Source organism: Lithobates pipiens, unplaced genomic scaffold (genome assembly GCF_037356315.1).
Source record: "Lithobates pipiens isolate NorthernLeopardFrog02 unplaced genomic scaffold, aLitPip1_a1.2 Scaffold_22, whole genome shotgun sequence".
Lineage (NCBI taxonomy): Eukaryota > Metazoa > Chordata > Amphibia > Anura > Ranidae > Lithobates > Lithobates pipiens.
The window spans coordinates 301,529,189-301,673,367 of NW_027507784.1; the positions used below are offsets into that span (position 1 = coordinate 301,529,189).

A 144,179-nucleotide genomic window follows, 5' to 3' on the forward strand; every position below is an offset into this window, starting at 1 on the left:
GAGCAGGGGTGCAAATGTCTTATAATATAGACCGGTAAAGCCGTCCGGACCCGGAGCCTTGGAAGGCTTAAGGGACTTTAGGGCTTGGGCGACCTCCATTTCAGTTATAGGAGCATTCAACTTATCTCGTACCGCCGGAGACAATATAGGAAGGTCAATCGATTGGAAGAATCTCTCAGCCTTGTCTCGGTCGAAGGCTGCCGGTCTATTATATAGGGATGAGAGGAAGGAGGCAAAGCCTGCCACTACTTTAGATGGATTTGACGTAAATCCCCCTCCTGTCACCTGTAGTCGAACCGGCCTGCCCGGACGTCCCACCGAATTAAGCTTCCTAGCCAACATAGGACCAGGTTTGTTCGAGCAACTATAACATTTATACTTGGACCAGCGCAGGGCCTTCTCCGCCTGAGCAGAGGCGAGCAAGTCCAACTCAGTGGCCAATTTATCACGTGTCCGCCTATGGGTTACCATAGGATGCGCCTTCCATGTCGCATCCGCCGCCTCTAACAAGGAGGTCAATTCCCGTATCCGCTGCTCCCTGGCCCGCTTTGTACGGGAAGCGATCTGGATCAAATGTCCCCTGACCGTCGCCTTGTGGGCTTCCCACAAGGCAACTGGAGAATCGACTGAGTCTACATTTTCCGCAAAATAAGTTTGGATATGAGTTTCTATCTGGGAGGATGTAGCTTTCGTACTCAGGAGAGATTTGTTAATCCGCCAGAGGTAGGCCAGGCGGGAGAATCCCGCTAAGGTCATTCCGAAGATCAGGGGATCATGATCTGACCATGGAGAGGTGGCAATAGCGATCTTATGTACCAATGGCAGGGAGCTAAGTTGCAGAAACACGTGGTCTATCCTACAAAAACTCTGGTGGGGGTTAGAAAAAAAGGTAAATTCCTGAGACAATGTATGCTGCTCGCGCCACACGTCCACCATGCCATATGATTGGAAAAGATCATGCAATACTTGTTCCTGAGAGGCATCACGGGACAGAGGCACTTCCCTGAGACTACGCCTGTCCAAAGAGGAGTTAAAAACAGAGTTTGAGTCTCCCATCATAATCAGAAGGCCTTTTTGGTGCCTGGTGATCACTTGGAATAGGTGGGAGAAAAACTTCTGCTGAAATGAATTAGGAGTGTAGTATCCAACCAAAGTGACCTCCTGGTCCCACAGGGTGCCCTGTAAGATCAAATATCTACCCGTAGGGTCTGCTATTTCTTTAGAACAGATAAATTGGAGGTTACGCCGAAAGGCCATCAGCACCCCTCTTTGCTTCTCAGAGGCGGAGGGCGTAAAAAATACTGGATAATGGGGGGACAAATATTTGGGGGATGAGGATTGGGAGAACCTGGTGTCCTGCAAACACACCACATCAATAGATTGGGATTTTAAATGGCGGAAGACCTTCGACCTCTTATTGGGGGAATTGAACCCCATGGAGGTTTTTCAATCCCAGATAAGAGGATTACACCTACAGGTTCGAACAGACAATGCATCAGCCATCGCATATGTGAACAAGCAGGGGGGCACAAGGAGTCCTGCCCTGCAGACTATAGCCAATAAGATACTGTGCTGGGCAGAGATGAATCTGGCCTCATTGTCAGCCATTCACTTGAAAGGCTCTCAAAATTCTCTGGCGGACTTCCTCAGCCGTCAGCGGGTGTGTCAGGACGAGTGGTCCCTCAACATAGAAGTGTTCAGGCAGATCGTAGGGCATTGGGGACAACCAGAGGTGGATCTTTTTGCCTCGGAGGCCAACAAGAAGGTGGCACAATTCTTTTCTGTCCACCCACAGGATCAGGCCAGGGGAATAGACGCCTTTGCCAACCCTTGGCAGTTCAACCTGTGTTATGCCTTTCCTCCAGTTCGGCTGATGGCTGCGGTCCTCCAGAAAATTCTAGCCGAATCGACGGATCTCATCCTAGTGACGCCATTCTGGCCAAAGAGACCCTGGTTTGCCATCCTAAAAAGACTGGCTGTCTGCCCTCCTCTTCCCCTTCCGGTCAGAGAAGATCTGATCTCCCAGGGGCCGATTCTACACCCTCGGATAGAGAACCTCAGGCTATCAGCTTGGTATCTGAGGAACAGCTGTTGAGAGCTCAGGGATTTTCGGATAGAGTGATAAAAACTCTTCTGGATTGTCGTAAGCCGGTAACCAGGGCAATCTATGCCAAGGTATGGAAGAGATTTAATTCCTGGTTGGTAGAGCAAGCTCTGAATCATCCTGGGATCCTGGCGGTCCTGGATTTTCTTCAGGCAGGCGTGGAACTGGGTCTTTCTGTTAGTACCCTAAAGGTGCAGACTGCGGCTTTGAGTATTATCTTGCAGACCTCTCTTCAGCAGAATCAGTTCATTAGGAATTTTTTCAAGGCCCTGGCAAGACCAGTGAAAGTTATTTCCTGCCCCACTTGGGACCTCTCTGTGATTCTCAAAGCGCTTACCAGTAGTCCTTTTGAGCCTCTGGAGGGAGCCACTTTAAAGTGGGTGGTACTCAAGACTGTGTTTTTTATAGCAATCACTTCAGCCAGAAGGGTGAGTGATTTGCAGGCTCTCTATTAGGGAGCCATTTTTGTTAATAGGGAGGATAGGATCCTCCTTAAGACAGATCCTAGCTTTCTCCCCAAGGTAGTTTCTACGTTTCATAGGACTCAAGATATTGTCCTACCAAATTTCCGATCCACCTTGGGTGTAGGTGGGGAGGAATCTTTAAGTTTATTGGATGTTAGGAGGAGCATTTTAGTTTATTTAGAGATTACTAAAGGATTTAGGATCTCGGACTCTCTTTTCGTTAATTTTGTCAGGGGTCCGCAAAGGCTGCAGTGCCTCAAAATCTTCTATCGCTAGATGGATAAGAATGGCAATTATAGAAGCTTATAAGTGGGAAGGGAAGCAAGCCCTGTTAGCTAAGGCACATTCCACTAGGGCAGTCTCGGTTTCATGGGCAGAGAAGGCCGGAGCCTCTACAGAGGTTATCTGTAAGGCTCCAAACATGGTCCAGCTACTCGACATTTGCCCAGCATTACCATCTGGATTTATTGTCTGAAAGTGAGCAGACATTTGGACGTAAGGTCCTACAGGCAGTGGCCCCGCCCTAACAAAGTAAGTTTCTTGCTTATTATCTCAGAGGCTGTCCTGGAAGACGAGAGGAGAAAACCAGAGTTAGACTTACCGGTAGCACTTTTTCTAGGAGTCTTCCAGGACAGCCTGGTTTCCCACCCGGTGGATTGAATTGACTGGTGTTGGATGTATTTAATAACGTTGCGTTATGCTGCGTACACACGATCAGACTATCCGGCGGACTTAGTCTGGCGGACAAACCGCCGGAAAGTCCGCCAGACTTTCCAAACGAGCGGACCTGCACACACACGACCGGACTTTTCCGGCGGAAATGAATGGACGTGCCCACACACGGAGGAAAGTCGTGGCTCCAGGTAGCCGGGACTAGCGAAGGAAGTTAATGTCGCCACCTTCGGCGGCGAGATTGACACGTCGCTGGCCCCGTCACCTGGTATGGACTTAAAGGGGATGCCCTACGGCGAAAAAACAGCGTGGGGATCCCGCCCCAAGGTCCATATAAGAACCTTATCCGAGCACGCAGCCCGGCCGGTCAGGAAAGGGGGTGGGGACAAGCGAGCGCCCCCTCCTGAGCCATACCAGGCCGCGTGCCCTCAACATGGGGGGTGCTTTGGGCAAAGGGGGGCCGTTCGACCCCCCACCTCAAAGCACCTTGCCCCTATGTTGATGAGGACAAGGGCCTCTTCCCAACAACCCTGGCCGTTGGTTGTCGGGGTCTGCGGGCGGGGGCTTATCGGAATCCGGGAGCCCCCTTTAATAAGGGGGCCCCCAGATACCGACCCCCCCCACCCTATGTGAATGATTATGGGATACAATGTACCCCTACCCATTCACCTGGTGAAAAAAATTTAAAAAAAAAAACACAACACAAGGGTTTAAATAATTTATTGCACAGCTCTGGTGGTGGTCTTCCATCTTGGGGGGTCTTCTCGTCTGACTCCTCCACTATCTTCTGCTCTTTTGCTAGCTCTTTCACTAGCGGAGGAGCCCGGCTTTCTTCTTCGTCGCCATCGTCCGGGGTCTTCTTCCGACTTCGGGGGTCTTGTCCCTCTCTTCGGTTCTTCTTGCTGGGCCTCCGCTCCTTCTTCCAGCTCTTTTACTGGTGGTGGCCCGGTCTTCTGTCGCTGCTGTCTTCGCCGCCTCTTCTTCTCTTCTTCTCTTCTTCTCTTCTTCTCTTCTTCTGTTCTTCTGTTCTTCTCTTCTGTTCTTCTCTTCTTCTGTTCTTCTCTTCTTCCTCCTTGAGATGTTGACTCGACGCTGTCTCTGGCCGTAATGACAGGGGCGTCTTGCGTGGCGACTTATATAGGGACAATGGGCGGGGTCACCGGGTAATGCCCAGTATGATGTCACAGTCCCAGAGGATGCTGGACTCGCAGTCCGGCGGACAATTTTTGAGTCAAAACTAATTTCTAAGTCCGCCAGACTTTTGGGGAAAAAAAGTCCACCGGTGCCCTCACACGGGCAGATTGTCCGGCAAACACTGGTCTGCCGGACAGTTTGATCCTGTGTACGCGGCATTAGTGTGTTATATCTTTTAGAGCGTTCCGGTAGTTCTTGGTTAAACTGAAGAGGGAGGCCTGGAGGACCACCTTTTAAGACATGGTGTATGCGTGTTTCCTGTCCCGGAGGGAGGAGCACTATGTCTGTCTCAGAGGCTGTCCTGAAGGACTCCTAGAAAAAGAGTTACCGGTAAGTCCAATTCTGTTTTTTTTTTATTAGATGTGATGGAATTGGGGCACGCAGATAATGACAGTACAACACTGACTCAAAATATAAAGGACGAATATGCCTAGTCTGATGCTTGCTAAAGATTTCTATTTTGTAGGCAAAATTTTAAAATAAAAAATGGACAGTGGGAGGTACAGCCCTGACCACACTGCTTAATAAAAACAACCATTGCCATTCACATGGAATACATAATGGCTACATATCAGGAATGTTGCTAAACGTGGGTGTGCTTTTTCACGTCAGGCATATGAAATTCGGTAATCAATCATATGTAAGATCATTTATACACAAACAGTGATCATTTTTTACATCGAGTTATATACATGGCTAACATCTCTGGATAGGACTCCAATAGATATTTCCAAAAAGTATCTCCATTTTCCACCAACCACTGGCATATACAGACACTTAGTGGTCCATGCTCACTTGGTTACCCATTTTCCTTCACTGTATGTCAGCCTTTTACAACCTTTTTACCCCAGAGGGAACCTTTGGTATATTTTTAGGTTTTGGGGACCAATTTATTGGGGTCAGTATGAAAAATTCCCCTTGCAGTGGTGGCCAGTACAAAGAATGCCCACTTTACTTGGTGATCAATGGAAAGCAGGTCCGTTGCAGTGGTGGTCAGAATGCCTAAAAAGATCCTTAGTATCATACAGATGGCTTTGCCAAGTGGCGGTGGCCCTAGAGCTATGTAGGCACCATCAGATGGGAGGTCAGTTAGCCACAGCTCAAGGAACCCACAACAACCTCCTGTAGGTAGCCTTTTTGAGAATGGCTTCTGTATATAAACTGCATGTAAAATGCATAGAGAGATCTGGATCCTGATTAAATGTTACAGTGAACATAGGTTTATCTCTCTTTAAATACAGGGAAGGGTTAGACCTCCTTTCAAACTTTGTATTGCTGTCTGTTTCCACCTTGGGTAGATGCACCCATATATTACACTGGTGACCACTGTCAGTGAGAAAGAAAATGAGAAACACAAAGTTTTAGTCTCCAGAACAGGCGATGAGAAAAAAATCATCTAATGAGGACACCTGTTCTAGGGACAATTGTCTATAAGTGGAAATTTCTCCCACATTAGGAAATTTCTTCAAACTTCCTATTGTGTCTGTGGGGCAGAAAGTGAAGGAAAATGTCCCCAATGGTACACAGACCACACAAAAATAACTAGGCAGGGATTTGACCCCTCCCTACACGATTATTAAAGCGCAACTTTAGTCATAGAAGTCTTGCTAGTTCACTTCAGGCTGGCCCCCTGTGCACATACAGCTATATCAATTATTTTTTTTTTAAATAAGTGCCTATACTGTTTAAAATACAGTATTACACTGTCAAAAAGAGTGGTATAAAATTAGATGGTCGGCTAGTTCTAGGATGCTGTCATATGACGACATCCCGTGATCGTGCCCAGCTACAAATACTGCAGCTGCTGACTTTTAATAATCGGACCCTTACCTGTCCCAGGGTCCAGCGATGCGGGGGAACAAAGCCCCCCCTCCTTCCCCGATCCGCTGGACCCTGGAACAGGTAAGGGTCCGATTCTTACTGTGGGCACCCGGCTGTGGCTTCACGGCCGGGCACCCACTTGCGCATGCGCGAGCCGCGCCGTGATACGCCGCAGTCATCTGAGACATGTGACAGGTCCCAGATGACTGTGCGGCGCCGATGGGAAGTGATGTCACCAGCCCGGGCACTGAAGGAGGCAGACTACGAGGGACCCCCTAGCAACAGGCATTTAGAGGTGAGTGAAAAAAAATGTTTTTTCCAATATTTTTTTTTTTTTATGAAATTTAAGCAATTTTTTTTTTTTTGGTGGCAACACCACTTTAAGCCAAAACGTGAGCCTGTTTTGCAAAGGTAAGCAAATTGGAGGTGGAACATTTTTTTCAAAATAACACGGTGCCACAGCACCCTGAATTTTGGTGCATGTGAATACGCACATCTTAACAGATGCATGAGGGTGTCATTAACAATTATTGGCACTGCTGTGTGTCTACTAAAGGGCAGTATGTTTTTGTCAGGAAAGCAATTTTGCATGCGTTTTTGACATACGCAAATGTGAACGCAGGCTCAATGTCTCAGTTACATTGGTGGTCAGTGTAAATATTCTCATTACATTGGGGCTTGGTGTACAATCCTTTCATTCACACTAGTGGCCAGTGTGACGGTCCTGTTTACATTGGTGTTCAGTGTAAATCCCTTTTTACATTGGTGGTTACTGTGAATGCTCCTTTTACATTAGTGGTCAGTGTAAATCCCCATTACATTAGTAGTCAGTGTAGAAACTCCTCTTTATATTGATAATCAGTAAAAAACATTCAAACTTGCATTTGTGGTCAGTTTCAAATCCTCTCTTACATTGGTGGTCCATGTGGAAGCCCCCTTTGGTTGTTCATGTGAAATCCCCCTTAACAATGGTTGTCAACATTGGTGGTAAGTGCGGAATTGCTCTTACACTGGTGGTCAGTGTAAATCCCCCCCTAACATTGGAGGTCATGGAGGTCATTGTATATTCACCTTTACACTGATGGTTGGTGTAAATTCTCCTATTACATTAGTGTCCGTGTAGAAATCACTCTTTATATTGGTGGGTGGCGTAAAATTTGCCACAGTGTACTGCCTACTAACTAATCCCACCACACCCCCCCCCCCCACTACTGCCACTGATCCCATCAACCCCCCAGCGTTGCCACTAATCCCAGGAGTCCTAGGATCCCTAGGAGTTTTCTGTCTATTGATGGTTCCCCTCACCTCTCCAGTCCATGGTGTGCAGGCAGTGAGCTGATAATGCGCTATAACCTTTGGCAACCAATCAGTGAGCAGTAATGATCGGCACTAACCTCATGCAACCAGTGCTTGAGTGGTAAAGATATGCAGTAACCTCTAGCAACCAATCAGTGACCGGTAATAATATGCAGTAACCTCTAGCAACCAATCAGTGACCGGTAATAATATGCAGTAACCTCTAGCAACCAATTGGTGAGTGGTAAGGATGTCCAGTAACCTCTAGCAACCAATCAGTAAGCAGTATTAATTTACAGTAATCTCTAGCATCCAATCAACACGCAGAAGTGCTGTAACCTCTAACAAATAATCAGTGAGCCATAATGTGTGCTGTAACCTGTAACAGACAGTCAATGAAAGGTAATGGTACACTATAACCTTTGGCAACCAATCACAATCGCTGCCTGATCTGATTCGGTAAACTAATTTTGAGTCTAGCTGCTATTTATTGTATGTCTCAGAGCAGGTGGAGAGTGAAATTGCATGGGGGGGGAATGTTTGCCCGGGGTCCGATCAATATTAAAGACGGCCCTGGTAATGCCCAGTGACCGGCTCAACAGCACTGCACTTTATTCCACCACATTGCACCACGCACCAGCCACAGTGTTGTAATGCAGCAGCTGGTCTGAGGGGCCCTTACGGTGTTTTAATAAAGTAAGAAGGAGAAGGAAGAAGAAGGCACAAGGGGACACATCCCCATTGAAGGGACCTGTGTGACTAGGAAGCTCCCTTTAGGGCTGACATGAGGGGCCCTGGCTCTAATAGTATTCATGGTCTCCTAGCCTTTATTTAGTGTGTGTGTGTGTACACCTCTGGCCTGCTCCTAGCCAACCCAGCCCTACTATTTTTCACATTGCTGCTCTCCACACATCACTGAACTCCTTCATCTATATAGTACACCATTTACATTTCAATAAGACTGCTTCTATTCTGCCAGTACTCTTGCCCACTTTAAAAATGGCGCGGACCGTATATACGCACGTCGTCACTTGTCCCGGAGTCACGTGGCCTGATGCAATCAAAGTATTAAAGCCTGCCCAGGAACCGGCCTTGCATGTAGCTGCGGTAACCTTGACAGTTCGTGAGACATGGTAAGGTTCACGTGTAGGGAATGGGGTACGTACCGGGGCTAGAAGTGAGGCATGAGGTCACGTATGTACCGAAAGGTGACATGTAGCGCCTGAGCTGTCATTAGAGCAGCTTGTGTAACTGGGGCGCGCTACAAAGCCCAGCATGTCCTACAGACCATATACTGGAATACAGAGGCTTACAGGGCCTGCTGGGACTTGTGGTTCCCTGGGGCACACATTGTGTACAGGCTGGTGACAGCATAGCTCCAAATCAGGGACAGTTGGGAGCAATGTCCCCCTGTCCCTCATTCCTCCTCATTTTGGGCTGATCCATATACTTTTATCTTTTAAAAAAATGTTTCCCAGTGATAAACCTTTCATCCAAATTCTAAATTGCTGCATTTGTACATTTTAAAAGCCAATATAAAGGAATAGTAGTGGTTAAAAAAAAAAAAAGCTATTGTAGATTTAATTAACCCCCCTTTTTTCCACTTTTGGGGGGGGGGGGTGTCCTATTCCTACATACATTTGCTAGTAGGTGTCCCTCATTCCCATCTCATAATGGGAGGTACGTGACTGCCCTATGATCCCTGTGTAGACAGTTGCGCCACCTGTGTAGATGGTGGCGGGGGGGTGGCACCCTGTGTAGATGGTGGTGCGGGGGGGGGGGGCCTACAGGAGCCAGGGTTACAGGAGCCTGGGTGGTTCTCTGGAGGTGTTGAAGGACTTTGTGGACAATGATGGGAGGTTAGAGGTACTGGTGGAGGCTGACGGCTCTGCATCTGGAGGGAGCTTTGCAGCGGCTCTGTGTTGACTGGAGAGCACTGTGAGACACAGTTGGGGGCACTACAGGGAAACTATTTAGCCTGTCATTACTATGGAGGCTTTTAGGGGTCTCGGGCACTGTGGGGGGGTTGAGGGGTACTGCAGGCAGTTATGAAAGCTTGAGGGGTACTGTGGGGGGTTGAGGGGTACTGCAGGCAGTTATGAAAGCTTGAGGGGTACTGTGGGGGGAGGGTGTACTGGAGACTGCGGCAATCTTGGTGGCACTGTGAGATATTGGAAGGAGGTGATAATGGGGGGGCTGAGGGCCACCATCTTCCCCTTGAGGTCACAGGAGCAGCGAGGGATTGCTGGAAATGTGAGTCCAGCTTCTGTCACTGACCTGTATTATGAAAGTTATACAGATGCCAATGTATGCTGGGACTGATGATGGTTTGAATGTCTACTGTAATATTTCCTGTTCTGTGCCTTTTATATACAGCTATAATGGAGATCTGAGGAACAACGGGCAAATATCAGATGTTATAGCCCATGTATGGCTACTATAGTTCTTTTCCCTGTGGCCTTAGTGCCATATGTGTCCCTTTTGGTGTTTGAAGTGTGGCCCACAGGCCCCAGCTGTCCAAAGTGGGATCATTGACTTGTAGAGGGGCCTTGCAATGTACAGGTTTAAAAAATGTATTGAAAATTTCCTCTTCTGGAGATCCCTGCCAACACTCTAGGTTCCTTTTCTTTGTGCACCATGATGGCAAACTGCTTGATATAGGAGTGCATGCACAGTCTTGCTCCTGGGCTGTGTGCTTCCATTGACATGCATAGCTAAACTTGGTCCTACACCCTCCTCACAGGCTTTGATTGCAGCAGGAGCCAAAGGCTCCCACTGCCTCAGCAAAGTCTGTGAAGGCAGGGAGAGTAGACAGGAACCACTATGGATGGGTACATTGCTGGCTCAAGCAAAGACTAAGGTAAGTACTTAGGGGGGCACTACCAATACTGGAACACTTACATTTGTACTTGAGTGAAGTGTGTTTACCCCCCCAAGTGAGGATTCTGCATCAGTCCCCACCAGCTCCAGAACCGAGTGATCTCTCGCAGTCACCGCTGTCTGCTCTAGTTTTTGTCTACATCCGTTTCATGTAAAGTGTTCCCAGTTTGACTCTTGCCGTACATCTCCACACCAATGTAGAACAATCTGACTGTTTCCTCTAGTAAATCTCCATCCTGACAGTCTTCTGGAGTGTTGCATCTAATTAGTATTCTATGTGGCCCTTTGGAGGTATCGGGGGGGGGGGGGGGGGGGCCCTTTTTGAGGTCCTCTATACCTTAATAAACAATGCTTTATGGTATTCTGCTGCCAAATGTCCCAAGTTTTCAAGGTCAGGTCTGGGTGTTTCTGGAAATGTGACCCTGGAATTGTCTCCGGGCTTCAATCATAACAAACCACAATGTAACCCCTCAGTTACTGAATGTGTTTTGGTTTCTGGGATCTTCAAATTTTAATGAGAAGTACAATATAACCATTTGTGTAAAAGTTGAGTAAATATCCTACAATAGGGAACGTTGGTTTTTGCCTATCACCATAGGGTGATGGGATTGGATGCACCGGATTTTATGGTCAAAGCTGAGCAGTAAAAACATGCCTATGGGCCCTTTCTCACTGCTCTCTAGCAAAATCGTGGTCCTGTTGGCACAGGAAGGGGCCATCCCCAAACTGTTCCCACAAAGTCGGGAGCATGATATTGTCCAAAGTAAGAGATATGGACTCCAGAGAGAGGGATAATTTTGCCTCTGTACAAATCATCATTAGTAAGACCTCATCTGGAATATGCAGTTCAGTTTTGGGCACCAGTTCTCAAAAAAGGATATTGGGGAACTGGAGAAAGTACAGAGAAGGGCAACCAAACTGATGAGAGGCATGGAGGAGATCAGCTATGAGGAAAGATTAGAGGAACTGAATTTATTCTCTTGAGAAGAGGAGATTAAGGGGGGTGATATGATCAACATGTACACAATATGGACCCCTTATATATTTGAACTTGGTGTTGTTCACTTTACGGTCAACACAGGTGAAGGGGGCACTCTACACCTAGAGGAAGAGATTTTATCTCCAAATACTGAAAGGTTTTTTCACAGTAAGAGCTCTGAAAAAGTGTATTAGACTCCCTTCCAGAGGTGGTTTGGGTCAGCTCAGTAGATTACGTTGGGCTCGGTTCACACTGCACACCGATGTGTCTCACATCAGGGGTACTGTGCGTCCTGGTTCACCGTTTTAGGTCTCATTTCAGCCCGAATTTTGGGCTGAATTTGGACCTGAAACGGCCCAAAAGATGCACAGGGCTCCTGTGCAAATTCGCACTGGAGCTGCATTGGAAATATGTGAACCGGCTCCATAGAGAGCCAGTCACAATCTCCTGCTATTCCGAAATAGAATGCGGAGATTCCGCATTTAATTCGCAATAGTGTGAACCCAGCCTTGAAGGCCTGGATTCTTTCCTAAGTGTACAGAATATAACTGGGTACTAACCTTTATAATTAAAGCTGATCCAGGGAAAATCCGATTGCCTCTAGGTGGATCAGGAAGGAATTTTTTTTTTTTTTTCCCTTTGCTGTAGCAAATTGGAGGATGGTTTGCTGGGGTTTTTTGCCATCAACTGGGTATAGGATTGTATGAGTTTTTAATTTTATTTTTTATGGTTGAACTGGATGGACTTGTCCTGGTATGCTGATGCCTTAAGAGTTCCCTTCACTGTAACTAAGGGGCCAAGCCCAACCCCTGAAAAACAACCCACACCATAATCCCCCCCCCCCCCCCCCCCCCAAATGATTTGGACCAGTGCACAAAGCCAGGACCATAAAGACATGGATTAACGAGTTTGGGGTGGAGGAACTTTACTGGCCTGAGCAGAGTTCTGACCTCAACCTGCTAGAACACCTTTAGGATGAATTGGAGTGGAGACTGCGAGCCAGGCCTTCTCATCCAACATCAGTGCCTGACCTCACAAATTGCTCTTCTGGAAGAATGGTCAAACATTTCCAGACACACTCCTAAACCTCGAGGACAGCCTTCACAGAAGAGTCAACTGATTATCGGAGCGGCCGATTATTAGGGGGTCCGATATTTCACATTTAAAAAAACAAAAATAATCTGTCTCGGCCAAACTTGCTGATATTGGTCAGACCTCCTCCCCCTGTCCACGCACGGCACTTGCTGCAGTCAGTCAGCGGTGCAGCGAGCCGCAGAGATGAGATCTGTCACTGCCCACCTTGCATCACCGCCATTCCGCCCCTACAGCAGGGTTGCGAAAGGCTGCATTTGACAGAGCTGCGGGTGAGCAGAGGGATGGTTACATCATCTCTTACCACCTGCCCGCATGTGGAAGTTTACCCGCATGCCGCTGGGCTGGGGAGAGGCTGCCAGAAGTGGTGACATGTTGCAGCTGGTAGCAGTGATGTACAGAATATCAGCACCCGATGTCAGCTATCGGCCTGAAAGACGGCCACAAAATCTGGTTGACCCCCTAAAATATTCTTTAGATGGGTAGACCTTGTTGCAGAAAAATTTTACATGGTTTGGTTCTTGTATGAACCGCAACCCTTGCCTTTTTATTTAGGATACCTTAATTTTACATGAATGACATTGCATTCGTTTATGTAGATTATATTCCAGTTGTATTTGTCATGTATGTGGATGGTTGGTTTCTTGCTGCTGAAACTACATCATCAAAGGATCAAATCCCTCACATGCGCTTCCTGGACCTGAACTAGTAGGGTTCCAGTCATCTACCATTGAAGGAATTAAAACCACTTTTTTTTTTTTTTTTTTTTTACTAAATTGGGAGTTTTCCTCTTGTTTTTATGATTTTTCTTACTACAGTGTAACCTCTGCATGTGTACAATACATGTAGCAATGTCCATGTCAATGATATTTTTGAGTCTGGGTTGTATTTGCATAATATGTACGTTGTTTTCCCCCTACAGGCAAAGTACTTGGCACAGATCCTGGTGATGGGAGCACAGGTTGTAGGGCGGGCATTCACAAAGGCTCTACGCGCGGAGTTTGTAGGTAAATAATCGTATAGTATGGAAGATCTGATATTTTGTTTAGTTATGAGAAGGTAATGCCATATCAACTGCCCTTCTGTTGAGGCCCTTTAACACTTGTGCCCTGGGGCCACATGCGTTGCACTTTACTGCAATGCACCTACTCTGTTTATTGTGTGCGGTTCAGTGTAAATTGGCCCTGCGATTACACTGTAGGATCACAGCTTATAATAACATGTGTTGTGCTACATGGCTAAAAGGTCTGTGCATTGGCAGCCCATATAGCATAGGCTTCATGTACATGGGACATTTTAAAACCTCTCCTGAACAATTAAACTTGACACATAGTAACCACCGTTTAAAAACATTTGTCAAAAATGGTACAGTATCTCGTGTGAGTACACCCTCATATTTTTGTAAATATTTTATGTTCTCTTTTCATGTGACAACACTGAAGAAATGACACTTTGCTACAATGTAAAGTAGTGAGTGTACAGCTTGTATAACAGTGTAAATTTGCTGTCCCCTCAAAATAACTCAACACACAGCCAATAATGTCTAAACCGTGAATATAGTAAATAAGTGACTTTGGGCCCAAAGGGTCCATATTTTGTGCGGTCAACGTTGTTTTCCAGCACTTTCTTAACCCTCTTGGGTATGGATTTCACCAGAGCTTCACAGGTCACCACTGAAGTGCTCTTCCACTCCTCCATGATGACATTACGGAGCTGGTGGATGTTAGAGACCTTGCGCTCCTCCACCTTCCATTTGAGGATGCCTCACAGATGCTCAATAGGGTTTAGGTCTGGAGACATGCTTGGTCAGTCCAGCACCTTTACCCTCAGCTTCTTTAGCAAGGCAGTGGTCGTCTTGGCGGTGGGTTTGGGGTCGTTATCATGTTGGAATACTGCCCTGCGGCCCAGTCTCCGAAGGGAGGGGATCATGCTCTGCTTCAGTATGTCACAGTACATGTTGGCATTCATGGTTCCCACAATGATCTAGTTCCCCAGTGCCGGCAGCACTCGTGCAGCTCCAGATCATGATGCTCCCACCACCATGCTGGACTGTAGGCAAGACACACTTGTCTTTGTACTCCTCACCTGGTTGCCGCCGCACACTTGACACGATCTGAACCAAATAAGTTTATCTTGGTCTCATCAGACCACAGGACATGGTTCCAGTAATCCATGTCCATAGTCTGCTTGTCTTCAGCAAACTGTTTGTGGGATTTCTTGTGCATCACCTTTAGAAGAGGCTTCCTTCTGGGACAACGGCCATGCAGACCAATTTGATGCAGTGTGCGGCGTATGGTCTGAGCACTGACAGGCTGACACCCACCCCTTCAACCTCTGCAGCAATGCTGGCAGCACTCATACGTCTATTTCCCAAAGACAACCTCTGGATATGACGCTGAGCACCTGCACTCTACTTCTTTGGTTGACCATGGCAAGGCCTGGTCTGAGTGGAACCTGTCTTGTTAAACAGCCGTATGGTCTTGGCCATCGTGCTGCAGCTCAGTTTCAGGGTCTTGGCAATCTTCTTATAGCCTAGGCCAGTGATGGCAAACCTTGGCACCCCTGATGTTTTGGAACTACATTTCCCATGATGCTCATGCACTTTGCAATGTAGTTGAGCATCATGGGAAATGTAGTTCCAAAACATCTGGGGTGCCAAGGTTCACCATCACTGGCCTAGACCATCTTTATGTAGAGCAATAATTATTTTTTCCAGATCCTCAAAGTTCTTTGCCATGAGGTGCTATGTTGACCTTCCAGTGACCAGTATTAGAGAGTGAGAGCGATAACACCAAATTTAACACACCTGCTCCCCATTCACACCTGAGACCATGTAACACTAACGAGTCACATGAAACCGGGGAAGTAAAATGGCTAATTGGGCCCAATTTGGACATTTTCACTTAGGGGTGTACTCACTTTTGTTGCCAGCGGTTTAGACATTAATGGCTGTGTGTTGCCTTATTTTGAGGGGACATAAAATGTACACTGTTATACAAGCTGTACACACATTACTTTACATTGTAGCAAATTGTCATTTGTTCAGAGTTGTCACGTGAAAAGATATAAAAAAAAAAAAATGCTGTATCTCCATTAAAACCGCCTGTAAACGCAAGTTACCTTTTTTTTTTTTTTTTTTTTTTTTTTAACAAGCTTCACTGTGCCCTCTTACATCAGGTTTTTCAATCAGAGTTCCACTTAAATCAGGTGTCGTCCATCCACTCATTCCGTCAAATGTGTCCCCTCATCAGTCGGCAGTCCCAGCAACTGACTGCTGAGCAGTGGGAATGGGGTGCTGCAGACTGGTGGGCTGATGGCCTGGACATGAGCATTACTCCATGTGTATCCAGACCAGTCTGCCATTCAATGAAGGCTGTGTTACAGCACTTTCAGGTGTTTGCTCAACATTGTTTAACTACTTGAAGCCCAACTCCTGTGTCCCATCGATCTTTTATTATTTGAGAAGGGTTTAGATCCTCTCTCAGATTTGTGTCCCTGTTGAGAATGTCATTATACTAACTGTTCTGATTGCAATCTTTTGAACAGAAGTGAAATCTATCTAAGCCCTGGTTCACATTGCCACTGATCTGACATGTCAAATCGTAGCAATTGCCTGCAATGGCACTGTCCTAATTGGTGCGACGCTGCATTTGTGGCACAGATTTCCAAAAGTAATTTTCTGTACTACTTTTTTTTTTGCTGCGATTTACGTTGACATCTGTGCAGAAACCTGCACAGGTGTCTCTCTGAAATCGCAGCCCAAGGAGACACCCCAACAAAGATGAAATGTTGATGGATTTGTAACCCTTCCCCACAGTTTGTCTTTAAAGTGGTTGTAAACCCTTACAGACCACTTTATGCTACAGGTAAGCCTATAATAAGGCTTGCCTGTAGCTACCCTGGATATCTCATAAACCTGCAAGGTCTAGGAGATATCCCCTGTATTTGCATGCGCACTGCAACAAACTGAAGCAATGGCACTTATGTGCCGTTACCTCGCGCATATATGGGAGTGATGACGTTCCGGCGCGCAGTGGGGACTTTGATCTCAGGTGAGTATGGTATTGGGGTGTGTGTGTGTGTGTGTGTGTGTGTGTGTGTGTGTGTGTGTGTTTTGAGTTTATATTTATTTATTTTTTTCACTCACTTTGAGGCCTTTGATTTCTTTAGACATGTACATTTTAAGCTGACTAGATTATCCTGTCATTTGTTTGCACCTGATAAACCACTCTATATGCAGTTCCTGGTGTTTTGTGCAGTTTTAGAACGATTTTTTTTTTTTCTATTCTGCATATGTAAAATATTAACCATTGATGCTGCACACTATACTTTTCCTACTTTTCTCACTCTTGCCATAATCTTTGATCAGCCAGCAGAGCAGCAGCAGAGGCAAGAGGAGGGCGGGCAGGAAAGGAATCCGCTGCAGCCAGCAGCCTATCGGGAATAAGTTTGCAAGAAGCCCAGCAAATTCTAAATCTCTCTAAACTGGAGCCTGAGGAGATTCAGAAGGTAACACAGAACTTGGTCTATCCTGTGCTTGCTTCATACTAACATGCCTGTTTAGAATGTGATGTGCTGTTACAGCACTGCTTCATGCAAGCCTGCATTTTTGTGAGTCGTCACAAGATGGAGCTGTAACAAATGAGTTATTTGCAGAAGTGTTACAAATTACTACATTTGCCTTCCACTTTTTCCAACACAGGTTGTCAAACTGCACTGAGACTGTTATAAAAAGGATAACCTCATGATTTTATATTCCTATATAGAGAAATGGAATGGTGATCAAAGTATAGACTTTCCTACCAGAGCTACGGATAAGCTATTGGGGGGGGGGGGGGGGGGGGGGTTGGCTCTGATGTGTGAAATCTAAAGCAAAAATGGACCTGCTGCCCATACCAGCCAGACCCCATATTTCATTTTCCAAGATGCTGAAAGGTGAAGTCTGATGCTTATCCCCCCCCCCCCCCCCCCGACTTCCATGCCTAGCCTTTTTTGGTTCATTTATCAGTAACAAATCCAAGGGTTAGGCTGAGACTCTTCCAGCTTTGCCTTTTCAATTGGTGCAGAGGGAATGTTTGGTGTTATAGGCGTGAGCTTTTACCCCTTGCTTCTGCCCCAGTCAAGTGCCATCTGTAGTCTGGCTTTTGTGGGCAAGTTTTTATAAACTGCTCCAATGTACCTTTTCCAACCAATGTTTTGGGGTTATGAAGTGTATAGTGTAAGGCATGCAACCAGATTGGTGTTAACCTGCTAGCCATACAGAAGAGTGAAACGTATTTTTCTCCCCTCAGCTTCCAGGACGGCAACACATGATATGAGAGGCTCCTCCCTACAGGAAACGCCATCAGTTCACAGCTGATAAAGGGGCCCCAGCTTTCCCCTTGTCCCTCAGTATTGATTGTGTTTGTTTCTACCACAGTAAAACTTGTGTGTGGGGTTTTCTTCTTTTTTTTTTTTTTTTTTTTTTTGTTTTTTCTCTGACCAGAAGTCAGATGGTACCCCATGTGAGCCAGGTTTAGGAAAGCCTGTGAGGGCTGCACTAACCTGTCCGCCTGTAGAGCTTCTCACGGGTCACCAATGGTGTTGTGCAGGCAGTCCGGGTGTAGCCAAGATCCCATGCCGTTGCATGCTGCTCAGCTCTCCTTCTGTCTTCTCCTGTGTGCAGCAGTTGCCATTTTGCTGGAGTCCAGAGGATGTAAGACACCAAGGGGAGGACCTAGCATGCTCTGGTTTCAGATCGAGGTTTGGAATTTCCAGTCAGGGCAGGAAAGGGGTGGAGCGTGGCCTACGTGACACAGGAAGTGGATAAAGCGTGGAGGAGACGCCGGACCTGTGTGGTTGTGGCAGCACAGGCCACTGTGGGCAAGAGCATGAAGGGCCAGGTAAGTGCCTTTTTAGGTGAGCGCAGAAAAAGGCAGAATGCCCTAAGAGGGACAGTGGAGAAGGGCTGTCTGCTAGTCACCCTATGGCTTTAACGACCCTGGCCTCCCCACCCTGCTTGTTGATCACATGACTGTACACTATTGCTAATCAGAAATGAACAGCATTGAAATGTGCTAGTGACATTTCTGTTGGCTATATAAATGCATGCAGTGGGTAATCAAAACTGCACAGCATTTCATGTTGGCGACATTGCCGTTGATCATATTGTCTGTCCACTGTCTCTAATCCGAAACACCCAGCATTGAAGTCTGCGAGTGTCTCTTTTATGACCGTACCTTGTTGCTAATCAGAAATGCTTAATCTTGATGTTTTGTACTTCTTTTTCCTTCTGTGTTGATCAAGCTAGCTGCACTTCAGAAATATGCAGCATTGTAGTCTATGCTTATGTCCTTCCCTTTTTTTTTTTTTTTATTTCTATATCTAATTTCTGGTGCTGTTTTTTGATGCACAATCTATGATCTTTTTATATTTGTGATATTATACGTGTATCACTTTAATTTTAGCCCTTAATTTCCCATGTACATGAAGGGGCCAGGAGTTCTGACTGCAGAAACTCAAATGTCAAAGTTCAGTCCTTAAATTCCGGTATGCGAGATGCATTTCCTGTGCTTGTAACCCAGTAGGGTTGTATGACATGGCATGATGTTGCCATCCCCATGCTTCATAGTAGGTTTGGAGTTCTTTGGTTGCAACTCGGCATTCTCTCTCCTCCAAACACGAGAAACACAGTTGTGTTTCTACCAAAGAGTTCTACTTTGGTTTCATATGACATTCTCCCAATCCCCTTCTGGATCATCCAAATGCTCTCTATCAAACCTCAGACGGGCCCGGACATGTACTGGCTTAAGCAGGGGGACACGTCTGGCACTGCAGGATCTGTGTCCCTGGCGGCGTATTGTGTTACTGATGGTAGCCTTTGTTACGTTGGTCCCAGCTCTCTGCAGGTCATTCACTAGGTTCCCCCTGTGTGGTTCTGGGATTTTTGCTCACTATTCTTGTGATCATTTTGACCCCACGGGGTGAGATCTTGTGTGGAGCCTCAGATTGAGGGAGATTATCAGTGATCTTGTATGTCTTCCATTTTCTAATTATTGCTCCCATAGTTGATTTCTTCACACCAAGCTGCTTGCCTATTGCAGATTCAGTCTTCCCAGCCTGGTGAAGGTCTACAATTTTTTTGTTTCTGGTGTCCTTCGATAGCTCTTTGGTCTTCACCATAGTGGAGTTTGGAGTGTGACTGTTTGAGGTTGTGGACAGGTGTCTTTTATACTGATAACAAGTTCAAACAGGTGCCATTAATACAGGTAATGAGTGGAGGACAGAGGAGCCTCTGTAAGGCTGGGTTCACACTGCAGCGGTGACGAGAATTTGATGTGATTCGCACTGCAGTGCAAATCACATCCGATCTCTGTGCGATGCGAGTTCAGACATACAGATAGTATGGCTGAATTCGCATCGCACTCGCACAAGACCCTTTTTTTTGGTCCGCAGCAGAATCGGATCGCATGGGTGTTCACACCATGCGATCCGATTCCTGTCCGAGTTTGCAGATCGCACTGCGATATGCCAACTGATCTGGGGGTGTCATTAACATTTCACTGACACTCCCAGCAGTTCGCATAGGGCAGTGTGAACTGCCGCCGGAAGGTATGCGATGCGGGAACCTGCAGCGGATTCGCGGCGTTCCCGCATCGCTGCAATGGGAACCCAGCCTAAAGAAGATACAGGTCTGTGAGAGCCAGAAATCTTGCTTGTTTGTAGGTGACCAAATGCTTTTTTCTTTTTTTTTTTTTTTTTTTTTAATTTTCCACCATAATTTGCAAATTATTTCCAAAATGGACAATGTGATTGTCTGGATTTGTTTCCACATTTTGTCTCTCATAGTTGAGGTCTACCTATGATGACAATTACAGGCCTCATCTTTTTAAGTGTGAGAACTTGCCCAATTGGTGGCTGACTAAATACTTTTTTTGTACCTCCAATACCAAAAGGCACCCAATGGTGTTGGAGTGAATTATGGTTTCAGACATCAGGTAGGACACCTTTATGGAATAGGTACAATCTGGTGTCTACCAAGCTCCTTTCTGTTTAATTTTAATGCATTTGCGTGCAGGTATATAGGGAGTCTGGGTATATAGAGCACTGTCACAGCTGACATACCAGCATTCAGATGTGAGGGACGTCATAAGGTTGGTGTGCTTGGGCACATACCTTTCCATCCTCCTGAGCCCAGGGATTTACTTTTTTTTTACTTATTTTTTTTTTTTTTTTTTTTTTTTTTGTGTGGGTTTTCCTTTACCCGTCACAATTTAAAAGAATAAATTGAGGGGACCTGCAAGGGTCTGTCAAGGAGTCCCATTTTAAATCATTCTCCTGAACAGAGTAATATTAAGACAGATCCTCTTTGGTGTTCAAAGTAGTAGCCTTGTTTCACAGAGCAAGGCTGTGGTCCTAAGAAGTGTTACAGGCATGTTAGGCCACACTTGCTAGATGATTGAGACAGTCAAACTGTGCTAATCTACTAATTTCAGAGGTTTTATGATTCATCTTTAAAGCAGCGTTCCACTGGTTTTTGAGTTTAAGTCATCGGCTACAAAAAAGTATAGCTGACTTTTAATAAACATACTTGCCTGTCCCACGGTCCAGTGATGCGGCCGCCCGAAGCCTCCGTTCTCTTCCCCCCTCTTCGTGGCACCGACATTGTGAGTGTTATACTGCAGGGAAATTAGAAGTATAAACAGGTTCTTATTTAAGACTGCACACAACATTACATTGCAACCAAGCAGAAAAGATCTTACAGTGGAATAAATTCTGATTGGTTTTCGTGGGTGGCTGTATTTAAGAGTTAGCGATAGTGAAACTAAACCTTTAAGAAATTGCTTGTGATAGAAATGTTTCCCCTTCTAGTAAGGATGCACCGATACCAAGTATGGCTGCACATGCATGAGCTGTGCTCCGTCGATGGCCCAGGCAATTTTCCCTGGACCTGTCGTGTGTTCCAGAACATTGCTGAGAGGGAGGGGCCGTGTAGGCGGTCGGAAGGAGAAATTTGTACAGGAAGTCCCACTCCAAACCAGGTACCCAGCCGCACCCCCCCCCCCCACCCCAAAATGACGACATGACAATTTTGGCATGTCATGGGGCGAGGAGTACTTAATGCGCAAGTTCCACCTCTTGGGTGGAACTCTGCTTTAAAGAGCACTCCACATAGATGCTGCATCCGAAGCAGAGAAGGCAGGGACATTGGGGCAAACCATCTGATAGGCCTCTTGATCCAGCTAAGATACCTTCATCAGTCATAATGAAGTGGAGGTAAAATGTGCTGCAGGAAGATCTTGCAACCAGTGGTCCCACCCTAAGTTAGGCCTGCGAATTGCTTGATTATCCTCATGTGTTGCTGTCCTGGAAGGTGAGAAGAGAAAACCGGCGGTTAGACTTGCCAGTAACGGTGTTTCTACGAACCTTCCAGGACAGCAGGCCTACTTCCTGCCCAGTAAGGGTGGAGGAAAGGGTGTATACAATAGGTGGTTAGTACCGAAGTGATTGAACACCCCTTGTGAATTGGTTGGGAGAATTACTTTACAGCAACTGAGGGAGGAGGGGAAAGGTGGGGCCTTTTAACTGATGTGAACTGATTTGTTTCCTGTAGGGAGGAGCCTCTCATCTCTCATGTGATGCTGTCCTGAAAGGTTTGTAGAAACAATTACCATTAAGTCTAACTGTCGGTTTTTACTCTGCAGAACTACGACCACCTATTTAAAGTCAATGACAGAGCTGTAGGAGGATCCTTCTACCTGCAGTCCAAGGTAAAGTAGTAATCAAGTAGTTTGTACCTCCATGTTACTCTCTTGTTTGCTGTCAGACCTTCTCCCATTCATCTGACTTATCCTCGTCTGTGACCCTTCACCTTCTCATCCTCTCCCTCCATCCAACAATGACTTGCCCTGCTTGTCCTTTCAATTTTCTTAGTCTCTTATCCTTGTCTTCTCCCATCTTATCCCTGAGAGACTCCCCCTGACCATCGCTGCTTCCCCCCTCCCTTCCCATGCATGCAGATATTTGTAGCACCTGGACTGATCAAAACTTAATTTGCAATCCGTTTCAGAAGATGGGTACACTGTAGTCCTAAAGGGATGGACATGGTCAGCAACAATACTCAGGTTGTGGCGTTTAACCACTTGCCATCCACCCTATTGTGGCTTGATGTCAGCAATGTGGCTCCATTATCCTGCCTGGGCATCGGCTGCTTGTGCGCACCCCCTAGGGGGAATAAAGGACGGCAATCGGTGGTGCTGTGTGTTCATTCAAGGTAAAGAGCATATGACGTAGGCTCTTAACCACGCCATCGCGGCTGTGACCAATCGTAGCTGTAACCAGGAAGTGCTGGTAAATGGATTTCCTCAGTTCTTGCTGACAGGGAGAGCCAATCTGCAGATATCCCGGGGGGGGGGGGGGGACAGAATCTGCACTGATAATCTAATCATTGATTATCAGCACAGCCCCCATCAGAGGTGCCCATCAGTAATGACAGTGCCTATTAGTGCAGCCACATCGATGCCTGTCGGTGAAGGACAAAAAAAAAAAATTGTTTAACCACTTGCTTACTGGGCACTTAAACCCCCCTCCTGTCCAGACCAATTTTCAGCTTTCAGCGCTGATGCACTTTGAATGACAATTGCCCGGCCATACAACACTGTACCCAAATGAAATTTTTATCATTTTTTTTTTTTTTTTCCACAAATAGAGCTTTCTTTTGGTGGTATTTAATTACAGCTGGGAGTTTTATTTTTTGCTAAACAAACAAAAAAAAGGCAAAATAAAAAATCATGTTTAATAGTTTGTTCTAAAATTTTGCAAACAGGTCACTTTTCTCCTTCATTGAAGTTTGCGGATGAGGCGCACTGGTGGGCACAGATAAGGTGGCACTAAGGGGCACTGATGGGAGGCACTGATGGTCACTGGTAGATGACACTGGGGTGCAGCACCGTTGTTGAAGCAGATTGTGGGTGGCACTTACGGGGGGCACTTATTTATTCCTGAGGGGGGGGCAGGTGGGCACTGGTAAGCTGGCCGTGATCGGGACTGATGTCCCGATCACGGCCGCCGGTGATCGGCTCTTTTTTTTTATTTATTTTTTTCTCTCCTCGCTCTGTCAGTGCGAGGAGGAATAATAGCCGATTACCGCCTCCGTTGTATCACATGATCAGCTGTCATTGGCTGACAGCTGATCATGTGGTAAGGGGTCGGGATCGAATCCTTGCTCGGATCGGTGATCAGGCGAGTCTCATGGACTCGCCGATCAGAGCAGGGCGCGCAGGCCGCTCGTGCACGGGACGACGTCAATAGACTTAGTCCCGGCAAAGGAGGTCAGCGCTGTAGCCATCATTCGGCTATAGCGCGGGTCTCAAGTGGATAACCGAAACTAAAAAACTTTGGGGGGGGGATAAAAATTCAGTTTTTATATTGGGGGGGGGGGGGGGGGGTTGGTGCCCTGTATTGAAGTGGTTAAACAATGTTCAATTGGTACCAAGGGGCCCAAAGTGTGCCAAGAAAATATTCCCCACACAATTAAACCACCACCAGCCTGAACCATTGATGCAAGGCAGGATGGAGCCATGTTTATGCCAAATTCTGACCCTACCGTCTTTACAACTGAATGTCGTAGCTGAAATCAAGACTCATCAGACCAGGCAACAGTTTTCCAATCTTCTAGTGTCCAATTTTGGTGAGCATGTGCAGATTGTAGCCTCAATTTCCTGTTGGCTGACAGGAGTGGCACCTGGGTGTGGTCTTTTGCTGCTGTAGCCCATCTGGTTCAATGTGTTGTGCATTCAGAGAGGGTATTCTTCATGCTTTGGTTGTAATGAGTGGTTATTTGAATTACTGTTGCCTTTCTGTCATATTGAACCTGCTCATTCTCCTCTGACATCCGATAATTTCTTTTTTTTTTTTTTTTTGCTCATTGTATGTGTATGTGTGTCTATATTATTTTGAACCATTCTCTATAGACCCTAGAGATGGGTTTTGTAAAAATCACAGTAGATAAGCAGTTTTTGAACATGGCATGGCTGGACTGCGCATTTCAAAGTCATTCTTCATTGTTCTGATGCTCAGTTTGAACTTCAAGTCATGTTCACCACGTCTAGATGCATTGAGTTGCTACCATGTGATTGGGTGCTTAGAAATTTGTGTTGCCAAGCAATTGAACAGGTGTACCTAATAAAGTGGCCTGTGAGTATTTGTATATTCTGTTTTGAATATGTGGCGCTGGCCTTGATGCGCACAGCTTGATGTGGGTCTGTTCTCCGTCCCCACCCTTATAACTCAATGTTAAATGCAAAACATGGTTTTCCTTTTCCCTTGGGGGGGGGGGCCCTGGGAGCATTTGAAGTGGACAGTTCCTGCCATGAATGGTACATTCTCAAGGCTGAGTCATGCAGCATCCAGCTGAGCTGCTTCCTGCTTAATAACAGGTGGAGATCACATCACATTGCAGTAGCTACAGTAATAGACAAATGGATATTAAATTCAATTTAAAGATATGCTGTTACGATGCCAGTGTGGGCTACATGGCATTTTCTGCAGATAGCCCACTGCCTCAGGCATGTAACCTGCCAGCCTTGTTGCAGCACACCTGCCTGGCTAAGCTGTTTTTCTAACAGACTTTTATTTACTACATACTTGTGTGTAAAGCGCTGTGTAAATTGATGGCACTATACATTCACATCAGTCCCTTGCCTAGGAGCGTAGTCTATACATTGTGGCACCTGCTCAATGTTGAGTCTTTGGTCCTGGTGGATGGTCAATCAAGCCCAAGCACTGTCAGGTCACTTTCTCCCACATGCTCAAAACCTCCATTCTGTGAGGGCTCCACCAGAGCTGGGCAAGAATGCATGCCGGGGGAGAAACTGTCGCCTTGCCCTGAATGTGACTGGATCGCGGGACGGTGTCACTCTAAATCATGGGTGTGGGGCCTTTGGCCCCCCTGCTGTTGTGGACCTACAGATCCCACAAGGCTTTGCACGGCTGACTGTAATAAGCATGACTCCCAAAGGCAGAGGCATGATGACACTTGTAGTTCTGCAACAGCTGGAGGGCCACAAGTTGAGCACCCATGCTCTAAGGCAGTGATGGTGAACGTTGGCACCCCAGATGTTTTGGAACTACATTTCCCATGATGCTCAACTATACTGCAGAGTGCATGAGCATCATGGGAAATGTAGTTCATTTTTAGTGCTTTTTGCAGAATTTCAGTACAAGCCATTTAACATGGTCCACTATGGAACATGTTCTGTAGTGCAAATCTGCCAAATGCACAAAAAATGCATAGGTGTTAATTGGGCCTAAAGGATAAATTCAAACAAAATGTTTTGGATAGAGAAGAGTTTTTTTGTTCGTTTATTGCTGCCTGTGTGCACACTTGGCAGATTTCACTGAGACAAAGTGGAGTAAGTTCCCCCCTCCCCCTCCTGTGACAAAGTCTAATAAAGGCCTGATTTGGCCAGGATTACACAATTTTAAATACGGGTGGAACATGTTCCAAAGGAACTTTAGAGTTGAACATGTAACCTGTTGCAGCCCCTGCCCCTCTTCCTCCAATTGGGGGTTCTGCTGTCGCTTTTAAAAGCAGCGTGGCTCTGCCCATACAGCTGTATCTTTTTTATTAATGGTTTCTTGCAAATGCATGACTACAAGTCTGCCACGGTGGCAGACGGTACTTTTAGTTTCAGTGAGTTGTCAGAGTGCTGAGTGGTCTCATAGTCCTCGGACATGTCTGGCTTACAGAGGGCCCATACAGAGTACATGTCGGCATTGTACCTGTGATGTACTGATCGCAGGTGCAATGCTTTCCAGGCTCCTGCTGTTAAAGTGACTTTATTAATCCTTTTATATCAATAAGGCCAGATTAAGCTGCCACCTGGTGGCAATTTATGAATTGGTTTTCTATTAAGAAATGTTTCACATTGGTGCAGCAGTGGCAACATACAGATGTTAAAATGACTGGCATGTTGTGTGAATAAAAATAAAAAAAAAACCCAAAATTTATTTTCAGACTGCTTGAGTTGGGAGTTGTTGTGGTGAAGCTGAAAATCCAAACAAGGCCATATTTTTGCCTTCTGATTTTATTTATTTATTTATTTTTCCCCAGGTTGTGCGAGCCAAGGAGCGACTAGACCAGGAGTTAAAGATCCAAAATAAAACTAATAAACATGAAGAGGAGGCCAAGACCACGTGAGGCCCAGTCCATGCCCCAGCCTTCACTTTACATGGCTTATGGGAGTCTGTACTCTTGTTGTGAGAACTGTATCTGTATAGAGACTTGGAGGCCTCAGAACAGTCTGCTATCCTTGGCGTGGAAGTGCTCTCCTTGTATTTAAAGCTACATAATTTAACTGCCAAATAAACATGAGTAGCTCCCCTGATATACAATGTAAATGGTGCACGAGATGTGCTAAATATCACCAGTACTCCTTTTCCACAATAAATGCCTAATGTGCATACAAAAATATCCTCCATATATTAAGGAAAAGTGCATCTGACTAGTGAATCTCATAGGACCAATAAAAAGCTTTTATATTCTATGGTGTGTATTCATATGTAATGCATTAATTAGCAAATTGTGCATCCATAAATACTCCCCAAACCTGCAGTCACTATATATGGTTGTACACAGGACAAGGAAATGCAATTTGTTTTTTGTACATATAAACTGCTAAATACCTTTTTCCCCTTTTAGCAGTCTTGTGACTTCTATCCGGGTCTGGCTGAGCACTGGTTAAAGCTTGTAGGAGGCATTTTCATTCTCCTCATTTTGTCCTATAAGGCTGCATGATCCCTGACCTTCTGTCTGGACAGTGCTCATTGGCCCTGTGCTGATAAGCGACTGTTTGTGCCTAACCAATGTGTGTGTTTAAAAAAATAAATAAAAATAAACTGCTTTTTTTTTTTTTTTTTTTTTTTTTTTTTTGCTAAGGGAAGTAATGGATTTTTTATTGGGGACACAAGCGATCGCTTTTCCCAGTCAGAATGGAGCTCTGCCTTGTTTACCTTTTCAGTCTTCGTCCTGTGTCTGCCTGACAATTGGCAGGTGCCAGTGGATAGCCATTACCTGGCACCCTGCAGCTTGGCTTCTGCTGTAGGTAATCACAGCAGAGGCAGTGTGTGCCACCTACCCCGGAAATGCAGAATCGTGTGTATTTGTTTATTTACATGACTCTTCACAGGGTGGCTGCCCTGTAGCAGTATATCTGCTATGGGGCAGTCAGGAAGTGGTTAATGCCTCAATTGCTGAATGAAGTCAATAAATGAAATCGTCCATGTACATTGAAAACTATTCTTAAATACTCATAGAAAGTGCTTATCTGTGTAGGAAGTTCCATTCCAAGTCATTGAATTTGAACATGTGTGATCTCAGGATGTTTTCTACATGTTCATCCTATTCCCAAAATCCACCGAGATCTGCACACTGTTTACTTTACTCCATGCTAAAATTCCTAATAATCCACCAGACCTTCGAGCTGCCTAAACTGTTCAGTTATGGTTAGCTGGGTTTGACCAACTGTTCTGAGGATGTCACCAGTTGAAACGCTTAGGACCGAGCCAGTCATAGTAACGTCATCACACATTTTATAATGCATGACGAGAATTTTGTATAGAGATAAGTGTTTATTTCTATGATTATGGGAGTGTGTTAAATATTTAGTGCTTTACTGGAGTTACACCATTGGAAGTCTTTACCAAAACTGAACCTGACTTAAGAGAAGCACAAAAGTAGTGCTTGCAGGCCACATATTGCTGTTCTGGGTTATGCCCACTCACAGGATCATGACACCCTGGTAAATGTCTATCATTAGGTGGTATGGCTGTGCCTCCCATTAGTAATCCCATGTTGAACACTTATCCTCGCATGCAAGTCTGGATCACACTGCTCCAAACTTGCACAGGACCCTTTTTGTAATCGCTCAAAATGAAATGGGTATGGATTGCATCTGTGTGAACAACCTCAATGGGAACACGATATTTAGCCTGTTGTGCAAATCTGTGCATTTGAAAACTCATCCAGAATTGCATGTGTGTGAAACCAGGGCTTAGACTCCCATTCACACCTGGGCAGATTGCTGCGATTCTGCAAAACACGGGTGTCATTATTTTCTATGGCTACTAAAAAGTGCTGTTTTGGCTTTTGGTGTTTTTTTTTTTTTTGTTTTTTTTTGGGTAACAAGCTTCACACAATACGAATTGGCGCAATTTTTAGGCCCCGGTTTGTGGGGGGGGGGGGAATTCCACACCCATTGCGATTTGTAATATTTATGCAAATCCAACCTAATTTTATTTTACGAATGTTTCACGGTTGTATCCTTTATGTAGTTGTGTGGATGCACGATCCAATAAGTTTACTTATTGTAACTAGTGCACTATAAAGTACACACCATTGAATATGGAGGCTTTTTTTATTGGTCCATTCTGAGATTCACTATAGTCAGGTGTACCTTTTTAAACAAAAAAAAAAACTTAATATTGGGCATTTATTGTGGGAATGGAATATTGGTGAGACTAGCACCACACTTGCACCATTTACATTATTTTAATGTATGACTGATGATGAAGCTTTATATTTTTGTAGTTCTTTCAGGAAGTCTTTAGCGCACAAAGTGCCCCTGTCCTTGTCCCCCCCTACCTTTTGGAGGTCACCATTTTATGATATAAAATGAAACCTCAGTGCAGTCATATTAAGAATTGTTCATTGTCTGGTATGACACAAACTGAATGTGCTCTTTGACTGGCTGCTGTTAGTTTGGGGACAGTGATGTGTTGCCAAGATTGGCCTTTGTAAGGCCTAGGCTACACATGCTGCTGTAGCTCAGTTGTGCTGTTAAATGTGCCTGTGAGTTAAAGGAAGCCAGCCCTGCGACGTGCAGTTTGCCAACACTGACATCTCATTCTGTAAGTGCTAGTTGCCTGGCTGTTGTGCAGACATTCAATACCTTGAACGGCTATCCCAGAACAACTGTGCAGATGGGAACGGTGTTTTCTGTCCTTTGTTTTTTTTTTTTTTTTTTTTTTTTTTTTTTTTTTTTTTCCCATTTGTTCCAGGCCCGTAACCTGAGATTCTAGTGTGGGGATCAGCATAACCAGGCAACTGGCATTTCTAAAAGGTCAGAAGTGGCAGCTTCCATGTTTCTTGGGAAAGATTCACTTTAAATTGCTAGTAGCATTCTCACGAGCGGATGGGACATAATCCCTGTGTAAGAAATTAAAGGAGGGCACCAGATCAGTATATATTAAACATAAACCACAATTTATTTTGAAAATGCATCTAAAAACATTATCCTGATGAAGGTACGGGGCCTGAGAAACATGTTGCGGCCCCCCACCTGTTTTACCAGCCTCTAGCGTGTTAGAGCTCTAAATAGCGTGTGCTATTGAGGCTACTCTCCACCAGTCAATCGAGACCATGTCTCCATTCTACCAGCCCTGTATGCAGTACACAGTGTTTTTATATGTGTTTTCAGAATAAATTGCAGTTTTTGTTTTACATATACTGATCTGGCGCTCTCCTTTATGTCTGTCTCCTATCAAGCCTACCACCCTCCTGCATATGTCTTCTATGGATTTTAAATGACTATTTTTGCCAGTGGAGCACTGACTCACCTACTGATTTAGTGAGTGATTTGTGTTGTCATAATCCCTGTGTAAGCTACACCCATTGCATGTAGTAGTGATATTTATGCATTATCCCACTATTCTGTGTTGCCGGTGTAACTTGGGACCTCCTGGCCGAGTGCTGTTCAGCAGGCTGGAATCAGTCTGTCTCACAACTGAAGTGACTTTTTGCTGCAGGTACTTTAACCCCCCCCCCTTCTGAATAAACATTGTTTTAAGAATTTATTTCTGTGTGTAAATGTATTTCCTACTTAATAACCTGCTGCGTTGGCCTATTATTACAGGCTGTAGTTTTTAAGGACCAATCACTGTTGTGCTATGGTAGCATGTTTTCATTGCGTGTTACGACAACACATATACCATGGTGCTTTGCAGTGTCATTCATATTTGAATGCCTCTCCAGCCCACTTTACATTGCACCACTAAAGCCCTACCACTGTGTAGAAAGAAATGGCACCAATTTTTAATTGCATTGGCAGCTCTCAGGCTGCCCTACATGTCTAGTTCACCTTTTGCATGAATTTAATAAAAATGTTTTGTTTTTATTACAATTTTTCACTGATGCCTGCAGAGCGCTGCAATCATGTAAATTGCATGTTCACTGTACAGGCTCCGCCGTTTTCATCCCAGCCCCAGGGCTTTCTGTTATGGGAATGGAGGAAGTAAACCATGTGTATAAAGTGTAGTGACATTGCTGCATTTGTGCTGAAGTGATTGGGGCGGCTGAATGGGGTGACATGGCTGTGTGAGCAGCTACAGAACAGGAGAGGCACCCCACAATTTTAGACAAGTTGCTTTAGGGCCTATTTGAGGGTGGAGAGGTGCCTATAACAAGGTTTTGTTTTACCCATATTTGGGGTTTAACATGAAACAGGGTTGCAAGGGTAGACTAAGCCTTTATGCATGTTTAAGGTGTGACATTACCTTTTCGTTATGTATGGTCGTGCATGTACAAGACCGTTTCACTGGATGAGTGGCTTTGAAAAGTTCTATAAACCACTTAAGTTCCCCTTGACCAGAAAGTGAGAAAAATTGTCATTTTACAAAGATGACTTACAGGTAAGTAGTATTTTTATACATCGTTGGTTTGGGTCAATGTAAGCCAGTGGAAGCTGGAATCGCCAGATAGTCAACGCTTCTCCAGTGATCTCCCCTAACTTCTAAGTCCTGTACTGAGGGGTTGCCCTGCAGCATTGTGAACACGCACCATTCCGAATGCTTTGCATTTTCTAAATGAACTCTTCTCTGGGTGAGGTGGTGATGTCATACAAAGCATTCTCTGAATGGCGCCTGTGCCAAGCAAGTCGTCTCCTATGTTCACAATACATTGGGCATCTGCTCAGTAGGAGACTGGGAAGTAAGTGGGGAAAATGTTGGAGTAGCAGTTACTTTAGTCATTTCCAGCTTCTGGGGGCTGGGTATGGAACATACATGGTCACAAGCTGGATTAACAGAATTGTATATAAAATTGCCATACCTGGAATTCATATTTAAAATAACCATTTTACTTTCTTGCCAGGGCGATCTTTAATTGCGTAGCAATTTTGATTATCTTGATGTTACCGGCTAGTAAAACAAGACCATTACAGGAACCAGACACATGACGACTTTGCTGTAGGTTTTTATTTTTTTTTTATTAAGTTTTAATAGTTGAATAAATGCCCCCATTTTGGGGAGGCATCTCGTTTGGCAGCTTGCCCCCTTAAGGAGCTTACTGGACAATCTCCGCACTCGAGGGGGCGGTCTCGTCATGTTGCAGTCACGCAGCACATCTCATACACCGATGCAAGAGCGGTCTTCACTTGGTCATGGAGGAGGTACAGACATAAAGAGGGGTGGGAGGTTGGTTATGATACAGAAGGCACTTCATCCTGGCTGCCTGTAGATCATTACTCCAGTAGATGGGGCCACTCGGAGCATCACTCCCTTAAAGCCATGCTTATGCTCTCTAATGGGCCAGTATTCTGGGCTCATCTGCACTATTCCAATACAGTAAAAGACAAAATGCTCCAATGTTCAGGGGGGGGTGGGGGTCTGCTACTGTAACAAATATTACTTTGCTAGTATATGTAAAGGGCAGTGTCCGCAAAAAAACCCTGTTTTGTAAAGCATATCATTTTTATTTTTTAATTCTAAGTACCTACCCTCCTCCTCATAAGCACTCCCAATTCAAGTCTAATTTTAACTTTCATCTGGGGCTGTGGGAATTTTATATTTAAAGCAGCCCCATAGATAATGGGGTTGATTTACAAAATCTGGTACAGCTCTTCATGGTAGCCAATCCACTTGTATCTTCAGCTTGTTCAAGTAAGCTTTGATAATAAAACCTGGAAGCTGATTGATTTCTATGTACCAGACTCTGCACTCTCCAGTTTTAGTAAATCATCCCCTCTGATTTCCACCAGTGGTGGGAGGAAAGCGAATAGCAGGATTCTCCCATTAACGCTGTCCATGGAGGTGGGGGGGATAACTCCCGCACCGCTTTTATGTACTGTTTGCAGGATGCCTTCTTGGGTGGCAGAGTAATTACTGCAAGCGGCAATAGCAGCCAGCAGTAATCGCATGCAAAAAAATAACAATAATAATCGGAGTGGCTGGATCAACTTGTATACAACCACATTGTCCATAGATGGATCGAATCTCAGCTGGTCCCCGCTGAACTGGCAAAGATTCTATCCCACTATGGCCATCTTTAAGCCCCCTCTATCCCTTTCCACACAAAACTATGCCACTGTCTTGACTGTTAAGAGCCTACCCACACCCTGTGTAAGAAAAAGGCTTTCTGCCCCCTGGGTATAAAGACCCACTGGATGCCTGGACTAGGCCGACTATACATGTAGGCAGGCTGAATGTACCAAGTTGATCAATTTGAGTACAACCAAACAACCATTGCTTGCTTATTGCTAGCGATAATCAGTCTTCACCCAGTGGGGATGGCTTCCCCCACTGGGAGAAGACAATGGCCCGGCAGGGGTGATTCCTGCATCAACACGGACTGCGTTGATGGGGGAATCTAGCAAATTTCTTTAAAAGTATGGGATTGCTGTCTGATACTGTAGCCCAATACAGTTATTGATCAAACTGAGTGTAAAACCAGCCATACACTGATTGAAGTTCAGCAGGGACCGGACAAATTTTGTTTCATGTATGGGGAATCAATCGGCTTGGGTACAACCACCCTGTCGGGCTTTTCTTCATGCGATAGCTGCTAGCAGTAATCATTGTATTCTGCCAGCTGGGAAAGCTCACCACGCCCCCACCAGCAGAATACAATAGAGCTGCAGGACCCATTTTCCCCATTAACACTGACTGTATTGAAGGTAGAATTGGGGGATGATTTTTCTTTTCTTCCACCTTTGGTAAAAGGAATGGAAATTAAGTAATCTGTGGGCTGCTTAAGAAAGTTATCACAATAACCATGAGATTCCATCTGTCATACTGCAGGTTCTATAGCAGCCATTCTCAACCAGGGATCCATGGACCCCTAGAGTTCCTTCAGAGGCTGCTACGGGTTCTTTGAGCTGTAGCTGCTGGGCCTGCCATTTGATGGTGCCTGCATAGTTCCAGAACCAACACCACTTGGCAGAACTCCATTGATCTTTTTAGTTGTATATGGATGGGGAGGGGCATTCTCTCCGCCGGTGACCAATGTAAGGGGCATTTTATCCCACTGCCCCCCCCCCCCCCCCCCCCGAATTGTTTTTTTTAATTTATTTTTTTAACAGGGGTTCCCTGAGACATGCAAGTTATTTCACATGTTGCTCAGGGGATAAAACATTTGACCTATTTTTTTTGCCATAAACCAAATACTTTCTCCGTCGAGCTCTTCCCAATCCACCCCAATGTCCCTTATTATGTAATGGCTGCTGAACAAGAGCAAAGGCTTTAAAAGGAAAACTCTGGTCACTGCTGAATCTTTAAGCATTTCCAGTTTAAGCAAATTTCCATTTGTATCAGAAAATGCATTTAGCTCTAGTAAAGTGCCATAACCCCTACCAACCAATCAGAAGTCACCATTTTACCTTTCTTCTGATAGGCTGCTATTGAATACTGCATATGACACAGCTTCTGCCCTGTTGCTGTATTCCTTCCTTTTTTTATTTTATTTTTTTTATTATATATATTCTCCTTCTCAATTGTGTACCAGATGAGAGAGCCAAATCTAAGACCGGGAAAAAAATACTGTCAATGGTGAAACTGTCACCGTTGCACGAGGCAGCTTATCACTAAACATATCATTTTACTGCCACAGTTTTTCCTTTAAACCCCCCAAAAATTGCAATGCCATGAACCTCTTTTTAAGGTTAGCGTAGTATACGCTCCCTCCAAAAACCCCAAATATTGAGCAGGAGACGTCTTTTTATAGTTTGTCAGTCTGGGGTCATAACCACAGGCACTCACTCACACACGGCATTCTCACAGTCTATAAGATAGCTTGGATAGCTCTGTCACTAGAGCTTGCAGAGATCCTCCTCCCCACACATTCTTAAATGAGGGTTATATAGGGATTTTGATTCTGGTTTTCAAAGCGAAATTTCTGTGCGCTCTTCAGAAAAGCGTTGAGAAGCAGCATTCACTGCGCCTGAATGCGTTGTCATGGGAAATCCAGAGAACGGGAGGGAGGGGAGCCAGGTCTGTTAAAAGTGGGAGGTAGCTGCAAAAAAAAAAAAAAATGGCTAGCAGAGAGGATTATGGGAAAGTGCGGAGAGAAGTTTAGTGCAAAGGTAAATCTGAGCAAGAAACATGTGTTAGCGGAATGTAGGAACACTGGCCTTACACTGTCCCATTGTCAGCCAATATGTGATGGATTACTATCGATATTCAGAGCACGTAGGGCACACAGAGCAAATTACATGGATGTTGAAGCTGGTCTCAAACAGCTTTGGGACCGATCATTAAATTGGTAGCAGGAAGAGGGAACAATCCTTTCACTGCACACACGTCAAGTACAGCACCAAGTGAAAAGGACAATTTTATCCGACACTTGGCTATCATTGCAAAGACAAGGCAGATCTCACAGTCACAAACCCACAAGCAGTAAGTGTAGGGGTAAAATAAGCATGTTATGGTAATAAAACTGTCATTGCTGACCTCCTTCTGGAAATGATAGATGCTTGGCTGTCAGCTGACCTCATTTCAGTACTTTTTGAGCTACTGACCTGGATTAAGTATGTAGATCAGGAATATGAGGGGGGGGGGGGAGGGAGTCAGAATTCTTTATCTGCAGACCAGGAACATTGAAACAAGGATATCAGAATGAAGGCCAGGCATGTAGGATCTCCAGATAGTGGTGAGAATTGGGAAAGGCAAAAGCTTCTTCTGACAGTCTCATCTTATTAATTTCAATAGAAGAGCCAGATGAGGGTTGTGTGATGTCTAAGCTCTTATCCGGAAAAAACTTGTGTGATGGGTTGCTATGGGATAAGGTGCCAGACACACATCTATGGTAGCGCCGCTCCTGACCCAGGCTGTCTTAAAGGAACTTATCTTAAATTATAGCCCAGGAATGAAATGTAATTTTCTTAAGCCAGCCATAAACGGTTCCAACCCCTGCTAATTGAGCAGGAACCTGACAAGATTCGTACCATGCATGGGCAGGCTGAATGTACCCAAGTTGATTGATCAGCTTGGGTTCAATCTGCCGGCTGGATTTTACATGCGATTATTGCTAGTGGCTGTTCTAGCCGCTAGCAATAATCACTGTGTTCTCCCAGCGGGGAGGGCTTTTCCCCCAACTGGGAGAACATGATGGCTCCATGGGAGGGAATCCCCCATCAACAATGACTGTGTTGATGGGGGAATCAAGGTTACAGTAAAATAAATTTGCTCTGCCTATGGCTGGCCTTAGGGCTGTAAATCACAAAAGCACACCTTCCTCCTTGTCATGGTAATTTAGAAAATCTCATTGGAGGACAGCAAAACCCTAATCAAACTCTGCTTCAGGGCAAAGTGAGAGGTTATCTTGATAGTGCACACTGCACCCACCTCGATACTTATCTGCTCTCCCGCAGGCAAGGGTGATTAAACCCTGTGTGTAAGCTCCATGTTTATCAGTGACGGAGCTTGCACAGGGGAAATACGTCCCCCCACCTTGGCCTTCCTAATGGTTGGCCACTGAGTTCTAAGCACTGTATCCTGGAAGGAAAGGGAGAAGGTCATATGCGCCACCCAAGCAGGTATTTCTCAACGTTTCTTCTGGTGAACAGAGCGCGGGGGGGGGGGGGGAGGTGCAGAAAAAGTGGCGAGGCTAACAAGAGAACCTTTCACTTTGGCCAAAAAATCACATCTTCAATATGAGATCACAGTAGGGAACACAAGTCTATACTCATCAATTAAGCCATCTGTCTGTCTGGAGTACATGTTTGGACCCTACACCCCACATATGAGCTCAGGTGCCTGTGAGTTCTGGTTAAAACAGCCATATGTACATCGCTAAGAGATGGCCCACACAGCTGACCTGAAACACGATAGCATGGGACAATAAAGACCTGGGAAAAGCACAGTTCTGGAATGGCCTACATGAATTCTATACTGTTACAAGATAAACAGGTTGCTCTATGTCAGTTGAATTGAGCGCGGCAGAGAATTGGAGAGTGGATAAGAGATCGTGAGTCCCCCAGACCATCCACGCTCCGCTCCCTCTTGTCATTTCAGAGTCAGCTCGTTTGGAGCGTCTCCCAAATTATTGCTTTTCTCGGAAGGCGTAGCACCTTCTTTCGTAATTTCTGAGAAACATAAGTCTGCAGATGACAGGGTAACTTCACCTGGCCTCAGAGACCCCCTGAACCTCACAAAGTGCTTCTTTCTCCTCCTCAGTCCTCTCCTTCATCACATTCCTTTACAGAAGAGTCCTTGGAAAGTGTCTTTACGGTATAATCACATTTGCATTTGGCATTCCACCCGCCAGTTTTGGTCCCACTTATAAAAGGGAAAAGCGATTCTGCAGGTAACGCAAAATATAAATCCAGTCACATCCTCAGCACAGAGCCACCTTCTGTTCACAAGGCTGAAGGAGCACATTCTGTGAAGTGTTACTTGTGCAAGAGGTCTGCGGGAATCACATGGCTGGGAATGTAACCAGGTCAGAACCCAGGGCAAGTCATGTGACCAGGCTGAGCGGGCACAGGTGTCAAGTTACAGCAGCCTTAGTTGACCACTGCCGGTTTGAGTAACACAGAACCGGGAGGGATGACCACCCATCCTGGCAGTAGAGAATCTGAGCCCACACCAGGAGAAAGATCTAAAACTCCACCAGGCAGGAGGGAGAGGCCATCAGCTGAATTAAGCCTCAATTTTGACCCTTCAGTCCTCTCAACACTCTCTGAATTTTGGGCTTTAGACCTCTTCTCACTTTCAGATTTCCCCGATGTTATCAATGAGACCAAAGGTAGGCCGAGACCAGCAGCTGAGTAAGCTTGAGACAGCAGTGAGCCTTTAGCCAGGTTCAGAGGGGCCCCTGCCAGTGTCAACATGGGATTTGGTAACCCTGCCAGTGCTGAGGCGACCCCGCTACAAGCCAGGGAGCTGAGGTCTATAGGTCCTGGCGTCAGTGGGATTGGCAGTGTCTGGCCTCCAAAGATAGCCGCTGGGTTGGGAATGATGAGTTGGGTACCACTTGCATAGCTGCTGTCCCCCACAGTTGGCATTTTGGGTGGCTGATGGATTTTCAGTAACTGGCGTTGTTGGTGTGAGATGAAGTGACCGTGAGCCTTGATGTGCTTCCGCAGGGAGCTTGGGTCTGTGTAGCGTTTCTGACATCCAGGCATCTTGCAGTAGTAGGGCTTATCCACGTAGTGTGTGCGTGTATGCTTGAAGCGGTCACTGGAGTTGGAGTAGCGTTTGTTGCAGCCCTCATAGGGACACATGTAGGGTTTTTCTCCTGCAGATGAGAATAAATTTGGATCCATATATGAATATTGAAATGTAAGAAATTACTTTTCCAACCTGCTTTAAAAGCATCATTGCTTTATTAATTAAAGCTACCTTATCAGCTTCATGCAATAAAATAAATATTATACTCACCTCTTTGGCAGCCTATGTTTTTTTACCTTTTCTCTATTACAATGTTACAGCTGCTGTCAGTCTCCTGCAGGAGTGTCAAATGCCCGTGTCCCCCGCTATGCACTGTGGTTCCATTTTCAGACCTCTAATTCACTACAAGATTCAGATCTTTGCTGAAAACTTTAGCCAAACAGTACAATATTGATCCAGAAGATGTGCAAAAAAAGAACTGTAATACACATCTGATCCACCAACCCCTGTATGACTACACTGCAAATTGAGAGCAACAACACTTGTGTTACTATGTGTTACTGCCCTGCCTACTTTCTGCTAACTGAAGTACTTACTAGTGATCATCACATATTCTGAGCATGTTCTCCTCACTCTTGCAACCCCAACTATAGTATTTATTTGGCTGGTGTTCCTGTTTACAGGAGTTGTGGTTGCAAAGTAGAAAAACTCTTTCAGGAGATTGCAAAGAATAACAATTATAGCCAGAGATGTGTGTTTCTCTCATCAGTGCCCCCATGTGCCAAGGGTAACTTGTTAGGGCTGGAAACTGTGCTGGACGGACTCGATTAGTCACTGGCCATGGGTGGGTGATAGCGTTGCCGAGCAGGAAGAAGTCCCTTCCAGTGTTTTGTGCCCAGTTTGTGGATGGTGACGGTGAGCCTTATTGGAGCTTGGGCTGCTGCCTTTTTTGCATGTAGACTTAGAAATGTACAATAGGGAAGGAGTGTCCGGTGTCCAATAATATGCAAGTTGGAAGATGAGGAGTTTATTGAAAAATAGAAACAAGTACATCAATCCAACGCGGTTTGGGGGAACAAGGACTCCCCCTTCTTCAGGGCTGTTGCTGCATACTAAAAGATGGGGAATGTTCCCAAAACGGGTGTGTTAAAAGCAAAGAATCCGAAATGATCACTGTCAGAGTGGCTTTGGCTGCAGAGGCAGCAGTCCGAGCCCCAAGAGGTCTCACCGCCACATCCACAAACTGGGCACAAACCACTGGAAGGGACTTCTTCCTTCTCGCCCAGGCATGACCACTGACTGATCGAGTCAGTCCAGCGCAGTCTCCAGCCCTAAGTATTACCTCCCAACCCTTGGTTATGGGAACGCAGACCCACAGCAGGACAGGTCCTTGGAGTCCAAATATGGACTATCATGAAAATAGAGAAATCTAGAAGGTGAGGCTCTACCAATCTACTGAATCACCTACACATTCAGAGGAGTCTCAAAACAGTAGGAAAGCACGGAAATGTTTAATCAAGTCAAAAGACTCTCCAGTACCGAGATGAAAAACAATGCTGCCTCTGCACCCAATCCACTCTGACAGTGGTCATCTGGATTCTTTGCTATTAACATACCTGATTAAGAATATTCCCCATCTTTTAGCATGCAGCAACAGCCCTGAAGAAAAGGGAGGTCTTGTTCCCCCAAAACGTGTTGGCTAAATGTACTTGTTTCTATTGTCAATAAACGCCTTCTAACTCACTCACTATTATTGGACACTGGGTGCTCCTTTTCTTCACCTACCCATGTGACAAAGATCAGGCCTGACACCAATGCACTACAGAACTACATTGGGAAAGGTGGGAAGAGGCATCCCCACTTTTTCCATATCCAGGGGCACAGGTTTTCCAGGAAACTTCAGTGATGTTAGCCAAGGCAAGAGATGGCAACCATAAAAGACAGACACTTGACCAATTGTCTGTGCAGTGGTAGTGTGGCCACCATAGTGTATTAGTTAGGTTCATTTTTATACATTCACCAAAACTGTAGCAAGCATAAACCCCACTCATTGGTGTAGGACAGCCATTCTCAACCAGGGTTCCTCCAGAGGTTTCCTGAGCTGTAGCTCACTGACCTTGCATTTGATGGTGATGCATAGTTCCTGAGCCAATGCCACATGACAGAACCAGTTGCATGAACTCTAAATTTAATCTAGTTTTAGTCCAGGGCATATGGAGCGGACTGACTCTGCAGACCACTTTTAGTTTATTCAATTCACTACTGTAGGGGACATTCTTCCCACTGACCACCAATGTAGGGGCATTTGTCCCACTGACCACCAATGACTTGGTTTTAGCAAGGGTTCCCCAAGACCTGAATGTTATTTAAAGGGTTCCTCTGGGGTAAAAAGGTTGAGAAGGGCTGGTGTAGGTACCATCATGGGTAAAGAGAAGGAAGTAGCCATTCCACAGACAGTATGGAATGCCAATACATGCAAGTAACCTGACACAGCTGTCAGCATAGCATATATACAAAATAATAACCAATAAACAATTTCTTGTTTTAAAATGATTGTTTAACACAACATAGAAAGTTGATTCATGTGGCTAAATTTGCCTGACTTTGTCCTTCGGGTCTGATAATTTCAGTTCAATGAAAATGATCATTTACTAACCACCCCCATTTAGTTTAGTGAAACTGATGGAAGATGAGATTCTTTTATCAGAATGATCATTACATTCATTGTGTAAGGCCAGTATAAGACACAGAAATGATAGTAGGATTCATACCTGTGTGTGAGCGGTTGTGTATCTTCAGGTTCTCCAGCCGAGAGAAGCTCTTATGGCAGGTGGGGCAGCAGTGGGGCCTCTCGTTCGTGTGTGTTCTAATATGAATCAGCATCTTGTACCTGTAAATCCATCATAGGGATATATCATTTCATATGCTTCACATAATAAGATCCACATAAATCATAGATCTTCTATAGGTCTGAACCAGTTGTGTCACCATTTATGTCGTGTGCCAGTCTCCAGGTTCTACCATTGGGTAAGTTCACCACCTTGCCTAGTTGAATGTACTGATATTAATTACATGTCCAGCATCTAAAGATACCATGTGGGAGAGACACACAAGGGTCCGATCCTTTGTTCCTGGTAAAATGACTGAAGACTAGCATATCTTTCAAAGAGCATATCTTTCATTGTGTGTAATGTGCAGTGTATCATCAATATGGAGTAGATGATTAGGATTGTCTACAAATAGGTGCCAGTGTGTATTTAGGATTCATTTAATTAAAGCATTCTGATTGTTGAATTTGGTAATGGGCCTAATTTTCTGCAAGATGGAAAACCTATCACCCTGAAAGAGCAGAAGATCACGTGGATTGTTTTTGTTCGATCTATAGGCTGCCTTTAGTGAATGTGCACTATAATCCCTCTCTAAGAAATGCCCACATAGTGATTCGGCCTGTCTTTCCAAGTCAACATCATTTGAACCCTCAAGAAAGTCATGTGTCTGTGACGCAATGCGTCGGGAGGAGCAGAGTGACGTCACTTCCTGTCGCAAACTGAGAAGTTCGGATCTCCTAGTATCCTTTCCTTGTGTGACCCCGCGGTCCTATATATTTGATGTAATTTTAACTGTAAGTCTATACTTTTTTTTTTTAAATAAACCTGTTAAGTACTACTATACCATGTGGATTTACATATCCCTTCCATGTGCTGGCCAATTGAGCGTAACTATCATTTAATCGCTGTGAGCTACATTGCTAATGGAGATTACTAATTCAATAGACGAGAGTTACGTTGAATCTGAAGGTGAGCGGCCATTGCTCATAGTGGTGGAGCACATGGATGAAAGATTGGATTGCACAAAATAAAAATGACACTTTATTTGGAGAATTAACACAGCACTTCACCCTATATTTAAAAGAACTATTGCTTTCACTTTTGTGTGATTTGCACTGCACCAGATTTTAGATGCACCTCCCAATAGGGCTGATATGAACTGTTTTATCACATTTATATTAATTTGTTATTGTTTTATATATTTTTTACATATTTTATGGTCATATATATTCACTATTTTTAGCAACTTATAATATGCTATTAGCTGGTAGTTTATATAGCTGTTGATGCACATTTGTTGTTTTATGCTATCACAGAGTCATAATACACATTGGTTGGATTTAGCGCTACACCATTTATGATTTAAAATGTTACTGTGTATGTGGTGACGCTACAGGTGTTGGTAACATTATCCTTCATTAGATAGTCCACTACCTTGATGTTTTCATTTTTTTCTTGGCACAAACTGTATTTATCAGACACAGTGTAGCACACAGCGTTACATAGATACATAGAAATAAGGTTGAATAAAGACACCAGTCCATCCAGTTTTACCTGAGTGAGTGTCTACAATTGTACCTATCCCTGTACATTGTGTCTTATTAAGATGCTCATCTATTATATTATTTTATTTAGGCTACCCATATAGCGCCGTCAATTTACACAGCGCTCCACATCATACATCGCACACTCACATCGGTCCCTACCCTCAAGAAGCCCACAATCCAAGGTCCCCAGCTCACATTCATATACTAGAGCCATTTTTTTTGGACAGAAGCCAATTAACCTACCAGCATGTCTTTGGAGTGTGGGAGGAAACCGGAGTACCTGGAGGAAACCCACGCAGGCACAGGGAGAACATGCAAACTCCAGGAAGGTAGTGTCGGGGTTGGGATTTTGAACCAGTGACCTTTTTTTACTGCTAGGTGAGAGTGCTACCCACTACACCACTGTGCTACCCGAAGTTATTTACACATTATATCATTTGAGCAGTTTCGTCTTATTTTGTCCTTTAGGAATTAATCAAATTAAATGTGGGGGGTGTGCACTGTTATCACATGTGGACACGATAGAGGTCCTGAAGAAGTGGGGTTCCCATGAAACGCGTTGACCCTTTTTTGCCACTCATATCAGCATTCCAATCAGGGATGCTTCTGAGATAGGTTGATGCTATAATCTGTTGACCTCTTGCACACTAAATGTAATGTTTTCATAATATGTATGTAAGAACCATGTGCTTAACCTTTGTATACAATTAAGAATTAGGCTGTTTTTATCAATGTATATTTACTATTGGAGGTATATATAAAGTCCCACAATTTTGGCTTGTGTTTTGGTTTATACTTTCTGGGATGATACCTCCTCTGGTCAGAAAGGTCACCATTTATGTGTCTACTCTCTTCTATAGATCTGAATATGTGTCATGGATCAATGGGCCATGGTCCACACACATTTACAGGCACTATGGTCAATAATAAAAATACCCCAGTCCGTGATATGGTCTTCTACACACATGCTATGTGACTTTGGGGGCTACAAAGCTAAGCATGCATGGCACTCGGTCACCCCCAACGTTCTTTTGCTGCCACCACATGCTCCTAACACTTCGTAGTCAGTTATCTCGCTCTTTAGTGTTTAACCAACCAGGGTTTCTCCCATCAGCAATAAAGATTCTGTACAACTGTATGTAGCAAACACATCCTTCAGACTTGTTAGAACCTTAAAGCTAGACTGCAGTTCCAGAAATGCAGCTCAGCACAGTAATTAAAAAAGAAAACATTTTTTGCAGAAATATCACAAATTATCACAAATATTTATTGAGAAATGGTGGCCAGTGTCATCCAACCCACTTCCTCTGAGCCCAGGCTGTCATAGGTCCATCCCTTGGTCTGGGCTCTGTGTACTCCTGCCCTTAACATATGAGCACTATTCATTGCAGGAATAAAGGCTGCTCACTGACACCATTTATTGAGAAGAGGAAGGACCCATAATATCACTGGAGCAGCCAGAAGAATCTTGGAATTTTGGAAAAAAAAAAAAGGTAAGTATACTTGCACTTTCTTGTGCATGGGGGTTTGTAGACTAAAGCTAGGTTTCAGCTTTAAAGTGTTGACCTTTTTATATTTTATTAGACTAAAATGGTGGAAGAGTGAAATACACACAAAAATACAAAGCTGTTACACACGACATATACTAATAACGATTTTACAAACATTTCTGAAGATACAAGTGGAGGAAAATACAGAAACACTTCATCCATAGAATGATTGGTGCAGAGTTCTTGCCCAGGGGTATGAAGAAACAAGAATACATCCCCCACCTGTGGTCCTATCGCAGATATATATCAACCTATGACAGGGCCAATGAAAAATGATATACAAGATGGAAAGCACTCAAGTAGCACGCCCCGACTTCCTCCAATCAGAAATGGTTATGTGATTTAAAACAGCCAATTCAAATATTCAAACATTACTGCCTATGTGTGAATCATGCAAAAAATCTCAGTTAATTTAAATTCTCTATGCATAGAAATCACACTTCCATGAATTAAATTACATTATTTAGGATTAACACCAACACTATCGGTTTTCCTTTCCTCGTATAGTGACAGCACTGAGGAAAGGAAATGCATATAACCAGCATTTGTTTACATATGATGAGCTGTGATTGGACACAGCTGATCACATGGTAAAGGGCCGCTGTGATTGGCTTTTTACATCGATCTGTGATCAGCTGTTTCCAAAGGACACAATGATCACAGAATATGCCCCCAGGGTGTGCAGGGTTCTGAGGATGTCACTAGACACCCTTCCAGAGCTGGGCGACCAGACTGTAGCCATCTTTCAGCTATAGTGTGGTCGGCAAGTGGTTAAATGGACTTCAATAAGCAGATAACAGACAAATCTTCTGAAACTTTCCCAAGCAGAAAACAGAGGTATTTGGTATCTGCTCTGTATCTTATCGGAGTCCATTTGTAGTTTGGGATAGAGTGGAGATGGATTAGGACACCTATTATATTTGTATTGCTGTCTGTGCTCCCATTAGGGAGATTCACCCTCTCTATTTGTCCTGTTTACCATTATCATTGAAAGTAAAAGAAAACCCTAATTTTGGTTGCCCCCAGAAAAGTAACAGGGAAATCTTACAATGGGGACACTAGTTCTGCCGACCTGGGGGGGTCCTGATTCCCTTAACCCTTTCCCTGGGGGGGTCCGTACATTGTACAGACCTGACAGTGGGGGGGGTATTACACACAATCCTGCAGCCACATTGATTGCGATTTACTTGTTACATATCGCCGCGCACGTCAGAGTGAGAGCATTCATTCTAGCACAAGAGCTCCTCTGTAACACTGAACTGATACCTATAGGGGGCTTTTGAAGCATTGCTTATAGAAAAAATAGGGTACTGAAGTTTGATGCCGATATTTGTGGGTTTTGTGTAATCTTCAGGCGTAAAATGATTTTTTTAAACATGTGTGCAAAAAACAGCTCTGGCAGCGAAAGGGTTCATTTGCAGGTATTTCCTCTCACTTCCTGTTTTGGCTATGGGACAGGAAGTGATGGGAAATCTCTATAATGGGACAACGCTGACAACAACAACAACAAAAAAAAATCTGACATGGATTATAACCCTCTCTTACTTTATCCAAAATTAGAAAAAAAAGTTTTGCCTATAGCTCTATTTTAAGCACAGTCAAAATTCCTGAGCCCTGATGACGTGGGAGTCTATTTGGCCCCAATACGCGAATCCCACTCCCCATCCTCACTTGCATAAATATGTACATAATGTTTGCCCTACCACATTTATCCATGTGTTTAGCTGACATCGTTTATTATGAATTTCTTCAAGGTTAGGGACCCTTACGGTCCCATTTCTCTTCTAGATATCTGTTAATAGTAAGTACCCAATGTACTTCACCCCATCGTCAAACTGGTCACCTTCTATCCCTTTCCTCATTTCTCTAGTGACCCTCCACCCCCTTCCCTTCTCCCCCCCCCCACACCCATCCCTTCTCCCCTCCCCCCATATTTCCATTCTCATCTTTATTTCTTATTTTCATTATGTTTAGTTTTATTTTTAATTTATTTTTTACTTTTATTTATATTTCTTTATTTTTATTCTTTCTATTTTTAATGTATTATTTCCTACTATAATTATTATTTATTTTTAATTGTTATATTTGTTTTTACTTTTATTTATATTAATTTCTTTATTTTTATTATTTTTATTTTTAATGTATTATTTCCTACTATCATTATTATTTATTATTTTTCATAAAAGAAAATTTACTTTTATATTCATTTCTTTATTTTTATTATTTATATTTTTAATTTATTATTTCCTACTATCATTATTATTTATTATTTTTAATTAAAATTTTTGTTTTTACTTTTATTTATATTCATTTCTTTATTTTTATTATTTATATTTTTAATGTATTATTTCCCACTATCATTATTATTTTTAATTTTAGTTTTTACTTTTATTTATATTAATTTCTTTATTTTTATTATTTCTATTGTTTATGTATTATTTCCTACTATCATTATTATTTATTATATATTATTATTTTTTATTTTTTTATCTAACTTAATTTAAAATTTATTTTTGAAACAAAAAAAATTTATTTCATTTTTCAATTTCAAGTTCATGGTCATCTTCACCCATATATATATATATATATATATATATATATATATATATATATATATATATATATATATATATATATATATATATATACCACATCTATCCCCCATAATTGCTCACCTGATACCCATTGATTGTTCAACACGAATCTTTTAATATTTTTTTTAATTAAAGTGATGTTTGTTAAAACCGTCTTTCATTTGCAATCACCCAATGTATAATTGTTTTTACCAGATGTTCTTATAAGACTATTTTAATGTTATTTTAGCAAGTCATTCCGACTCTTTAGTGCCTATGCTAATAATCTGCTGGGAATGGTTGCTAAGGTTACGTCAGATATGTCCTGGCCACAACAGACTATTTAAACCTCTTCCAATATGGCCACGATCCAGGGGTGGGCTGGGCCGGGGGGCAGAGATGCAATTGCCCCCTGGGCTGCTCTCATATGCTCTACAAAGGCCGCTCTGTCGCCAGCTCAGAACCGCACATGCACAGTTTTTGAGCTGGCCGAGTGCGGAATCTCCATCCAGTACTGTGAGTCAGGGATGTCTCGGGGCCGACAGTCTGTGTTACAGAGCACAGCCCCGCCCAGCCCCTCCCTCCTCCACACAAGAGGCTGGACCTGCTCTCTCTTTCCCCGCCCACACTCCGGGCAGCCTGTGTGCTGTCTGTGAAGAGGATGTGTGGGCGGGAAAGTTAAATCTGAGCAGTCGGCCTGAATACAGCGAGGCTCCTGGGAGGCCGGGAAAGACCAAGTAAGTGAACTTCTTCTCCCTCCCCCCTCTACAGCTAAAGAGTTTTTTTTTCCTAGCAGCCTGTGACACTACCTTGCTTGCCCTCCTAGGTGGTATGATGTTGGCTCACGCTGGTATGCTGTGGTTTGGCTGCAGTGCTGGTGCCCTGGCAGTCTTCCTGCATGTTACCCCTGCTCCCATAGAGGTTGCACATTTTGCTGCATGTTCTGAGAGTGCACAAAACGTCCTGCATGCTGCATGTTTGGTGCACTTCAAGAAAATGCAGCAAAAATGTGCAACCTAAAAGAAGTGTGAGAGACTGGGCTATGGAACACTGCCAGTACACCCGTGTGAGCCCAAAGGCTGGTATTCACCTGCAGCAGGCACTGCCACCCCACTGAAAAGTGACAGAGGAGGTGATATTACATTTCCTCCCTGCCTGTTTTAACCCCCTAAATGCCAGTGTGAAGCGGTCTCTCTCTCTCTCTCTCTCTCTCTCTCTCTCTCTCTGTACAGGCAGTGTGAAGTGGTCTCTCTCTCTCTCTCTCTCTCTGTGCAGGCAGTGTCAATCGGTCTCTTTTTCTCTGCAGGCAGTGCCAAGTGGCTTCTCTTTCTCTGCCGGCAGTGCCAATTGGCCTCTCTCTCTCTCTCTCTCTCTCTCTCTCTCTCTCTGTGTGCAGGCAGTGTCAAGTGTTCTCTCTCTGGGGCAATATGGAGCAGTCTCTCTCTCTCTCTCTGCGGGGAATGTGGTGTAGATGGATGGTGAGCTGATTCAGTGGTTCAATGGGCCACTTGCCCCCCAGGCCTAAGGCTGCCAGCCCTCCCCCCGTCATATCCTAACGAAGGAGCACGCACGCTCCTCCTGCTCACTTTGCACCCAGAAGTGACTTACACTGCCATCCGTGAGCCATCCTGAATGGCTGGAAGTGCTGGGAGCCACCAGCGTACCCGGATCCATCAGCTGCCTCCTAACCAGCGAGCAGATCGTCTTCACCACAAGCGGATGAACTACTTCTGAATAACTGAGTGATGAGAAATCAGTCATACAAAAATGTGAGTGGGGAAAGTCCAATAAGTGAAAGGGTCCTGGAAAGGACCGGTATAAGTCCACCACCAAATGGTGGCTAATCAGAGATGGAATACACTGGCGCTGTCTGGCATGTAGAACATCAAGGATGGTACATCTTCAACCAAAGGAGAAGTATTTCTACTCTTACCGAAAAAGATGGACTCGAATGTCAGCGACACAGAGTCAGTAAGGCAGGGGTGCCAAGATCGGCAAATCGAACAAATCTCCAAGGAACCCAAGACCTCCAAACACTCTGATTTGCAGAGGGGTTCTGACTGGCGGGCGCCGATCATGTGGCTAGTGTTCCTCTTGATGCTCTACATGCCGGACATTGCCAGTGTATTCCATCTCTGATTAGCCACCATTTGGTGGTAGACTTACTCCGGTCCTTTCCAGGACCCTTTCACGTATTGGACTTTGCTCACATTTTTATCCCATTTTTGTATGATTGATTTCTCATCAATCAGTTATTATGTGTATATTGTCATACATGTTTACTATTTAGCGCTGCATTTTCCATTATTCACCATTCAGTATCTTTGTCACATATTATGTAGCAGCTTTTCACTTCTTTCTTTTTGAGTTGGCGCAGTAATATTTTCCATTTAAGCTGTGCATTGCTAACCTCTCATCAGCCATTTTGACATTAAGTTTTGCTTCTAGGGTATTCCAATATATTCGTCGGCCCTTACCTGGCATTGAATCCTCTCCCACGACGGGCACAGCCCTCCCAGTGGCAGCAGTATCCGGCATCCTTTTCTGGCTTCACGTGGAAATCATTAACATGATCCACTAATTCTTGCAGAAGCTCAAACAGGCGGTTGCACTGCAAGGTCAGAGGTTAAAGGTGAGCCAAGCCAAGGAATGTAGGAAGAAGACAAGAGGAGGAGTGTGTAGACAATTAGATAAAACAGAAGCAGAGAAAGGAATGTGAGACAGAGAACAGACAGGTGGACATCTAAGGATGAGGCCTGCAGGGGGTGACCCTTACCTTTGCCCACTGGCACACCAGTTGTTTCTGTTCCGTGAATTCAAGGGACAGCCTCTTCTCCTTGGGGGGAGTAAGGAACACCGATGGGGGTAGCTGGAGTCCGGAGCTAAGGGGCAGAAAGAACTGGAAGGGACTGGGAGTTGTGTCTCCCCTGCAGCGCAATGATGGCAAGTCCTGAGGGATAGGAGAAAGGGCGGGATGAGAAGGTTAGGGTCATATGTCATTTGAAGCAGAAATGAAGCACACAATGTAGAACATAATTTCCACATTTTCCCAATTCTTTAGAAATACATAGAGGCAAAGACATTTTGTTTATTGTTTGTAACATATGCAGCAATTTGAGAATCAGCTGTACCTGTGGACCTAAGGGACTGTGAGAGCCATGTGATGTAATGAGGCACAGCACCAGATCCTTATCTCCTTCAAGCAGAACCGTCAGTCTATATGATTGAACAATATCTACACTATTTCCTTTAGCATTACATACTAGCATCCAATTAAGAAGGCACATACCTCTTTGCAAATGTAAAGTAAATTGTACAGATTGTTACATGTGTGAGTGTATGTACAACTCCTTTCACACGGGGCGGATCAGTTCTGATCCGCCCCGTGGATATCCGTTTGCTCAGCGGGGATCACTCCGCCGATCCCCGCTGAGCAGGGAGATGACAGCTCCGTCTCTGCACACTGCGCAGGGACGGACCTGTCACAGCGCCGCTCTCCCCTATGGGAGATCGGATGACGACGGACCGCAGTGCCCGTCGTCATCCGATCCGATCCGCAGACGGATGGAAAAATAGCTTTTTCCTCCGTTACACTTTTTCGGATCGGAGCGGGTCGGATGTCAGCGGACATGTCACCGCTGACATCCGACGCTCCATAGAGCTCTATGGAGCACCCGTTCAGTTCCGCCTGAAAAACTGACAGTCGGGCCTGAACGGGACGTCAGTGTGAAAGAGGCCTAAAACTTTTTTTCTTTTTTAAATGTCAATAAAGTGGATAGAATTAGAACCATTGAGAGGCTTCTTAGAGATTTCATCTGGCTGGCCATGTTACATACTTGCAAAGTTAGGATTTAAGACACCAGTCCATCTAGTTCTTCGTGTGTAGGTGTGTCAATATAATTTCCCCTATCACTGTATATTGGGTTCACTTAAGCCCCTCACACACAATCAGAAATTCTGCCAGCAAAAGTCGGATGTGAGCTTTTGGTCAGAAATTTCTGACCATGTGTATGCTCCATTGGAGTTTTGCTGGCAGAATTCCAGCCAGCAAAAGATTGAGAACAGGTTCTCTATTTTTTGGCCGGAAAAAGTTCCGATCGGACATTCCGATCGTCTGTACAAATTCTAACGCTCAAAATTCCTACGCATGCTCAGAAATAATTCAACGCATGCTCGGAAGCATTGAACTCCATTTTCTCGGCTCGTCGTAGTGTTGTACGTCACTGCGTTCTTTATGCAAGCCAAGCTTGAGCGGAATTCCATCGGAAAAACCATACAAGTTTTTTCCGATGTAAAATCCGTTCGTGTATGGGGCATAAGATGCCCATCTTTTTTTCTTTTTTTTAAACCACTGACCCCACTGATTGTGGAGGGGAATTCCACTTCCTTACCGCTCTAACAGTAAAAAAAAAAAAAAAAAACCCTACACAGTTTAAGGTTGAACTGCTTCTCGTCCCAAATTCCATGAGTGATGTCTTCTGAGGCTCCCTGAAACCGAATAGTTTCCTACCTATGCTGGAATCACCACTGAGGCATTTGCACTTTTTTTTTTTTTTTTTACTCTATTAAATATTTTATAAAAGCTGCGGAAACTTTTTGAAGAACCCTCGTAGTTTGGTAAATTATTGTTGCACTTTTTCTCAATGAGGAACATATTTTATGGCCTACATGCCAGAAATGGAAATCATCTGAGGGGAGAGAGAAAGTCACTAGGATGGTGTGTTTTTTAGCAAGGACAAGCAGATTTATCACCACTCATCAGTAAGATATCTGTTCATCTATGACCACTTTAAAATACATCTGCCAAGAGAGAAGTTCGTAGGCTGCTATTGGTGGTATCCAGGGCTGGACTGGGACAGAAATTTGGCCCTGGACTTCATCCAGACCGGCCCACTTACATTTTGAGTGTCCCATCAGCACCCCCTTACATCAGAGTGTCCCATCAGCACCCCCTACATCAGAGTGTCCCATCAGCACCCCCTACATCAGAGTGTCCCATCAGCACTCCCTTACATCAGAGTGTCCCATCAGCACTCCCTTACATCAGAGTGTCCCATCAGCACCCCTTACATCAGAGTGTCCCATGAGCAGCCCCCTTACATCAGAGTGTCCATCAGCACCCCCTTACATCAGAGTGTCCATCAGCACCCCCTTACATCAGAGTGTCCATCAGCACCCCCTACATCAGAGTGTCCCATCAGCAACCCCTACATCAGAGTGTCCCATCAGCACCCCCTACATCAGAGTGTCCCATCAGCACCCCCTACATCAGAGTGTCCCATCAGCACCCCCTTACGTCAGAGTGTCCCATGAGCAGCCCCCTTACATCAGAGTGTCCATCAGCACCCCCTATATCAGAGTGTCCCATCAGCACCCCTTACATCAGAGTGTCCCATGAGCAGCCCCCTTCCATCAGAGTGTCCCATCAGCACCCCCTTACATCAGAGTGTCCCATCAGCACCCCCTTACATCAGAGTGTCCCATCAGCAGCCCCCTTACATCAGAGTGGCCCACTGAGCCATCGGCCCACCGGGAAACTCCCGGCAGTCCCGATGGCCAGTACATGCCTGGTGGTATCCTGAAAATGTGCCTGGTTTTATACTTCTAATGCCAGCCTTACACCTGAAGAATTTCTTTCCTTTTTGGAATGTAAAAACCACCCCTCTTGACTATTTGACGGCACCTTCATGGATGGTTCAACTCATTTCAAACTGGGCTTTTCGTTAGTTTCACGTCACTGTGTATATTTCCATAGAAATGAACACTCTACTTCTAGATTCGGCTGGGAGATAATTCAACGATAAGAAACTCATTCATTTACATTAGATTCACCAAAAACTTTCCATCCTATTCTTTCAATTTCTTTTGCTTATTCCGGTTGAAGATAATTAAACAAACTTTCTAAAAATGATAGTTTCCTAACATTTCCTACAGGTCAAGTCAAAGGTTCAGTACAAGCATGCAGCAAATAAAAATGATGCAAAAGTTGGAATTCCTTTTCTTACAGCAGGGGTGAAAAACTAAATTTCATCATGGCCTTTAGGATCTGGGGTGCGCTACATACAGAGTGCGGGGTTCAGGAGCGTGTTATGTGCAGAGAGCAGAGTTCAGGATTATGCTACAGAGTTCAGTAGTGCATTATGCAGATCCATAGGTGAGATCCAGCAAGGGGCATGCTGAACTTTAAAAAGCAGCCACAGCCTAAGTAGAAAACCCCATGTCCTGTCAACATGATGCAGAGTGGAATCCTTGCCCACTCTGCGGAAGCAGTGTCCTATCTGCAGAGGTCAGACATGTCCCCTGCAGACTAATCATCACAGAGCCTGCACTTTGCTGATTAGAAAGTAGCTGCAGCCTAAGCAAAAAAGCCTGTGTCCTAATATAGACATTTGCCAGTACACCATGGATCAACAAGGTAGCGTCCAAACTGATTTTTATTGCATGATCATAACACAAAGCAGAGCAAAGTTTCGGAGCCTCGCAGGGCCCACTTCATCAGGCATATGAACAAGCCAGTGTCCTGCCACCATTGGTCAGCGATCTCTCTGGAGAGGTTTGACATGCCGCCATTGGTGTGCGCAGCCTATTGCATTAGGGTGTGCACCCCAGAGCACAAACACACATGCGTGTATATCAGTGGAGCAGTGGATGGTGTAAGAAGAGCAGAGATTGTTGTCAGTAAGGCAGTAGATGGTGTCAGTAGTTTTTATTTTATTTTTAAAGATTTTTTTTTACAATTTTATTTTTTTAATTATGGTTTACAATATTTTTTTTTTCTTTTTTTTTTTTTACAATTTCTTTAGGAGCCTTGTAGAGGGGCTTTGGTGAAAAAAAAGGGTCTAAACAGAGAGAAAGGGACTGAGAACAGAGCTTTCTCATTACCTTTCTCTGCAGCCGCAGCTGCACTGGACAGTGAACAAGTGGGAAGTGCTCTTTGCTGAGGGGCTTCCTGTTCATTCACAAACCGAAGCATAGTAAACTTAGTTTACTATGCTTCAGTTAAGAATGAACACAGGCGTGAAACATCTCCCACAGCAGTCAGTGGCAGAGGAGGGAAGCTGGCAGCACTGCAGGGAGGGGAGTGTGGGATGCCAGGAAGCAGAGGGAATTGGCACTGCATAGGGTGTGTGCCCAGGCACACCCAGCACACCCTGTACGCATGCCTATGCATGCTGCTTATTGAGTCAAAGCCAGAGCTCTGCAATCACAGAGCATAAGCTTTAGATTTGACTCAGTAGGTGGCATGTTAGACCTCTGTAAAGAGTCCACTACTTCTTCACAGAAAGCATTGGTTCTTGTCTGTGGCATCCTGGCAGGGGACAGGCTTTTCAACCACCTGTAGCTGCTTTAGAAAGTAAAAAAAATATAGGGCATTAAACAACACTTGTTTTAATGCTCTTGGAATGTATTGAGCTTATGAATGACGGCTACAGGGCGGCTGCTTAACTCTGGGAGGCCGTCATATGACGTCCTCCCAGAATTCCCCTCTTGTACGCCCCCTGGGGCGCGCACTCGAGAGCATCCGTGACCGTCGGGTCCACAGGACCCGGCGGATTACGGTAAACAGCCGCTCATAGCGGCCATTTACCACGTGATCGTTCCGTCAAATGACGGATCGATCACTTGTAAACAAACTGGCCTCATCTTATGACGCTGGTTCCTCCCTCCCCTCTCTGTACCGATTGGTACAGCGGAGGGAGAAATATCGGTGTCAGCAGTGCTGTGGGCTGGATCTGCAGTGCCCACAGTGCTGCTCACCGACAATTAACCCCTCAATTCCCTGCCAATACTCTGCAATACCCAGCAATACCCTGCCATAAATTGCCATACCCAGCCATACTCGGAGATACCCTGCAATACCCAGCCATACTCGGTGATACTCTGCAATACCCAGCCATACCCGGTGACAGGGGCGGACAGACCATTCGGCCACTCAGGCACTGCCCGAGGGCCCCGGGCCACTAGGGGGCCCCATCAGGATTGCCAGCCTCAGTAAATCCAGGGACAGTATGTAAAAGTCTGTGTTTTTTGTTACATCTTTCTCTGAAATGTCCCTTACCGACATCCTTTTGGTCTAAAAATCCTGAGATTATAGCTGCCGCACCTCTCCGGTACCTTCTCAGCCAATATAAACATGTCTTTGTATACTATGTGTACATGTATGTGTATACTATGTGATTGTATACTGCGTGTGTGTGTATACTGTGTGGCCCCATAATCTCTGATTGCCCGAGGGCCCCATAATCTCCTATTGCCCAGGGGCCCCATGAGTTGTCAGTCCGCCCCTGCCCGGTGATAATCTGCAATACCCAGCCATACTCGCCATGCTCAGTCATACTCTGTGATACCCTGCAATACTCGGTGATAACCGGCCATGCTCAGCCATGCTAGGCTGTACTCAGCCTCTGTATGCGGCCAGGCTGTGGAAGTCTCACACATGTGGTATCGCTGTACTCAGGAGGAGTAGGAGAATCTATCATGGGGTGTCATTTTTGGTATGTACATGCTATGTGTTAGAAATATTGTATAAATGGACAACTTTGTGTTAAAAAAAAATGCATTTTAACCACTTCCCGCCCGCCAGCCGTCTTATGATGTCCTTGACTTTGTGCGGGGATATCTGAATGATGGGTGTAGCTTCAGGCATCATTCAGATATCAGCTTTTTCAGCCGGTGATTCCCTACACCATAAGAACAATCATAGTGGCTGTTCTGCTGCTTGATTGTTCTTCCAGGAGGCGAGAGGGGACGTCCCCCCCTCCCGCCGCCCTCCGGTGCTTCTACCGACTCGCCAATATGATCAAAGCCAGAATCGTTTTTTTTTTTTATTTCAGGCTTCCCAGCCTAGAGGTGAGATGTGGGGTTTTATTGACCTCCAGATTTCACTGTAAAGAGGACCTGTCATGCCATATTCCTATTACAAGGGATGTTTACATTCCTTGTAATAGGAATAAAAGTGATAAAAAAAAACGCATGCGAAAAATTGCTGCGCAAACACCGTTCAAGATAAAAAGTTGCAAGCAACGACCACCATTGTATTCTTTAGGGTCTTTGCTAAAAAAACATAGATAATGTTTTGGGATTCTATGTAATTTTCTAGCAAATAAATGATGATTTTTACATGTAGGAGAGAAATGTCAGAATTTTCCTTGGTGCTCCAGAACACCTGATGGCGCTCCCTGCATGTTAGGCCTCTGTATGTGGCCACACTGTGTAAAAGTCTCACACATGTGGTATCGCCGTACTCGGGAGTAATAGCAGAATGTGTTTTGGGGTGTAATTTGTGGTATGCATATGCTGTGTGTGAGAAATAACCTGATAATATGACAATTTTGTGAAAAAAAAAAAGGAAAAACTTGATTTTGCAAAGAATTGTGGGAAAGAATGACAACTTCAAAAAACTCATCATGCCTCTTATTAAATACCTTGGAATGTCTTCTTTCCAAAAAGGGGTCATTTGGGGGGTATTTGTATTTTATGGCATGTTAGAGTCTCAAGAAATGAGATAGGCTGTCAGTCCTTCAGGCGTGATCAATTTTCAGATATTGGCACCATAGCTTGTGGACTCTATAACTTTCACAAAGACCAAATAATATCCACCAATTTGTACTTATTTTTACCAAAGATATGTAGTGGTATAAATTTTGGCCAAAATGTATGAAGAAAAGTTACTAATCTGCTAAATTTTATAACAGAAACGAAGAAAAATTCATTTTTTTTTTTTTTTTTTTTTTTTTACAGAATTTTCGGTATTTTTTCTTTTATAGCACAAAAAAAACAAAACCCAGCGGTGATTAAATACCACCAAAAGAAAGCTCCATTTGTTTGAAAAAAAAGGACAAAAATTTCATATGGGTACAGTGTTGCATGACTGAGTAATTGTCATTCAAAATGTAAGCGCACCGAAAGCTGAAAATTGGTCTGGTTATTAAGGGTATTTAAGTGCCCAGTGGTCAAGTGGTTAAACAAAGAGTTCAATTGAGCTTTAACATAAATATATACAGTGCCTTGAAAAAGTATTCATACCCCTTGACATTTTCCACATTACAAACAAAAACGTAAATATATTTTGTGGGGATTTTATGTGATGGACCAACACAAATTGGCACATAATTGTGAAGTGAAAGGAAAAGGATAAATGGCTTTCAATTTTTTTTACAAATAAATATCTGAAAAGTGTGGTGTGCATTTACATTCAGCCCTGTTTACTTTGATACCTCTAACGAAAATCTATTGGAACCAATTGCCTTCAGAAGTCACCTAATTAGTTAATAGAGTACACCTGTGTGTAACTTAACAGGTAAGCTGGTCAGAGTTGATGGTAAGATGGATGGAACCAAATACAGTGCAATCTTATGCCGCGTACACACGAGCGGAATGTCCGACAGAAAAAGTCAGACGGGAGCTTTTCATCGTATATTCCGATCGTGTGTATGCCTCATCGGACTTTTGTTTTTCAAAAATTCTGACGGACCTAGAAATAGAACATGTTCCAAACATTTCCGACGGAACCAATTCCTTTTGGGAAAACTGCTTGTCTGTATGCTGTTCCGATGTACCAAAAACGACGCATGCGCTGAAGCAAGTACGAGACAGAAGCCATTGGATACTGGCTATTGAACTTCCTTTTTTTTTTTTTTTAGCCCCGTTGTACGTCACCGCGTTCTTGACAATCGGACTTTGGTGTGATCGTGTGTATGCAAGACTGTTTCAGCAGAATTCCGTCGGAAAAAGTCTGCAAAAGACACGCATGTACTCTCAAACATATACATGTGCGGGGGGGACATGCTTACCTGCACATAGATGCACAAGTGATCCATGCATCCCAGTGCAGGCAGTCCCATTCATGTCATTTAAGACACAGCAGCTGCACAGACACAGCCACTGCTCCCAATCTGACATCCGTCACACATAAAATGCACACTATCTGCGTTCAGGGACCGACACCCACACAGCTGTGTAATGGGAAGCACTGGCTGTGTCTATGCAACCACTGCATCCTAAACGACATGAATGAGTATGTCTACATGGGGATGCACAGAACACCTGTGCATTCCCTTGCAGGCATACACGACCCTCGCAGGGGCGTACACTTAAGTATGCCTGTGTGAGCGAGGCTATACACCTTGACTTTGTAATGACCTTAACCACTTGCTTACTGGGCAATTAAACCCCCCCCCCCCCCCTCCTGCCCAGACCAATTTTCAGCTTTCGGTGCTGACGCACTTTGAATGACAATTGCGCAGTCATACAACAATGTACCCAAATTACATTTTTATAATTTTTTTTCCCACAAACAGAGCTTTCTTTTGGTGGTATTTAATCACAGCTGGGGCTTTTATTTTTTGCTAAACAAACAAAAAAAGATGGAAAATTTTGAAAAAAATAAAAATAAATCATGTTTAATAGTTTGTTCTAAAAATTTGCAAACAGGTAATTTTTCTGCTTTATTGATATGAGCTGATTAGGTGGCACTGGTGGGCACTAATAGGCACAGATAAGGTGGCACTGATGGGGACAGATAAGGCGGCACTGATGGCCACTGATAAGATGGCACGGATCGGCTCTGATAGGTACCACTGATAGATGGCACTGGTAGGTGACACTGATGTGCAGCACTGTCCAGGCACTGATTGTGGGCACTAATAGGAGGCACTGTGGGAACTGACAGGTGGTGCTGGTGCGCACTGGTAGGCGGCACTTGTAGAGGGCACAGGTGGGCACTGAGGATCTGGCGGCACATCGCAGTGAGCGTGACTGATGTCCCGCTCACTGCCGCCGGTGATCTGCCTTTTTAGCAGATTACCAGCTGTGTTGACATCACGTGATCAGCTGTCATTGGCTAACAGCTGATCACCTGGTAAGGGGTCGGGATCAACTGCTTACTCCGATCTGTGATCCAGCAAGTCTCATAGACTCACTGATCACAGAGCATGTGCCTTTCAGAGGGCGCGCAGGCCGCTCGTGCACAGGACGACGTCAATAGACGTCGTCCCGGCAATGCAGGTCCACACTGTAGCCGTCATTCAGCTATAGCGCGGATCCCTAGTGGTTAAGCCCCATACACACTATTTGATTTACCAAAACCATATAATATGAGGTCAAACCTTAAGAGTTTCAATTTGTATGCAGTCAGGCAGGCCCTTGCACTATATGGTTTTGGTAAATCTGAAGACAAAAATCTGCAGAAAATCTAATAGTCTAGCTCCCTTGTTACCTCCTCCCATGCTCGCCTTCAGGACTTCTCCAGAGCCTCTCCCATCCTCTGGAACTCACTGCCCTGGTATATCCGATCAGCCCCTACCCTGTCCACCTTTTTAGGAGATCCCTGAAAACTCATTTATTCAGGGAAGCCTATCCCACACCCACCTAACAACTGTCCCCGGGCCACACCCATCAAATCATTCCCCCCATCTCTTACCTTTAGTACCACCACCCCCTCCCTTTAGAATGTAAGTTCTAGGAGCAGGGTCCTCCTGTCCCTTGTGTATTGAACTGTACTGTACTTGTGCTGTCCCCCCTCTACATGTAAAGCGTTGCGTAAACTGTTGGCGCTATATAAATCATGTATAATAATACTAATAGTATGTATGGGGTCCTAAGAACTATATAGATTGTAATCACTGTAGCCAGATTAAACACTGAACACAAATCTTTAAATCTTATCTTTCAACAATTATGATTAGCAATATACTATATTATATACCAGTGTTTCTCAAACTTTTTTTAGTCAAGGCACCCTTTAACCACTTCAGTCAGGGAAGATTTGGCTGGTCAATGACCAGGCCATTTTTTGCGATTCTGCATTGCGTCGTTTTAACTGACAATTGCGCGGTCATATGACGCTGCACCCAAACAAAATTTACGTCCTTTTTTTTCCCCACAAATGGAGCTTTCTTTTGATGGTATTTGATCATCTCTGCGTTATTTTTTTTATTTTTTTGCGCTATCAATAAAAAAAAGCGTAAATTTTGAAAAAAAAACACAATATTTTGTACGTTTTGCTATATCCCCATTTTTTTTTTTTTTTAAAAAGGTAATTTTTTCTCTCAGTTTAGGTCAATATGTATTCTCTTACATATTTTTGGTAATAAAAATCGCAATAGGCGTATATTGATTGGTTTGCACAAACGTTATAGCTTCTACAAAATAGGGGATAGATTTAAGGCATTTTTATTATTATAATTTTTTATTTACTAGTAATGGTGGCGATCTGCGATTTTGTATGGCGGACACATCGAACACTTTTGACACATTTTTGAAGCTATTGACAATTATACAGCGATCAGTGCTATAAAAATGTACTGATTACTGTGTAAATGCCACTGCGGGGAAGGGGTTAACACTAGGGGGCGATCAAGGGGATAACTGTGTTCCTTGTCTGTGTGTTCTAACTGTGGGGGGAGGAGACTGACTATAGGAGATGACAGATTGTGGTTCCTAGCTATTAGGAACTCATTATCTGCCTCTCCTCAGCTTACAGAACAGAAATGTGTGTGTTTACACACACATGTCCCTGTTGTGCCTCTCGTGCCTGCAATTGCGACAGCCGGCCACGAGCACCGGCACACCTGCAATGCACACACGCCTGCTATCCTGCTTAAAGGAGCCAACATACAGCTACAATGGTTTGCGGGATCGTGCCCAGCAGTGATGCCAAACAGTGCCTGCTCATCAGTGCTGGCTATCCATGCCCATAAGTTCCACTTATCAGTGCCCATCAATGCTGCATTTTAGTGCCACCTCATTAGTGCCCTTCAGTGCCATCTAATCAGTGCAGCCTCATCAGCGCACATCAGTGAAGGAGAAAACTACTTATTTACAAAATTTTCTCCGCACAGCTCACAGGAACAGAGCTGAGGCTGTCAATCACCTCGAGATTCCTCCCCTGTCACCATTTTTCTATTGGTGTCAGGAAAACTTGTCAGAAGTGATTCATGCTGATAGCAGAACAACGAAGCAGCAGACAGAAATACAACTTAGTGCTCTTAATTGAGACAAGTGCACACTATAGAGCAGTCTCAAACTGGTGGCCTTCCAGCTGTTGCCAAACTACAAGTCCCATCATGCCTCTACCTGAGGGAGTCATGCTTGTAACTGTCATCCTTGCAATGCCTAATGGGACTTGCAGTTCCGTAATAGCTGCAAGGCCTTCAGTTTGAGACCCCTGCTATAGAGAGATATGGTTTGATAATATTTCATGTCTGAGGTTTACAACCACTTTAACTAAAAGGCAGGCTTGATCCAGCCGGTGGCTGGTATAAAGTTTGTTGGGAAAGTCTTAGGAATTTTGCTAAGGCACACCTGAAGGCACCCCAGGGTGCCTGGGGAACCTGGTTGAAAAAGGCTGTAATATACTATATTAACCACTTAACGACCAGCGCACGCTGATGTACGTCCTATTTTTGAAGAGGGATATCTCGGTAACAGCAGCAGCTGCTGCCACAACCGAGATATCCATCTCTTCAGGCGCCGGTCGTCTGTACAATAACGGTGGTCTCCACGGCGGGTTCGCCACGAGATCACTGCTATCGGCAGCGGGAGAGGTGCCACCCCCCCTCCCGCCGCCCTCCGCCGCTTACCGGAGCCGTCGGTAGCGGCGGAGGCGATTGGGTCCTCTTAAGAGGAATATTAAAAATGAACATTTTACTTATGATTATATTAATTTGTCCAATTTATCCTGTGTATAAAAATGGTTGCAGTTCCCGAAAATGTTTTACTTAATATTTATGTTCAACCCCTTGAATTTAATCTGAAAGTCTGCTCTTCATATTCAATTGGATTGTTTCATTTTAATTTTATTCTGGTGGCATACAGAGCCAAAGGTATGAAAATTGTGACTGTGGCCAAAAATACATGGACCTAACTTTATATTGCAACAGCAGTTCTGGATGTGCATCTGGCTGATCGGGGAACAAAGTAATGATTTGCATAGCTCTGCCCATTGTCTTGAAAGGAAGTATAATCCTCTTATATCTGGGATATGTGATGGAACAAGACATGTAAATAGCTTCTGTTATAAGAAATCTTTACTGTGCTACTCACAAATTCAGTTGCAAGGCCTTTTGATTCCTTTAGTCCCTTCTCACCCTAACTTGTATGGTGTTACTATCTAATCAGTTATGATTGTATGATATTTTTATCACAAGTCATGACTGATACCATGGTAAAGAAATTCATTATATTGAAAGCCAAGCAATTTCTTTTGGAATACACCACAGATATGAGACTGAGTCTTACCAGTATGTTATCCCCTCCCATCATCCTCTCTGGGGACAAGGATGCACGGCTGGGGGAATCCATCTCAGAAGGTGGGGAGAGGCTAAGGTCCACCACTGGAGGAGAAGAAAAAGGGGAGCTATCCCCATCCCGAAAACGAGGCAGGTACCCTGAGGAAATCAAAGCAGAGAGGTGTTAGTGGTGTGTTGCAACAGGGTTCATGAGAACAAAAGTGGGCCTGCAGGTGATATAGATTGCTCTAGGATCAAAAAAGGTCAACGGACTCAAGTATAACATCCTGTGTGAGCCAGAAATGCTGTCAAAGTTGCACTGAAATCCCAAGCGGCATTGTCAGCCCTACCTTTGTTCTCTCCTCTTTGACTACAGAACACCTCCTCTTCTCCACATCTGTTCTGTAGTGCAGTAGAGGAGACTGGGGCATGGCTGGCAACACTGCTTGGGATCTCAGAGTAGAAGATGCACGGTGTTGTCATCTCCCTAGAGGAAGCTAGACACACACTGGATTTCTGGTAGGATGAGCAGGTACTTTCCTATACTTGCACTGTTTTAGAAAAGACAAAACTCAAGTGAATGTGCTTGTATGAGAGAGGCAGAGAGGCTTGCTTAGTGTGCTGCAGCAAATCAAAGGGTTTATTATTCCGGTCCTTTCTTCTTCAAGTTCGCCCTATGATCACACCCTGCTCTTTTCATACAGTTGCTGCTATGTGACAGGAGTAGTGATGTCACTGCTCCAATCTGATAATCACCAGCTGAAGTGGAGGGAACTCTCTACAGCCTGAAAAACTGGTAAGCAAAATGATTAGCCTTTAATGAGTCTGCAGAGGAAAGCTGGAGAGTTCCTATCTATGCCAATCCACAACCCTGCCTTGAGCTACATTGCCAACCTAGTCTCACAGTTTAAGCCCAACTGTCCTCTTCACTTGATTTTCTTATCATCGCCACCTTATCACCTCCTCCAATACTTGCCCGCAGGACTTTTCCAGGACCTCTCCCATACTCTGGAACTCCGTACCCCAATCTGTCTGGCTAACTCCTACTCCATCTGCCATTAGCCGATACATAAAAACCTCATCTCCAAACATAAACATAGTACAAACACATTTTGGGGCCATACATGGCACCAGGGCTTGTGAAGACATGGGATCAAAAGGTGAAGATTCATAAGATAAAAACACATTTGGGGAATAGTGTATTAGCACAGCCACATTCAGCAGTTGGTGTAATTGGCCTTTTTGCTGTGTTGCTCTTCAAAAACCCTGATGAAGGGGGGTGTCTGGCCCCTGACACGTGTTAGAGTTTGTACTAATTTTATGTTTGGAAAAATTTCAATTTCAGACATTTTGGTATGTGGAAGCTATTATCTGGTTGCCCCACAGGGGTACCATCATCATACCATTGTCATTATTATAAACTCAACCTGTCATCCATCTTCACCTTAAGGCTTCAGCGCCATCTATCCATCCCCTAATTAATTTCTTTATTAACCAATATTATTTATTTGTTTCATTTATTGATCATTATTGCAAACTATTTTGTCATATAGAGGAAGGGGGTGATATAGGGGTCGTTTGGATATAAAAAAAATATTTCAAGTGTTATTTTATAGTAAAACAGTTGAGAGACTGATTTAGACAGATCACTTGGTAGGGACTGAGAATATAAAGTGATCACCTGGTTAAGGCGAGGTTATAGAAGAATCCCTGATAGGGCTGAGAGTATAGGGGATCATGTGGTACAAGTGAGGACAAAAAAAGGTGGGGGTGAGGCTATAGTAGGAGGTAAAAATATAGTGGGATAAACTGGTAAGGATAAGGCCGTAGTGGGACCATTTAGTACAGGTGAGGATATAGTAGGATCATCTGGTAGGGGTAAGGATATGATTGGGCTTGCCTGGTAGGGGCATGGATATAGTGGGGTCACCTGGTAGGGGTAAGGGTATAGTAGGCTCACCTGGTAGGGGTAAGGATATAGTGGGATCACCTGGTAGGGTTGAGGGGTATAATGGGCACACCTAGTAGAAGTAAGGATAGAGTGGGCACACCTGGTAGGGGTGAGGGCATAATAAGCTCACCTGGTAGGGGTAAGGATACATTGGGAACACCTAGTAGAGGTGAGGGTATAGTGGAATCACCTGGTAGTGCTGAAAGTATAGTGGGATCACCTGGTAGAGGTAAGGATATAGTGGGCACACCTGGTAGGGGTGAGGGCATAGTAGGCTCACCTGGTAGGGTTAAGGATATGGTGGGATCATCTGGTGGAGGTGAGTGTATAGTGAGATCATCAGTTAGGAGTAAGGATATAGTGGGATCATCTTTTAGGGGTAAGGATATAGTGGGCTCACCTGGTGGAGGTGAGGGTATAGTGAGATCACTATGAGGTTTAGGATAAAGGTGAAGCATTTGTGGGGGTGAGGGTATGGATAAAAGGGAATCACCTGGTGGCGGTGAGGAGCAGATGGGAGTAATAACAGTTGTTCCATCATCACGTATCATCAGCTCATGGTGCACAGTGCGTTTCCTGGGGCTCCCTCCACTCCGATCTCGTTTCTCTCGTGCTGCCCGCAGCTTAGATATACTGAGCTTCAGATCCAGGGGCTCATCCAGTGAGTGCATGGTCACCAGCTACACCCAGAGCACCCCCAGCTGTCCTTGGAGAGAAGAAGAGAATTATAAACAGCCTAGACAGCTTTACTCACATCAAACATATGCAGAACATTGCATTATTAACCTTTTCCTTTCCACAGATATACAAAGCATCTCCCTGCAGTATCAAGTGCAGTCAGTCCAACAGTAAGCAAGGGTTAAAGATCCTTGTGTGGATCTGTCAGGGAAAGGGTGCTACCAAATGCCACGTGTGGTTTCCTGATGGATAAGGGATGGGGGGGGGTCTAGGATCCCCCCTCTTTTATTTTAAATGTTAGATGCCCCCCCCTCTCCTAAGGGAATCTGGAAAAGGGAGGGTCACCCAGTTAGTGCCATGTGGGGATAAAGGCGTGCCCCCCCCCCCCAGTGCGCCACCCCCATCCTGGGCATAGAGCCAGCCACAGCCAGACACTGAGGAATGTTAGAAGGCCTGGGAGCAGTGTGGAGTGGAGAAAGAAAAACGGGAGGGTGGAGAGACATGCTGGAGGGGAGGGTGAGAGAGGACACAGAACGGAATGGGGGAAGGACACTGAACTGGAGGGGGAGACATACGAAGACGACGGAGAGAAATAGTGGAAGGAGAGGAAAGGAGGGAAGAGAAAGGAGAGAAAGAGATGGCAATCCATGCAGAAGCTAATTAGGTGGCAGGTTGCCGGAGGCTGGGGTAAGCACATGAAAGTGCATAGGAAGTGCTTAGAGTAGAAAATAACAAAATACCATCTGTATCAGGAATAGCATTGCCTTTTTGAAACAAAAGGTAATCACATATCAGCACTTGAGAAGAGAGATATTAATTTAATGGCAGAAATCCAGGACACAATTGTAAAATTAGTAGCTGTTGAAATCACCAAACATAACCAGTTTTCACCTCTTTTCCAGACAGATGCACAATAATACAGGCCAGAATCTGGCCCCCTCCAATACATCATGGCACACCTTACATACAGCAGAATAGAGGACGATCTTACTGCACCCTGGGATCAGATTGTCCTAACCTGGTTGTGACCTGATCAGCAATACTGTGATTATGGAGGAAGAGTGGTCACACAACAAATTCTGATCCCTGCATCTATTTGTATGGGGTTGTGGGGGGTAGGGTGGGGGTTGTTTGTCACGTCCTCCATGTCTCTCTCCTCGTTGGACAACAAGCAGAGGTCATATGAGAGGCCTACTTGTTGTGGGTTCTTCTGGCTACACTAGACACCTTGTACAGGCACAAGGTTGAGGCTGCTGTTGAGTGATACTCAACCTTAAGGCAGGCCTCTACTCTCAGAGATGAACATACATTGTGTACACTTGCATGGTAACTGTTCTCCAGTCAACTCTCGGGTCCCTGTGCCATTGTACATCTTGCATTTAGGAGAGATACGCTGAGCCTTGTCCCTATCCACCTGTCCAGTGTTTTCCACTACCATTCCCTGGTAGTGGAGTGGGCCCCCGCTGCGCACCCTGTGTGGGCTTCACACATGCACTTTATTTAACTCTTGAACTTCTGTATAAGATGGAGACCACTGCAGTGTAAATATGCTCCCGCTGAGACAGATCACTGGCAGAAGGAGTGCCGACAACATCTCCCTCGCTGCTCCACCTATAACAGGTACACACTATCAACAGGCTGCTGTAAAACGTTTGTTACCTTAGGTAACAACTTGTGTCTTTACACTGCTCCACTCCACACTGATGTCTTCATACCCCAATGTCTTTAAGACCCACTCAGTAAACTGTTGTGCCGCCGGTCATTTGCATTACACCCCTTTCAGTAACATAAGACCAGGCAAGAACAACATTTCAAATGCTTTATTTAGGCATTCCTCCAGGGCCCCAGATGATGTCCTATGGGCATTGGGTGGAACCTATGCATGCAACACTGCCACGCTTCTTTGGAGTTGGAACCTTTGCTGTACAGCTTGAAAGTGTTAATTTTTTTGCACTTAACATTTATCAGGCGAGTAGAATGTTTATCATGTATTTACATTAAAGATTTTAGCTGTGTAGCGCTGGCTCCTGACAAGCAGGCACTATGTTTTTTTTCAAAGTTAATTTTCCTGAAGCCACAGTTTGGTTTTGGGGCTAATTTACAAAATGTACAGTTTCAGTACCAGTCCAGCTGGGTTGCACTGGGTCCTCCTTGGCCGCAGATGTCACTGTCACCGCCGGCAACGCAGTCTAGCTGGGTGTATTGAATGCCACGTTTCTTTCGGAAACCAGCCCAGTGGGAGTGTTCTCCTGCTGTGCATTCTGGGAGGTGGTATTTAAGGTAGCAACATCACATGCTTTGGGATCCGGAGAATATTTTCTGTCTGTTTGGTTCTGGTCCTCCTGACCAGCCCCATGGCCTTCCTGGCCTGGGGTGCAGAACCATGCATTTCCAAGTCTCGGGGCTGGCTAGCCCGAGGCAACGCAACTGCAGGGACAAGCCTGAATGGATCTCGGGGCCTATTGATTCAAAGGTGGCCCAGTTCCATCTCATCTAAGGGAGAGGCCCAGCAAATGGAGAAACCCCAGGGAAGGACTCTTCAGGAGAAGGCCGTGCGCAAGGCTGGCTTCTCTGAAGGAGCCTGGAGACTCAGTTGAAGGACACTACATGGATCTACACTCCTACGGTATCGCCAGATCGGCTGAGAGATACTGGTACCGTATGATAGCTCTTTAAATTTGTCCCTCGGTTACTCAAGTCTGTGGCAGAGAGTTTTACTCAAGTATTCTACGCTCAAATCTGTGGCAGAGACTTTCCTTAGCACCCTGCCGGCTGCTAGGCCTAGTGAGAGGAGGTCTATCCGGGGGTTGTAAAATCCAGCTGTGAAACGGTTTGCTATTCTCTGGATTTTTTTTCTATAAGAGACTGTCTATATTTTTGTTGCAGTCCAAAGTACCTGAACTTATTCCTAGCCCTCTACCTTAACCTGTGGGACTCTGTTTCTGCTTCAAATAAATAACCCAAAAGAAGGTTCAGTGTCAGTTTCCACAGCTCTTTGGGCCATCTACCACGGGAAACCCTAGACTGAGAAGCACTCAAGAAGGTAACGGTAAGCCCAATAAAACCAGCAGCTCCTTCGGGGGTCAGTGATACAGCTGATTTACACTATGTGGCTTTTCTAGATTTAATTTCATGTGGATATTTGATTATACATATGGTCACCATTGTCCTTACTAATCTTGGAGAGAAAGCCAGCCTGACTTATTGGAACCAATGGGTGTGAACTGAATGCTCCCAGTGGAAAGATTTATAACAGGCTAATCAGACTCTATAGTGGGGTCATTTCAGTCTGGTAAAGCCTCGTACACACGATCGGATCGTTGGCCAACAAACCGCGGAATTTTGTCTGAAGGGCGTTGGCCCAAACTTGTCTTGCATACACATGGCCACACAATTGTTGGGCAACAATCACAAATGTAGTGTCATACTACGTGGTTTTTCAGCTCTTTAGCACCACCCTTTGGGCTCCTTCTGCTAATTTCATGTTAGTAGAAGTTTGGTGAGTGTTGATTCGCGCTTTTCATTTCGTGCTTATCAGTTCGTTTTCTGAGCAGCCGTTTGTCAATCAGACATGTTGCGGATTTGGAGGAGATAAACATGCTATTTTTTTATTGGCCTTGGAGTTATTGCTTTGACATTTTTTTTTGGTTGAATAATGATTTGATTTGTTACATTTTCTATATATTTGGATGCATAGAATGACCTTTTTGGTTAGGTTCTATTGGCAGATAGCATGTCTAATTTTATTTATTTTCTTTTTTTAATGCACAATAATAAAATTGTGTAGAATAATACTTGGCTCTGTATTTTACTTCAAATGACAGTTTGGGAGTAGGCAGTTACATTACAATGTAAAATTGACAAAGGATACCAACATAGTTGTATCTTTGATCTTAAAAACTATGGGATAAAGGTGTTGTGGTAACTTGCCCAAATAATAAAAAAAAAAGCATAATAATATTATTCTTGATATCACTAGAAAAAAAAAGCCTTTGAAAATTTATTTGCAATAACTCCATCAGTATCACCAGCAAAGCAGCTTCATTATTATCCCATTAAAGAAAAAGAGAATATGCGCTGAATTTGGAGATTTCATAATTTGCCACGTCACAAACGTTAATTCGCCATTACGAATGCTAGTTTACAAGATCGACTGCTTCTGGCTCGTCCTTGCTTCCGAGCATGCGTATCTGTACTTTGGACTTTTGTCCGACGGACTTGTGTGCACATGCTCAGAAAATGCGACAACAGACATTTGTCCGTGGAAAATTTATAAAACCTGCCATCCAACATTTGTTCACGGAAAGTTGGCCAACAATTGTCTGATAGAGCATACACAGGGTCGGATTTTCCGCCAACAGCCTGTAATCACACATTTCCCCTCGGAAAATCCAATTGTGTGTACAAGGCTTAAGAGTGTATTTGGTGATGGCTCACGTGGTGACTACATTAATGGAGTAGCACGATCTCTACACAAGATCAGTGAGGTTTTCTTTAAGACATACCTTGGATTTGGACTATTTCTTCAACTCTATTTACTTTTGCCAGATTCCATTTTGATATGGACTTTTGTTTTTAGCAACTTATTTTCACTATGTTAGCGTGGCAACATATATGATACATATTTTTATTTTGTTTATCCTACTATTGGTTGCCAGCAGCTGTGGTTATCATCACTCGTAACACCAGCGCAATTTTTTTTGTTTGTTGTATTCCTCCAGGGCTGGTGTCTCCGAGCCAAACCCCAGGTTCCTTCTGCTCCTCGTGGGTGTCATCGCCGTCTCTCTCCCTTACAGGCATCGGTCTTACCTCTCAACTAGGCCTTTGTCGGGAACATGCTTTTGGAGGAAACTCAAACCCATCCTAGCTGGCTTTCTCAGGGGATCCCTGTACCAGACCACTGTCTCATATTTATGTCACAAGATTACTGGGCCAGACCCAGAGAAGAACCTGTCAAAAAGACCAAAGAACTGGGAAAGACATTAACGCCTACTGTCCCACACCTAATGGGCTATTTCAACCTGATTACATATTGATGGCTTTCAAAAGCATGAACACACCTATCTGTAATATAACTATAGGATAAGAAACCATTTAATATTCAAAAGAGCCAAGTGGTGTTATTCTCTTAAAGTGTAACTAAACCTTAAGATAAAAACAGTATGATTACTGTATGTAACTCTTTCTAGCGGTGTCATTCTTTCAGTCTTCTTTGCGGCAGATTTAATTTTTTTTTATCTGTTGACAAGTCCGTTGGACAAAAGTCCATGCATACTCGGAATCAAGTACGAGCCAGAAGCGCTCGGTCTTGTAAAACTAGTGTTCGTAATGAAGGTATCACGTACGTCTTGTACGTCACTACTTTCGTAATTGTTGGCCAACATTTGTGTGACCGTGTGTATGCAAGACAAGTTGGAGCCAACATCCTCCGAACAAAAATCCACGGTTTTGTTGTCGGAAAAATGGCCTTGTCATGAAGGAGGGTAAACCTTCCGGGGCTGAGTGGTTAATAAACCTGGAGTACCCTGAAGACAACAGGCAATCGGATGTGAGGGAAAGGAGATGATGCCTTATGCTCTACAGAATGTAGAGCAGTAATTTAGGGAGAGGGGCATTCATACTTCTGCACCCTGACCACATGGGCCTAAGAGAAGATACTCTGCTTTAGTTACCCCTCAGATTCTGATTGCCACTGCACAGTCATTGCATTATACTTTTCCCTTCAAACTTTATTTTATTGCCAGAATGATGCGGTTACATGCACTTACGAGCGTTTAGGCAAACTGTGGGTTATTTACGAAAAGGCAAATCCACTTTGCACTACAAGTGCAGTCGCTGTAGATCTGAGGGGAAGATCTGAAATGAGGGGAAGCTCTGCTGATTTTATCATCTAATCATGTTCATGCTAAAATGCTGTTTTTTTATTTTATTTTTTTTCTCCTGCATGTACCCCTCAGATCTACACAACTGCATTTCCAAGTGCACTATTCAGATTTCTATTTTTTGTAAATGCAATTAAACTAAAAGCTGACAGTCGCTGGTTCTCTGCTCATTGAAGACCGAGAACTGGGTGATCAGTGGCATCTCGGCTGGGGACTGCTGCAGCTGGGATAGGTGCTGCAGCCATCTAGGTATGTATGTTTGTTTTTTTGAATCCCAAACCTCTCTTTTAAATACATTCCTCTATAGCTACAAAGGATATAGATCCATATTATATGCACTAAATACCTTTGCAAACCCACACATTACTTTGTGAGTGTCCTGAGCCCCTACAGTGCTGCTGGAACTCCCACAGTGCTTCCCAAACCTGCAACATTGTCCCCCAGTGCACCCATTGCCCCCCGCAGTTCCTTCCAGTCCTCCCACAGAGCCCCTACAAAGTCCCAGGCATCCTAAACATACCCCCCAGTCCCCTCCAGGAAAACATTCCACACAGTTGCCCCCATTCCCTCTAGAACCCTCATCCTTTACAGGGCCAGTAAGTCTGCTGCGGAGTCTCCTTATCTCATGTACAATCCTCACCCCCAGCAATAATACCCAACCCTATCCAAAGCCTTCCAGAATTTCAACACATATTTTGTATTCTCATACTTTTATTGTGTATACATTTTTTTTTTTTTTGCGTGTTTCTGTTGGGGCATGGAATTTGCCGGGCCCTGGCCTCAATAGGGTTGAAAACCCCTGATTTTGACAATATTGGCTTACCCTGCAATTCATCTTTAATTATTAATCTAAATGAATTGATTATTCCTTTTATTATCAGTATAAACATCTGAATGTAGAGGGTTGCTGTATAAAGTATAAAGAAGCACCTGCTAAGATTTAGCAGTAGCACCCTTTGTTTTTTTTTTTTTTAACTCTGCTAGTCAGAATAGGATTGTATATAAAGGATTGTAAAAAGAAAATATCGTCTTTTATTGGTTGAACTGGACGTCTTTTTTTCAACCAGACTAACTATATAACTATGGACGATTACATTGTAGCTCACCAAAGACGGCATAAACAGTGTCAGTTGGCTCAGAACAATGTACACATATAGATGCCGTAATGCACCCTGGGGCCACTTGGAGACAAAGAGTGACAGTGTGTATCCAGCTGTGACACAGGAGGAGCAGCAATATTTGGTGCCAGAAATGACAAGGTAGAACTGGCATGGGAGCAGGGAGCACGGGGACAGAGCGGCCAGGTGCAGTGCACCGATGTTCGTAGTTAGCGAACATGCACACCAAATGTGGTCAATAGGTGTTTATTTTGAACTCCAGTTATCCTGGACAAATGCATCCAAAAATATGGGTCAAGAACAGAGCACTCAAGGTGAAAGGATAGAGATTGCTGGCTGCCCATCTTAATGCTTCTCACATCCTGATATGAACACATAAAGGTTTTTATACCTTCCATTATACCTAGCCTAAATCTGGTCTGTGAAATGCACTACTGCCAGAATCCACATAGCCCCCCATATGTGGGGTGGTTGGCTATGCTTTCCAAAACCTTCGCTATGAAAATAACCCTCTTTCTGCCTGTCTCCAATCAGATCTCAATTCATTCAATCCAATTTCCAATCAGAATCCAGCATCAACATTAGGTTTGTGATGAACATCTAAAGCTGGCCATAGATGGATCGAAATTTGGATGGTTAAGCAGGGACCGACCTAATTTTGATCCATGTGTGGTTAACCCTGCTTAGCAGAAGTCATTCTAATGGGGTTGTTGGAAAAAAATGTTCTTGACCAGTGGCTACAGCCAATGATCAGTGTATTCCGACAGTGGAGAGTCCCTGCTGCAGACTACAATGTCTAAGCGAGGAGGATTCCTCTATTCTCGTTGATTTTGTGGATGAGGAATCCGTTCGTTTTTTCAGCTGAATTAAAAAATATATCTATGGAAAGCCCCAGTAAGCCTGTCTGAGACTTTATAACATGGAGGAACCCTTGAAATAACATTCTAGTCTGAGAGAACTCTTGCTGATAATTGCAAGGGTAATTTTTTTAATTTTATTTAAATAACAAACATATCACACTTACCTCCACTGTGCAGCTCGTTTTACACAGAGTGGCCCCGAACCTGCTCTTCTGGGGTCCCCTGGTGGCTCTCGCGGGGGATTAGCTTGCAGGCTCGCTCCCGAGTCCAGCATTCGGGGTCCATAGAGGGCAAATACAGGACTCAACCCCGCCCCCAATGTCCGCGTCATTGGATTTGATTGACAGCAGTGGGAGCCAGTGGCTATGCTGCTGCCAATCTATCCAATCAAGCGTCGGGAGCCCGTGAAGAGAGACAGCGTGTCCCCGCCGACTGAATGAAGGGGTTCAGGTAAGTAAAACGGGGGGGGGGGGGGCTAGGGAGCCGGTGACTACCAGGTGTTTTTTCACCTAAATGCATAGGGTGCATTAAGGTAAAAAACGCGAACCTTTACAACCCCTTTAAAGTGGAAGTAAACTCCCCTATCGTTTTCAGCCAAGGAAGCTGCCATCTTTGCTCTGTTTAATCTTCAACTGCTATGGTGCTGCACATCTGATTCATTATGACACCAGCCATTGGATGGTTTGATAGTTTGGCTGAGAGCATAGCCAATGTGCAGTTAGCATTCCTGGCATGCCTTTTTTTTTTAACTGTTTAAATCTATGGGTTTACTTCCACTTTAAGTTATTGTGAAGGCAAGTGGTAAGGATACTTCTTACATATGTGGTCCTTGGAAAAAATCAACCCATTCCCTTACAGATAGCTAAAAAGATAATTTTTGTCAGTGGTTGCTCATTGATTACAGAACCCCTAACAACCTCTGAAGGAACCCTAGGGCTCCAGAGAACCCTAGTTGAGAAAGGCTGATCTAAGTACTGATTCTTTGTGTATGTGAGGGACTGGAAGGGTTGTAGAGTGGATGTGTTCAAGAACACTTCTCCAGCATTGCAAGCAGGAGTAATGTGGACTGAGGCTTTACAGCAATGTAAAAACTAAAGACTGAATCACAGAGCATAGGATTTCCCTGTAGGCATTTCAATGCCTAACTTCTAATATTGACTGGAGTGTACCTTTAACAGCTCTGTGTTAAATTCTAATTCTAACATACAATTTATCTGTACTCCCAGGGCAGACACTTGGATCACCCCCACCATTACAGAGGTGGAGTACAGATTGTAAGGACCATTACAGCAATGAGCATACCACAAAGAGTGGCCATTTTTTTCCGAACTCATACAATGGTCATGTTATATTGTGTTTATGGGTGAAAAGTGTGTTTATCCTAGGTTTTCTTTTAAGTTACCTGTATCAGGTAATCAGATCCAAATTGACTCTGCAAAGAGGCTGCTACAATCATGACCAGCCATTTTGAGAATTCCACAGCTCCAGTGTGACCAATAACCAAAAGAATGCATTAGCCAAGTATATAAACATTGGCTTTGGGTAATATGCACAACAAGGTACTGCCTAATTCAGCAGTGTCAACCAAATAACAGAAGCAGTATTACCAAAATAAATTTTTAATCTCTTGCCACCTACTGTGTTACACATATGTATGGTAATGAGGGTTGCCAGCTCATCCCTTAAAACCCAAACCCATGTGAATTACACGGGTTCTGTAGCTGATTAAGGTGGTAATTAAACTCATGCCTTATCTGCATTAAAATTAGATGTAGAACCTGTGTAATTCATATGTGTTCGGGTTAAAGGGATGAGATGGCAACCAAGAGGGCGGGCTTTAATGCCAAAAAGCCACAGATTTTGCTAGCTGTGTGCTCCCAGCATAGTGACCACAAACTATCAAAGACAGCTCCTAGTAATGATTGGAAGCCAGTGGGACAGGTTCCTGCTAAAGATCTGCTATAGATCACTGCCGTTACAGCCCCTTTACAAATTAAAGTGGAGTTCCGAGATTTATTTTTTTAGTCCTTCTCTCCTGTATTGAATAAAAATGCACTAATGTTGTAGTTACCCTCCACACTCCAGCTCTAGCCCCAGCTTCCTTCTCTGTCTAGCGCTACTGATCTTCTTCGAACAGAACCACAATCACATGAATCTGCCCATTTCCCATGAGTTACACACTCCCATTGAGTGCATCATCACACAGGCTGGGCTCACAGTACTCTAATGCCCTGTACACATGATAGGATTTTCCGACAACAAAACCATGGCTTTTTTCTGAAGCATGTTGGCTCAAACTTGTGTTGCATACACACGGTCACACAAATGTTGTCCGAAATTCCGAATGTCCAGAATGCAGTGACAACACGTACAATGAACCAAGAAAAATGAAGTTTAATAGCCAGGGCGGCTCTTCTGCTTGATTCCGAGCATGTGTGGACTTTTGTGCGTTGGACTTATGTACACACGCTCTGAATTGTCGGAATATTGGAGAACCTGCTTTCAAACATTTGTTTGCAGAAATTCCAACAACAAATGTTCTATGGAGCATACACACGGTTGGACTTTCCGACAACAGGCTCACATCCAACATTTGTTGTGAGAAAATCCTATTGTGTGTACAGGGCATAAGATTGAGAGACACTCACATGTCATAATGTGGGAATGGCTGTAAGAATGCCAACCACCACCAAGAATGAAGAGGAAGTTCCTGCACATCACCAGACAACTACCCTGTTTCCCCTAAAATAAGACCTAGCGTGATTGTCGGTGTTGGCTGCAATATAAGCCCTACTCTGTTTCCTCAAAAATAAGCCCTACCCTGAAAAGAAGACCTACAAGGACTTTAACTAGGGCTTATTTGGGGGGTAGGGCTTTTATTGCAGCCATCACCGACAATCACACTAGGTCTTATTTTAGGGGAAACAGGATAGAAGACTACAGTAAAAAGGTTATCTTTTTTAAATTAAATAAAACATATTCAGGGCAAGTGGTGGGGTATTAAAAATAGCCGGGGTTCTGCTGTATTGCTCCTATGCCCACTACTTACTGCTGGTTTCTAAGGTTAGCAGTTTGGGCCACCTTGTTATGTTTGTCCAAACTTTCCTCTAGGTGCCTGTTGGCCTGAGGCATTTGCCAGTGAGTTTTTTATTTTTTTTGTATTGACCACGTCTCATTTGGTCCTGTGTGACTCGATACCTTCAAGTCACACAGGACAGTGACTCAGAATAGGTGCATATGACCTCTAGTATTTCAGTTGTCACCACTGCCCATATAACTAAGTTTTAGCCAAAACATTTTCTAAGTTTTGAATATACTGGGGAAAGTTTTTAGACCCTTTGGGGGATCCAAAGGGTCTAAACTTTTCTGGTGAAATTACCCACCTAATTCAGAAAAGCCTTGTGACAGTTTTGGTAGAAGATCTGACATGTGCCCCATATTCAGGTAGTTCCTATGTCTGCCACTCTACGAATCTGTTGCTATGCTTGTGATAGATTCAAAAAGCATTGAGCCCAGTTTGCATATATGCAAATTGGTGGTAAATAGGAACAAGGTATGAGTTGGCATACAGAGAGATGTCAGTGCTCAAAGTGGGGCATTTTGTGATGGGAGGTTTTCATGAATGTGACAGCTTTCCACACAGGACTAGTGGTTTCTAAGATGTCAGCAGCCTCTGGCTTCCTAGCGACCATTTATTCATACCTGATCCTATTCAGTCACGGATGCTTGCTCATGTAATTACTCAAATATGGCAATGGCTCTATTTGGGTAATAAAAGGAATCTCCTAGCTGGCACCTGAATGGTGCCGCAGGTGCATCATTGTTTGCCATGACTTCTCAGCAACCAATGATGCTGTACTACTGGGGATGAACATGCACTGAGAACATAATGACCTCAGTGCCGGCCCTCACCATGCCTCCAATAAATTCATGTATCTGTCTCTGACAGGTACATGAATTTGTTGCAGGCACCAACATTTATCATTTAGAGGCACAACAGAATTCTAAAGCTTGTTGTAGACACTATTTAATGTTGAGGAGACTTTTCCTCACTTTCTGTCCTGGCGACCCGTGTCCTAACTGACACACATGGGGGAGGTTATTAAATCTGGAGCATGCAAAATCTGGTGCAGCTCTACACAGAAGCCAATCAGCTTTCAGGTTTTATTGTCAAAGCCTAATTGAACAAGTTGAAGTTAGAAGCTGATTGGCTACCATACACAGCTGCTTAAGATTCTGAGTGCTCCAGATTTAGGTAATCTCCCCCCATGGTGTCATCAGAACAGGAAGTGGGAAGAGATCTCCATAGTTGGGACACAGACAGCAATACCTCAGAAATATTCTAACCCTTCTCCACTCAATCCAAAAAAAGTTTTGGCTTTAATGCTGAACAGAATAAAGAAGCTTCTTATGACATACAACATAATGTTTCAAAGACAATCATTGATGATCTTTTTTTAAATATAGCACAGCTCTATATTTACATGACAAAAAAATAGCTTGGTCCTATGTACACAGGGGAGCTCAGAGTCTATTCTGGCAGCTACTGAGAAGTGCCTGATGCCAAAGTCTGGTAAAGCCAAATCATAGCTCAGTATAGTCAGTTGGTCAGCACATGTCCACACTTGCTGTACAATGCACCGTCTCAGAGATTACTGCGTCTCACAAAGCTGGAGTTAATTTGGATCATCCCGCCAAAATTTCAGAGGAATGCAGGCCCGATGTCAGCAGGGCTCATATGTCTACATACAGACATTGTGTGTACACACCCAAACATTGCCCACATAAGCATCAATTTTACAACATTTTTAAAGGATGCAAAAAGGATGTCTCTGGAAGCATTTTCCTTCTACGGTGCCACACATACCTAATATTGTCTTTTTTTTTTTTTTTTTGTACTACCAAAATTATGATTACAGCTAAATTCCTTAGATTCATTATGTTCTAAATAGACAAAAAAGATTTAAAATTTTTTTACTTAACACAATATACACGCCCATCATAAACAGTCAAAAAAGACCCAAGCTGTAGAATTATTTATAATTGCACATAAAAAAATCATTGGAAGTTCTTATTGTTATATAATTGGGGACCGAAACTTGGGCCTCGCCCCTTAAGAAGGGCAACCTCGATAGACCGCATCTCCCACCATCCTCTTCTTCCTCCATCCCCCCTTCCTTCCCCGGTTTTCACAATGCTCTTTTTCCTGTTCTGTTCCCTCCTTTTTTTTCTTTTCCCTGTCCTTTCTTAATTCTTCTTTCTTTACCCTCAGCTTATCACTCTTTATGGCTGACCACTGGTCGTCCAGTTTCTAAATCACCTGTTGTTCCTCACTCTGCAGCCGTCATAGTGGAATCTGAATTTGTGTTATCCTCCAACCATTTTGCAAAACCCTTCAAAGTTTGGTGCACCATGTGCCATGAACAGATATGTCACGCTGTAAACTCAGTTACTGTATTCTGCTGATGTTTCCCATATCTATAACCCATTGATGCTCCTGCTTCAGATATACAGTACCTTGCAGATGTCTGAATCTCTCTTATACGTTTATTTTTTCTATATTACAAAAAATAAAAAAACTATTTAGTGCACAAAACTGAATTTTTTGATCTGGTTGGAAACAACTGAATTTGCATGGCAAGAAAGACGAGTGGGTATTATTATTGGGATGAAAATCAAGCAAGAAAAAAAAGCATACTTTGGCTGTGAAGAAGTTAAATGTTCTCCCACAAAAAAGAAAGAACACATTTTCTACTGGTTACAGACCAAATCCTAGCGAGTTTGAACATGTCTGCTACATCCATTCAAGAATGTCCCCCCTCCTTTTCCCAGATGCAGTGCAACCACGGCAGACCTGGACCAGCTATGCAGAGACCTGTAGACAAATTTCTGGTGATACCTGTGTGCGCCTATCCATGTCGCCCCTTGTATACACATCTGAGGATCCCTCACGTTTTCCCCTGAAATTTCACTACAAAGCAGCTGAGTTTTTTTTTTATACAGTAACACATGGCCCTAAATCGACTCCTGACTACCATAATATTATCCATAGGCTATAGCATTTACAACCATTTGTATCCAACTGGACCACACAGCATAATCTATGTTAATAAAGAAAATCACGTGGGGGCATGGCCGCGGCATTCGTGCGAGTGGACGTGCTTGAGCTGACTTCTGTCTAACCCGCTCTTAATTATCGCACCAGCAGCAGCTCACAGCCCGCCAGAAGGGATGCCGTTGAAGCGGAGACAGTCCCTGCAGCCCTGGCGGACTTCTCAGCTCCACTCCAGCTCCCTGGAAGCATATTTCACCGGCGGCGGCTGGCCACGTGAGTCCCGATCCAAGATGGCGCCGCTTAAGTGCTCTTCAGCTGCACGTTCGGCATCTCCGATCCCCTCACCGCGGCTGCCTTCCACTTCACCTCCTCCCCCACTTCACCGGGCTCCCCTGGCAGCTTCATCAGCAGTCTGGATCCAGGCGAGACCCGGGAAGGCATCGGTTCAGCTGCACGTGGGACCCCTATACACGTTTTAGCAGGACCAACCTCGCCACATTCATCCCCCCCACCTCTACTGGGAGCATGGACATAGGAGAGGCCCTCTGGGACAGTGACTTGTGGTCCCATATTCTTGCAATCCCTGATTTGGAGTGCTTTGTGGCCCGGATGGAAAAGGCTCTCAGACAGGACATTGAGGCCCTGCAAGCAGATGCAGCCAATACTGGGGGTAGAGTGGAGGCTCTGGAGGAATCCGTGGAAGACATCACCCCTACCCTGCAAGCTCTGCAGACACACTGCAAAGTACAAGACCAAAGAATTGACTCTTTGCTTGATCAACTGGATGATGTGGAAAATCAGGGGCCTGCTGGAGGCTACAGCACCTAGTGACATAGTCCCTACTTTCCAGGGTGTGATCAAACAGATCTCGGGCAGGGAGGCACCCAATCACATTGAAATCAATCGTTGCCCATAGGGCCCTCAGACCCCCCTCAGATGACCAGGACAAACCCAGAGACATCATTTGTAAGCTGCACAAATATTCCCTGAAGGAACGTATCGTGTACCATGTTAGGGGGTCCGCCACGTGGATTTTGATGGAGCTAAGTTGTCCCTATTTCTGGATCTTTACAGACGCACACTAATGCAGCGCAGAGCCCTTAAACCCTTGCTGGAAGTCCTGCAGGAGGCCCATCTGATTTATCATTGGGGATTTCCATTCAGCCTCTCTGTCACTAAAGATGGTCATCAGGTTACTTTACGGAACAAATCAAAGCCCATTTTACCGTTGGTGATTCACTCAGACCAAACGGGTCATAGTGGTGAGGGAGGCTAGGGACAACTCCATCTGAGCTATACAGCTAATCCATTGGGCAAATTTACAACAGACCGGTTCACCCTGCCTTCTACTGTCCACTGATGCTGAGAAGGCTTTTGACAGGGTGGATTGGACATATCTTCAGGCAGTGCTGTCTAGATCGGGCCTTAGCCAAAACATAGGCAATGGAACATAAGCAGTCAGCGTATGCTGATGATGTACTATTTTATTTAGCTGACCCGCTAATCTCCCTTCCCAATATCATGGCTGAGCTACGGAGATTCCATTCTCTTTCCAACTTTAAAATCAACTATAGCAGGTCAGAGATTCTCCCTTTTGCTATTCCCCGGATATGCGCTCCCAACTGCAAGCCTCCTTTTCTTTAACATGGTGTAGTTCCTCTGTGAAATATTTGGGTATTTTTCTCCCAGCCATATTTACACAGTTATACACCTGCAACTATGCCCCTTTGCTTTCCACAATTAAAGCTGACCTACTACGACGGAATCGTACCACTTTTTCATGAATGGGCCGAGTCAGTATCCTGAAGATGAATGTACTGCCAAGAGTTCTCTTTTATCTTCAGATGGTGCCTATATCACTACCCAGATCTTTTCTTCTCTGCCCTCAACAGTCTGGTCTTGAACTTTATCTGGCACGGCCAGAGACCCCGTCTAGCCCTACGCACTCTGCAGCATCCTAAGGGGGTTCCTTCCATGCAGAGTATTACGAGGCGATTGCTTTACAATGGATACTAGAAATAGACATCACACAACTACCAAATCCTGGGTCTTTTTAACTGGACATAACCTGTCTCATGCTCCCTGGCTCCCCTGGTATTGCCGAGGCCTTTCAGACTTCATGTCTCCTGTTTCTGTCCATGTGCTGTGGGTGTGGGGCGCCTTAAATGCTCAGGGGCTTCTGTCGCCACCTATGTCCCCATTTGCAACCCTGGTTCATTCTAGGGGAACACCTTTCCTTCTTCTGCACGTGGGCAAGAGGTGGAGAGGCACAGTGTGTAAGGATCATACATGAGCAGGACCTAGTCTCATTGGACTGGCTCTGTTCCCAGTTTGGCTGATTTCCAATGGAGTGGCGCTACAGACAGTTGCATAATTTTTTTCATTGTTTACGTCATACTATTAGGCCCCCATTTTCCCTGACTCCGCTTGAGAAGCTGTGCATGTCTGCAGACCCAGTCGCCCACTCTATCTCGCAGGCAGTGCTCGCAGTGCAGTGCACAAAAACAAAACACCAAAGTGTACCAAAAATGTGCATGTGAATACACACACAAAAAAAGTGCAATAAGATATGTCATATGGTCCCCTCCCGAAGCGATAGGACCCTTTCCTGACCCCCTGGGGTGCAAGATACTTAAGACCACCTAGCAAAAAGGCCAGGCAGACCCTGGTCCTCTTGATAAGCTGAAGCTTGCCAAAGAGTATTAGATGGGGGGTTTGGCTCTGCTGAAGACAGATCACATCAAGGCATGGCAGGAAGGAACCTAATGGCCCGCATCCTCCCTCTAGACTTCAGGGAAGGCCTGAAGACCCATACCTTTTAATCTTGAGTAAAAGATGACACAAAAAAGCGCAGAGACATACAAAGTAAGAAAAAATAAAATAAACGTTCCAATGTGCAAGCAAGAGTTTAAGCCATGCAGCTTGGTACCAAAAATTGTCCCAGTCGTGGGCTTAAAGACCTTGTTCAGAAAAAAAGCACTTAGTGTCATGGCCAAGTGTAGTTTCACAGAGTGGGGCCCCATAGTGCTACTGGGAGTGACACCCCAGGGGGCGCTTGACACCGAGGGCCCTCTGCCTTCCCAGGCCTCAGCCAGCACAGTTCAAATCAGGAGGCATTGGGTCCCTCAGAATACTCCACATTAGGGAAGTATTGCCGACCCCAACCTCACCCAGTGGGCACCTTATTTGCATTCTTTCCCACAAGGAATATCCCTCAGGTCCCCATCATACCAGCAGTGATACTACAGAGCAGGGTTTTTTTAAACTAGGGTTGCTAGGGGTTCCTTAAGCAATGAGCAATTTCTGCCTCTCAGATAAGTTCCCACTGACACCATTGATCTTTTTAGCTATCTGTAATGGGGTAATTCTTCCCAATGACCACAAGTGTAAGGAGCATTCTTCCCACTGACCATCACAATAATGTATCATGAGTTGTAGTAATTTTTAGCAGGAATTCCCAGAAAGTTATTTCAAGGGTTTTTCTGTGTTGAAAAGGTTGATAAAAGCTGCTATAGAGCCAGCCAGAAGGCCAGAATGACAGCGGAGCACAACTATTGGACACTGAGAAGAAAGGATACTAAACTTGATCTTAGCCAAGAGGCCGACACCAATACTGTACATAAAGTCCAACATTTTGGATAGAACGGAGAAGGGCTAAATCTCACCAAATTTTTGTTGTCTGTGTCCTGTTTGGGAGATTTTTATTTCTATGTCCTGGAGATACAACAGGAAGTAAAGGGAAATCTCCCCAAAGTAAGGGGAATTCCCTTCTTAGGGAGTTGTAACCAGAACAGGTGTCCCCATTCCCTAACCTTTTGTTCTATGACAACTGTAAGCATCTAAGCAATATTTTATTGATGTAATTATTATATATATTAATCCTTTGTCTACCAATGAATGTTATAAATATCCTGGTATTCAAGGGGTTAAAGAAAGGTCTGCTGTTAGAAATCATGTGGCCTTGTACAGCCTACCTGACAGCGCCCCCCCCCCCTCCCTTTTTTTTTTTTTTTTTACACTCTTCAAACAGCCTTGTTGGGGGGGCCTTTGGTGAAATATTAAGGGTCTAAGCAGACCCCCTGATGGCTCACATTTGAGACAGAGAAAGGGACTGAGGACAGAGGAGAGGAGAGAAGCTGACAATGCTACAGGGGAGGAGGCCACACAGAAGGGGACCCAGACAGTAGGCGTTTGGGGATGCAGATACCAAACTCCCTGCTCTGCAGCCGAAGGATGGAAAATAAGGAACCGGTAGAGCTGCAGGGGGATCCACAAGAGTTGGCAAAAAGGCAGTACATCAGTGGCTCCTGCCTGGGTCCCCCATTTTGAACTGATGGGGAACAGGCCTGGTACAGGAGGGCTGGCTGTACTGCCTTATCAGCAGCCTTGCTCACAGCATTAGCTGAGCAGATCAAGGCCACGTGTGGACAGTTCTTCAATAATTAGAGGTGGTACCACCCAGAAAGTGGGTGTGATCTGGACTGACCTGCCCAGAAAGTGGGCATATCAAGCATGGATCATGGACACGGGTGAAATTTTTCTGGGAACTGGGACACAGATGTTGGTAAGTATGAAAGCATACATATATATGCATACTAGCACCAATTTTACACAGGAGCAATAACAGCCTGTGTTTTTGAGTGAGAAAAGCCACACAAGCACGGAGAGAACTTGCAAACTCCAAGCAGCCATTGTCTTGGCCAGGATTCAAACCGAAGGAACCCAATGATGCATAGCTCACTGAACTGCATATAGAGAGGGTGAATCTTTTCAAGGGACACATACAACAGTAAGAGTATTGCTCTGACACAATCTATAGCAAGCAAGCTTTGATTGATTGCCTTGTAATACTGAATTCTATACATGCTGAATACTGTGTGTGTGTGTGTGTGTGTATATAATATATATTAATATATCAAAACATTTCAAACATACAGCAACATTTCTTTACTTCCAAATCAATATGCCATCACAATGTAGCTTAATATCAACATCAGCAACTGAACAGTTTCGAGCGACCACGCTCTTTCTCAGGCCAAACTATAGCTTGAGAAAGAGTGTGGTCTCTCAAAACTGTTGTCATTTTGAATTGAAAGTAATGACATTTTGCAGTATTTCCTTCCTGCCAAGCTAACTCAGGAGAAATATCCCCAGTGGGCAGCCAACCACAAATAAAAACCAGACAGAGGTAACCTTTCCCCACCCCATAGAAACTTGGAAAAAAAAGTTCTGGCTGAAGTTCCATTTAGTTATGATCAATAATTCATGATCCAGAGCCAGAAGGTCATACACCACCAAGAATCAGCACATAGCCGAGGCAGGGTTCTCAGGTGTTTGCACTCAGCTGTGGCCAGGAAGCTTGTAAAAATCTATGACAGGCTGACAGGCGATGTGGCTGTTCACATGTAAAAAGGCATCTGACTGATCCCTGCCATGGACATCTGACCTGTGATCCCTGTCATAGACATCTGACCTGTGATCCCTGCCATGGACATCTGACCTGTGATCTCTGCCACGGCTAAACGCTGATTCATGGTGGTGTATGGCCTTGATTGACTGTTTGAATTGTCAATAGGCCCCTGTGCTTCTCTTTACAATGTAGGCAGATCATGGCTGGTTAGAGGGGCCCACAGGATGCTGTACATAGCTTCCTGAAAACCAAAAGGTGTGATAATGCCCACATGTGATGCTGAGCCTTCATGATCGAAAGAACTGAGGGCAGTTCTGGGACAGTCAGTCTTGGGAGGAAAGAGCTAGATGATGCTGGACATCCTCCAGCCAAGAAATGAGATGAGCTCTGACTTGCTGCACCTTCTACTACACCAGTGTTTCTCAACCTGGGGGTCGGGACCCCCTCAGAGGTCGAATGATGATTTGACAGGGGTCACCAAATCCTGGGCTGTTCCTAAAGCCCGTACCGCTCTCTGCCTTTTTGCATCTGCCCAGCAGGGCTATCCCTGGAGCCCATGGCCGCCCAGCTGGGCTGTTCCTGGAGCCCGTGGCCGCCCACTCAACCTCTTCGCAGCCTCCCATTCAGTTCACAGCATGGGTGGGGAGCAGAGACTAGAGGTCAGCTGACTGGTGAGGAATCTGAAGTGGGAGGGGCTGGAGGAGACCCTATCTCCTGATTTCGGCATAGGTGTCACTGCTACGAGACACCACAAAGTCAGAGACGCAGTGAAGCCAGAGACACAGTGAGTAACACTACCTGTGATTATAGTGTCCATTAAAAGTCCCCACTACAATTCTCAGATCAGCAGATGACCCTGATCAAGAGCACCTAAGTTGGCTGATCAGAACTGCCCCCCCCCCCCCCCAGCACTGCCACTGATCCCACACCCCAACCCACTAAGGAGTAAGAGAAGGAATAAAAATAGAGAATACATGGAAGGGAGGGGAAAAGAGGAGGAGAGAAAGAATAAGAGAAAGAACAAGAAAGACAGCTAGAGTAGGGGATGGGGGAAACCCAAGAAATTAGGATAGAGAGGGATAAAAGGGAAAGAAAGGAGAACAAAGAGAAAGAGTGGTACATCCTAAAATGTACCATAAGGTGTTTTAATACTGTACGAGTGGAAGGGACTCAGGGAGAACTAAATGTCTGTGGGTTACGGGTGCAAATTACTTGTCTTGCCATGGGTGCTGAAAACCCACGCTACAAAAAAATAATAATTTTACTGTCAGGGGTCCCCACAACTTGGGGAATTTTCTCAAGGGGTCACGGCACTGTACTACACATTGTAAGAAGCTCACAGGTGTGCATTGAAATCATAGTAAGCAATTTCAGTAGAGGAGAGGAGCTTATACAACTGTGCAAGAATTACAACTAAAGGCTAAACCTTTTTTTTTTAGTTTTGGATAAAGTGGAGATGGATTAGAATGCTTGTCCGTGTCCCTGTTAGGGAAATTCACCCTCTCTATTTGTCCTGTTTACCATCATCATTCAAAGCGAAAGTAACGAAAATCCCAAATTTTGCGTCGTCCCCAGAAAAGTAATAGAGGGGAAATATTCCAATGGGCACACTACTTCAGGTGACCTGGGGGTCCCGAAGGAATTCCCTTACTTTGCAGGGATTTACCCACACTTCCTGTTTGGCTATGGGGCAGGAAGTGATGGGAAATCTCTGAAATGGGACACAGATGGCAAAAAATTGTGACAGGGGTTAGGCTTCATGTACACTAGGCCATAATGCAAAACGCAGCAAAATCTTGCTGCAAAAAAATGCTAAAAGCGCCTAAAATCAAGTTTAGGAGCAGCTAGTGTACATAAAGCCTTATAACTATCCCTTACTCTATCCAAAATGAAAAAAAAATGTTTTGTCTATAGTTCTACTTGAAGGAAAGGCTGGAGGTCAGCTTTAGAATGTATAGTTAGCTGCTGGCCTAGAGTTTTTCAAACGTGGGTAATTCGGACTAAGCAAATGAAGTCAGCTGCTTAAGCAGAGGTCACCTTCGGTAAAAACCACACTGCAAATCTTAAATGCAAAGATATAAAATATACAGTGCCTTGAAAAAGTATTCACATCCCTTTTAAATTTTCTACATTTTGTCATTTTACAACCAAAAACATAAATGTATTTTATTGGGATTTTATGTGACAGACCAACACAAAGTGGCACATAATTGTGAAGTGGAAGGAAAATGATAAATGGTTTTCCAAACTGTTTACAAATAAATATCTGAAAAGTGTGACGTGCATTTTTATTCAGCCCCCTTTACTCTGAGACCACCAACTAAGATCTAGTGGAACCAATTGCCTTCAGAAGTCACAGAATTAGTAAATAGAGTCCACCTGTGTGTATTGAATCTCAGTATAAATACAGCTGTTCTGTGGAGCCCTCATAGGTTTGTTAGAGAACCTTAGTGAACACGCAGCATCAAAAAGGCCAAGGAACACATTAGACAGATCAGGGATAAAGTTGTGGAAATGTTTAAAGCAGGGTTCGGTAATAAAAAAAATATCCCAAGCTTTGAACATCTCACGGAACACTGTTCAATCCATCATCCGAAAATGGAAAGAGTATGGCACAACTGTAAACCTACCAAGACATGGCCGTCCACCTAAACTGAGAGCCTGGGAAAGGAGAGCATTAATCAGAGAAGCAGCCAAGAGGCCCATGGTAACTCTGGAGGAGCTGCAGAGATCCACAGCTCAGGGGGGAGAATATGTCCACAGGACAACTGTTAGCCCTTGTACACACGATCGGAGATTCCGACGGAATGTGTCCGATTGGAGCGTTTTGTCGGATATTCCGACTGTGTGTGGTATGCATCGGACTGTTTCCGTCGGAATATCCATCGGACCAAATTTTCCAATTTGCCGGAAATATTTTCCGACAAAATGCTCCGATCGGACATACTCCGATCACGTGTAGAGAATTCCGATCGGACAAAGTGCCACGCATGCTCAGATCAAATTCCTACATCAAAGCTATTGGCTACTAGCCTTAACGTAGTCCCGTCGTAACGAAATAACGTCATCACGTTCTGAACGATCGGATTTTCCAACAACTTCGTCCGACCGCGTGTATACAACAGTTTCGGACAAAATCCGACGGATTTGGTTATCGGAATCTCCGATCGTGTGTACAAGGGCTAAGTCGTGCATTCCACAAATCTGGCCTTTATGGAAGAGTGGCAAGAAGGAAGCTATTGTTGAAGGGAAGCCATAAGAAGTTCCATTTGCAGTTTGGCTGCTTTCACACTGGGGCGGGAGCGGCGTCGGCGGTAAAGCGCCGCTATTTTTAGCGGCGCTTTACCGTCGTTTTAGCGGCGGTCTGCGGGCGCTAGCGGGGTGGTTTTAACCCCCGCTAGTGGCCGAAAAAGGGTTAAACCCGCCCGCAAAGCGCCGCTGCAGCGGCGCTTTTCCGGCGGTATTGCCGCGGTGTCCCATTAATTTCAATGGGTAGGAGCGGTGAATACACCGCTCCTTCACCGCTCCAAAGATGCGGCTAGCAGGACTTTTTTCACCGTCCTGCCAGCGCATCGCTCCAGTGTGAAAGCCCTCCGGCTTTCACACTGGAGTTAAAGGGGCCGGTTTTTTTCAGGCGCTACACAAGTGCTATTTTTAGCGCTGTAACGCCTGAATACTGCCCCAGTGTGAAAGGGGCCTTAGTGAGAAGCCATGTGGGGGATACGGCAAACATTTGAAAGAGTGTGCTCTGGTAAGACAAAATGTGGAAAATTTCAAGGGGCATGGATACTTTTTCAAGGCACTGTAAACTACGAGCCACCCGTCCCTCTCTTCAGCAGTGCTGGTACTCTTCCACTGGTCCCTCAGACCATCTTACCCAGTTCTCCTGGCTCTCAGGGCTCTCCTGGTTCACGCAGCCTTGTAGTTACCCATTTCAAGACCGCAATACTACGGCTTTGAATCAGTTTATTTGGGTTTTGGCTGTTTGAGCGACTAATTCACCACTTTATCACCTTTTGAAGCAGCAGGAGGGGTCATCCTCCCACTCTCCTGCCACTTGCTGGTGTTTCTCGGGCTTACCGTTCTTATCGGTGAGCCCAGGAAACGATCCAACGGTTTGCACAGCTGGCCATAGAGGTAAACAGAGGAAGGGAGGAAGTAAACCGTTTTTATTTTATTTTTAAAGCAAAAGACAAACATTTTTTTTTGATCTTTTGCTTTCAAAGGTAGAGGAGAGATTTGGGGTCTCCATAAAGAGGACTTGTCATTCCTTATTTAAATTACAAGGCATGTTTACTTTCCTTGTAATAGGAATAAAAGTGATTAAAAAAAAACAAATTCCGGCCCCTTTCACACGGGCTGTCCAAACAGGCCGCCTGTCAGTTTTTCTGGCGGACCTGATCGGACCCCCCAGTCTCTTCTTTGGAGCGGTGGATGTCAGCAGACACATGTCCGCTCACATCCACCGCCATCTGATCCGATCCTGTCCGCCAAAAACAGACAGATGGTGGTCCTATTCCCCATCCATCCTTCGGATATGATAGAAACTCACAGGAGCGGAACTGTGTCCATGTCCACTTTGCTACACAGAGTGGACAAGGACCTGTCGGAGAGATCACCCACTGAGCAAGTGGTTTTAGCTCAGGCAGCCATGTAAAAGGGGCCTAAAGGGAAAGTGTAAAAAGAGAAAAAATTTTTTTTTATAGCGCCCTCATTCCTCCATGCTTGGGCGCAGAAGCAAACACATACGCAAGTCGTGAGGTATCACCGTAAATGTTAGAGCGAGAGCAATAATTCTAGTGCAGGACCTCCTCTGTAACTCTAAACAGGTAACCTATAAAAATGTTTAAAGTGTCGCCTATGGAGATTTTTAAGTATCATAGTTTGTCGGCATTCCACGAGCATGCACAATTTTAAAGCATGGCATGTTAGGTATCCATTTACTCAGCATAACATATTGTACCAAAAAATGTGGTTATATATTGTGTTTTTTGCATTAAAATTCATCAAAGAGTATTTTTTGCAAAACAAACTGCATTTGAAAAAACGATGCGCAAGTATCATGTGATATAAAAAAATGGCAACGATCGCCATTTTACTCTCTAGGGTCTCTACTAAATATATATAATGTTTGGGGTCGAAGTAATTTTGTAGCAAAAAATACAGATTTTTACTTGTAAACAAAAAGTGCCAGAAAAGGCCTGGCCTTCAAATGGTAATGGCACCCAGCTGCATAGTCCCACTCCTAGCCTTTCAATAGGGGATCACCTGGAACCGCAAGCTCTCTCCTATTGAGATTTACAGATTTCTTCAGTCCTCTGGACTGGCCTTCTCTCCTCAGCTCTCCCAGTCATCCAGATTCACTTAACTGTCCAGACTCTCTCAGTCCTGTGGGTAAGGCCCCATACACACAATCAGATTTTCTGCAGAAAATCTGATAGTGTGTATGGGGCTTTAGGAATCTCTCCTCCAACATTGAGTGCTGTCTCCTGAGTAGCGCACCTCTCGTAATGGGAGTATGCCTGTCTACTCTATGGAGCACACACCTGTTTCCTCAAGGCAGCCCTGAGCTATGGCCAGCCAGCACTTATAACAAGTGGGCACACATGCACACCCCCACAGCCTGCAAGTCTCCAGTAAGACCTGGACACAGGATTGGAGGCTTCATCCCACCCAAGACTCTTTGAAGTCTCTGGACCCTGATCTGGTATTAGAAAACGGAAAACATAGTCTTCTCTGCTCAGACACAAAACCCTGGAGCCCCACACTCTGCATTAGTGAAACCCTGAGTCAGTTTTCCTTATACTTACACAGTGGCAGGGCCTAACACTGTCACAATGTATAGAGTTGCACCTGTTATTGCCAGCCCAGAATATATGGCAATATTTTACATGATAGGCCCATTTGGAGCTGTGTGCATGGAACCTAAAGATTATATAGTGATATAGTTGGATCTGGATAAACGCCAAGGACCAAATAATGCAATATGAGTTTCTGTTGTTTTGAGGAGGTAGGGAATTCTGTAGAAAATTGATGACATTGATAAAATGTCTTGGTGAAGGAAAACCATGAAAGCTGCAGGATATTACTAGGACGTTGAGGTCATGGGGAAACCTAACAAGGTTCCCTCCAAAACAACTGTTTAATCAGTAAAATGAGACCTCCCAAAAAATAATCATTTACAGTTGGGTGGAGGGTGATGGAGACAGGGTAAAAAAAATGGCTATTCCATTGTGAAATTCAGGAGATGTGCAGCTTTGCCAGCATTTCGTTTGGTCAAGGCTGTTTTAGATGTCTAGTCTTAGTCTGTGTCCCTCTAGGAAGACTCACTTTCCCAAACCTGCAGATCAATGTCACTGTGAATGAAAGTGAAGAAAAATCCTACTTTTTGTAATTGCCACCAGAACAGGAATAGCGGGAAAATCTTCCAATGGGGACATTTGTTCCTTCTCTTTTCCTGCTATAGCAACAAGGCAGGAAGTGGATAGAGATATCTTCCATGGTTTACAGATTTAAAAAAATCCAGACAGCTTCTAGTCATTTGCTACATTTTTGAAAAAAAAGTTTTGTCCTGAAACAGAAAGCAATCTATCACATATAGAAGACATTACATTGTGTTAAACCATTGTTTCTCAAATGGGTTGCTGCGACACCCTGGGGTGCATTTGGGTTACTCTGGGGTGCTACAAATATGGTACGCCGTTTGCCATGCTTAAGCCTCATACGCCATCAGCATCATAACAACAAATGAATTCCTAGGGCTAGGATGCACAGCATGTACCGTGGCAATAAATAACGCTGATCAATGCTGGCTGCCCCCCAACACTCAGGAGAGGACAAGGTGCATCTCTGTCCAGACCTGCTCTGCTTCCAACCCTCTGCCATGATGCTGGAGAAAAGTAGGTGGGAAGAGAGGTCTCTGTGATGGGGGACACAGAATAACAGTATAGGGGGACTTTGATGTATAGGGTAGACTCAGATGTAAAATAGTACCCTGATATATAGGGGGCTCTGATGTATGGGTGGGAATCTGATGCATGGGGATGATCTGATGTACAGGGGGGGCTCTGATGTATAGAGGGGACTCTGAAATATAGGGGAGACTCTGATGTATAAAAGTACCCTGATGTATAGGGGGCTCTGATGCAGGAGGGGAGGAATCAGGTGTATGTGGGTACTGTTTGTATGGGGGTACTCTGACGTATAGGGGAGGGGGGGCTCTGATGGTAATGATGCAGGTTCTGATGTGATGAGAGGATTTTATGATGGGGGTGGATGCTGCTGATGTGATGGGGGGCTCTGACATGATAGGTATAAAAACATCTAGAGGTACCAGGCATTTGCTGCCAATTATAAAAATTACACAAATAAAAAGAATTTGTATGAAAGTTAGCAGCGACAGTGGGATCCATTAACAGATTTTCACTATTAAAGGTTACATACACTTTAAAGTCTTTGTAAATGCAGTGATATGACTACTCTGGGCATCATGTGCTGTAACGCTCGCAGGCTGAATAAGAGAAATCACTTAATTCCCCCCATCCACAGTAAACAGTGTGGATGGACAAGTCTGCAGAGCCAGCTATTGCATTCTGACAGCCAGTGTTCTGTCAAAAACTATCCGGCCATCGGATAGTGTCCGCCCAGTACTGCGCAGGCGCAGAGCTTGCGCAGTACGGAGGAGAAGGAGACTCCGAAAGTCTCTGAGGAAGAACGGCGCCTGCGCACTGAGTCCAGGTGCAAGCCCCACCGTCCAAGTGAACATACGGTAAAGGGCCCCTCACGGGCGAGCGAACACGGCCTCGCTTTGCTTGGCTATTTTTTATTCTAACTCTATGTCCACTTGGATGGTGGGGCTTGAACCTGGACTCACGGCGCAGGTTCCGTTCATTTTCGGAGACCTTCAGCGTCTCCTTGTCCTCCGTACTGAGCAAGCGCAGTACAGGGCGGACACTATCCGATAGGGGACAGTATTTGACACATCACTGGCACCCACAGCTGTCTGAATACCCGAATAGTGCCTGTAGCTAATTGGATGCAAACGACAATGTTCTGCCCAGCTCATTTCACTAAATTTGATAGAAAAATCTAATTTTGCCAAGCCGAAATTGGGCAAAATTTGATCAGTGTACGGCCAGCTTAAGGGTTAAAAACAGACAGATAACAAGCACTTCCAAGCGGCAGATTTTCCAAGCCGCTGGGATTTTCAATGTGATGGAAATCTTTGGTAAAGAATGCTAATTATTGCCTTCTGCAATTCCTCTTCTGTAAATACACAGTATCTGGGCATGGGTCAAGTCGGAGTGGAAGACCACTTTAAAGCCCAGAGGCTTACAGTTCAAGTGAGGACGAGCAGAGACCTTGCTCCTGTATGGGCTCCCTAAGTAAAGTAACCCCAGTGCTCTCCTGGAATGAGGAATAATCCTCTTATTTTTGGGATATGTGACAAGTAAATACCTTCTGTTTTATGGAGGCTTTACTGTTCTACGCACTAATTAGATTTGAGGGCTTTTTGATTCCTTTAGCCCATTCTCACTATAACCTGTATGGTTATACTGTCTCGATGGGTCTGAAAGGGGAAGTATAGCCAACGCTATTTTGGCTGTACTTCTTCTTTGGCTCTCAGGAGTGCAGTTTGTTCTGCACTCCTGCAATCCGGTTTTAAGCAGGGGGCTGAGGCCGGTCAAGGCTCTGAAAAGATCCTGACCATATGGTTGGGATCCACTCAGAAGCCTAGACCGACAGCTGGTTCAGCCTCTCAGCAATCCACGGAGAACCGGAGCCAGCTCCTTCCACCCCCTCCACAGCCCAGCACTCCAGTGAGCGCTGGAGGGTAGAGCAGAGAGCTGGAGACTGACAGTCACAGCTCTCTGCTCAGAGTGGAGGGGAGAACTGAGCAATCAATGGTCTTTTATCGCTCAGTTCTTAGTGCAGAGTCGTTTGGGGGATGGATTCCACCTACATGAGTAAAAAAAAAAATTCCAAATCCCATACTTCTCTTTGAAGCTTCAGTTCTAATGCACAGAAGCCATGATTTCCATACACTACACTGATGATGACCAAATAGCTGTATGCAGTTTCTTCTTAGTCTTTCGGCTAAGATCAAGTGTAGTTTCTGTTCTTATCAGATTGAGCCCTGGTTCGCACTGGTGCGATTTGAAAGTTCCAAATCGCATGACAAGTCACACGCCATTTTTGGCAATGGAACTGTTCAAATCGCCATGACTAATGTAGCAGCGACTTTCTGATTTGATTGCAAATTCTGTTAAATGAAGCCGCAATAAAATTGGAGGTGCAAATCACACTTATCTGCAGCTTTGAAATTGCTCTGAAGTAGCATGATTTCAAAGCCACAGTGGTGTAAATCAGGGCTAAGCTAAAGTGCCATTATTCCTGCGGTAACTGAGGCAGATCCTGAGGGCAGGGCCGTCTTTAAGGCAGGGCAAAAGGGGCAGCTGCCCTGGGTCCTATCATTGTTGTGGGGCCCAAAGCAGCTGCCCCATACTTGCCAACTATCCCAGTTTAAATTCCCTTGTCCCTTGAAGTTTTTGTCCTTTGCTGTGTCCCAATATCTCAGTGTGATGTGCTGGTACTAATGCTGCCCTGCCCTGCCCTATTGTTGTGTACAGAAGTCTCATCTGCAGACCATGTGTTTACATGTAAATAACAGGCATTCATATGTAAATAATGGGAGCATTCATATGTAAATAGCGGCAGCATTCATAAGTAAACAGCTACAGCCGGTGGCATTGATATGTAAATAAAGGTGGCATTCATATGTATATCATGCCCCCCTGCAGTGAGGAGATGATGTGCTATAACCTCTAGCAACCAATCAGTGAGCAGTATTACTGTACAGTAATCTCCATCAATTAACAAGCAGAAATCATTTGCTGTAACCTCTAGCAACTAATCAGCGAGCCGTAATGTGTGCTGTAACCTCTAGCAACCAGTCAGTAAGCAGTAATGATATGCTGTAACAGCTGGAAACCAATCGCAATTGCTGCCTGATCTGATACAGTAAACTGATTTTAAGTCTAGCTGCTATTTATTGTATGTCTCAGAGCAGGTGGAGGGTGGAACTGGATGGGGGTGGGCAAGAAAATGGGCCAAGACATTTTTTGCCCAGGGTCAAATCAATATTAAAGGCCCTGCCTGAGGGATTCTGTTTTTGGGACAAGGAAACTATACTCCCTTAAGAGGGCTGGAAGTGCCTCCCTAATGTAGGGTATTGAGGGACTTAGTGCCTCCTAATTTGAGGTCCAGTCAGTAAGACAGTGTTTGCCCCAATGCATGTGCCTCCAGTGGGGTGCCGGAGGTATCACCATATGGCAGTGGTGACCCCAGTGTGGCACAAGGTAATGGCACCTAAAACTTCCTACTGCACAATGCGTCCTTGAGCTGACCTTTTGCCTAGCCTGATCTCAGCACTTGGCACCGCAGTACTTAGTGGACCGGCTGGACCCTAAGAGGTGAGGTCTGCTGGGGTTTTGGCCTAGGTGGAACAAAGCCCCCTGCCATTTTCAGAAACCTTGGCCACAGGAGGTTCGAACATCGTGAGACCCTCTTTCCTCAGAGGAAGGCCAGAGAGCCCTTTTGCATTTTTTCAGTCTTTACTTTACCTTTTTTTACGCATAACTACCTTGCTAAAGTTACACTGCTCAGGAAAAATAAAAAAAGTAGCAGTTTGGAATAAATGTCTCTATAATATTATGGTTACAGTGCCTTGAAAAAGTATTCATACCCCTTGAAATTTTCCACATTTTGCGATGTCACCCCCATCAAATCATTCCCCGCATCTATTACCTTTTGTACCACCGCCCCCTCCCTTTAGAATGTAAGGTCTATGAGTCTGTCCCTCCTGTCCCTTCTGTGTTGAACTGTACTGTAATTGTGCTGTCCCCCCTCTACATTGTAAAGAGCTGAGTAAACTGTTGGTGCTTTATAAATCGTGTATTATAATAATAATAACATTACAACCAAAAATGTAAAAGTATTTTATTGGGATTTTATGTGATAGACCAACACAAAGTGGCACATAATTGTGAAGTGGAAGGAAAATGATAAATGGTTTTTAAAATGTCTTACAAATAAACATGTGAAAAGTGTGGCGTGCATTTGTATGGCGCCCCCCTGAGTCAATACTTTGTAAAACCACCTTTCACTGCAATTACAGCTGCAAGTCTTTTTGGGGATGTCTCCACCAGCTTTACACATCTAGATAGTGAAATGTTTGCCCATTCTTCTTTGCAAAATAGCTCAAGCTCTGTCAGATTGTCTGGAGAGCGTCTGTGAACAGCAATTTTCAAGTCTTACCACTGATCCTCAATTGGTTTTAGGTCTGGACTTTGACTGGTTCATTCTAACACATGGATATGCTTTTATCTAAACCATTCCATTGTAGCTCTGGCTGTAGAGTCATTGTCCTGAGGTGAACCTCTGCCCCCGTCTCAAGTCTTTTGCAGACTCTAACAGGTTTTCTTCTGAGATTGCCCTGTATTCGGCTCCATCCATCTTCCCATCAACTTTGACCAGCTTCCCTGTCCCTGCTGAAGAAAACATCCCCACAACATGATGCTTCCACCACCATGTTTCATGGTGGGGATGGTGTGTTCAGGGTGATGTGCAGTGTTATGCCGTGTACACACGATCAGAATTATGGTCGGAAAAAGGTCTAATGGATTTCCTGACGGAATTCCGCTCAAGCTGTTTCGCCTACACATGGTCACACCAAATTCCGACCGCCAAGAACACGGTGACGTACAACATGTACGACGGGACTAGAAAAAGGAAGTTCAATAGCCAGTAGCTTCTGTCTCGTAGTTGAATCTGAGCATGCGTGATTTTTTGCGTGTCGGAATTGCATACACACGATCAGAATTTCCAATAGAAAGTTCTTCCGTGGGGAAAATTGAGAACATGCTCTCAAATTTTTGCTCCCGGGAATTCTGCCAGCTAAATTCGGATGGAGCATACATAAGGTCGCATTTTCCGATGAAAAGCTCTCATCGGTCTTTTGCTGGCTGAAATTCCGATCGTGTGTACGCGGCATTCGTTTTCCATCACACATAGGGGCTGATTTACAAAGTATTTGCGTCATGAGTTGCGGCGCACGCAAACGCACAACAGCTGTGTTTGTATTCACAAAGCATTTGCGCCTGTAACACAGCGCAATTCCCCATTTACTATGAGCATACTGGCGCACGGGCGGCCGCGATCTGTGCGCCACTATAGACCTGTCGCATGGCATCTTCAACTCAGAATTAAAATAAGCTGAAAGTGCCAATATTATGGGGGTGATGTGGGGTGATGTGAGGAAGTATAGATATGACAAGTAACAACTATGCCCAAAATAGAACGGAAAATTAACTTTCTCTAAACAAGCTTGCTGCGACTGCAAATACACTCGGAACTGCGCTAGGTCAATTTATGCACTGCGCATGCACAAGCGGCATTTGCGCCCATTCAAGTGCTCTGGTTCACTGCGCCGGCAAAATCTTAGTAAATGTCAAGCCACGTAGGTTCATTTGCATAAGTTGAACAGGCGCACCTCTCAACTTGACTGTTTTTTTTTTTTTTGCGCTGGTTCACTTCTATGGGTTTTTTTTAAAGCTATTTGCACACAGGTCATGTTTGCATTAAGAACAAAAAAAAATTAAGAAAAAAAAAAATGTGTGGAGGGTCCCCCGAAATTCCATACCAGGCCCTACAGGTCTGGTATGGATATTAACCACCTCAATACCAGGCACTTAAACACCTTCCTGCCCAGACCAATTTTGATCTTTCAGCGCTGCCGCAATTTGAATGACAATTGCGCGGTCATGCTACACTGTACCCAAATTAAATTTTTATAATTTTTTTCCCACAAATAGAGCTTTCTTTTGGTGGTATTTGATCACCTCCTTGGTTTTTATTTTTTTCTAAACAAATAAAAAAAGACCGAAATTTTGAAAAAAAATGTTTTTTTTGTTTCAGTTTCAAAACTTTGTAAATAAGTAAGTTTTCTCCTGCACTGATGGGCACTGATGGGGCTGCACTGACGGGCACTGATAAGGCGGCACTGATGAGGTGGCACCAATGAAGTGGCATTGACGAGGTGGCATTGATGGGCACTGAGATTTGGTACTGATGGGCACTGATAGGTGCCACTGATGGGCGACACGGATGGACACTGATAGGTGGCACAAATTGGCACTGATAGCTGGCACGGATTGGCATGGATAGGCGGCACAGATGGGCATGGATGGGCACTGATAGGTGGCACGGATGGGCACTGATAGGCGGCATTGTATTGTTTTGTACTGATGGATGCCAATCAGTGCCAAACAATAATGCATGCCAATCAGTGATGCCCATTGTGGGCACTGATTGGAATTAATTGTGGGCACTGACTGGCATCCCTGGTGGTCTAGGGTGGCATACCTGGTGCTGGGCATCCCTGGTGGTCTGGTGGTGTCCCTGGTGGTCCAGAGTGGGTATCCTCGGGGGGGGGGGGGTGCACTGATAATCAATCAGCACAGACCCCCCTGTCAGAGGAGCAGCCGATCGGCTCTCCTCTACTCGTGTTTGACAGACGCGTGTAAAGACGGCTCTTCCTATTTACACTGTGATCAGCTGTGATTGGACATGGCTGATCACGTGGCAAAGAGTCTCCATCGCCTATAGGGCGGGCGGCAAGTGGTTAAGAGGAATCCCACACCAAAAAAATAAATGCAGTGGGGGTCCCCCTCAAAATTCATTCCAGACCCTTATCCGAGCACGCAATCTGGCAGGCCGCAGGAAAAGAGGGGGGGGATGGGAGAGTGCCCTCCCCCCTCCTGAACCGTACCAGGCCACATGCCCTCAACACCTTGTCCCCATGTTGATGAGGACAAGGGCCTCATCCCCACAACCTTGGCCGGTGGTTGTGGGGGTCTGCGGGCGGGGGCTTATCGGAATCTGGAAGCCCCCTTTAACAAGGGGCCCCCCATATCCCGGCCTTCCCCCCTGTGTGAAATGGACCTACCATTTCACAAAAAAGTGACAAAAGTGTTAAAAATGACAAGAGTCCTTTATTAAAGTCTTCTTTCATCTTCTTTCTTATGGTCTTCTTCCTTTCTTCATCCTTCAGTTTCTTCCTCCATCTTCTTCTTCCTCCGATCCACTTCTTCTTGCTCCGGTGTTCTCGTCCGGCATCTTCCTCCACGGCGTCTCTACTGGGTGGCCCCGCCCTCCGTTATATAAGACCTGTCAGAAGAAGAGAAGCGTCACACAGCGGGAGCCTCCCATTGCGCGGAGCGTCCCGAGAACGAAGAAGAGACACCGTGGAGGAAGATGCTGGACGAGAACACCGGAGCAAGAAGAAGTGGATCGGAGGAAGAAGATGATGGAGGAAGAAGAAGATGGAGGAAGAAACCGAAGGATGAAGAAAGGAAGAACCCATGCAGGTTTTTTATTTAAATTAAAGTCGCCTGGCCTGCGGGCGACTTAAAGTCGTGTTGTACGTCGCCTCAAGTAGCGCCCCAAGTCGTATCCAAGTTGCCTCCCAAAATTGTGCTGGAAGTCGCGTTGCCCCTGTGTGAATGGACTGTTAATAATACGGCACGGGCTATTATGAATTGCACCGGCATATTTTAGTGTTGAAAATATTTTTTATTGAAACATTTCAAGTAAAAACAATAAAACAGTAACCATCATGAGGCAAATGCTAGCAGGAACAGTAACAGGAGTACATTTACAGGGAGCCGGCTATAGACTATCAGCCACAGCCGGTCCCTGATGGGGAGCTTGGAGAGTAGGGAAGTCGGCCTGCTCTCCGATCCATGAGGCCACAGTAGTGAAAAATACTCATGGGTTACTACATGAGGCAAAATTTAATTAATAACATAAAGAAGATAAAAAGAGAGAGAGAGGAGAAAAGAGAGAGGAACAGCACCGGCATATTTTAAGTGTTGCGCTTATGTGTGCGCCGGTTCATACGCTCACTTGATAATTTATCTGGCGCACAAATGGAGGTATGAACCGGCGCAGCGCATTCATCTTAGCAAATCATCCCCATAGTGTTTTGCTTTTAGGCCAAAAAGTTCAATTTTGGTCTCATCTAACCAGAGAACCTTCTTCTTTGCTGTGTCCCCCACATGGCTTCTCACAAACTGCAAATGGGAATTCTTATGGCTTTCTTTCAACAATGGCTTTCTTCTTGCCACTCTTCCATAAAGGCCAGATTTGTGGAGTGCACGACTAATAGTTGTCCTGTGGACAGATTCTCCCACCTGAGCTGTGGATCTCTGCAGCTCCTCCAGAGTTACCATGGGTATATTGGCTGCTTCTCTGATTAATGCTCCCCTTGCCCAGCCTGTTAGTTTAGGTGGACGGTCATGTCTTGGTAGGTTTGCAGTTGTGCCATACTCTTTCCATTTTCGGATGATGGATTGAACAGTGCTTAAGTGTCACACCACAACTTGTTGTGAACTGGTGTGTTCCTTGGCCTTCATGATGCAGTTTTTTCACTTATGTTTCCTAACAAACCACAATGGACTTCACAGAACAGCTGTATTTATGCTGAGATTACACAAAGGTGGACTATATTTACTAATTAGGTTAGACTTCTGAAGGCAATAAGTTACACTAGATTTTAGTTAGGGATATGGGAGTAAAGGGAGCTGAATACAAATGCACACCACACTTTTCAGATTGAAATATGTATTTGTAAAAATTTGGGAAAACCATTTATCATTTTCCTTCCACTTCACAATTATGTGCCACTTTGTGTTGGTCTATCACATAAAATTACAATAAAATACATTTTATTTTTGGTTGTAACATGACAAAATATGGAAAATTATTATGAATACTTTTTCAAGGCACTGTATATTTGTACTGTACACTGGCAGTTCTGGATGTGCATTGGGATGTTTGGGGCATGAAGCAGTTGTCTCCTATCTTTTCAGTTAGAGCTGTATATTTTACAAATATTTGCAGGCTGAAGAAAATCCCCACTAGAATCCCCCTTACATCAGAGTCCTCTTCAGAGCACCCCCCTGCATGAGGATCCCCTTTCAAAGTCCCCCTTACATGATAGGGTTAAAGCTGAAATAATAATAAGCAGCCTCTACTGACTGTAAGGCCCGGTTCACACTGATGCGACATGCTCTCCGATTTTGAAAGCACATGTCGCATCACATTAAGTGCAATACTTCCAACACAAGGTTTTGTACCTTCATGCATAGAACCACTTTAATCCTCAATATGCCACTGACCCTAGCTGCTGGCTGGATAAAATATTGTGGCAGGCCAGATGTGGCCCGCGGGCCGTAGTTTGGAGACCCTTGGCATAAAGGAATGATTTGCATGTCCTGAAATGGGGAGTAATCTTCTTATTTTTGGGATATGTAATGTGAATATTTTCTGTTTTAAGAAGGTTTCACTGTACATAAGCACACCAGACATGCAAGTGTCCTGCTTTACTGTACTGCAACGCTTTGGAAGTGGCATATTAGAGCTGCTACTAGAGAGGAAAGATTCTCACCTAGCTTAATACAGACCGCACAGGAGATCAACCATTGGTTGCCATGGCAACAACTCCAGGAAGGACCTACACAACTGCTACAGGCCCCGTGTGTCTGGAATATTATTATTATTATTCACGATTTATATAGCGCCAACAGTTTACGCAGCGCTTTACAATGTATAGGGGGGACAACACAATTACAGTACAATACAAAAGGTACAGGAGGGCCCGGCTCGTAGAGCTTACATTCTAAAGGGAGGGGGTGGTGGTACAAAAGGTAATAGCTGCAGAGAATAATTTGATGGGGGTGGCTCGGGGACAGTTAGGTGGGGGTGGGATAGGTTTCCCAGAATAAATGAGTTTTCAGGGAACTCCTAAAGGTGGACAGGGTAGGGGCTGATCGGACAGACTGGGGCAGGGAGTTAGGTAATACAGTTAGGGTATAAAATGAAGGCCATGACAGTCTCCAATTAAACAATATAAGCAATGCCCCTATTTGCCCTTTAGGCCACTTTCACACAGAGAAGTTTTACAGGCATTTTTGCCCTAAAATAAGGCATCTGAAAAACGCCTGTAAAATGCCTCTTCTGCAGCCCCAGTGTGAAAGCCTGAGTGCTTTCACACTAGAGCGGTGCGCTTGCAGGACAGGAAAAAAAGTCCTGCAAGCAGCATCTTTGGGGCGGTGCGGGATCCCCTGCCATTAAAATCAATGGCCAGTGCTGCCGAAGCGCCTGCTAATCACTTTGGCAGCGGTGCTTTGCGGGCACTTTTAACCATTTTCTGACCACTAGCGACGGTTAAAAGCTTTCATGAGTTGTCACCCTGTCACATGCACTTCTAGTGGCGACTAAAAGCATCCATTTCGACCCTTATGGCGCAAGGGTGGTCTGCCATTGTCACTATCAGGAGTCAGTCCAGAGCAATGAGGGGCAGCCACAACCAGAGCAATTGCATATAGACAGGATGTGGCTGGAAAAGGCTGAAGGAAATCAACAGAAATGCAAAACAAAAAAAAGGTGAAAACAGAATTTTCTAAAAGAAAAAAACAAAAAACCATGACGGTTGTTTATTGAACACAGTGTTTTAGCAAACTAAATGTTATCCACTTTGGGTTTAGATCTCCCAGAACTCCACCTTGCACTGCAAAGTTTCTTTTGGGTGAGGGGAGGATTTATTATACCGGCCCATTATTTGGTGTTACGGTCTACAGAATGCCCCTTGTGATGTACACCATTGCTGCTTGTGACCCAGCCACTGTCTGCAGATGTTGGCCCCCACCAAGCCTTGGGAGGAGTTCTCCTGCACAGCCAAGCCACTGCAGCAGGGGAAGAATTTCACAGCTCTGAATCATCACATTGGGGCTAGAAAAGTATTTCATGCAGTACTTTTTACCATCAGAGGAGGTCTGCCTTAACATATACCTGTCATTAGAGAATATGCGAGTCGTACTTATTCCCTGGCTTCAGTATATTCTGAGTTACTTATCCTGAACAAGTAAAGAGATCAGGCATTCTGACTTTATTCTGACTTTCATTTGCTGTATGATTGTTCTGGATCTGCAAGCACAACCAGGCAACTAGCATTTCAATAAGATGGCCAGCCAAGGCAGCCCTCATATTTTTTTTCATGGTAGATGTACTGATGGCTAGGCAAACAGATAATACACAGTGAAAATAAATACTGTATAAGGGAGGTTTTTTTTTTTTTTTTTTTTATTTATATCCATCCAGTCTTGAGATGTACACAGCTCTGTCAGACTGCAGAGCCATGTTGGCGACCTGACTTTTCTCTACTGCAGTTAAAGTGATAATAAACACACAATGGGGGTTATTTACTAAAGGCAAATCCACTTTGCACTACAATTGCACTGAAAATGCATTTGGAAGTTCAGTCACTAAATCCGAGGGGGACATGCAAGGAAAATAAAAAACAGCATTTTAGCTTGCACATGATTGCATGATAAAATCAGCAGAGCTTCCCCTCATTTCAGATCTACCCCTCAGATTTACAGCGACTGCACTTCCAAGTGCACTTGCAGTGCAAAATGGATTTGCCTTTCGTAAATATTCCCCATTGTTTAATTTACATTGTCCCTTCTATTTCTGCATGTGGATGATGGCATTGTAATTATTTTAATTAAATAAAAGTACCTTTTTTCTAATCGATAAGTCAGCTGTTAGACGACCAAGCCTTTTCCCAGCCTGTCTGCAGGAAAACATAAGCAGGAAGAGCTTCTAGTCCGCTGCTGTTGGTCACATGTTCAAAAAAAAAAAAAAAACAGGCGTTGGAATGCAGAGTAAAAATTAGTAAATACTGTATTTATTGGCATATAACACTTACTTTTTCACCTTGAAAATCGGGTGCAAATAGCGAGTGTGTGTTATACGCCAATACTTCATTTTTAGCTGCCCCCGAGGGGACAGGGAGGGGGGGTGGGACGAGCGCTGTCAGATTACATACAGTTAGAATCTCATGTTTACTTGGCGGACTCTGTAATAGGAAGTCCCGTCTCCTGGGCCGCCATTGGATCACTATTCTATCTATCATAGGAGATTGTCACTGTATGTACCTCCTATATGTACCGCCTCTTATGCTCGCCTTCAAGACTTCTCCAGAGCCTCTCCCAACCTCTGGAACTCCCTGCCCCAGTCTGTCCGATCAGCCCCTACCCTGTCCACCTTTAGGAGTTCCCTGAAAACTCATTTATTCAGGGAAGCCTATCCCACACCCACCTAACTGTCCCTGAGCCACCCCCATCAAATCATTCTCTGCAGCTATTACCTTTTGTACCACCACCCCCTTCCTTTAAAATGTAAGCTCTACGAGCAGGGCCCCCCTGTACCTTTTGTATTGCACTGTAATTGTGTTGTCCCCCCCCCCCTATACATTGTAAAGCGCTGCGTAAACTGTTGGAGCTATATAAATCGTGTATAATAATAATAATAAGTATGTAATCTGTCGGAGTTCGTCCCGCCCTCCTCCCTGTCCCCTCTAGGCTGCAGATGGGCATCGATCAGGCTGCATTGATGGCAATGATAAGGCTGCATTGATGTGGACTGATGAAGCTGAAGATGGGCATTGATAAGGCTGCATTGATGGCAATGGTGAGGCTGTAGATGGGCACTGACCCTTATTTTGCTTCAAAGTTCCTTATTTAAAATGTACGTTTTTTTCCTGAAACTTCCCTCTTAAAATTAATGTGCGCGTTATCTGCCTGTGTATGTTATATGCCGATAAATACGGTAATATCAATAAACTGTTTTAAATGATATATATTTGAAATCAAATCTTTATTATTTTGTGGAAATAACATGGTGTTAGCCAGTCACAGGCTGTGTCAAAACCCCATCCAGCCTGTGTCTTAGAATAAGATAGCCACCATTAATTTACATGTAATATTCCACACCCATTGTGTTTAGCTGGTTAGTGGGCATAGAGGAGGAGGGAGTGGGCTGTCATTTACCACTGTGTATACGGCCCACATGTGTGACTTTATAGTCACAAGAGCTGTTCAGATGTGATAGGGAGGAAATGCCCAGTATAGAAACTTGCTGAAAACTGAGCATGTGCAGTGTTGCCACCACAGCTGCAAAACCCCCAACTTAATTGGGGACATGAACGGAAGGGGGAGATAAAGAGCAGGATCAACCAGGTTTTTTGCAGAATACTGAAAATTAATCTCATAGTGACTGAGTATGAACAGCATGTAATATACCATTTATTGATAGTTTTTTTATGATGTGGGTTTAGTGTCACTTTAAGCAATACATCTAGGTCACCTCCCGACCCCAAGTATGTGTCTAAAAAGTGAAGAAGCAGCTTTAGACTGATCCCTTTGCTTAGTGTCCTATCCCTCTTGTCAGTATGTTCTTGTCAGCACACCTTATTGGCCCTTTGCCCTGCCCCTTCCTCTCTGCCTCAGTGCTGTTGTACATGTTAGTAAGAAAGACTGATACCAAGTCACATATAGATTATGAAATGTTTCCCATGATAACTATTGCTAATTTCTTTTTACTGTACTGTGTAATTTTAAGCTTCTATAAATCTAAATTTATAATAATTGTTTAGATGTGAACAATTTACATAGATTATGACAATTTAAAGGGAAAACATCTATCATAAAATAAGATTATACTTATAACCAAGGAGCATTCGGTAATAGGCCCTTTTACATAGACGATTTCTTGCATGCCCCATGTAGGTTTGCATTTTGCTGGCACGGAGGTGCCCAGGTGTTGTGTGCATCCCCATGTCACCAGTCCCATAGATGTCTATTGTGCACAAAGGCTGCACAGACACAGCCGCCGTGTCTCAATGTGACTTCTGCGCTGGTACCAGTACATGGCCCCGAATGCACCCAGGATGAGTTCAGGGACACGCACCTACATGGATATCATTTTGGGACACAGAGGCTGTGCTCGGGGCATGCAAGTAATCTGCTGTATGAACAAGGCCATATTCTCCTCACATTAAGCTGTATTTTATTATCTGGCACAAAAGAGATATGCATTCCCTGCGTTAATCATCTGGAGCTGCAGTAAAGGCAGCCATTTTGTTCAGAGTACTTAGGAGAACAACATTTATCAACCTGAGATCAGATTATTACATCAATAAGGCCACCTATATACACAAGGCTATAGTACATTCACAAGACCTTATACTGCCATAGAAAGGACTTAACACACTAAAAGAAAAAAAAATAGGGCTTCTTGTTCCCAGAAGTGGCCAGGTACCTAGATTTACCTTACACAGAGCTTCAAGAATCCTGCCTACCATACACACGGCTTCAAGGGGGTCAGTCCAATATATACAGGGTTTCAGAGGTTCATTCCGCCAAACACAGGGATTTATGGGTCCAGTCCAAAATACACAGGCCTCAAGGATGCGGTCCACTATACACAGGCCTCAAGGATATGGTCCACTATACACAGGGCCTCAAGAGTCTAGTCCATCAAACATAGGATCTCAAAGGTTCAGTCCACCATACACTGGGCCCCATGTGACCAGCTACAATATACAGTGCTTCATGGGTCAAGTACACTATATATATATATATATATATATATATATATATATATATATATATATATATATATATATATATGCCTCAAGGGTCTGGTCCACCATACACAGGGCCTCAGGTGTCCACTGTACCATACAAATAGCTTCAGGTTCCCAGTTATACCTTACACAGGGCCTAATAATTCTGTTCTACAAAGCAGGGAGCTTCTTGTTCCCAGCTCTACCATACACAAGGTTTTTATTGTCCGATTTCACTATACACAGGTGTAAGCTCAGATTTCCAATTCCATTATACACAAGACCTCACATTCCTGATTTCACTATAGAGAAGACCAAACTATCCCAGTTTCACCATTTACAGTGCCTGAACTATCCAGGACCACCTTACACAGGATCTCACATTGCCTGGTCCACCATAAACAGAAGTTCACATTTTCCTACAAAACAGTTCACGTCATACAGAGCTTCACCACAGACACACTCGCAAAGCTGCACCATTCATGGACTCGAAGTGTAAATGTACCCCTTTTTTCTGAACGTTAGTCAATTTTTACCTTTTGGTAATGTTCTCTTGTTAATGTTTACTGAAGAACAGCAGTTAAAATACAAAGAAGTATCAGTATTCCAACCGACTAAAACTGCCCATGTGTACAAAGTCTTGTGGTCTTCAGACACAGCTCTGTGTATGGCAAGCTTAGATACAGTATTTCAGCAACACATAGGGTTGCCACCTCATCCCTTTAAAACCAAACACATATTAATTACACAGGTTCTGTGGCTAATTAGGTGGTAATTAGGTGTTCGGGTTTAAAGGGATGAGGTGGCAACCCTAGCAACACAGTGTCCCTAGAAAATATTTTAAAACGTCTAGAATTTTTAAAAAGAGCAGGAAGTCCGTTGGCTACTGTGGGAATCCCCCTGTCCTTTCCAAATGTTCTGCATGAGGCCTGTTGCTATGAACTCTTTATCAATGTGTTATGTATTGATTGGTTCTAATTAAGAATTTCCCTACTGATCAAATTCAGTTTTCAGGATTGGTCTGATGCTGATGGTGGCTGAGAAGTGACTCTAGTTCTTACCAAGAACGCATTGGAATTTATTTACTAAAACTTGAGAGAGTGCAAAACCTGGTGTAGCTCTGATAACCAATCAGCTTCTAACTTCAGCTTCTTCAGTTAAGTTTTAACAAAAGAACCTGTAGGCTGATTGGTCTCTTTGAAGAGGTACAGCAGTTGTGCACTCTCCAGTTTTAGTAAATCAATCCTATCATATGGGTCGTGTATGAGATCCTCAAATTATTGGACTCCCTCTTTATGGCAGACCACAGAAAAGTTTTGTAATGAGATAAAGGTTGACTTATTTCCTAATGGCAAAGAATTAGCCAAAAAATGTTGCAGATTAAACAGATTCTGAAGTGCAATTTCAGGCAGGAGGGCTTGTTAAGGGGAAAAATATAAGGAATGATCTAAGTTCCAAGGTGATGAGTAAAGCACAAGTTTATATGTAGGTACAATTTTTTCTACCTGTAACAAGTCTGTTGTGTCTACTATACCTATTGGGGTATAACTATAGCCATGGCAGCCCCCTGACTGTTTTGAGGCCAGATAACAGGGACTACCATTACTGATTATATAGGACCCACGCCTCAGGCCAGGCAAGGTTGTTCCATCCCTGGCCCCATTTATCATACTATTTATCATGCAAACCATGTACCACTCATACTCATATCTCAGGGATATGACCACCATTCCATGCACTAATCCAAGTGATCCAAGACATCAAGCACTTTCTTTACTTTTCAACACTGAGATATGCAGAAAGCTCCCCTCATTTTATCTGTACCAGGGCCAGTACACCAAGAATTAAAAGGTAATTGGTGCCCAATGCCTTTTAGAGGTTACTACCTGAGAAAACAGTCACAGTATGGAAACAAAGATGGCCACTGATGGTTTCAACATAAGGAAACAGAGCAAAAACACAAAAAAGCAAAATAACACAAGAGTGGAGAGAAACATGGTTGGCCCAGTGGCTTAGTCATTAGAAGTTCTGCCTTGTAGCAACTGGGGTCATCGGTTCAAAGCCTAGCAGGACACTATCAGCATGGGGTTTGCATGTTCTCCTTGTGCTTGTTTGGTTATAAAAATGGTTTAGTAGATCTGTTCATGCAGTAACATTGCTGAAGAGACATTGCAGAAGCCTCATTTTAACCAATTCCACAGGAATGAAATGCGCCAAGCCAGGGGCTCAAAGCTTTTTAAATGTACCCGTACAACCCCTATTTTGATATACATATAGATTAAGGAAAGCCGGCAGCTCAATCTTCCTCAATGAATAAATTTAATAATCCAGGTGTGGTACGAAATAACACAGGGTTTATGCGTTTCGGTGTGTAGCCTTAGCCCATCATGTTGATATACATACCTTTGGAAAATGAGAGCGTTACCCATATATGTCACCCATTGTTTAACTAAGGGGGTTCAGGGAATTTCCAATACAATAAAAGTGTTTTGCAGGCCTGGAAGAGCGTGCGGAAAAATGCCACTATGGCTCCTGTTTTTTAATTAGTCATAGTGTGTGTGTGTGTGTGTGTGTATGGTATGTATGTGAGGAAGTGCCCTTAGATTGTAAGCTCCTTGAGAGCAGAGACTGATGTGAATGAACAGTATGTAAAACGCTGTGTAATTTGTCATCACTACAGCAGGAAAATATGTACCGAATGAGCCAAGAGCAATAAAAAAAATAAAAGTATGGAAACATTTATAAAAGGTGAACTTGAGATGGGGGCAAACACCAAAAAAATGGAGAGACCTATAAGGAAGGAGGAGAATTAGAAGCCCATAACATGAGCTACACAAAAGCAAGGTGATACATACTAAAAATGACACATAAGAAAGTAGACATGCAAAATCAGGGACTGGGATGTAATGTGGTTTTATAAACAGGCCCGTGCTACCGTTGTACTGTACATCTTAAGCCGATCTGTCATAAGAGAGCACCAGAAGATTACACTTAATTCTGTTAGTGTGGTTGATACAATTTTACTTTTCTCACTGGAGGGGTTCCATGGAACTTTTTGCTACAAAGACCTGTAACTTATAATTATATCCCATGTTTAAGTTACGTCTCATACACATATCCTCTTGGAGGAGCTCAATTTTTCAAATTAGAAGAGTTATCATTTATGCCATATACCTGGAAGTACTAGGTTATCTTTGGGGCACCACTAGTGGGCCAGCAAGTTAGGCATGTCATGGTAGAAGGTTATTTTATTTTACAAATCAAGTTAATTACAATGTATTTAGCCATGTGTTTTAATTTAACTGTGGAACCATTATTCCTTCTCTAGCTTATATTTGACCCAATGGTGACCTCCAGAGTTGGGGACAGCCGACATCCTTCTGTGTACAGTGGGTTACAAGGCATGGTGGGTGTAATGCAAGATGGATTGATGGGCGCCACACCACTTCTTGAATGCAAAGAGAGTTATTGTCTCTTAAATGGATCTGGAGGGGGGGGGGGGGAGGTTGGGGCCAGGACACCCTTAAGTAGATGCAATGTTAATTGGCAGACTTTGAGACTTCTATAGGCAGATAGCCATGCAGGGAAAGGTATCCAGGACACCACATCTGCATGAGTAGGAACACTGTCTCCTATGGCAACAGTCTGGTAACAGTTTCTAACAAAGGTTGCAATGAACTCTTTCACTTCTTCTACAATCTGCTATTGTAGAACTTCACTCCGCCAAGTTCTCAGTCTCTCACTAGACTTCCTGATCCACTGCCACTGGATCCCCTGAGCTCTTCCAATCTAGCACTCAGTATCTTCCTCAAGCATCACCCCCGCTTCCCTGCCGGGTCCCTAGCTTGTCACTCACAGATACTCCTCAAGGTTCACCCTTGCTGACAAGTTAGGTCCCTGGCTTGGCACTCCACAAGCGTCACCTCTGCTGTCCCGCTGGGTCCCTGACTCGGCACTTGTTGATGCTTTCCCACTTCTTCACCATCCCTGGTTGGCGAGAAGTCTGCTCTGGAACTGGCTTTAGCTTTACTCACAGTGATCTCCAGTAACAAGGTAAATGGTCCTTTGGTGGTCCCTTGGTGGTGACAGCTTCCCTTCTAACTTCGACTACGACTGGTTCCCTGGCCGGCGGAACCGTTATTTCTGGTTTGACTACAAGACCCTGCACTACTTCTGGATAGGCCCTCAGATAGCCTAGCAGCCAGATGTCACTGGGATAGGCCTTAGGTTTCTGGCCTAGCAGCCCAGGGCAACACAAAACACATCCACCCAGTCCAGGTGGCACATAACCCTAATCACCTGATGCCACCCAAATAAATAGTTTCTCCCAGCGGGCCAAGGGGCCCAAGAAAATCCTTGCCCATTGGCTGAGACACACCATTCATTCCATTCTGTCCTTGCAATGCCCTTGTCTTATCTAGTGTCACCAGCTACCCGGCCAACTAGTGACAGAAGAGAGAAGTGCAGCAATTCTGGAATTAGGGTGAAATCAATTGACCTCCTAACAATTGGCCAAGGCAACTATCACTTGGCAAATACATTTAATAGCAACCCTGCCTATATATCAGGATGCTACATCTGTAAAAGGGGGCAAAAAATTGGTTCATTACATATGCATCCTCTGATTCCTCTTTAGTAGTGCTGCACAGTGATTTAGCCCTATTTATCCTTTTATCTCACGACATATTTGCCAAACAGGATCAGTCTGATTGAAATTAAGTGTCAGGTTGTGTTCTATAGCCAATAGGAAGGGAATGAGAGCAGAAAAGGGCAGACTACATTGACTACCCCGGAAGAGACTTGGTCTAATGTACCCCTAATGCTGGGCTTGGGTCTTAAAGAGAGCCTGCCACTAAGCACAGATAGGTGTGTAGTAGTGAAAGTGTGTGTAGGCACTGTGGGGTTGATTTACTAAAGGCAAATAGGTTGTGGACTTTGCAAAATGCAGTTGTTCCAGAGCTTAGTAAATGAGGTAAATGTTCACTTTTCAAAGAATACCCAATCGCATGCAAGGAAAAAAAAGAAAACAAAATTTTTGCTTGCACATGATTGGATGATGATAGTCAGCAGAGCTTTTGCTTATCTACTAAGCTCTTGAGAAACTGCACTTGCAGAGTGCAACTGCACTTTGTAAAGTGCACAGTCTATTTGTCTTTAGTAAATCAACCCCTGTAGGTGTTTGCATAATTATATATTGGTCCACTCACCTCCTGAGGTCAGCTCCATTTCCAGCGTTTCTTAAACCAGTCCACAGATGGCTATGTTGGCACTGGCCGGCTCAACAAAAATGTTGATAGAAAAATCCAAGTAGCCAGGAAAAAAACTGTTGGCCAAACAGCGATTGCAGCTGTCACTGTTCTGGTATTCTGACAGCTTCATGCAGTGGGCAGGAGAGATTTTCCCATCCACACTATACAGAATGGATGGAGGAATGGAGTAACGTCCCTCATTCAGCCCAACAGGCCAGAAACATCTTTAGTCTGTACCTGTCCTTCTAATACACCATCATAACACAGACATTGTGACTTTTACCCTCCTCTTAATACACAGACATCAGGATTGGGGGTAAGCTGAGGCGTGTTCAGATCCTAGGCCAAACCCACCTGAGCTATCCCGCCAGGAAGCTGTCACTGCATACCACCAATCATAAGAGGCAGAGGTAATCCCCGCCCTTGTATACTTGTGGCTGCAGGGCTGGGAAAGCCTCGATCACTTATGATTGGAGGTATGCAGTGACAGCTTCCTGGCGGGATAGCTCAGGTGGGTTCGGACTAGGATCCAAACATGCCTGAGCTAATTCCCGATCAGAATACAGGGATTTCTCCTCCTCCTAATACACAGATATCAGGACACAGAGCTCTCCTCTCCTTCTAATACACATACATCAGGACACATAGCTCTCCTCTCCTCCTAATACACAGACATCAGGACACAGAGCTCTCCTCTCCTCCTAATACACATATAGCAGGACACAGAGCTCTCTTCTCCTTCTAATACACATACATCAGGACACATAGCTCTCCTCTCCCCCTAATACACAGACATCAGGACACAGAGCTCTCCTCTCCTCCTAATACACATATATCAGGACACAGAGCTCTCCTTCCCTGCTAATACACAGATATCAGGACACAGAGCTCTCCTCCTAATACACAGACATCAGGACACAGAGCTCTCCTCTCCTCCTAATACACAGACATCAGGACACAGAGCTCTCCTCTCCTCCTAATACACAGATATCAGGACACAGAGCTCTCCTCTCCTCCTAATACACAGACACCAGGACACAGAGCTCTCCTCTCCTAATACACAGATATCAGGACACAGAGCTCTCCTCCTAATACACAGACATCAGGACACAGAGCTCTCCTCTCCTCCTAATACACAGTCATCAGGACACAGAGCTCTCCTCTCCTCCTAATACACAGATATCAGGACACAGAGCTCTCCTCTCCTCCTAATACACAGACACCAGGACACAGAGCTCTCCTCTCCTAATACACAGACACCAGGACACATAGCTTTCCTCCTAATACACAGACATCAGGACACAAAGCTCTCCTCTCCTAATACACAGATATCAGAACACAGATCTTTTCTCTCCTCCTGATAAACAGACATCAGGACACAGAGCTCTCCTCTCCTCCTAATACACAGACCTCAGGACACAGAGCTCTCCTCTCCTCCTAATACACAGACATCAGGACACAGAGCTCCCCTCTCCTCCTAATACACAGTCATCAGGACACAGAGCTCTCCTCTCCTCCTAATACACAGACATCAGGACACCACAGAGCTCTTCTCTCCTCCTAATATATATATCAGGACACAGAGCTCTTTTTAACCAGAATTCATAACCAATGGAAACATTTTTACTGATGGATCTAGCAAATAAAAAAATACAGAAAGAACTCAGAAAAGGAAAATAATGAAAAAAGGGAACTTGAACCCGAACCCAAACCCCTGCTATGCTGTGCTATGTTATGCTGTGCTATGCTGTGCTGTGCTGTGCTCTTCATATACTTTTTTAAACATACAATCATATTTTTATTGCTCACTACTAATTTACCAGAAAAACTAAACTTTTTATTTATTGTCACTAAAATTATAGACGCCACAAACCTACAATTTTCTTCCATGCATTGCATGTGCCGTTTAGTTATTCATTTGCATTTTCAATAAACTTATTTTGCAACTATATAGGCGAGCACAATGCGTTCGCTATTCCAGAGAGTATCATTCATTGGCACAAAAGCAAAATATATCCCTTATACCAAGATATAGGCATGCCATTTTTTTTTTTACTCCCAAATAAATTAACAGAGAAAATGCAGGAATACAGTAATCCTATACATGTATACAGTTAAAGTAACAATGTATGTTGACCAATATTACCTATAAAGCAATCTTCAGGACATCTCGCTTGCTACGGTGACAGTGACAGTAGACTGTCACACTCCCTGCAATGGGGTTCTTCATGTATAGAGAATCCCCCTAGTCTACCCTCCCCCATTATAAAGAAGTGACAGCTCACCCTCCCCCTTGGTGTATTGGTGTGACAGGTCCCCCCCCCCCTGTACACCAGATATTCACACATAACACACACCGTACCCCAACACCCATCAATACGTTGACTGAACGGCCAACGATGGGGTGGGTAGCCCACCTCCCGCATAATATCACCTTTCCGTGACCCCAAATAACGAATCCCCTATACAGTTGGTTCCGACCCATCAAACTATGGAATGCATTCTATAACTGGTTAACAAACAGGTCCTTAAAAAATCTCCCCCTCCCCCAGAACACCCCTACCCATTCTCACCTTCAGCAGGTTGCAATGTCTGTAGGATAGACAATTCCTGTCTTCTTTGGTTAAAAAAAAAAATATTGCAAAAAATAATAATAATATTATTAATCCAGAAGAAGAACCCTTCCAAAAATGTTTTTTTTTTTCAATATTTGTTTAAAAAATATCGAAAAGGCTCCCCCACCAAAAAAAAAAAAAGAAGAGTCTGGATCAATGTCTAGAGAAAGGTTCCTCGAGTCTTCAGGCTTTGGATCCAGATGTGGTCAAGCGATGTGACCCCCCTTTTTTATTGGAGGGATCCAGGAGACATAGTGGGGTGTCAAGCTACACAGAATGGGGTTTTTTTTTTCTATTATGTGGCAGGGCAGAGCCTGCTTAGTCTGCAAAGATAAAGGATGCTCTTAGTGTCAGGGATTGCTAGGATGTAGGGGAGCTTATCAGCAACCCCAATTTTATAGGGGTAAGGATAGGGGACAAGGGGGAGGGGGAGCTCTGGGTTAGGAAAGCAGGGAGAAGAGGCTGCAAAAGTGAGAGGTGGCAAGCTGATGGGAGGAAGGAAGGAAGGAGAGAGAGAGAGGGTGAGAGAGAGAGAGAGAGAGAGAGGGAGGGAGACAGACAGAGGGAGGGAGGGGTGGGAATGTGCAGGGTGATTTATTGCAGCCCTGCAGAACTGTCTGAGAATGACCCTCCAACATCAGTTCTACTCCAGGGCTGAGGCCACTGCGCATGCTCCTGACTAGCCAGACAGGGGCTGCAGGGGAGAGGAGGAGAAGGGGGGCTCCTCGCCACACCGCCCCCCTCCACTTCTTCTCCTCCCAGTCTCTGCCCATAGGAGGGGGCTGCTGCAGAGAGCCCTCTCTCCCCCTTCTCTCCCAGCACACAGGGGGAAAGGAGTGGTTTTCAATAATATAAGGGCTTCTCTCACAGCCTGGCTCTCACCCCTACACACATACCACACATACACAACTCCACCCGGACACACATACTGCACACACATGACACTCAGCTCCACCTTGCACACAGAAAAAAAAAAAAAAACCATGCACAGCCTTATCAACGCACGCACACACACACACACACACACACACAATGCAAGAATAGGGGCTTTGTACCAGCAGACACCATGACAGCGTGACACAATATTATCCCAAGTCTGTATTTCCTCATAACACTCCTGTACAGTGCCCCGGGTCCACGCCTGGCTTCCTGCTTATCCATTTCCGTAGGCCTTATTTGGCGTATCGACAACCAATCCATCCAAGGATAGGGCAACGTTTCTGAAGGTTTTTTGTTTTGTGTTTTTACACACGTTTTTGCAGATTATTAGAAGGAGACTGGCAATTAGACCAAGTGTGTTAGGCCTCTGACAGGAGTTGTCTGATCAGGTCTGCCTGTCAGTTTTTCAGGTAATCGGACCCTGCATTGTCCTCTATGGAGCGGCGGATGTCCATTGACACCCGCCACCATCCGATCCAATCTTGTCCGCCAAAAACAGATGGATGATGGTCCTATTTTCCATCTGTCTGACGGATCGGATGGAAACAAACCACCTGTCCGTTTCCATCTGATTGCCCCCAAGAGGAGACATTGGGGTTGATTTACTAATTTACTAAAGGCAAATAGACTGTGTACTTTGCAAAGTGCAGTTGGCCTCTGCGAGTGCAGTTGCTCCAGAGCTTAGTAGAGGAGGCAGTGGGGTTGATTTACTAAAGGCAAATATAGGCTGTGCACTTTACAATGTGCAGTTGCTCCAGACAGAGCATAGTAAATGAAGTAAGGCTTCACTTTGCACAATCATGACCAAGGAAAATAAAAAAATAATGAATTTTTTGCTAGCACATAATTGGATGATGGCAGTCAACAGCGTTTCTGCTCATTTACTACACTCTGGAGCAATTGCACTTGCAGAGTGCAATTGCATTTTGCAAAGTGCGCAGTCTTTTTTCCTTTAGTAAATCAACCCCATAGTGTCCATACTGGACACTCCATCCTCAGTGCAGCTCAGTACTGCTGAACCTGGTAAAATTACATGTAGTGACCTCCTGGACCTCTAGAGGCCTGATGGTGACCAGAGTTAGGGAGAACTGACATCCTTCCTTGTAGAGTGGGTTAACAGGCATGGTGGGTGTAATGATGAAATGATGGGTGCCAGTCACTTTTTCAATGCGAACAAGAGATTTATTGTCTCTTAACAAGAACTGTGGGAGGAGAAGGGATCTCACCGCTCCAGGTGCACACATGCAGGCTGTAAACTGTCTCTTCGGCTGGGAAGCCACAGGTGCTGGCTATTACCACTAGCAACAGGCGAAAAACAAGCTCTGGACTGCCGCAACCTCTTCAGAAAACCATAGCTATGAATAAGCACTATAGCTAGTGCAAAACGTCAGCAATTTTTCCTTGTTTGCTGTGTTTGTTGAGCTGTGATGTGATTTTCCAATAAAGGAAAGTGGGTTTCTGAAGAGTGCGGCAGTCCAGAGCTTGTTTTTCGTCAAGAACTGTGGGAGAGCGGGTTAGGACCAGGACACCCTAAGGTAGATGCAATGGTAAGACTCCGAGACACTATAGGTAGACAGCTATACAGGAAAAGGCTTCCAGCCGGATGCCACATCCGTATAGGTAGGACCACTGTCTCCCAGGGGCGGACTGACCATTGGGCCACTCAGGCACTGCCCGAGGGCCCCATGCAACTAGGGGGCCCCATCAGGGTTGCCAGCCTCAGTAAAACCAGGAACAGTATGTAAAAATATGTGTTTTTTTTTTTTACATCTGTTTAGACATTTTGGTCTAAAAATCCTGAGATTATAGCTGCCCCACCTCTCCAGTACCTTCTCAGCCAATATAAACATGTCTGTGTATATTGTGTGATTGTATACTGTGTGTGTGTGCTGTGTGGCCCCATAATCTCTGCTGGCCTGGGGGCCCCATAATCTCCTATTGCCCGGGGGCCCCATGAGTTGTCAGTCCGCCCCTGCTGTCTCCTATGGCATCTTAACTTGTAACAGTCACTAAGGGCCGGTTCACACAGCGATGCGATGCGAGGCGACACGGCTCGCCTCGCCTCGCTCCCGCAAGTCGCCCCCGTTCAGTACTATGGAACCGTTCTGAGAGGAGCGACTCGAGTCGCTCCGACTCAGAAAAAAGGTTCCTGTACTACTTCTGGGCGACTTCGGGGGCGACTTGCATTGACTTCTATACAGAAGTCCTCTGCAAGTCGCCGCTGAGATCCCCGCAGGTCGCGGCGAGGCAAGTCGGAGACGCCTCGCCGCGCCTCGCTGTGTGAACCGGCCCTTAAGGTATAACTCTTGGTAACACAGAATAGTTCTTCTCTTATCTCACAGTATCCCACTATAGGTCTTTACTAACTGAGCTTCCAGTCTCGCACTAGACTTCCAGATCCCAGTCATCAGCAGATCTCCTAAACTTTGCCACAGCTAACCTGCTGTATGTTCCTCAAGCGTCACCCCCGCTAACCCGCTGGGTCCCTGGCTTGGCACTCGCTGAAGCTTCCACACTTCTTCACTGTCCCTGGCTGGTGAGAAGACTGCTGTCCCAACCCCACGCTGCTTCCCCTGCTCCTAGATAGGCCTCAGGCAGCCTAGCAGCCAGGGGTCCTAAGGATAGGCCTCTGGCTTCTGGCCTAGAAACCTGGGGAGACATAACACACATCCACCTAGACAGTCATTCAAGTGGCACAGAACCTCAAACCTAGTGACAAGAGAAAAGGTGCAGAAATTCCAGAATTAGAGCGGAATCAGTGGATCTTCTAACAATTACCCAGGACAATTACTACCTGGCAAACTGAATTTGTTAGCAACCCTGACTAAACACCAGGGTGCTACATCCATGTTCAGTATTACAAGCTTTTGTCCTATTGGTGTAAAGTACAGAAGACTGAGACAGCGATCTTTGTTGTGGGTGTAATAAAAATGGCTACCATTGCCAATCCAACCTTGGCATGGCCCTGGGTATGACGGTAGGGTGTCTGCAAACATTTACACAATAAATAATACATACTACATTTGAGCATCTGCAGCAAAAATGAACGTGGATTTAGTACTTTTGCGATCACCGGTACTGGTACCCTTTGGGTGGTGTAGGCATGTCGGCAGCTTTACAGGGAGTTGTTCCATTTAGTACTTCTCACAATCAGCAGTTTTATCCCTCATTCATACTGGTCCGATTTGTCATGTGTTTGACATTTCCAAATCACAAGACAAGTCGCACCCCATTGCCCGCAATGGAGCCATTCAAATTGCTGTGACTCGAATTGCAGCGACTCTGAAAAAGGTTTGTGCACTACTTTTTTCCGATTTCATAGACTTATATAGACTTTTGTTAAACGAAAGATGCAAGTTGCAATAAAATCTGAGGTTAGAATCGCACTGATCTGCTGCTCTGAAATCGCGAACATTCTCCAGAGTAATGTTCTAAGAGGGCTTTACCCTCGTCTGTATATACAAACATCTTCCAGTATGACCATGTTTTGGTATATTGCTATAAGATTTTAATTTTGTTCTGTGATGATGTTAATATCTGAGTAATGTATTATTACCCAAGGTGGTAATCTAGGAAATGGGGGGGGGGCAGCAAAAATGGCCATCCATCCCTAGCACAGCCCTGGGTGTGATCCTAGGGCAGTGATGGCGAACCTTGGCACTCCAGATGTTTTGGAACTACATTTCCCATGATGCTCAACTACACTGCAGAGTGCATGAGCATCATGGGAAATGTAGTTCCAAAACATCTGGGGTGCCAAGGTTCGCCATCACTGTCCTAGGGTGTTCAGCAAGCCATGAGCCTCCCCCAGTCCCCCTGATGAGCTCTCCTGGATGTAAGGGAAGACTCTGGTGGGCTCTCCTGGGTGTAAGGGAGGACTCTGGGGAGCTCTCCTGGATGTAAGGGAAGACTCTGGTGGGCTCTCCTCGATGTAAGGGAAGACTTTGATGGGCTCTCCTGGATGTAAGGGAGGACTCTGGTGGGCTCTCCTGGATGTAAGGGAGGACTCTGGTGGGCTCTCCTGGATGTAAGGGAGGACTCTTGGGAGCTCTCCTGGATGTAAGGGAGGACTCTGGGGAGCTCTGCTGGATGTAAGGGAGGACTCTGGGGAGCTCTGCTGGATGTAAGGGAGGACTCTGGTGGGCTCTCCTGCATGTAAGGGAGGACTCTGGTGGGCTCTCCTGGATGTAAGGGAGGACTATGGTGAGCTCTCCTGGATGTAAGCAAAGACTCTGGTGGGCTCTCCTGCATGTAAGGGAGGACTCTAGTGGGCTCTCCTGGATGTAAGGGAGGACTATGGTGGGCTCTCCTGCATGTAAGGGAGGACTCTAGTGGGCTCTCCTGGATGTAAGGGAGGACTCTGGTGGGCTATCCTGGATGTAAGGGAGGACTCTGGTGGGCTATCCTGGATGTAAGGGAGGACTCTGGTGGGCTCTCCTGCATGTAAGGGAGGACTCTGGTGGGCTCTCCTGCATGTAAGGGAGGACTCTGGCGGGCTCTCCTGCATGTAAGGGAGGGGTCTTTATAAAACTTTTTTTTTTTTCAGGTCCGTAAATACCGGTAAAATAGACAAAAGTTTGGAAACTCGTAGCATTGCCAAAAATGTGCGTAAAAAAAAAAAAAATGATAAACGTTCCTGCAGGATTGCACATTTCTGAGCTCATAGGCAAAGTAACCACCAGAAAATCACATATAATATAATATAACATTTGTGCTGATCAGTGGCGGCTAGTGCTTAATTTCTTGGGGGGCGGCCTGCGGCCTTCCCAGCCAAAACCCCCAGCCAGACAGCTAACCAACCGGACACCCCAGTGTTTGTTCACTCGATCAATCACCACCCCCGCCTGTCTTTTGAGCGCCACATTACTCACCCGTTGAAAAAATGTACAGGTGGACCTGATCTGAATGGCTATGCAGAACCCGCTTGCTCAGTGCTGGATATCTCCACTGATCAGGTGGAAGACAGGTTTGTGTCTGCTCCGCTATGCAGAGCGGACACAGAAGACACAGTGGGGTTGATTTACTAAAGCCAAATAGACTGTACAAGAGCTTAGTAAATGAGCAGAAGCTCTGCTGACTTCCATCATTCAATCATATGCAAACAGAAAAGCATTTTTTTTTGTATTTTCTTGCACGTGAAAGGGTATTCTTTTCAAAATGAAGCTTAACATAATTTACTAAGTCCTGGAGCAACTGCACAGTCTATTTGATTTGAGTAAATCAACCCCTATGGCTTAGTTTTGCCCCCTATCATGCCTGATGCCTCCTAAGGTAACTGCCTCAATTGGCCTCATGGGCAGCATGGCCCTCACCACACCAATTTGAGCTTGTTGGATATTCTGTTCCAGAACTATGAACGTTAATGTGCAGCACCCTTCCCCCACCAACCCCTAGACAGTTGTGATGGGACAGGTGTCCCCATCAGAAGATTTTTCCTCTATTCCTGTTCTGGTAGAAATTCAAAAATGTTGGATTTACCTTCACTCATCCACAGTAACACTGGTAATCAGGACAATTAGAGAGATTGAATCTAAAAAATAACAAGACATACATAACAAGATAAATATGAATAAGCCACTAAAAGACTAAATAAAACCATCTTTTGCTGTATATTTAAGTATGAAACTCATGTAATAAAGACTATTTAAAAAAAAAAAAGAAAACAAACTTTTGTTGCAATCCAGAGATTTCGCTGCAGTACTTTTATTTTGCCACTAGATGTCTGCAGTCTGATGGTTCGCTTCATTCAAAGCCCTTCCTCTGAGCCCAGGTTGTGCTTCACCCAGAATGAGGGGAGTGAAACAAGAAACAGAACAGTGATGAGATCATCTATCTGTCACTCGGGTCTCTCTCCTCCTATCAGCATGCTTCTAGTCAGCACGAGCGCCAGCACGGGGGTTTGTGTGTGTAAACACACAAATCCCTGTGCTGTCAGGGAAGAGGAAACATATTGTTTGTTCGTACTAAGTAGGAAAAACAATAGGTCTCCTCTCCTGGGTCACTCCCATCTGCACACAGTTAGAACACACTGAGGGAACACACAGTTAACCCCTTGATTGCCCCCTAGTGTTAACCCCCTTCCCTGCCAGTGACATTTACACAGTAATCAGTGCATTTTTATAGCACTGATTGCTGTATAAATACCAATGGTCTCAAAAAAGTGTCGGATCTTTCCGTCGCGATGTCGCAGTACCACTGAAAATTGCAGATCACCGCCATTACTAGTAAAAAAAGAAATAAAAATGCCATAAATCTTTCCCATAGTTTGTAGATGCTATAACTTTTGCGCAAACCATTCAATATACACTTATTGCGATTTTTTTTTTTTTTACCAAAAATATGTAGAAGAATATATGTTGGCCTAAACTGATGAAGAAATTTGTTTTTAAAAAAAATTTGGGGGAAATTTAACAAAAATGAAAAAATATTGTTTTTTTTTTTCAAAATTGTCGCTCTCTTTTTGTTTATAGTGCAAAAAACAAAAACCGCACAGGCGATCAAATACCACCAAAAGAAAGATCTACAGTGCCTTGCAAAAGTATTCGGCCCCCTTGAACTTTTCAACCTTTTGCCACATTTCAGGCTTCAAACATAAAGATATAATATTAAAATTTTTTGTGAAGAATCACCAACAAGTGGGACACAGTTGTGAAGTGGAACGAAATCTATTGGATAATTTAAACTTTTTTAGCAAATAAAAAACTGAAAAGTGGTGCGTGCAAAATTATTCGGCCTTTTACTTTCAGTGCAGCAAACTCATTCCAGAAGTTCAGCGAGGATCTCTGAATGATCCAATGTTGTCCTAAATGACTGATGGTGATAAATAGAATCCACCTGTGTGTAATCAAGTCTCTGTATAAATGCACCTGCTCTGTGATAGTCTCAGGGTTCTGTTGAAAGCGCAGAGAGCATCATGAAGACCAAGGAACACACCAGGCAGGTCCGTAATACTGTTGTGGAGAAGTTTAAAGCCGGATTTGGATACAAAAAGATTTGCCAAGCTTTAAACATCCCAAGGAGCACTGTGCAAGCAATCATTTTGAAATGGAAGGAGTATCAGACCACTGCAAATCTACCAAGACCTGGCCGTCCCTCTAAACTTTCAGCTCAGACAAGGAGAAGACTGATCAGAAATGCAGCCAAGAGGCCCATGATCACTCTGGATGAACTGCAGAGAACTACAGCTGAGGTGGGATTGTCTGTCCATAGGACAACAATCAGTCGTACACTGCACAAATCTGGCCTTTATGGAAGAGTGGCAAGAAGAAAGCCATTTCTCAAAGATATCCATAAAAAGTCTCATCTAAAGTTTGCCACAAGCCACCTGGGAGACACACCAAACATGTGGAAGAAGGTGCTCTGGTCAGATGAAACCAAAATCGGACTTTTTGCCCACAATGCAAAACGATATGTTTGGCGTAAAAGCAACACAGCTCATCACCCTCAACACACCATCCCCACTGTCAAACATGGTGGTAGCAGCATCATGGTTTGGGTCTGCTTTTCTTCAGCAGGGACAGGGAAGATGGTTAAAATTGAGGGGAAGATGGATGCAGCCAAATACAGGACCATTCTGGATGAAAACCTGTTGGAGTCTGCAAAAGACCTGAAACTGGGACGGAGATTTATCTTCCAACAAGACAATGATCCCAAACATACAGCAAAATCTACAAAGGAATGGTTCACAAATAAACGTATCCAGGTGTTAGAATGGCCAAGTCAAAGTCCAGACCTGAATCCAATCGAGAATCTGTGGAAAGAGCTGAAAACTGCTGTTCACAAACGCTCTCCATCCAACCTCACTGAGCTCGAGCTGTTTTGCAAGGAAGAATGGGCAAGAATTTCAGTCTCTCGATGTGCAAAACTGATAGAGACATACCCCAAGCGACTTGCAGCTGTAATCGCAGCAAAAGGTGGCTCTACAAAGTATTAACGCAAGGGGGCCGAATAATTTTGCACGCCCCACTTTTCATTTTTTTATTAGTTAAAAAAAGTTTCAAAAATCCAATAGATTTCATTCCACTTCACAATTGTGTCCCACTTGTTGGTGATTCTTTGCAAAAAATAAAAATGTTATATCTTTATGTTTGAAGCCTGAAATGTGGCAAAAGGTTGAAAAGTTCAAGGGGGCCGAATACTTTCGCAAGGCACTGTATTTGTGGGGAAAAAGGACATCAATTTTATTTGGGTACAACGTCGCACCACCGTGCAACTGTCAGTTAAAGGGACGCAGTGCCGAATCGCAAAAAGTGCTCTGGTCAAGGGGGCAAATCCTTCCGGGGTTGAAGTGGTTAAAAAGAACATTTTCAAGCAAAATTCCACCAATGTATGGACAGCTTTCCACTAGATCTAATTGAAGTATTTACACTACATAAGGCACTGGTGCCCCAGAGTGTACACCCCCCAACACTGGGATCGGGAAGGGGAGGAGGAGGGCTCACGTGGTAGGGGGGAGATTGTGATTGGAGGGATTTTGGATCAGGGAGTGGTCTGTAACCCTGGCTATCTCAGCTGTAGACTCTAGTAGACAGGCAGCTGTGACCTGTGCATTTTTGATGCGTTTGTGTCGCATTAACAAATGCTTGCCAGACGCCTACTCTGTGTTTTTTTTTTTTTTTTTTATTGTGTGGATTTTTGTATTATCATCTTGGTTAGTAATGCTTTCTAAACATATCTTAAATGTGCTGTAAATGTCATAGGGGCATTTGTTATGCATTTTCAGCACTCTTACATTGGCATCAATGGAAATGTTTGGACAAGTAGTAAAGCCTGGCAAATGTCACGTTGGGTCAATTTTGACGGCATAACGCTAACACAACCCAGCCATTCATGGAGCTTCAAAAACGCTCATTGAACACCTGCTTTTGAAGCTAGTGTACAGTTAGCCCCGGTTCACACTGCCGACACCTCTCATGCACCTTGCGACACAAAGGTCGCATGACAAGTCAAAACGCATTCATTTCAATGGGTGCTGTCTTAATCAATGTGACTCAAGTCGCAGTGACAAAAAAGTTCCTGCACTACTTTTTTGCGACTTTGGTGCGACTTGAGTGCCATAGACTGCAATGTTAAAGCAGTAGTGAAACCGCAGATTTTTTTTTTCTTTTTTAAACCTGTAAGACAAAAGGCATAATGAGCTAGTATACACTGCATTATGTTATGAAATACGAGGCGTCGGCAGGTGAACCCTGTCCACGCCGAGGGAGCTGTCATTTTCCCCGGGAGTGTCTTCCACGAATCTCGGCTCCGGCGCTGTGAGTGGCCTGAGCCACGATGTCGTCACTCCCACGCATGTGCTTGGGAGACTTCTTTCCGGCAAGGTCCGGCGTAAAAATGACTTTACTACCGCTTTAAATCTTAAAAGTTGCAAACAATTCACACGATTTTCACACGCACTGTAAACCGGGCCTTGGCCTGAGGGAAAACTATTGTATCTCATGAGTAGTTGTATATCATTTTTTAAATCTTTTTACTATGTATAAACATATCTGGTTTCAGAACCATTTTTAGAACTCTATAATGCGCAAGGAAGGAACACACCAGAGCATGTTGCGGGAAACCCACATTCTGTGAGCGTTTCCCGCACTGAAATCAAAGCACACTGGGTGAGTGACCTGCTGTGGGTGTCAATATATTCTTAACGACACCCCAAGCGCGCTTTGAAAAGTAGTGCATGCACTACTTTTTGCACAATCGAATTCAAATGAATGATCTGAATATTGCACCAGTGTGAGTGATTCAGGTGTGAACCAGCCCTAAGGCCAGTAGGAAAATTATCACAGATCGCACACATGGGCCCGGCCAGGAAGAATTTCAACAAGTGATTGGACAATCTAGTCAGTGATGTCTCACTGGACCAGGGACAGGTAAGTATAAAATTGGGAGGGGGAGCAGGATATACTCCGTTAATAGTGTAGAGGCCAGTTCACACTAGAATGCGGTGCAGGGAAGGCGCGTTACGTGAGCGTTTCCTGCACCGTGCTCAATATGCACTGCCTTTGCGATCTGCTGCGGGTGCCTATGTAATGTTAATGGCACTCCAAACACAGAGCTCATTCAAGTGAATGGGCTGCAAAATCAATCGTACTGCACAGGAAGATGCAAGAATTGCACAGGATCCTGCTGTGAACTGTCCCTAAAGGTGAAGTTACACTTAAGGCCACTTTCACACTGAAGCGCTGGCCATGTTAACAGTAAAGAGGTGCTAGTTTTAGCAGCGCGTCACCAATTAGTGGCGCTTTTCGGCCCCTAGCGGGGAGCTTTTAACCCCCGGTAGCATGCGAAAAAGGGTAAAGAGCACCTGCGTAGCGCCGTTTCAGCAGCGCTAGCCATTGATTTCAATGGCATGGGCGTTTTGGAAGCAGTGTATTCACCACTCCCTCACCGCCCCAAAGATGCTACTTGCAGGACTTTTTTTCCTGTCCTACAAGCGCACCGCCCCAATGTGAAAGCACTTGGGCTTTCACACTGGGGCTACAAAAGAGGCAGTTTACAGGTGCTTTTCATGCTTTATTTTTATCACAAAAATGCCTGTAAGGCTACTTTCACACTGAGTCGCTTTACAGGCGCTATATTGTTAAAAATAGCGTCTACAAATCGCCTAAAAAGGGCCTCTTCTGTCACTCCAGAGTGGTACTCTTGCGGGGCATTAAAAAAAAAGTCCAGCAGCAGCATCTTTGAGGCACTTTAGGAGCGGTGTATAGACCGCTCCTAAAGCTCCCTGCCATTGAAACCTTTAAACCGGGGGTTAAAAGCATCCCGCTAGCGACCAAAAAGCGCCGCTAAAACGACGGTAAAGCGCCGCTAGTTTTAGACGGTACCCCTGTGCCTCAGTGTGAAAGTGCCCTAAAACTCCTCGGTGTGAAAGTGCCCTAAAACTCCTCGGTGTGAAAGTGCCCTAAAACGCCTCGGTGTGAAAGTGCCCTAAAACGCCTCGGTGTGAAAGTGCCCTAAAACTCCTCGGTGTGAAAGTGCCCTAAAACTCCTCGGTGTGAAAGTGCCCTAAAACGCCTCGGTGTGAAAGTGCCCTAAAACGCCTCGGTGTGAAAGTGCCCTAAAACGCCTCGGTGTGAAAGTGCCCTAAAACGCCTCGGTGTGAAAGTGCCCTAAAATGCCCCGGTGTGAAAGTGCCCTAAAACTCCTCGGTGTGAAAGTGCCCTAAAACGCCTCGGTGTGAAAGTGCCCTAAAACGCCTCAGTGTGAAAGTGCCCTAAAATGCCCCGGTGTGAAAGTGGCCTAAAACACCTCAGTGTGAAAGTGGCCTTAAAGTAAAACTTTTTTAGTTCTGGATAGAATGGAGAAGGGTTAAAACACCTGTTAAGGCTCTCGATCTTCCTTAGGGAAATTCACCTAATTTTTCCTGTTTACTGTTATCACTGAAAGTAAAAGTGACAGAAAACTGCCACCAGAATAGGAATAGAATGGAAATCTTTCAATAGGGCCAATAGTTATGTTGACTCTGACAACCAAACATTTCCCTCACTTTAACCACTTGACAACTGGGCACTTAAACCCCCCTCCTGCCCAAACCAATTTTCAGCTTTCGGTGCTCTCACACTTTGAATGACAATTACGCAGTCATGTAACACTGTACCCAAATCATTAATATTAAATGGAGGTGTGTATCTATCACAGGGTGGTTTCTGCGGATACACTCAAAAGTCAAAAAACCAATTGCCACGTCCTAGTCATAGCTTAAATTTGGAATTGCAAAGAAACAGGGGAAGGGGGAGGAGAGAGGAACCTTCACACAAAAGACCTCAAGGAAAAGTGTTGGTTCTATTGGACTTTAGGCAAAATTAAAAATTAAGAAAAAAGATATATGCGGTCCTACCTCGCCAGGCGAAAAAACACTATAGGGGCTACAAGGATCCCCTTCTCACCTTGGACTAACTGGGAGAGGCTGTATTCAATCTACTTTATTTCAAAGATACTACAGGAAGTGACCCTCTGTAATCTCAAAAGAATACGGGGCATCATAACCCCCTCCTGTTTTATTTGGTTGCCTCACACTACAAAGTACCTGAAGCTTCTATACCAACCGTAGGCTCTTATATAGATCAAAGTGTGGTGCCGAAGTGAAAACCGTTTCTTATATATTTGGAAAAACACTTTCCTTTTATGTCTCTTCTCCCTTCTACACATTTCTCTTGGGGTGTACCCATGAAGAAACAAAATTGCTAAAGCTCCTGAGGAAGCGTTGCTCAGAAACGCGAAACATGTAGAGCGCCAGAACATATCTAAGATTTAGTTCTGTATTTGATATCCTGTCTTTTTTATTTTCTGTATTAATGTACAAGTTGTCACTCTTTGAATATATATGGAAATTAATATCGATACTGTCTAGACTATACAAACAGACAGGACACAATAACAGTACTTGATATGTTTTTGTAATTCCCTCCCTTTTTTCCTTTTTCAATTTTTAGTCTTTTAATAAATAATATATTTTTTGAATATATCTTTTTTCTTAATTTTTAATTTTGCCTAAAAAGTCCAATAGAACCAACACTTTTCCTTGAGGTCTTTTGTGTGAAGGTTCCTCTCTCCTCCCCCTTCCCCTGTTTCTTTGCAATTCCAAATTTAAACTGTACCCAAATCAATTTTTGTCCTCTTTTTCCCACAAATAGAGCTTTCTTTTGGTGGTATTTGATCACCTCTGGGTTTTTTATTTTTTGCGATATAAATGAAAAAAGACCGAAAATTTTGAAAAAAAAAACGCATTTTTCTTTGTTTCTGTGATAAAATTTAGCAAATTATTAATTTTTCTTCATAAATTTTGGCCACAATTTATACTGCTACATATCTTTGGTACAAATAACCCAAATTGGCGTATATTATTTGGTCTGTGTGAAAGTTAGAGAGTCTACAAGCTGTGGTGCAAATCATAAAAAATTGATCACACCTGATGTACTGGTGGCCTCTCATTCTTGCGACCCGAACAAGCCAGGAAAGTACAAATACCCCCCAAATGACCCCTTTTTTGAAAATAGACATTCCAAGGAATTTAGTAAGAGGAGTGGTGAGCTTTTTGATGTTGTAATTTTTTCCCACAATTCTTTGCAAAATGAAGATTTTTTTATTGTCAGTGTAATAGGTTATTTCTCTCACTTGGCATGTGTATACCACAAATAATGCCCCAAAATAAATTTACGATACCACATGTGTGGGACTTTTCCACAGCCTGGCCACTTTAGAGAGGCCCAACATGCAGGGAGCGCCATCATGTGTTCTAGGAGCATAAATTACACATCTAACTTGTTGACTACCTATTACACTTTTGAAGGCCCTGGAGCACCAGGACAATGACACGTGACACCGACGTGGCACTGATGACAGATGGCACTGATACCTGCCACTGATTACAGATGCCACTAATACGTGGCACTGATGACACGTGACACTGATGACAGATGGCACTAATATGTGGCACTGATGAGAGATGGCACTTATACGTGGCACTGATGACACGTGGCACTAATACGTGGCACTGATGTTACGTGACACTGATGACAGATGGCACTGATACCTGGCATTGATGACACGTGACACTGATAACAGATGGCACGTGACACTGCAGTGCACTTGTAATGCAGAGTGGATTTGCCTTTAGTAAATAAACCCCTATGACTCTTTTAATGGCTCCATTTTTTTATTGTTCTTACCTCATTAAGGGACACTGGAAATCCCTTTTTGTAGCCCATGTGACATCACTGCAGGGATTAGAGCCAAATGGAGGAACTGAAGAAGCCTCCTGCGTCACCATGGCCGGTCTTCTTCCTAGATGATGTGAACATCTCTATCAATAACAATCTGGGAGGAAATAGACACGGCCAGCGCTGCCAAAAATAAAGGAGGAGAGTAGGGCTGCAACTAACGATTTTTGGATAATCGCTAAGTTGGCCGATTATTGTTTTGATTAGTCGGATAAAAGCCTCAAAAAAGGTTTGGTGTATAATTTAGCTAGTAATTAAAGTAAAAAAGTTTAATTATTTTTGAATATTTATATGCAGTAGTAAAATGAATAACCATCTATATGGTTAGGGAACAAAATATCTAATCCACTCTGAGAATAACAGACAGAAGATATATACAGTATATACATACAATATGCATATAAATATATATTGTAATATAATATTATCAATGACAGACTTCCTTGTCATAGGTGAGTAGCTTAAAGCGGGGTTCCACCCTAAAGTGGAACTTCCGCAGATCGGAACCCTCCCCCCCTCCGGTGTCACAATTGGCACCTTTCAGGGGGGAGGGGGGTGCAGATACCTGTCAAAGACAGGTATTTACACCCACTTCCAGGCATAGACTCCCACGGGAGTCTATGCCTCTTCCTGTCCCTGCGCGCTGTCTGCTGGGACACACACGGGCCCCAGAGACAGCGCGGACAATTCCTATTGCGCTGCGCGACTCGCGCATGTGCAGTAGGGAACCGGGAAGTGAAGCCGCAGGGTTTCACTTCCTGATTCCCTCACCTAGAATGGTGACGGCAGCAGCCGAGAGCCAAGCGATCGATCGGCCTCGGCATCGCTGGACCCCGGGACAGGTGAGTGTCCATTTATTAAAAGTCAGCAGCTGCAGTATTTGTAGCTGCTGGCTTTTAATATTTTTTTCCACAGTGCAATCCCGCTTTAATACAAGCTATCTGTGTCCAATGTTACTTATGAAGCCATAAACCAACAAATTTTTCCTTCAAAAGTTTTCATTTTGAGAAAGTTTGTTCGATTTTCTAGTCATTAGTGGGGTCAAATCGGCATTCCTTTTTTCGACCATAGTGACAAGAAAAATTCGAAAGAGCAGAATATAAAACTTTTCTTGATTGAACAAATTTTTGGACAGTGTATGTGGTTTTGGTTCAGAAATTACATTAATTTTAAGATTGAATGTTGAAAGCAAGTGACATTTTCAAATGACATTTGTCCATTCAATCGAACCTACAAAGAATTTTCGTACGAATTGCGAATGAAAAGAAAAATGTTTGCCTTTAGAATCACTCACTTCCTTCTCCTGCCCAGAACTACAGGTCCCAAGAGGCATTGCTCCTTACACATTCATATTCACAAGTTTTCAAGCACTTGTGACATGTATGGGCGGTGTCCTGAGCTGTATGTGTGCTGCACTGTGTATACTGACATGTATGAGCGGTGTACTGAGCTGTATGTGTACTGCACTGTGTATACTGACATGTATGGACGGTCTACTAAGCTGTATGTGTGCTTCACTCTTCCTGATATGTAAACAAATAATACATTTTGTATGCAGGCCAACTAATCGGCTGACCAACGAATCGATTATGAATATAGTTGTCAACTAGTTTTGTAATTGATTATGTTGATTAGTTGTTTCAGCCCTAGGGGAGAGTACTCAGGGGTCACAAAGCTGAGAGCTTTCCTCCTCTGCCAGCATGACAGCATTTAACTGGGTGACAACACTGCAGTGCTTTCATTGCAGAGAAATCTATGTTGTCACCTTGCTGAAGGAAGTGCCTGGCACTGGCAGTATCTTTAGATGACTGTGTAAGGACAGAAAAGGCAAATTGCATTTAAAATTACTTATGCAATGTTAACATTTCAGCCAACAAAGGGCATCGCCTTAACTTGAAAGGTACTGCTTTATCCAATCAATGGCTACCACAGATTTTATATACATACAGTATGTAGCGCTGGCTCCTGATGAGCAGGCGCTATGGTTTTTTCAAAGTTAATTTTCCTGAAACCACAGTTGGATTTTGGGGCTAATTTTCTAAATTTCTTGTTTCAGTACCAGTCTAGCTGGGTTGCACTGGGTTCTCCTTGACCGCAGGTGTCGCTGTCAACGCCAGCAAGAGTGAGAACGCAGTCTAGCTGGGTGTATTGAATGCCAATGTTCTTTCGGAACCAGCCTAATGCGAGTGGTCTCCTGCTGCGCATTATGGGAGGTGGTATTTAACATCACGGGGGTTTGGAGATTATTAATATTCTGTCTGTTTGGTTCTGGTCCTCCTGGCCAGCCCCATGGCCCTCCTGACCTGGGGTGCGGAACCATGCATTTAGAGTCTCGGGGCTGGCTGGCCCGGGGCGGCGCGGCTGCAGGACCAGCCCTGAATGGATGTCGGGGCCTATTGATCCAAAGGTGGTCCGGTGCCGTCTCATCTAAGGGAGAGGCCCAGCAACTGGAGAAACCCCAGGGGAGGACTCTTCAGGAGGAGGCCGTGCGCAAAGCTGGCTTCTATGAAGGAGCCTGGAGGCTTAGTTGAAGGACACTACATGGATCTACACTCATACGGTATCGCTGAATCGGCTGAGAAATACTGGTACTGTATGATAGCTCTTTAAATTTGTCTATGTCCCTCAGTAATGCTCAAGTCTGTGGCAGAGACTTTCTCAAATATTCTACGCTCAAGTCTGTGGCAGAGACTTTGCTTAACATCCTACCGGCAGCTAGGCCTAGTGGGAGGAGGTCTATCCGGGGGTTGTAAAATCCAGCTGTGAAACGGTTGCTATTCTCTGGATTTTTCCTATAAGAGACTTTTCATTTTTTTGCAGTCTAAAGTACCTGAACTCACTCCTAACCCTCTACTCTAGACTGAAAGACTCTGTTTCTGTTTCCAATTTTTTTTTTTTTTTTAAAAGCCTATGGCGTGCAAAACACACCCAAAAACTTCCACCTGGTGCCAAAAAAAGTGCACACACATGTGAAACACAAAAACGTGCCACGGGTGTCTGCTATCCTCCACAAGGAAGGACCTTACCCTGATCCCCCGGGGCGTTGGGCTCCAGACAGGGACTGAGGTACCAATACATGGCCCATCTACCCGAAGCCAGATGACCGCCTTTCTCCGGAAGGTCTGCCGAAACAGACCCACCCAGGTACTAGGGTAGGGGCTCCCCCAAAGGGAGACCCCCCCAAAGAGAGGGCGAACCAAGCCAGAAGGCCTATGTCCACCCTCCCACAAGACTTTCAGGGTTGGCCTGAGGACCGACACCCTACTCATCAAACGTGCAGGTGACAACACAAAACGTGACAAAACACACACAGAAATAAAATAAATAAATAAAGTGGGGAAGGGATAGTGAAGAGGGGGAGTGAAAAAGTGGCCATTGTGTAAAACAATGAACAGGCCCTCTGGTCAGGAATCAAAAATTCCTCTGGTCCTAGCCAAAAGGCCCGGCCCTAGAGGCAGGTGTGAAAAGGTGTATTATAGTGACGTGACCAAGGTGCCAAACATCAGAGTGATTAAATCACAGTGAAAGTAAGGCACCCCTGAACTGCCACTTCAGAGGCACATCACCATAGGCTTTTCAACAAAAGCATCCCCGACCCCCCAGCCCAGACCACAGCAGCCCCCACCCCAGCCAGAAAGGCATGGAGATCCAGGAGCTTAGTGAGAGCCCTTTGTCATCAGGCCTCACCCTCGCTCCCATCACTAATTACTAATTACATTCGGGAAGTACTGCCCGTTCCCCCGGTTGGAGAAAGGGGAACCAACGTTCCCTCCCGAAAAACTGACCGGAGCTAAAGCTGCTCCAATCCAGGCCAGAAGGCCAGGGTCCCCTCCCCTGGCGCCGACCAGTGGTTCTCCATCCTCATCAGAAGGCTTCCCTTTCGGCTACAAACCGCTCCGGGTTACCTTCACACCAGCAGGTTTTGCATAGCAACCGCCACCCCTGCTCCACCTCGCCGTAGAACAGGGACGGAAGCAAGCGCCACCTCCTGGTAACTGATGAGAACAGATACTACACTTGATCTTAGCCAAAACGCTGAGAAGTTTCTGTTTCCAATAAATAACCTAAAAGAAGATTCAGTTTCAGTTTCCACATTTCTTTGGGCCATCTATCACGGGAACCCCTAGACGGAGAAGCAGTCAAGAAGGTAGTGGTAAGCCCAATAAAACCAGCAGCTCCTTCAGGGGTCAGTGTGTGTGTATATATATATATATATATATATATATATATATATATATATATATATATATATATATAGAGAGAGAGAGAGAGAGAGAGAGAGAGAGAGAGAGAGAGAGAGAGAGAGAGAGAGAGATGTATATATATATAGAGAGAGAGAGAGAGAGAGAGAGAGAGAGAGAGAGAGAGAGAGAGAGAGAGAGAGAGAGAGAGAGAGAGAGAGAGAGAGAGAGAGAGAGAGAGAGAGAGAGAGAGAGAGAGAGAGATATCTATATATATATACCTCCCAACATTTTGAGATGGGAATGAGGGACACCTACTAGCAAATGTATGAAGGCATAGGACACGCCCCCTGCCACACCCCCTTAAAGGAGAATTTACCAGGAAAAAAAGGTTAATTAAATCCACAAGTGCTTTTTTATACCACTATTCCTTTATATTGGCTTTTGAAATTCACAAATGCAGCAATTTAGAAATTGGATCAAAGGTTTAGCACTGGGAAATACTTTTTGAAAGATTAAAAGTGCATTTTATATACAACTAAATAGATCAGACCAAAATGAGGGACAGAGGGACATTTCTCCAAATCAGGGACAGTCCCTCGAAATCAGGGACAGTTGGGAGCTGTGTGTGTGTGTGTGTGTGTGTGTGTGTGTGTGTGTGTGTGTGTGTGTGTGTATATATATATTATATATTTCTCTACCTGTTCTGCATTGGTAAAAGAACAGCTGTTTCGGGAGTCATTTGCTCTTACAATAAACACAGCACACAGGCCAATAAACAAAGCTGGAGAACTATTCCTCCAATACAAACACAGCACACTTGCCTAAACAGCTCACACAAACACACACTTATCACAAACATATTAGACAAATATGTGCACATAACACCTATACACTGTATAAACTGACACAACATAGAGGAGCAGAAGGGATAAAAATTGAACACATGCCTGTAACAATGACATGTAATGAACGTCACATGCTGGCAAAAGAGCAGACCGGGAGATAATAGCATTAGGAGTAATGAAAGAAAAGATATTGGGAATCCCTCTGTCCTTTCTGTTATTAGGCTCCCAAATTATAATTTTGTCCTGCAAAATGCATGAAAATAAAATTGTATTTTTTTTTATTAGAAGCCCGCACAGATCCATAGCTCCGCTCAAAACCAGCCTCTCCTGCACATGGACAACCTGGGTGCCGGCCATCACAGTCCATCTGCACTCTTCATTGAAAATAGGAAAAAATATCAGCCTCACTCCAATTAGCTTTTCTCACAGTGTTTTTATTAGTCAGTGATTTGATTGCATATAGCGATGTCTCATACCCAAAATCTGCCTTCCTTAACTCCTTCATGACCGCGCTATACCCGAATGATGGCTACAGCGCGGCCACACATTTCCGGGAGGGCGTCTATTAACCTTCTTTTGTGTTTTTTTGGGGCGCCCCCTGCGGCATGCATCAGCAAGGATCTGTGATCGCTGTGTCCGTCAGACACAGCTGATCACAGGTCAGGATAAACAGCTAATCACAGCAGCTCTTTACCATGCGACCAGCTGTGTCCAATCATAGCTGATCACAGTGTAAAAAGGATTTTTCTGCATTCAGCGTGAGGAGAGGAGAGCTGATAACCAGCAAATCCACACGGGGGACATCTACTCTGATCATCAGTGCCCTGATTATTAGTACAGCCCCAACAGTGCCCTTCAGTACTGCCAATCATTGCCCACCAGTGCTGCCAATCAGTGCACATCAGTGCTGCCTATGAGTACCCATTAGTGCAGCCTTACAGTGCCCATTAGTGCAGCCTCATAAGCGCACATCAGTGACGGAGAACAATTACTTATTTACAAAATGTTATAACAGAAAATAAGAAAAGCGTTTTCTTTTTTCCATCTTTTTTTTGTTTGTTTAGTTTAAAAAAGGAAAAAGAAAAAAAAAATCAGTGGTGATTAAATCAATCACCACAAAAAGAAAGTTCTATCTATCGCTAAACAATGATATAAATTTAGTTTGAGTACAGTTTTGCATGACCGCGCAATTTCATTCAAAGTGTGACAGCACTGAAAGCTGAAAATTGGCCTGGGCAGGAAGAGGGTAAAAGTGCCCAGTAGGCAAGTGGTTAAAGCAGAACTCCACCAAAAAAAAGGAGATACTGCTTTAAGGCCATCTTCCCCTCCTCTTTAATATTTCCTGGCTGATCGCTGCTGGCAGAAGGGGTGCGGCCATCAGATCGGCATGGAGGGGGGTTCCCTGCCCCCTGGGCCACTCTGATTTCTTGTATAAAAGGCCGCACCACTTCTGCCAGATGCGATCAGCCATTCAACTTGATTGCTAACGTAAGTAATAAACAACATCCCTTGTGATAGTTTGGGCAGTAACAGGTACTCTTTATTGGGAGATCAGGGGTCCATGATCCCTCATCTGCCCTTCCAGGCAGAGGATCAAACTGACGTTGGTTTAATCAGATGCTACCCTGGCTGGTACCAGGAAAGGAAAACACTGAACTGAAACCGGAAGTGACTTTATTCTCCTTGCTACTGGCTTCATCAGTCAGTGGAGTCACTAGGATTGGTGTCACCTGGTGCGGTAAAACATGGTGCCACACGACCCCCCCCCCCCCCCTAGTAGGGCACTGAGCAGGCTAGCGCATCACATCAGCGAGGCTTGCTCCTCATTATTGTCCTCAGTGACCCAATTCATGTTACTGCTCCTTAGTCCTCCCAATAATGGTCTCAGTCACTCACAATAATGGTCTCAGTCCCTCACAATAATGTCCTCAGTGACCCAAGTACTGTCCTCAGTCCCCCCCAAATAATATCCCCAGTGACCCAATTACTGTTCCCAGACCCCCATTATTGTCCTCAGGCCCCCAGTAGTGTCCTTAGCCCCCCCCCCCCCCGGTTAATGACCTTATTGACCACAGGCCCCCAATTACTGTCCTCAGGCCCCTTCAATAATGTCCTCAGTCTTCCCCCCAATATTGTCCTCAGTGACCCGATCAATGTCCCCTGCAACCCCATTTATGTCTTCAGTGACTCCATTACTGTCCTTAGTCCCACCATTGCTGTCCTCAGTAAACCCATTACTGTCCCCAGACCCCCTCCACAGCACCCCCATTATTGTCCTCAGAGTCCCCCTTAGTGCCCTATTACTGTCCTCATCTCCCCCCTTCCCCCATTGTTGTCCTCAGCCCCCTCCCCCCATCACCCTCTCATCACTCCTCCTACTGTCTTACCTTACATAGACAGTCCAGCGGGCTAGAGACACAGCAGGTGCATCCAATCAACCAATCACCCGCTGTTAACTTGGGCAGCCCCGCCCTCTATCCTCTATAAAAACGTTAAAAGAAAAGTATGGGCTTTTTTCTTTTTTTTGCAGAATCATACTTACCTAGGTGGATGCAGTATCAGTCCGATGCTGCATCTATCCCCCCCAGCTCTAACACTGAGAACCGAGTGATCAAATAGCGCCAGTCGCTCGGTTCTCACATCTCCCTGAGCAGAGAGCTGACTATCAGAGCTGGTGGACACACAGAGCTGGCTCGAGAATGAGCACTCATGAGTGCCCCCATAGCAAGTGGTTTGCTATGGGTGCACTTAGTGGGAGGGGGGGAGCCAGGAGCACCAGCAGGAAACTCAGGTTTACAATAAGTTTAAGGATAAATATTATCATGGTGCCTGCATCTACAGAGGTCAGTAGAGCTCATTAAATATATATATATATATATATATACACTGTATCTCATCAAAAGTGAGTACATCCCTCACATTTTTGTAAATATTTTATTCTATGTTTTCATGTGACAACACTGAAAAAATTACACTTTGCTACAATGTAAAGTAGTGAGTGTACAGCTTGTATAACAATGTAAATTTGTTGTTCCCTCAAAATAACTCAACACACAGCCATTAATCTATAAACCGCTGGCAACAAAAGTGAGTGCACCCCTAAATGAAAATGTCCAAATTAGGCCCAAAGTGTCAATATTTTGTGTGGCCACCATTATTTTCCAGCACTGCCTTAACCCTCTTGGGTATGGTGTTCACCAGAGCTTCACAAGTTGCGCTCTTCCACCTTCCATTTGAGGATGCCCCACAGATGCTCAATAGGGTTTAGGTCTGGAGACATGCCTGATCAGTCTATCACCTTTACCCTCATCTTCTTTAGCAAGACAGTGGTCGTCTTGGAGGTGTGTTTGGGGTTGTTATGTTGGAATACTGCCCTGCGGCCCAGTCTCCAAGGGCAGGGGATCATGCTCTGCTTCAGTATGTCACAGTACATGTTGGCATTCATGGTTTCCTCAATGAACTGTAGTTCCCCAGTGACGGCAGCACTCACGCAGCCCCAGACCATGACACTCCCATCACCATGCTTAACTATAGAAAAGACACACTTGTCTTTGTACTCCTCACCTGGTTGCCATCACACACGCTTGACACCATCTGAACCAAACAAGTTTATCTTGGGGTGGTCCCTGTTTCCAGGAGGAGGAGGACTGTCATTGACCACTGCTAAAGCCAATCACAGTCCTGCTCCAGTCTTGGTTGCCACTTTCAATCGCAGAAAGAAAAGATTTCACTGTGATTGAGAAAACCACACTCAGGTTGCAGTTTGTGGAATTACTGTTGAGCTTCTAGGAACTTTGTTGAAATTATTCCTGAACCTTTGCGTCACTTACTACTGAACCCCTCTGCACTCTGTGTCCCTTTAAGCCACAGCCAGTATTCAGCACAATGAAGATCCCACCCAACTTTTGCTGCGGCGCAGATCGCTGCACTTTTTCCCAGCTGGGGGGGCCCAACTTATGATCCTGCACACACGCCCACTGCTTTCAGAAAATACCCCTGACCTGAGCTCATCATTGTGCAAACATTCCAGATGCTTGTATGTGACATCACATACAAGAATGTGGGCTGGATGCAAGAGGTGGATCAGCAGGATGAGATAGATGTGTCTCATCTTTGCTACCTTTCACCACTTTGCATATCACGCATATCATAGATGAGAAGAGGGTGCAGCAGTGGAGCAGATGAGCAGGAGGGTACAGTGGTGGGGAAAATGAGCAGGAGGGTTCAGAGGTGGGACAGAAGAGCAGGGGGGGGTACAGTGATGGACCAGATGAACAGGGGGTTACAGTGGTGGCAAAGATTAGCAGGGGGGTTCAGTGGTGGGACAGAAGAACAGGGGGGTACAGTGGTGGGGCAGATGTGAAAGCAGGTGCATTGGTGGGACAGATGAGCAAAGGGTTAAAGTGGTTGGGCAGAAGAACAGCAGGTACAGAGGTGGGGCAAATAATTGAAGAACTCTGGACGGCCGCACTCCAAGATAAATTCAAATGCCTTTTATGAGGTGCAGAGGTGGGGCAGATGAGCAGGGTGGTACAGTGGTGAGGCAGATGTGCAGGGGGGTACAGAGGTGGGACAGATGTGCAGAGTAGTACAGTGGTGGGGCAGATGTGTGGGGTAGTACAGCGGTGGGGCAGCGGTGGGGCAGATGTGCAGAGGGTTATAGTGGTTGGGCAGATGCGTAGGGGGTTACAGTGGTGGGGCAGGACAGTGATCTGAGGTGTGAAGGTGCATGAATTAGGGCTGATCTGAGGCGTGAGAGTGCAGGATGTTAATTTCTCACTACTACTCAAGTAGTTTACAGAATTGAATTTATAAAAAAATCCTTTTTTCGTGATTGAGAGTGTAAAGATGCCATATTTTTTCTAAAATCGACACGCTCAATTTCTTTGCAAACATTTTTTGCCACACTGTGCTCAAAGGCTTGCCTACCCCTGACCTAGGCCATCTTTATGTAGAGCAATTCTTTTTTCCAGATCCTCAGAGTTCTTTGCCATGAGGTGCCATGTTGAACTTCCATTGACCAGCATATAGTTAGGTTGAAAAAAGACAAAAGTCCATCTAGTTTAACCAAAAAAATAAAAAATAAATCCTTCACCCACAGTTGATCCAGAGGAAAGCAAAACCCCCTGCAAAGCACAAACCAATTTGCTACAGCAGGGGAAATACTTCCTGATCCCTGGAGAAGCAATCAGATTTTCCCTGTATCAACTTTACCTATAAATGTTAGTACCCAGTTATATACATTTAGGTGTAGCACTGACTCCCGAGGGAGCGGCTGATTTTATTGGGCTTACTGTTACCTTCTGCAACTCGTATGTGTTTAGGGGTTTCCCGTGGTGGATGCCCAGAAACTATAGAGACTGATGACTGATCCGCTTGAAGGGATTTTTATTTGCAAAAAAACGTACGTAGTTAAACAACAGTCTCTCAGTATAGGATCAGAGGGTTTGGGTGGAAAATCCAGGTACTCTTATGCTGCGTACACACGATCGGACTATCCGGACAAACCGCCGGACTTTGAAGCGGAGGTCCGCTGGACTTTCCGAACGAGCGGACCTGTCCACACACGACCGGACACCTCCAGGACTGTGACATCATAAGGGGGCGGGGTCACCATGTGTCAACACCCGGTGACCCTGCCCATTGTCCCTATATAAGTCACCACACAACGCGTCCCTGTTATTGCGGCCAGAAAGAGCGTTGAGTCAACATCTCAAGGAAGAAAAAGAGAAAGCGGCGGCGAGAGAAGACCAGGCCACCGCTAGTAAAAGAGCTGGAAAAAGAAAGCAGAGGCCCGGCAAGAAGACCCGAAGAGGGGGACAAGACCCCCGAAGTTGGAAGAAGACCCCCGGATGGCGGTGGCGACGACGAAGAAGAAAGCCGGGCTCCTCCACTAGTAAAAAAGCTAGCAGAAGATAGCGGAGGAGTCCGGCGAGAAGACCCCCCAAGACGGAAGACCACTGGAGCTGTACAATAAATTATTTTAAAAACATGTGTAGTGTTTTTTTCTTTACACTTTTTTTCCCCAGGTGAATGGGTAGGGGTACAGGGTACCCCAATACTCATTCACATAGGGTGGGGGCCAGGATCTGGGGGCCCCCTTATTAAAGGGGGCTCCCAGATTCCGATAAACCCCCCCCCCCAGCCCACAGACCCTGTCAACCAACGGCCAGGGTTGTCGGGAAGAGCCCCTTGTCCTCATCAACATGGGGACAAGGTGCTTTGGGGTTGGGGGGGACGCAGGGCCCCCCTTCCCCAAAGCACCCCCCCATGTTGAGGGCACGGGCTCAGGAGGGGGGGGGCGCTCGCTCTTCCCCACCCCCTTTCCTTACCGGCCGGGCTGCGTGCTCGGATAAGGGTCTGTAATGGACTTTGGGAGGGACCCCCACGCCGCTTTTTCGGCGTAGGGCTTCCCCTTTAAGTCCATACCAGGTGACGGGGCCAGCGAGGTGTCAATCTCGTCGATGGAGGCGGCGACATTGACCTCCTTTGCTAGTCCCGGCTACCTGGAGCCGTGTTCAAAATGAATGGAACTTTCCTCCGTGTGTGGGCAAGTCCGTTTATTTCAAAAGTCCGGCGGACTAGCGCACAGATGGCTGGATTGTCCGCTGGACTGCCGAGTCCACACATGGGCGGATTGTCCGCCGAACCAAGTTCGCCGAATAGTCTGATCGTGTGTACGCGGCATGAGTGTCAAAGTCAGTAATCAAGAACTTTCTTACTTTGAGTAAAATCCAGAGAATAGCCATTCACAGCTGGATCCTTCTCTCACCAGGCCTAGCAGCCAACAGGGTGCTTAAATCAGGAATAAGTCTCTGCCACAGACTTTGTTATAGTACAGGAACAAGGAAACTTGAATACTTGTAGAACACTCGTGTGGTACCAGAATCTTGCAGCCGGTCTGGCAATACCCACGAGATTGGATTCGCTTAGGTCCCTCAGCTTTACCAGGCTCTTGTTGAGAAGCCAACCTTTGCATGGCCTTCTCCCAAAGAGTCCTCCCCTGGATAACTTTGAAGTTGCTGGGCCTCTCCACAACTATTGATTTGTAAAGGGGCAAAATGATATCTCTCTCTCTGGAGTCCATATCTCTCTTAATACAAGAAAGACTTTGCTCGCTTTGGAAACCACAGCTTGGCATTGCAGAAAGTGAGAGTGATAACACCAAAGTTAACATACCTGCTCCCCATTCACACCTGAGACCTTGTAACACTAACGAGTCACATGACACCAGGGAGGGAAAATGGCTAATTGGGCCCAATTTTGACATTTTCACTTAGGGGTGTACTCACTTTTGTTGCCAGCGGTTTAGACATCATTGGCTGTGTGTTGAGTTATTTTGAGGGGACAGCAAATTTATACTGTTATACAAGCTGTACACTCACTACTTTACATTGTAGAAAAATGTAATTTCTTCAGTGTTGTCACGTGAAAAGATATAAAAAAATATTTACAAAAATGTGAGGAATGTACTCACTTTTGATGAGATACAGTATATATATATATATTTAATGAGCTCTGTAGATGCAGGCACCGTCATAATATTTATCCTTAAACTGATCGTAAACCTAATTGTTACCTGCTCTGTGTAATGGTTTTGCACAGAGCAGTGCTGATCCCCCTCCTGCCGGTGCTCCTGGCTCCCCCCCTACCACTAAGTGCCCCCTTAGCAAACCACTTGCTATGGGGGCACTAGTAAGTGCTCATTTTCGAGCCAGCTCTGTGTGTCCACCAGCTCTGATAGTCACCAGCTCTCTGCTCAGAGAGCTGTGAGAACCGAGCGATTGGCACTATTTGATCGCTCGGTTCTCATTGTTAGGGCCGACAGGGACAGATGCAGAATCGGACTGATACTGCATCCACCTAGGGAAGTTCTTCAGTGTTGTCACATGAAAAGATCATTTTAAAAAAAATTACAAAAATGTGAGGGTGTACTCATTTTTGTGAGATACTGTGTATGTATATATATATATATATATATATATATATATATACACACACAAGTTGTAGCCGGCTACAGATATATTACCACTAAAAGTCAGTTGCTTATTGACTGAGCTGCAAATTGCTGCAACAATTGTATGACAATTAGGAAAGTTGTATTTCACTAAAGGCATAAATTCCCTCTCTCTAGTCCTCTGACATTGGATGCAGGCTCCTAATGGTCATGGACGTCTTTACATGTAAACACTCCAGTCTTCAACAAAAATAAAAGGGGAGGAAGCTGCTCAGTGTTAAAAAAAAAAAAAAAAAAAAAAAACAGTAGTCAGGTTTATTGAAGAAACCACTGCACAGACTCGTCCATCTGTAATTACCAACCTTAACATATTTTACTCCTACATGGAACTTATTCGTAGACTAACAAATAGGCTCCATGTAGGAGTGAAACGCGTTAGTAGTGGTAACACCAGCTGGACAAGTTTGTGCAACTTTTCTTCAATAAAGCTGTATACTGGCTTTTAAACTGTGAGCGGCTTCGTACCCATTTTTTTAGAACACTGCATAACACTGATGTAAGCGACTCTATAGCTGCTCCAGAATAGCTAGTTTGCCTTGCTGGGTAATTTTTTTAGCTTCCAGTCACCTGTATAACTACCATTATTAGTCATTTTAAAGATGACCGCCAATAAATTTCACCTGTGACTCTATGAAGTGATCTTGAAGCTATGGTCCATCGGTGGTGCCTAGGGAATAGTTTTAGATTGAGAAACATTGTCATAGGTTTTGCTCCACGTTCCACCCCGTGAATTATGAAATCGCAATTCCACAGTTCTACACAACAGACTGAAGTCATATTATTTCCTTCATGTTCACTCTAATATCCACCCACACACCTCGTCTCTGCTAGAACCAGAACTCACTGCTGATTCCCAGCCACACCCTGCTCCTGAACTCACTATTACACAGCTCTGTCGGCCTGCTTTTTAATCTCACACACACAAAGTAAAGGACTCCACAAGGGTGTAATTACATGTAGAGAAGCGTATACGAGATCCTTGGCTGCCTGAGGAATAAACTATTGGATTTAGATACCCAACATAAAAAGAATGTTCATATCATTCGTGGCTCTGAAAAAACTTTGTGGCAAGGATGGAATGATTATAATGCAGCTCCAGGTTTTAAAATTAAATAAGTTGTTTTGTGGGGCAAATACAAAAGAATTACTGGCAGGTCACTTGCAGTGGGGCCTGGAATAGTGTTGCCACCTCATTCCTTTAAACCCAAATAAATATTAATTACACACGCTGATTAAGGTGGTAATTAACCTCCCTGGCGGTATTCCCGAGTGTGGCTCGGGGTTAAATTTCAGTACCATTAGTGGTAACCCCCGAGCCACACTTGGGATTGCATTGCAGAATCCTGGTCCAAGTTACTTATTTTGTCACCAGGATCCTGCAATGTCCCCCCACTGTGTCCCCCACCAGATTATCCGCCCGATGCTTTGTGTTCCGGGCTCCGTTCCCTGCAAGCGTCGCGACGCGTGGGGGCGAAGCCTGGCAGGAAATTCAAAAAGTACAAAAAACATAACACATACAGTACACTGTAATCTTACAGATTACATTACTGTAGCAAATCATTGCACCTCCCTTTTGTCCCTAGTGCTTTGTCCAGTGCCCTGCATGCAGTTTTATATTATATATATACTGTTTTTTCTGCCTGGAAACTTGAGAATGTCCATGGCAACCAAAAAGTGACCCTTTATGTCAAAAGTGGTTTTAGACCAGCTAGAAAACAGCGATAGTAAATTAGAACACTTGCAGAATTGAGCATTTGTTAGTGTGCCTCTCTGGCTCAATCACTGTGGGGAGTAGTGTGGGTAATGTCTTATCCACTGCAGGAGTGCCAGAAAGGGATGGAGCTCATCCCAGCTTCTATAGTCACTAGAAGGAAGAGAGGAAGGATCCCTGCTGCCACACATTCACAGTGTCCTGTGATGGTTATAGGAGAGACAACCTCAGCCTGGGCTCTCGCCACGCCATACCCCCAATGCATTGGGGGCATGGCCTGGCGGGAGCCCAGGCTGAGGATGTCTTTCCCATAACCATCACAGGACACCTTGGATGTGTGGCACCAGGGATCCTTCCTTTCTTCCTTCTAGTGGTGGTCTTCAGGTGGCCATCTGCAGCATGTTTGTATTCATTAAGTTGGTTTTAACAAGTGAGGTCACCAGTGTGCAACTCACTGTCTCATGGGTTGGATCTGCACAGAACATGGACAAGCTTGTTTGGTTGACACCTGATGTGCCTTTCAGTTAGAACTATAAGCAAAACCTTTTTTTTTTGGATAACCTCTGTCAGATATCTTTTCACCATCTGTACCCCATTGCAGAGATTTACCTTGACTTCCTGTCCCATAGCCAAACAGGAAGTGAGAGGAAATTCCTGCAAACTAAGGGATTTCCAAGTCACCAGAACTAGTGTTCTCACTGGAAGATTTCCCCTCTATCACTTTTCTGGGGACAACACAAAATGTGTGATTTTCTTTTACTCTCACTTTCAATGATAATGATAAACAGGACAAATAGAGAGGCATCATGTTTCCACCTCCATGCTTGACTGTAGGGATGGTGTTCTTAGGGTCATAGTCAGCATTTTTCTTTCTCCAAACACGACAAGTCAAGTTAATGCCAAAGAGCTCAATTTTGGTCTCATCTGCCCAAGCACTTTCTCCCAATCCTGCTCTGAATCATTTAGATGTTCTGACAAACTTCAGATGGGTCTGTACATGTGCCTTCTTGAGAATGGGGACCTTGCGGGCACTGCAGGATTTCAATCCATGGCAGCATATTGTGTTACCAATGGTTTGCTTGGACTGTGGTCCCAACTGCCTTGAGATCATTCACAAGACCCTCCTGTGTAGATCCTTACCCCATGAGGTGAAATCTTGCATGGAGCTCCACACTGAGGGCGTTTGATGGTTATTTTGTATTTCTTCAATTTGCAAATATTCACTCCAACAGTTGTCTCTTTCTCACCAAGCTTCTCTGCCTTTTTCAGGGTGAACAAAGGATTTAACCAATATTCGCCCCATCTTTAAATTCAAATTTATAACATCCTCAAGGCGTCCATCCTTTGGAGGGGATATTCCTGTGCCACAGGTGGGGGCAATCTGTTCCACTTTTGTGGATACACCCCCACAGGTGAGGAAGTTTCCTGGATCATTTGGAAGTTTAAGGAAAAAAACTTACATTAAAATGCCCATCAATGCAGCCTTATCAGTGTCATTTGCAGCCTTACATTGCAGCCTTGTCAGTCATTTGCAGCCTTGTCAGTCATTTGCAGCCTTCTCAGTCATTTGCAGCCTTCCATTTGAGCCTTGTCAGTCATTTGCAGCCTTGTCAGTCATTTGCAGCCTTGCATGTCATTTGCAGCCTTCCATTGCAGCCTTGCATGTCATTTGCAGCCTTCCATTGCAGCCTTGTCAGTCATTTGCAGCCTTGCATGTCATTTGCAGCCTTGCATGTCATTTGCAGCCTTCCATTGCAGCCTTGCATGTCATTTGCAGCCTTCCATTGCAGCCTTGTCAGTCATTTGCAGCCTTGTCAGTCATTTGCAGCCTT

At 44.6% G+C, this 144,179-nt stretch overlaps 2 protein-coding genes and 1 pseudogene across 7 annotated transcripts; 2 read left to right on the forward strand and 1 right to left on the reverse strand.

The window, feature by feature from the left end:
* The first annotated feature begins 8,545 nt into the window (after positions 1 to 8,545).
* Positions 8,546 to 30,334, forward strand: PAM16 (presequence translocase associated motor 16). The gene is made up of 5 exons (XM_077449254.1): positions 8,546 to 8,684; positions 13,425 to 13,509; positions 16,872 to 17,011; positions 22,186 to 22,251; positions 26,595 to 30,334. Exons 1-5 carry the CDS (start codon positions 8,682 to 8,684, stop codon positions 26,679 to 26,681), a joined length of 381 nt encoding a protein of 126 aa, XP_077305380.1. The 5' UTR covers positions 8,546 to 8,681; the 3' UTR covers positions 26,682 to 30,334.
* Positions 30,335 to 34,019: 3,685 nt separating this feature from the next.
* GLIS2 (GLIS family zinc finger 2) lies at positions 34,020 to 113,849 on the reverse strand. 6 transcript variants are annotated; one of them, XM_077449258.1, is made up of 8 exons: positions 112,895 to 113,849; positions 102,183 to 102,277; positions 64,034 to 64,241; positions 61,600 to 61,748; positions 49,136 to 49,309; positions 48,837 to 48,970; positions 40,633 to 40,751; positions 34,020 to 37,988 (listed from the first exon to the last, which is right to left on the reverse strand). In XM_077449258.1, the coding sequence occupies exons 3-8, from the start codon at positions 64,209 to 64,211 to the stop codon at positions 37,255 to 37,257; spliced, it is 1,488 nt and encodes a 495-aa protein (XP_077305384.1). In that variant the 5' UTR covers positions 64,212 to 64,241; positions 102,183 to 102,277; positions 112,895 to 113,849; the 3' UTR covers positions 34,020 to 37,254. The 6 variants fall into 6 exon arrangements, with proteins under 6 accessions (XP_077305384.1, XP_077305381.1, XP_077305383.1 ...); XM_077449255.1 differs by having other exon boundaries at positions 64,034 to 64,246; XM_077449257.1 differs by lacking the exon at positions 102,183 to 102,277.
* On the forward strand, positions 92,620 to 92,719 carry LOC143925796 (U2 spliceosomal RNA; annotated as a pseudogene).
* Positions 113,850 to 144,179: the final 30,330 nt, after the last annotated feature.

Coding starts and splice junctions, on each gene's coding strand:
- PAM16 (XM_077449254.1), top strand. Junction 13,510..16,871: donor TCTACGCGCGGAGTTTGTAG/GTAAATAATCGT, acceptor ATCTTTGATCAG/CCAGCAGAGCAGCAGCAGAG. Junction 22,252..26,594: donor CCTTCTACCTGCAGTCCAAG/GTAAAGTAGTAA, acceptor ATTTTTCCCCAG/GTTGTGCGAGCCAAGGAGCG.
- GLIS2 (XM_077449257.1), bottom strand. CDS start 64,211: ATGCACTCACTGGATGAGCCCCTGGATCTGAAGCTCAGTATATCTAAG. Junction 61,749..64,033: donor CTGCTCCTCACCGCCACCAG/GTGATTCCCTTT, acceptor TGATTTCCTCAG/GGTACCTGCCTCGTTTTCGG. Junction 40,752..48,836: donor GGGAGAGGATTCAATGCCAG/GTAAGGGCCGAC, acceptor ATGGATTTACAG/GTACAAGATGCTGATTCATA.